The sequence below is a fragment of the Hevea brasiliensis genome, chromosome 9, assembly GCF_030052815.1.
Source record: "Hevea brasiliensis isolate MT/VB/25A 57/8 chromosome 9, ASM3005281v1, whole genome shotgun sequence".
NCBI lineage: Eukaryota > Viridiplantae > Streptophyta > Magnoliopsida > Malpighiales > Euphorbiaceae > Hevea > Hevea brasiliensis.
Genome location: NC_079501.1, coordinates 16,944,585 through 17,066,480, shown reverse-complemented (window position 1 = coordinate 17,066,480; position 121,896 = coordinate 16,944,585). Strand labels below are relative to the sequence as shown.

Genomic DNA, 121,896 nt, shown 5'->3' with positions numbered 1-121,896 from the left:
TATGATTCAAGACAAACTTATCGTTAAATTAAATTATATTAATATATTAAAATTTTAAATAGTTTAAGACAGACTTGCAGTTAAACCCAAAGTTATATGTTTTAGTTTATTTTAAAAAAATTATATTTTAATTTAATTTTACAATAATTTAAGGGAAATTTGCCATTAAATTTAAAATTATATATTTTATTTAATTTTAAAATGGTCTAAGGTAAATTTACTGGTAAATCTAAAATTATATATTTTATTTAATTCTAAGATGATTTAAGGTAAATTTAATTCTAAAATGATTTAAGACAAATTTACTGTTAAACCTAAAACTATATATTTTATTTAATTCTAAAATGATCTAAGGCAAATTTACCGTTAAATCTAAAATTATATATTTTATTTAATCAAAGTCAAATTAGCGTTAAATCTAAATTATATATTTTATTTAATTTTAAAATAATTTAAATTTTATTTAAGAAAAAAAAAAGTTAAAGGGCTACTCCCTTAACCACTCAAAATTTTAGATAAATAAAAAAAAAAATTCATTTTATCAATTTAAAAAAAAAAAAAAAAAAGAACCCCTATCATGAGAAAACACTTACCTTAGTATTATTTTTAATATGGGCAAAAAAAAAAAAAAATTTCAATGACATGCAGTACATTCTCATAGGAAGGTACTAACAAGTAGAATCAACTAACACCCAAAACAAAATCACATAATTATTTAACTACTTAATCATATCTTATCATATATCTTATCTTTTATCCATTGCTTCAATATTATTGGCAATAAACATGACAACCATGAATCAAATCATAACAGTGAATAGAAGCTTTTAACAAATTGGATCCATAAATATTCTCCTAAGAATCGTGGAATTGGTGCCTCTTGCACAAAGTTTTGACACCTTCCTACAAGGGATAAATGTAACATAAGGGAATTAAATCTGTCCATTTTATATTGAACAGAAATAATCTAGACAGATGTGGAATGGGACAACAGTGCTTCCACATATCTAGGCAGAGGACCCAATATTGTATTACATACACAACAATCTCTCTCAAAAGGAACAAATGGGCATCAAACTATATAAATCTAGACCATAATTACCTGGATTCGCGGTATGCAGGGATTCGTGGTGCGAGAACGGGAACGCGACACGTCATTTAGTTATTTTTTGAGTATTTTAATGGTAAACTTAATTAGTTTGCTCTTTCAAAATGTTGTATGTTTAGATAATATTTTAAATTTATTAAGTATAAAATGATAATTTTTTATATTTTTTTATCATTATTAATTTTTTATTTTGTCTAATTTTTATTTAATTTTATTAATTTTGTATTATCTTACACTTTACTTTTTGAATGCTAATTTGCAAATTTTTTTAATTAATGATAATTCTTGTTACCAAAATTTTCTTATAATACTTTTTTAGAACTAAAATTTTAATATTATAAATAGTATAAAAAGAGTCCTACTTACTTTAAAATTAGGCTTGGAATTATTTGTTCAATTAAAATAAAAAGAATTAATTTGAATATTTAGTAAATTTCATAAAAAAATTTAAGTTGTATTTAAAAAAGCATTCAAATTTAAGTGATATTAAAATTTAATATAAATATTATAAAAAATTAAAGATATTTTAATCAATTCATTGATTTATCAATTTATTTATATTTTATATATGTTATTAATAGATTATAGATATAATGATTTATTTACTTTAAAAAAAAATTAATACTTTATTTTTATAATTTTTTTTAAAATAATAATAATAATTTATTATATGAATTTATTAATTATCTCAAAGGTGGGAATCACAATCTAATATGTCAGTTTATTATTTTGACAAAAAATAAATTATAGTGTTTTAATAGGATTCAATAACTGATTAAATATATTTTTTTTTTTTAAACAGATTGCTAGAAGGTTCTAGGCATCTACGTGTTGTTTCCTTATAGCTACGGGTTACACATGTCTCCTATTCATCCTTATCTTTCTTTGCTTTCTATCTCATATCCCCATCTCGTCTAAAGATTGCTAGAGAATCTGAGAAAGTGTGTATCCATCTCTGTCAAAACTAGATTGCTAGAAGCTTCTGCTTTCTTCATTTCAATTATTAGCAATCCAACTTTCAAGTTTCTAATATTTCAAAATTGTTTTTTTGTTGCTTGGTCTATCTAGAAATTTCTTCTGTTCTTCGTGTCCTTTCTCATTTTAAAAGGTAATTTGTTTAGATTGTCACTTTATGATGATTCTGTTGGTTATGAACTTATGATTCTATCTCTGTCATTTCATTGTTAGCTCTCCCATCAATGGCAGAAAGGATTTGGCAGCATAGAAATTGAAACTCACGGCAGAAAACAGAGAAAATCAATCATTTGAAATTTTGAATTGTAATTCTTTAAATTTATTGTCTTTTTTCTTCTTACATCTGTTTTTTCTTCTTTGATTTTTGATTTTATATTCACAATGACAGCGTAATGACAGAGTGTTGACTGAATGGAATGGGTTCGCTGGAATTTGGCATTTAGAACGTCTCCTAGCTTTTTAAGACGCAGTTGTCTCGCCATCTGGGACTTGCGATCCGGAACGCGGAACCTAGAGAATGTGAACGAATCTGGTAACTATGATCCAGACAAAAGTGTGCATTTGAGACAAGTAACAACCCTTTGTCGGTCTACTAAAAAACTATGAATGATGATAATGATAACATTGTAACATTAACACTGTTGGAGCGAATCTAATACCGTTATTTGAACATATATGTATTGCAAGCATTCCCATGAAGACACAACCAGCTCAATTCAATTTAAATCCCATGTAAAGCCGACAAATTAAAGATTGTACTCCAAATTTTAGACCAGCAATCACTAAGAACTCAAAGGTGGACACATATGTCTCTCGAACGAGATATATAACTTGAATGAAACTGCATTTCTAAGGCAACGGCAATGTCCCACAAACATCAAAATACTTTTTTAAATCAATAAAAAAAAAAGTATTACTGAAGGATATCCGACCTTTAATACTGTTCAAAATGGAAACACAGAATCCATAATTACCTATACTATCACAGGAGTCAAGAATAGGAGTTGGGATGAACTACAAACGGGTATTGCCAAAAGAATGAGAATGAACTCGAGATGTCTCCTTGTTACAGACATCTCGTGTTATTGCTGGATGATAAGGAGAGGAAAGTGGTGAGGGAAAAGGAGTTGCATGAAAGTGGTGAGGGAAAAGGAGTTGCATAAATGGCTCTTCAAAAGAACTTGCCGAATGTGGTGCTAGACCAAGGAACAAGGCGTTGTCGGTGATGAGGGAAAAAGCAAAAAAAAATGGTATATGGAGACGAGAATGATTAATTATGGAGTTGAACTTGGATGGGATCGTTGTTATGCAGATAATATTCAAGGTGAGAGTGGCGCTGGGTAAGAAGGACGGGCAGGCAGCAATGAGAGAGAACTATGTCATTTTGGAGACAGTAAGTGATTTGATATTCTTTATTTTTCACTTTTCACCCAATTTTCTACTCCTTTCTTTTGAAGAATGAAAGGGTAGTATTTACAGGACTTCCACCCATAATTTTAATGGCCATAATTCAAGACATAAAATGGAGGGTAGAAATTAATTTAGGATAAATTTTGTTTTTATTTGTTTATACATTTTAAAAAACTTAAATTTAATGATAAAAAATTTAAAAAGATCAATGATCAAAGGTGTAGATTAAATTATGACTCTTTTATTTTATTTCTTTAATCCAAGGATATTAAGAATTATTTCTTACAAATTAAATCAAATTTAAAAATACTAAATTTATCTTCATTTTTACTTTAACAACTTGTAATTCAATAGTAAAAATTTAATCTCTAAAAAAAGAGGGTTAGGATTTAATGATACTAAAATTTATTTTTATTATTTTTAATTTAAAGGTCAAAAATAAAAGAGATAAAAAATTAAAGGCTAAGATTGAATGTACTAAAATTTATTTTTATTTCTTTAACAAACTTCTAATTTAATGGTCTAAAATTAATTCTTCAAAATATTTAATTGTTAGAGTTAATTTGAGACTATTTTATTTTATTATCTTTTGATCCAAGTGGCAAGTGTTAAGAAATTAGCGTTATAAAAAAAGAACTAAAGGTCAAGATTAAAATTTAATTGTACCATGATATATATATATATATATATATATATATATATATATATATATATATATATATATATATATATATATATATATATATATATATATATATATATATAATGATCCAAAATTAAATCCAAAAACACGTAAGGGCTATGATTAAAATGTATAAAAAGTTTTGACTAATTTCAATCAAATGGTTGAAAATAAATCTTAATACAATTGATGATTAAAATTTTTTATTATTATTTTTTAAGAAACTTGTAACACTTCAAAATTTTAAATTTTATTATTTTATGAGTATTATTGATATTTTAATTTTATTTAAATTTTAAGAAATTATTTGAGATTTTTTTCGGATTTTAAAAATCGGGTTCGATTTTCCAAAAATATAAACTTTGATGATTTTTAAAAATTAATTTAAAAACCACGTGGTAAAACTAAAAATATATTTGGAGTCTACGAATTTTTCTGAGTTTTCTGAAATTTTTTCAAAATTTTTGGACCTCATTTTCAATCCCGAGGCAGAGTAAAAATTTAAAATTTTGTATTCCGAATTGAACCGGCCGAATCGAACTGGACCGGATCGGACCGGTCGAATCGGACCGGCTCCCTCTTCTTCTTTTTCTCCCGCGCTCGTCTCCTCCTCCTTCTCTCTTTCTCCCGTTTTCTCTCTCCTCCCGCCCCAGCCCGCCGGCCGCCACCCCAGCTCACCGGCACGCCGCCCCACCCCTTCCCCACGGCCGGCCGCCGCCCCAAACGGCCGGAAAACACGTGCGAACGCCCCTCCCTTGCACGCGCGACCGTTCGTCTTCCCGGCCAAAATCTGGCCGATCCGGCCACCAATCGGACCGGGTCTTGTGTCTAAACTCATCTACTCGTCGAGAGCTTTCCATAGACACCAAGAACACCGAAATCCATCAAGCGGTTTGTCCAATTTTTGTCCGGAAAGTTTTAGCCCATTTTGACTTTCGGGCTAGATTTCTCGCAAACCATGAAGCCCACGAGAAAACCGAGAGTACCAGAGCGCTCCACTCGTCGAGAGCTTCGCGGGGATATAAATTTCAAAATTTTTCGACACCGTTTTTCGATGGGTCCCACGGAACTTCGCAGTGTTTTTCCGAGCATTAAATGAGTTTAGAAAATTCTGAAAAATTTATGTACTAACCCCGTGTTGTGGGCTTCGTGTAGGCTTCCTCAATTCGTGGAAATTCAACAATTGTCCGGGTTTGTGAATTTTCGGCCAGACAGACCCGTTACCTGAAAAGTCTTCGAATTGGACCGAGGTTTTGGCTACCCCCCATTGTCAGATGTCCCGAGCGCGTCCCTGAAGTCAGAATCGGCAAAGGTAAACCCGAACCTTGCTTTTTCGTAATTTTCTAGTGCTTAAATAGGATAAAAAATTCATAAAATATTCGTGGTAGCTCAGAAAATTATGATTCTTTTTGCAATAGCCTAGTAATATTGCTAAGGACCGCGGGGCAAAGTTTTAGAATTTTTAGAGCTTATTTGGGCAGTTTTTGCAAAAATGATCAATTATAAGGACTAAATTGAAATTTTACATATTGTAATGGATGACTGATTTGATGGACCCAGGAGGGGCTGTGTGATGTGATTGAGTTGTGGATATATGAATTGTGAATATAGAAGTGTGTTTTGAGCCCTTTTGCAGGTTGGGTAGGTCCTTGGTATAGGGGAGACTCTGCCGGATTTTCGACACGACTTAGGACGTATTTGGTCTTTTCATGATTTGTATTGAGTCATTTGTATTAAATAATTGTAATGTAATTGTCAGGTGAGCCGGGACAGCCTTTTTCCTTCTCCCAGCCCGCCACAGTGACCGTTGTCAAGTCTGTAAGTAAAATATTAATTTTAATTGCAATTTCGATATTATTATATGTTTAAGCATGCCCATGCATCACTTATATGTATGTATCTATGTAGTTAAACTCTAGGCACGTTTTATGTTGCATTCATAACTGTGAAAGTGCCATGTATGTTGTTGTGGCAATTTGGAGCAGTGTGCGTGCGTTGGCGTGCGTGTGATATGGTGTAGACTATGGATAGGACGGGTAGTCACGGCTTGAGTTCTTCGCTGGGACCCGATCCTTCGGGGGTAGTCACGGCTTGAGTTCTTCGCTGGGACCCCGATTTGGTTTATTAAGCGAAAGTCCGGCTTGAGTTCTTTGCTGGCACCAGGTTGGATTTAAGAGAGCTGCATAGGGGATCAGCTCCCATATATTATGATTGATATTATTGGGTGTGTGAGTGCTCCAAATTTCCTTTTTGCTGTTATGATGTGAATTTATTGCTGATGCTGCATTTTACTCCACAGGGTGCATTAGTTTTAGATAGTTATAGAAATTATGGTTAAAATTGATATTTTACTCTTTGAGTCGAACGCTCACTCCTGTTCAATATTTTTTCAGGTTACAAGAGGATTTTATTGTGGTTAACCTGCTTTTCTCCTTCGCAGGTTGTCTATCAATATTTGTGTAATTTTATTTACTCCTAGAATTTCCGCATGTGCTAGAAATATTTATTTAAATTAGGTCTGTAATGTGAATTCTTATTTTGGACCTGTAAAATTATTATCACATGCATGTTTGATGGACTGGATGAGGGAGCTGAGCTCCCATTTATTTTTATGATGATATGAGTATGTGGAGGGTGAGCTGAGCTCCCCAATTGATTATTATTGTGTTTACAGGTCGGGTGAGTCAATAACTCCCCGTTGAAAGGTCCATTTTATGGCCGGACTCTGTCAAGTTGTTTTTTTGAAATTGAGCCCAAATGGGTCTTAGAGTTGGATTAATGAATAGTTAAACTTACTACGGGCCTCGGGGGCTTTAGGCTGGCCCAGGTCCTAGTGCCGGTCCGGCCCATAGGTTGGGTCGTAACAAATGTGGTATCAGAGCTTAGGCTCCAGATTATTAGGGATTGTTTGTCTAAAGTGTTGGGAAGAGTCTACTAGGAGTCACATGCGGAAAATAGGGTCCACATTCGTCTTGCATTTTCATCTTTGCTTCTAGTTTCTGCTTTATATATTGTGTATAAACATGAGTCTATAGAGCTATGTAATGTGCAGTTTTGAATATTGTGGGCTAATGCTGCTGAATTTCAGGAAAATGCGTAGAAGGTGAGAGCTGCCATCGCACTGTAACCAGATGTGCCTGACGAGGTGTCAGCACAGGATGAGGTGCCTGCCCCGAGGAGGCGGGGTAGGAGGCCTAGAGCTGCTCAAGTAGAAGAGCAGCTGCCAACAGTTTAGGATCAATCTTTCATGGCACAGGGTCCCATGGACCCAATGGCTGCTACTCTAGCTGGGTTGCAGAGAACTATCGACATGATGGCACAATATATGGTCCACCCTCCACAGCAGCAGCAGTCCACCGCACCAAGAGGGGAACCTTACAAACAAATAATCAATTTCAAGAAGTTGGTGCCTGGTACTTATGATGTGTTAGATGATGCATATCGGTTTTTGGATTCCTGTAGACAGGCAGGAACGGAATTGTAATTGACTGATAGAAGACTTATAGAGTGTATGCAGCATGTCATAGGGCCTATGCCTAGACAATGGATGAATGACTACATATTACCTTCGATGGAGGGTTTGTCATGGACTCAGTTTGTGGAACTGTTCATCAATCGGTTTGTGCCAGAAAGCTTCAGGGATCAAAAGCAGTGGGCCTTTGAGGCCTTAAGACAGAATGGCAGGTCTGTAGATGAATATGCTACAAAATTTCTTGAGTTGAGCAGGTATGCCCCTACAGCAGTTGCTACAGAAACTATGAAGGTGAAGAGGTTCCTAAAGGGGCTTGACAGGAGGTATGTAAACCTGGCCATGATGTCTGATCAGTCGTTTGATGTGGTAATTGATCGAGCCAGACAGATAGAGATTAGCTATACTGCGGATGACAGCGGAAGAGCAAAGAAAAACAGAGCAGAGGGTTCTTCAGGTGCTCCCCATATGAGTGCTCCAGATAGTGGTGGCCAGAGTAATTACAGAGGAAGAATTAGGAACAAGAAGAGTGGTTTTAGACACAAACCTCGAGGGTTCAGACCAGGGTACGGATCCAACAGTGGTCACAGTTCAGGGTACAACAGTTCGGGGTCTGGTTCAGGATCCTCTTTGGCACCTTGTGCACAGTGTGGAAGAGGACATTCAGGACCTTGTATGATGGGTTCAGGAGTATGCTTCAGGTGTGGCCAACCAGGTCACTTTGCTAGGGAATGCCCCGTGTTCACAAGAGCCACGATGGGGTCACAGGTTCATTGCAAATGTTCCTCGTCGATTGTATCCGGTGCTTCCAAAGATGGCGCATGGGCCTGGGGCCAACAGGGCCGAGGACAAGGGGGACGTGGATTTGGAGGTAGATCAGGAGAGAGAAGTTAGTATCAGGGTTCTGCCACTCAGGTTAGGGGTCAAGCTCGGGTTTTTGCTTTGACCCACCAGGATGCTCAGGCTTCCAATGCAGTTGTGGCAGGTATTCTACTAGTTTGTTCCTATGAGGCTCGTGTTTTGATAGATCCGTTTGCTACGCACTCATTTGTCTCCCCTGTGTTTGCCATGAGATTGGGTAGAGACCCTATAACTTTAGAATGCCCTTTGTCGGTAGCTACCCCACTTAGTGACAACATAGAAGTAGATATAGTTTTTTCGGGTAGCCCAGTAGTAGTAGACGAAAAGATTCTCCCAGCAGACTTAGTTCCTCTACCAGTAATGGATTTCGATGTAATCTTGGGGATGGATTGGTTGGCAACTCATTATGCCACTTTAGACTGCAGGAACAAAAAGGTGTATTTCCACATACCCGGTATGGAAGAGTTTAGCTTTGATGGTGACAGGAGCGTGGCTCCATATAACTTGGTGTCAGCAATTAGTGCTAGAAAAATGTCGAGGCGTGGATGCCAAGGGTATTTGGCATTGGTGAGAGATACATCTGTAGAAGGTGTCAATATGGAAAATGTTCCTGTTGTCAGAGAATTCATGGATGTCTTCCCTGAAGAGCTTTCGGGGTTGCCACCAGAAAGGGGAATAGAGTTCTGCATTGATGTTGTTCTAGGTACAAACCCCATATCAATGCCACCTTACAGGATGGCCCCAGCAGAATTGAAAGAGTTAAAGGAGCAACTACAGGAGCTGTTGGACAAAGGTTTCATACGTCCGAGCACTTCACCCTGGGGTACTCCTGTTCTATTTGTGAGAAAGAAGGATGGGTCATTGAGGTTGTGCATTGACTATAGACAGCTGAACAAGGTGACTGTGAAGAACAAGTATCCACTTCCTCGGATCGACGATCTGTTTGATCAGCTCTAAGGGGCTAGATTCTTTTCCAAGATAGGCCTGCGATCAGGCTACCATCAGTTGAGAATTAGGAATGAGGACGTGTCCAAAACGGCATTCAGGACAAGATATGGCCATTATGAGTTCTTGGTGATGTCTTTTGGACTCACTAATGCACCAGCAGCCTTCATGGACTTGATGAATCGGGTGTTCAAGCCATTTTTGGACCGTTTTGTCATCGTATTCATAGATGACATTTTGGTATACTCTCGGACCGAGGAAGAACATGTGTGGCACTTGAGAATGGTGTTGTAGACTTTGAGGGAGCACCAGCTATATGCCAAATTTTCAAAATGTGAATTTTGGCTAGAAAGCATCTCATTCTTGGGACACGTGGTTTCTAGGGAAGGTATTCAATTGGATCCCAAGAAAATTGAAGTTGTAACTGATTGGCTTAGGCCTACAACAGTCACTGAGGTGCGAAGTTTTCTGGGCCTAGCTGGCTACTATAGGCATTTTGTGCAAGATTTTTCCAAGATAGCAGCTCCCTTAACTAAGTTAACTCGGAATAATGTTCCATTCATTTGGACAGATGACTGTGAGAAGAGCTTTCAGAAGCTTAAGGAGTGTCTAACCACCGCCCCTGTGTTGACACTACCTATGAGTGGTGAAGGATACACCGTGTACTGTGACGCCTCCAAAGTTGGCCTAGGGTGTGTTTTGATGCAGAATGGAAAAGTAGTGGCTTATGCTTCAAGGCAGCTGAAGAGGCATGAGCAGAACTACCCCACCCATGATTTGGAAATGGCGGCTGTAGTCTTTACACTAAAAATTTGGAGACACTATCTGTATGGTGAAGTGTGCGAGATATACACCGACCACAAGAGTTTGAAGTACATCTTCCAAAAGAGGGATTTAAACTTGAGACAGAGGAGATGGATGGAGCTTCTGAAAGACTATGATTGTACTATCCAGTACCACCCTGGGAAGGCCAATGTAGTAGCAGATGCTTTGAGCAGAAAATCTTCTGGCAGTTTGGCACACATTTCAGCAGAGAAAAGACCGTTGATTCGGGAAGTACATGAGTTAATGGATCAAGGTTTAATCCTAGACCTTTCAGATGAGGGGGTATTGTTGGCTCATTTTTCAGTGAGGCCAGACTTGCGGGACAGAGTTAGAGTTTCTCAGCACAGAGACCAACAATTGATGAAGATCATAGAAAGAGTGCAGCAAGGTGAAGGTGGTGAGTTTGGATTTGCCAATGATGGCGCCCTAGTGCAAGGTTCTAGGATATGTGTGCCCGATGTGGATAATCTCAGAGATGAAATCATGTGAGAGGCACACTATACACTGTACAGTGTCCACCCAGGCTCTAACAAGATGTACCATGATGTGAAGGATAGCTATTGGTGGAATGGCATGAAGAGAGACATAGCAGACTTCCTGTCCAAGTGCTTGACTTGTCAGAAGGTGAAGTTTGAACATCAGAGACCGTCAGGGAAGCTGCAAGAGCTCCCTATCCCAGAATGGAAGTGGGAAATGATTACTATGGATTTTGTGACTAGGTTGCCTTGTACCACGCGAGGATATGATTCGATATGGATAATTGTAGATCGTCTAACCAAATCAGCTCACTTCTTGCCTGTGAAGACTACATATTCTGTGGCACAGTATGCCCGACTCTACATTCGAGAAATAGTCAGATTGCATGGAGTTCCGGCTTCCATAATATCTGACAGAGGGCCCCAGTTCACTTCTCAGTTTTGGAGAAAGTTGTAGGAGGCACTTGGCACACAGTTGAACTTTAGTACGGCTTTCTACCCTCAGACAGATGGACAGTCCGAAAGGACAATCCAAATACTGGAAGACATGCTTCGCATGAGTGTTTTAGATTTTGGAGGTCAATGGGATGATCAGCTAGCTTTGGTGGAGTTTGCCTACAACAACAGTTACCATTCTAGCATAGGGATGGCACCCTATAAGGCATTATATGGAAGAAAGTGTAGGTCTCCTCTGTGTTGGACGGAAATGGGAGAAGCGAAGGTGCATGATGTAGACCTAGTGCAGTACACTTCAGAGGTAGTTCCTTTAATTAGGGAACGACTGAAAACAGCTTTTAGTAGGCAGAAGAGTTATGCAGACCCTAGACGGAGAGATGTAGAGTTTGCAGTAGGTGACTGTGTATTCCTGAAGGTTTCTCCAATGAAAGGAGTCATGAGGTTTGGAAAGAAGGGCAAGTTGGCATCTCAGTATATTGGACCTTCTGAGGTTACTGATAGAGTTGGAGCAGTTGCCTACCGGTTGGAGCTACCACCCAACCTTTCTCACGTTCATCCCGTGTTTCACATCTCCATGCTCAGGAAATACATTCCAAATCCTTCTCATGTACTACAGCCGGATGTAATAGAGCTAAAAGAGAACTTGACATTTTAGGAGCAACCTGTAGCCATAGTGGACTACCAAGTGAGACAGCTAAGATCAAAATAGATCCCTATAGTTAAGGTTTTGTGGAGGAGCCAGTCAGTGGAAGAGTGCACCTGGGAGTCAGAACGGGACATGCGTAGCAAGTACCCTTATCTGTTCAATGTGTAATATTGTACTTTATTCTGCCTTGTGTAAAATTCGAGAACGAATTTTCTGTAAGGGGGGAAGAATGTAACACCCCAAAATTTTAAATTTTATTATTTTATGAGTATTATTGATAATTTAATTTTATTTAAATTTTAAGAAATTATTTGAGATTTTTTTTCGGATTTTAAAAATCGAGTTCGATTTTCCGAAAATATAAACTTTGATGATTTTTAAAAATTAATTTAAAGACCACGTGGCAAAACTAAAAATATATTTGGAGTCTATGAATTTTTCTGAGTTTTCTGAAATTTTTTCAGAATTTTTGGACCTCGTTTTTGGTCCCGAGGCAGAGTAAAAATTCAAAATTTTGTATTTCGAATCGAACCGGCCGAATCGAACTGGACCGGATCGGACTGGTCGAATCGGACCGGCTCCCTCTTCTTCTTCTTTTTCTCCCGCGCCCGTCTCCTCCTCCTTCTCTCTTTCTCCCGTTTTCTCTCTTCTCCCACCCCAGCCAGCCGGCCAGCCACCTCCCCCGCTACCCCAGCTCACCGACGCACCGCCCCACCCCTTCCCCACGGCTGGTCGCCGCCCCAAACGGCCGAAAAACGCGCGCGAACGCCCCTCCCTTGCCCGTGCGACCGTTCGTCTTCCCGGCCAAAATCCGGCCGTTTCGGCCACCAATCGGATTGGGTCTTGTGTCTAAACTCATCTACTCATCGAGAGCTTTCCATTGACACCAAGAACACCGAAATCCATCGAGCGGTTTGTCCAATTTTTGCCCAGAAAGTTTTAGCCCATTTTAACTTTCGGGCTAGATTTCTAGCAAACCGTGAACCCCACGAGAAAACCGAGAGTACCAGAGCGCTCCACTCATCCAGAGCGCTTCGCGGGGATATAAATTTCAAAATTTTCTGACACCGTTTTTCGATGGGTCCCACAGAACTTCGCAGTATTTTTCTGAGCATTAAATGAGCTTAGAAAATTCTGAAAAATTTATGTACTAACCCCCGTGTTGTGGGCTTCGTGTAAGTATCCTCAATTTTCCGAAATTCGACAGTTGTCCGAGTCTGTGAATTTCCGGCCAGACAGACCCGTTACCGGAAAAGTCTCCGAATTGGACCAAGGTTTTGGCTACCCCCCCCCCATTGTCAGACGTCCCGAGTGCGTCCCCGAAGTCGGAATCGGCAAAGGTAAACCCGAACCTTGCTTTTTCGTAATTTTTTAGTGCTTAAATAGGATAAAAAATTCATAAAATATTCGTGGTAGCTCAAAAAATTATGATTCTTTTTGCAATAGCCTAGTAATATTACTAAGGACCGCGGGGCAAAGTTTTAGAATTTTTAGAGCTTATTTGGACAGTTTTTGCAAAAATGATCAATTATAAGGACTAAATTGAAATTTTACATATTGTGATGGATGACTAATTTGATGGGCCCAGGAGGGGCTGTGTGATGTGATTGAGTTGTGGATATATGAATTGTGAATATAGAAGTGTGTTTTGAGCCCTTTTGCAGGTTGAGTAGGTCCTAGGTATAGGGGAGACTCTGCCGGATTTTCGGCACGACTTAGGACGTATTTGGTCTTTTCATGATTTGTATTGAGTCATTTGTATTAAATAAATGTAATGTAATTGTCAGGTGAGCCGGGACAGCCTTCTTCCTCCGCCCAGCCGCCACAGTGACCGTTGTCAAGTCTGTGAGTAAAATATTAATTTTAATTATAATTTCGATATTATTATATGTTTAAGCATGCCCATGCATCACTTATATGTATGTATCTATGTAGTTAAACTCTAGGCACATTTTATGTTGCATTCATAACTATGAAAGTGCCATGTATGTTGTTGTGGTAATTTGGAGCAGTGTGAGTGCGTTGGCGTGCGTGTGATGTGGTGTGGACTATGGATAGGATGGGTAGTCACGGCTTGAGTTCTTCGCTGGGACCCGATCCTTCGGGGGTAGTCACGGCTTGAGTTCTTCGCTGGGACCCCGATTTGGTTTATTAAGCGAAAGTCCGGCTTGAGTTTTTCGCTGGCACCAGGTTGGATTTAAGAGAGTCAGATAGGGATCACTCATATATTATGATTGATATTATTGGATATGTGAGTGCTCCAAATTACCTTTTTGCTGTTATGATGTGAATTTATTGCTGATGCTGCATTTCACTCCACAGGGTGCATTAGTTTTAGATTGTTATAGAAATTATAGTTAAAATTGATATTTTACTCTCTGAGTCGAACGCTCACTCCTATTCAATATATTTTCAGGCTACAGGAGGATTTTATTGTGGTTAACCTGCTTTTCTCCTTCGCAGGTTGTCTATCAATATTTGTGTAGTTTTATTTACTCCTAGAATTTCCGCATGTGCTATAAATATTTATTTAAATTGGGTCTGTAATGTGAATTCTTATTTTGGACCTGTAAAATTATTATCACATGCATGTTTGATAGATTGGGTGAGGGAGCTGAGCTCCCATTTATTTTTATGATGATATGAGTATGTGGAGGGTGAGCTGAGCTCCCCAATTGATTATTATTGTGTTTACAGGTCGGGTGAGTCAATAACTCCCCGTTAAAAGGTCCATTTTATGGCCGAACTCTGTCCAGTTGTTTTCTTGAAATTAGGCCCAAATGAGCCTTAGAATTGGATTAATGAATAGTTAGGCTTACTACGGACCTCGGGGGCTTTAGGCTGGCCCAGGTCCTAGTGCCGGTCCGGCCCATAGGTTGGGTCATGACAAAACTAAAATTAAATTACAAATTATGCTTAAAATAAAAGTAGAATCCAATTAAAAAACAAACTTAAATAAGTTACAGGAAAGTCAAAATATAAAATAAATTTAAAAATTAAATTAAAATTAAAATTAAAGTAACAAAGAATATAATAACTCAATTAATAAAATTAGATTTTTTGTATATATATATATATATTTAATTAATTTAATTATTATTATTATTATTTTTATTTATTATTTTTTAAAAAGTTTTTATAAATTCAGGCAAAATATTATGTCTATATAAAAAAAAAAAATTATTAGCCCAAATAAAATATGATGTCTATAGCTCATATGAAATGGTTGTATTTCTAAAAATGGATTCTATCAAATTGGTATATCACATAAAAGTATAATTTCTGAAATTAAAGAACACTTCTTTAAATTTAATAGTTTATGTAATTTTCTCCTATAAGATTACATATAATTCATTTCCCAACCAAAAATAGCTAAAGGTGTGGTTAATTAGGTGATTAAAGAATTTTGAAAAATGATAGAGTAAATAATTATTTAGGTTAATTGCACACATATTTTATCCAATTAAACCTATCCCACATATTTTTATTAAATTAAACTCTTTATTTTTAAAATTTTCAAACAAATCTTAACTAAATTAAATCGATTAATTTAAATTTGATTATGGTGCATAAATACTTAGGCCAAATAAAAAAATCTAAATTTTTATGTATGTTATCACTTCTAATTAAAATTTTAAATTTATAATTAAAAAATAAAATAATAAATATTGTATTTTTAAAATAAATAATATCTTTTATATTTATATAATTTAAAATTACAATATATTTTTATATTAACATGAAATTGAAGATTATGAATGGCAACGATCTGTTTTCAACTCGAATCCGAGCGGATCAGGTTTTTCATTCAAATTCTAAAGCCCAATTTCCCTCCTTCCCTAGCGCCCACCCCTGGACCCGCCGCGCTCAGCCACCATCTCCAACCCAAAATTCTCAAAATTTCTCCTGTATAACAAGGATCCATTGTCTATTCTTTTCCTCCAACCTCCACGAAACTACCACTTCCATTCCCACCACTAAATCAACCGCCATCACACCCGCAATTCCAACCTATTTCGACCAAAACCATCCACTATCTCTACAAGCCACCGGCAATAGCAACTTCTCCCTGCCCATCTATTGTTTCTTTTGTCTCCTATCACTCTCTCACTTCCTCCCTTTTCTGTGTAATTTTTGTGTTGCCAGCCGCACCCGGTCCGTGCCTTAGTATAGAGTGTCCAAGGCAACACTTCTTTCTTAAACTCATCGGAGCACGTTTCATCCATCCCAACAACTGGTAGGTACTAAAACTATACCTTAGGCCTCCATTTGATTAGCCTTTCCCTTGAGCTTGATCACTTTATTTTTATATTTTAATTACACTGCTTGATTTTGTAGTGGATTTGGGTTGTCCCCCATCCGACGATTTACCTAAATAACAGCCCCGGGGAGCATAATTCATGTAATTTTTGAAATAGCTTTTGTTTAGAACAAGGAATTGAATTACTCACCTATTGCTGTATTAGGAGTTATGAAGTATAAATTTGTGCCTTTAAATTCTAGTTGAGTTATTTAGAACTTTCTTTTTAAAGGTCATTGCAGACAAATATCGTGGATAGTAGTTTTGGGTGTCTTGTTTTGTAATTCAAATGTTTCATCAAATGCCTCAAAAGAATACTGCATTGTTTCTAGAATTCTTCTACAATTTTCACCAAATTAATGGTTTTCTTTTTGTTTTTTTTAAAGCTGATTAAATTTAATCTTTTGATAATATTGATTGATTGTACTGGGGTGGTGGTTCTTATTTTAGGCCTTGTTTGGCATGCGTAATCAAAATTATAATGTAATTAAAGTTGTAAATTACATTGCATATTTTTTATACGAATGTTTGGTTGCACAAAAAAATTTGACATAATGGAATAATAATTAAAAGTTCCTTGATGGGTCTAATTATGATTATTTGTTTAGATTTTTTTTTATTTATTATCAATATTATCACGAACACTACTCGGCTAGCATTGCTACTATCATCATTACTCTCCTCTCTTACCACTATCACCGCCACCGCAATCACCTTCACCGTTCTATTACCATAATTGTTATCACTCTTATTTGATCACCACTATAATCCACTAGTTATTATCATTTATATCACCATTATCATCTAATTATTGTTGTCGCCACCACTATCATTACTTAGCCACCATTGTCACTCGATTAATAATAGTGATGGTGATGGTGGTGGTGGTAGCAAAGTGAGCTAGTGGTGGTGGTGGTGGCGGCTAGGTGGTGGCAGAGGTGATAACAGTGGTCAAGTGATGGAGATAGTGACGATGGTAGTAAGATGGTGGTGGTTGTGGTGGCAGTAGGGGTAGTGGTGGTAATAGCAATGGTGGCCAAATAGTGATGGTGATGAAAAAATTATAAATAAAAACTGAACCGATTAACAATAAAACTGAACAAAAAAAATAAAATTGATTAGTTCAGTCATTTTTTTTTCCTTTGAAATTTAAATAAAATCCTTCTTACTCTTAACTGCCATGTGTGTAGTTAGCCAATGTCACTAAACACATCATTTTGTGCAAATAATTAGAAAAAAAAAGCCCGCCTCATCCATTTGACCAGTGACTTGGTTTTGAGAGCGTTTCTATTTTTCTGGTTTTTGTGGTAACCTAGACCAGCTAATGGCTCAGTTTTTCCGGTTGAACTTGCCAGGACATTCTAGTCCAGGTTTGAAAACATTGGTTAATATATTATCTAAATTTTGTGAATGACCCTCTAGTACTTGGATTTGATTGAAGGTCCTACTCACAAAACCCAACTTTCAAAAGTGATATGTGTTTTTTTTTTTTTCTTTATCTGTGGGTTGAAACAATTTTAGAGTTGCATTTGCATTGTGTAATAGAAAATGGCAACAGAGTCATCAGAGGGAGAAGAAGAAGGGAAGATTACAGGGGGGAATCAGCACTTGATTGTAGATGATGACCTCAGAGAAATGGGCAAAAAAGCTGCTTGGAGTGTCAGCTCTTGCAAACCTGGCAATGGCGTCTGCACTCTCTGTGATGACAATCTTGATTCCTTTTGGCAGTAACTAAACAAACAAATTTGCCATCTCTACTTCTCTCTGATATCTCTCTCTATGACATGGAATCTTTGAATGATTTTTTGGCCCTTTCGTATTTTTCTGTGCATGTGTTAGATCGGATGGTGCACAGCCTCATTTGGTGAACATTCAATTCCAGAAGAAAGTAAAGCTACAAGTACGAATCCAGTTTTCTGATACTTGATGTGGTGCAATTTGAAAAAAGAAATGATATTTGTTTACTTGTTTTTGGAGGCTAGGACTAACTGGAAATTATTTTCTTTCCTTTTGAATGAAGTTGGTTGTGCTTTATGTGGATTTCAAGCTTGACGAGAGCTATACCCCCAGTAAGATCTCTATTCGCACTGGCGATGGATTTCACAACTTGAGGGTATGTCATTAAGTTTTATATCATTAATATGTGTGTCAGTGTGTGTGCGTGTTTGTTTCTCTCTTATTGTATGAAATATCTTTATAAATTCAGTTTGGTTGGTATTGCCCATTCTAAATTGTCTTCAGGAGATCAAGACTGTGGAGCTTGTCAAGCCAACTGGCTGGGTTTATCTATCCTTATCTGGAAATGATCCTAGGTAACAACCACTATGTCCATGTGCTGATTCTCCCTTTCTCTTACCTACTTTGCTAAAATTTTCTTCTTATGCTTCATCTTTTGTTTAAAATTTAACTTGAAGGTGGGTAATAAGTTCCACTTGTTTCCTATATACTCACATCTTATACTAGTCAGTTGTCGAGAGGCTTATATGGTTACTACTTACTAGATCTGATATTTGAACAGTAATTTATGGATGTAAGTTTCTAGTCCAGTTTTGTCTCATCAACTTCCTATTAAGATTTTAATTGCTCTCCTATTCTTACTTTGAAAGGACCTGGGCTACAATCTTTAACATAATGTTTATTTTAGATACAGTAGTAGTCCTTATCCTTAAAAGGCTGAAAGTTTCTTTTCATTTCTCTCTCAACATGGCATCCGTTGCCAGCCCTGTTTATGAACCTTGGCTTGCTTTGAGTCTGAACAAATAGATAAACAGCAGGAAGGTTCAAAATTCCATTTGGTGTAGGAAACTTGTTACTGATCATTGTATATTGCTTTCTGCTATAATAATATAAAGTCTGGTAAAAAAAGAAAAGTTAGCAAAACATGACACTTGAAATGGGCAACTTAAATAATAGTATGCTGGAACTTACGGAACTTTTTTCTTTGCTTTCAACTTTATTGAGATATAGTTTGTAGGAGAATTTATTTCCATGTGATCGAACCACGAAATGATTCATATCTCTGGTTCACTGTATATTAGGGAAATTATTAGCTTATTGAGAATCAAGCTAATGAATCAATTTGTTGATCTTGTCCAACAACATATGATAATGGCCAATTTGATGTCTTAGGTTGGTAACTACCTTTATACAAATTTCTTTGGCAGGGAAACTTTTGTCAATACATTTATGTTACAAATTGCTGTGCTATCGAATCATCTTAACGGAAGGGATACTCATGTTCGGCAGATCAAAGTTTATGGGCCTCGACCGTCAGTCATCTTCTTTTTTGCTTATCATAAACTGGTTAGTAATATTCGTATTAAAGCTTTGTTTTTAAATGCCTCGGTTGCAGGAATCCTATACCCCATCAGCCTTTTCAATTTACTTCAAGGGAGTTCATTACATACTCTTCAGTGAGATGAGAAATGTGATGTAGCAGGAAAACAGAGAAGAGGAACCATGCCTGAAACTGTGTAAAGCATGCAGCTGAAAGTAGCCAAACCATCCAAGAACCATGTGTTCTGGACATCTTTAATCTATTATGTTCGACAATTACCAAAGAAATACAGATTGAGATAATGTCACTAATTTCCTCAAAAACATTATTACTGTTTTGTGATATGAAGTTAAGGAGAGTAAAGCCAGTCTGAAAAGCCATTGTTGACTTGAATCTTTTTACTCAATCTGATTTGTTTCTCTCTCCATGCTAATATGCATGCTTGATGCTAAACTGACAAACAACATTTTATTTTATTTTATTTTATTTTTAGTACATAACATTTTATTTTTATAATCAAATAAACCTAAAATTTTCTTCCTTTTAAATTTGCACAAAACATTTAAGACACCGTTTAATTAAATTTTATTCTTTTGATAGATTTTTCCTTTTACAAGTTATCTGTATTTAGTTAGTAGTAAACAAATGAACCAAAATAATATAATTTTGTGAGCCAATGATATTATTTTAAAAACGGAATTACACCTTTTTTTATTTTTTTTAAGAAAAAAAAATCTTTTTTCTAGCGGGGAAAACAATATGGATCGAAAAGAATATGCGAATATAGGGAATAGCGAAGACGACCAATGGTAACAACTGTAACGGACATAAACGACCAGACGGGTTCTTGAAAGGGGCACATTGTATTCAGCTCCGCCACCGACCTTTTTGCAATGGCGATGCTTTCTATGCCTTTTTCTTCTACACCTGCCCTTAATCTCCGCCGAGTCAACCGGTGAGTCTCTTCAATTTTTCTCTTTCTCCAATCTCCTTCTGATTCTTGGAATTTGATGCTCTTTTTTTGCCTTTTCTGATCGATTTTGGATTTAGGTGGTTGTTTGATTTTGGATTGCTTCATTCTACAAACTTTTATATATCAACAATTTTTAGTTAATGGGTTGTTTTGCAAATCCAATTTGCTAATTTTTGTGGGGATTTAGGCCATACAAATACTCTGGCATGGCATTTGCGAGTGTGAACAAAGAAACTGGGACTGTAGGAGTAAGGGTCACTGAAGGTGAAGGTAGCTTGCCAAAGGTTGTGCTCACTTCTCCTCATGGTAGGTAAGTATATAGTTACAGCTCCAGCCCTTTTACGATATGGCTGTCTTTATGTTATAAAATTTTGCTTCCCTCCCCCCCCTTCCCTTCAAACAGTGAGGCAGAGATATATTTATTTGGAGGTTGCATCACATCTTGGAAAGTTCCCAGCGGGAAGGACCTCCTTTTTGTTAGACCAGATGCTGTATTTAACAAGAAAAAACCAATAAGGTTCTTCAAATTTTAACTTCTTTCTTGTGTTTTGGTTTTTATGGATTCAATTGTCTTCCCAGTTCACGTACTGATTATATCTTTATTGGAATTAGTGGAGGAATTCCACATTGTTTCCCACAGTTTGGACCTGGTAGTATTCAGCAGGTATTCCTTTTTTTCACTGTTCTAATTCTCATTTCCGGCATTCCTTTTTCTTCCTCTTGCCCATTTAATGTGTTTGTCAGTAATTGCAGTAAAGCTAGCAGTGAAATCTTTGCTGCTATTTAGTTCTGCTATTGAGATTTATGGTTTTCTTGGTAGGAGTAAATGATGATCAATGTTCATCCTATTACTCTATAATAGTGAAAGCTTGTGTCTATATCTCTTGTGAGAGCTTTGGCTGGTTTCGTCTGTCTTGATCTTTATTTTCATTTTATCATTTTTTTAATGCTTTGGGTTGCATTTGTACTTAACAGCATGGATTTGCAAGGAATATGGATTGGTCTGTTATTGATTCCGAAAATGTGGAGGGCAATCCTGCTGTCACTCTCATGCTCAAGGACGGTCCTTACAGTCATTCTATGTGGGACTTTGGTTTCCAGGCTTTATACAAGGTAGTCAGTTACTTCTCTTTAGGAAGACACTACTCATCTCGGCTATAAATTGTGATTTTACTGTAGACACAACTGTATATTCTTATCAGGATATGTGGGCTTGTAGTTATTTTAGTGAACTTCTCTTTTTTATTCACTCATTATGCATGAAGTTTATAGTGTTTTTTTTTTTCCCCACTGTTTTCAGGTCATTCTTAATGCAAAAAGCATTTCCACAGAACTGAAGATTACAAATACAGATAGCAAGCCGTTTTCATTTACTGCAGCTCTACATTCATATTTCAGTGTAAATATTATTGTTCCATGCTTAGAAAATTGGTTATTGTGCTGGTCTGACCACATTAAATTTTGATTTCCACACATATCATAAATATATAAATTTTGTTTGGTCAGAAAGACAATTATGGGACTCAAGAATTGTTTTCTTTGAACATTAAAATGGCTTCAGAAATACATAATGCATAATCAAAACTGATTTAAGACGACAACGTGCAGGCTTCTGTGACTGCAGCATCTGTAAAAGGTTTGAAAGGTTGCAAAACACTTAATAAAGATCCAGATCCTAACAATCCGATAGAGGGCAAAGAGGACAGGTCAGCAACATTTTGTAGATAAATCTTACATTGAAAAATGGTACCAAAATTATTTTTGTTTCTCTGTGGAGAAAGGCAAGACAGAAAAAAGAACTGGGATTGCAAATTTTCTTGTGTATGAAAATTGATTTGTTAGTTCTTGGCTGAAAACCCTTTTTTCCAGCATGTTAGTGATTGTCGATGAACTTCGAAATGTTCTTATTCCCTTATCTTTTTTTATTTATTATTTGAGTAAAAATAGATGAAAATTTTCACTCTTAATCTATCATTGAAATGGCTCTGTATCAAAGATCTTCTCTTAGGCTCATAACATTTATCCAGTTTATTGGAAATCCAAAGAAGGAAATAGCAATCCATGTTTGTCAAGGCATGCTCAAGTAGGAAGTAGCATGATTTGATCATATCTCAAAGATATTTCAGCACTTGCTAACTGTTATGCAAATTAATCAGGGATGTGGTCACTTTCCCTGGCTTTGTAGATTGCATTTACCTTGATGCGCCTGATGAGCTGCAACTTGATAATGGCTTGGGTGATGTAATAACCATCAAGAATAAAAAGTGTGTGAGATGGGACCTCATTTAATACTTTATTTTGCTTTCTTCAAGATTTCCCTCAATGTCTGTTGTTCACATTTCTGTCTCTCCGATGGCTTTTATCTATTGCAGTTGGTCAGATACTGTACTGTGGAATCCACATCTACAGATGGAAGCATGTTACAAAGATTTTGTTTGTGTTGAAAATGCCCAGGTATTTTGGATCTCCTCTTTCTTCACAAGTACATTCCCAAGCTTTGTGGAAGCTGAGATTATTTCTTGAGTGCATGTGCCTGAGTTGCTAATGATAGTCCAATCACTGAACTGCTTAGCAAACTAATTCTATTATAATATAAAAAATGGTTTTTGCAAAGTGCTTTCACTTATTGAACAAAAATGTGGTGTGCTAATCAGACAACTTCTTGTTGCAATTCCTAATGCATATAAATGTGTTCTTTGGTGTGTGCGTGTGTGTGTTTTAACAAGATAATCATGTTTTCTATGTGGCCATTACAGATTGGAAATGTCAAGCTAGAACCCAAGCAGTCCTGGACAGCTAAGCAGCATGTTAGCGTTGGTTGAAGGGTAGCTGCTATTTACCTTGTTTATTGAACAAAACCATCCTTTTGATGTTTTTCATTTGATTCCCCTTCCAGTTTTGCAAAAGCTTTCCAGTATTAGCAATAAATCATGATGGCTTAATTTTCTTTGCAATGTCATTTCAATTTTATGTTAATTGAGATGAAAATTCTTTACATTGATTTTGCGGTGAACATAATGTGGTTGCTATTTTTATGCTGCCCCTCACTCTCTTCACCAGTAATCACCACTCGTAAAATTCCTGTCACTGAAAAGGCAGAAACGAGTTCTACCCTGCATGACAATCTCCTTATAATAAATCTGGGAAATGAGTTTCATTACCATGTGGCAGTCCTCATTCTCAGATTCGTAACTATCCAAATTGCTGTTATTCATTTTGTACTGATTGTCTAAATTCAATAACCAGCTTCTCACCATGCTGATTTATGGCAATTTCTTTCTCCTCATCCTTGATATCATGTAATAGATTTCTGTGTTGCAGTTTTATATCCTTCTTGTCTTAGTTGTTCAGCTATGTTGTACCACATGCAATAAATCTCTTTCATTTGAGGATGGGATCCATCCCCAGCCAAAAATCCATGAACAGCCCCATCTAGAATGATTGTGCTGCATCCTGGAATTTTGGATACTCCATATTCTTTCATATGCCTTCTTGCTTCAGCTGCCACATCCCATTCCCTGGCAGCAGCATGAATGTTTGCTAAGTGAATGTGCCGGCCACCATGATCAGGGTCTACTTCAATTAGGAATTTCCCTATCTGTTTACCTAACTCTATATTTCCATGAATGCGACAGGCATTTAGCAGTGCCCCCCATATGACAGCATTTGGTTTTACTGGCATTCGCTCTATCAGATCTTTTGCTTCCTTCAGCAATCCTGCTCGGCCCAATAGATCAACCATGCATCCATAGTGCTCTACTGTTGGGCTCAAGCTATATACTTTCTCCATGCTGTCAAATAGTGATTTTCCTTCGTCAACTAATCCTGCATAACTGCATGCAGTCAAAATTGCAGTAAAAGTTATCAGGTTTGGCTTAATTCCTGCTTTTAGCATTTGCATAAACCAGTATAGGGCTTTTCTTCCATGCCCGTGAATTGCAAAACTATAAATGATTGCAGTCCACACAGAGACACTTTTCTTCCCTATTTTCTTAAACACTTCCGGAGCTTCTTTGATACTACCACACTTTGCATACATGTCTATAAGAACACAGCCTAAAATTGGGTCTACTTGGATTCCATTCTTGTTGATGTATGCATGAATCCATCTCCCTTGATCCAAGGCTCCAAAATTTGCGCATGCTGAAAGTACACTTGCCAGCTCTACTTTGTCAGGTTTGACACCTGCAATCTGCATTTCTTGAAATAGGTGCAGGGCATCTTTGTCAAGTCCTGCCTGGACATAGCCAGAAATCATTATTGTATATGAAATGGCATTTCTTGCTGGCATATCTCTGAAAATTTGATTGGCTATTTCAATGTACCCATGTTTCATATATCCATCAATCATCGAGTTCCAAGAGACAACGTCTGGTTGTGGGATCCGATCAAAGAGGACTTGTGCAGATTTTATGAAACCAGATGTGACATATGCATGAAGAAGGGAATTTGTAGCATAAACGTCTGAACCAAAACCCAATTTTATCATGTGAGCATGAATTTGTTGGGTCTCTTTCAAGGCTGACAGACTGGAACAGGCTTTGAGCAGGAAGGGAAAGGTGTAAGCATTATGCGGAACTGAATCACAGAGCATTTGATGATACAGAATCAATGCTTGCTCTGGTTTAGTGCTGTCGGCGTATCCTCGGATCATCGTGTTCCACATGAAAGTGTTGGGTCTGCAGATTCTGTCAAAAACCTTGTGGGCATAGGGTAAGTTCCCTGAATATTGGGAGCAAGAAAAAGCTAGTAGCTTACTTACTGAGATGGTCTCTAAGATAAGGCCTGTTTTGAACATATAGGCATGGATTTGCTTTAATTCCTCCATACTTGAACATCTTTCAAGCAGAGATTGAGGCTTTGACATACTTGAGTCTAAGGTGAAATGGCATGTTGTAGCAAGCGATGACATTGAGTTGCTAAACTATTTAGAAAGATTTTGTGAATGTTTCCGGTGAAGATTTTTAGGACTGCTGCTACTGCATCTGTGACTTGAAGGATTCTTTTTTTTTTTTTTATGTTTTTATTTTTTTTTATTTTATTTTTTTTAAGAATGATTTTGGATAAGGTTCTTGATATGTCACAGAACCTCCACCACGCAAAGTTTAGATATGATAATTTTTTCTGGTCCCTCATTTTCATTCTCAGTGTCAAGTTATTATTTTCTTGAATAAAATTAAAAATATAGATGATAATGACGTAATGAAAAATAATATTCTGCTGAGGGGGAAATGCTATAATTATTAGTTCATGCATTCAACATTTCTACAATTTTTTTTTTTAAAAAAAAATACTCTATCCATTTGTTTTTATTTATTATTTCTTAAAAGTTATTTTATTTAAAATTATATGTAATTTTGAGAAAATTAAGAGTATTAATTAATTTTTTATAATTTTACTTTATTTGAAGGCATGTAAAACCCATGAGAAAGAGGCCCACCTGCTATATACAAATTATCTTCCAAATTTCTGCTCAAAATAGAAGATCCCTCCCAGAATTAGAAAAATTCTAGCTGCACATGATTGTACAGAGCCCAAGAGGCAACACTCTGAACTTGAAAGTCGTCAAATAAAAATCTAATAATCCCTCATGAAGCTAACGTTGAAACGATACAAACCAAAAGTATGATCACCATCACAGCCCAATACCAATAATTCCAAGCCTTCCTCTTCACCTTTATCTGATTGGCATGGTAAAGACTGCTGGTTCCTCCGCTGATGAAAGTGTCCTGCATTAGCCACATTTTCTTCAATATCATCCATCTTCTCCCTTTGTGTTTCAACAATAACAGCCATATCAAGAAACACCTGGTGCAGCTTCGTCAAGCTTCTCTGTATTTCCATCAGAACCTTATGCATCTCTTTACCCTTCACATCTACTCCTGCTTTCCCTGAAAATATTTTAACTTCCCCACCTCCTCGCTGGGTTCCTCTCCAGTTGCTGTATACTACCGTCTCTTGAGATTACCTTTGTAATCTGATAAAAATCTTCTCTCTCAGGAACTGAAACTTGTTCATCATCTCCCTCAGTTTAACCCTTAAGCCATTGGTGACTGATATCCTTGTCCTATCAACAAGACTACCTTCTTTATACAGTTCTGATATTCTGGGATTGATTTCGTTGGATTGGTCAAGTGATTCCAGCCTTGCTTTGATAATCTTCGCCTTTCTAAGAACTGCAACGCTGTCTGTTTCCATTCTGTCTCTCAGGCCACGGAGAACTTTGGCACTAGATTGGACTTGGACTCTTGATCAAGAGCACGAAGATCAAACAAGAGATTATTTATCTCTTCCATTTCATCCTTGATTGCAGCAACGTCTTGGAAGAACTGAGAGAAGTTTGATTCATCTGCAGGGTTGAGACATCCAGATTCCATGTCAACTTCGAGTTCAAGATCCTTCTGGGATTGCCTTTTCGGTTCCATATAACTTAAGAACGATTTTGTCATTAGCCATTAGGTCATTCATCTTTGCAAGAATTTTGCAAAAACACCAGCAAAACAAATTCAGCAGACATCAAAAACAGAAGAACCCAGAATTGCTCAGACATAAAGTCAGAGAAACAGAGAGCTACATTGCCTTAACGGCAAGACAAGGAGATTTTGGATGGAAGATGGCTTTGTAGAATGAAAAGGAAGTATGCCTCAAAACCGATTCAAAATTCTTGAGATAGTACACAAAGTTCTTGAGTAACACTACACTAAATGGAAAGAATGGACGTCAAATTCTGAAGAAACCATGAGATTCTCTAGTTTCAAAGTTGGGTTTTGAAATTAAAAAAAAAAAGAAAAAAAAAAAAAGAAAACTAACCCATCAATCTTGGCAAGTAAATGGGTGTTGTAAATCGCAAAGAAGCCAAGAAAATTCAGAAAAATACAGAGAAAGCATGGAGAAACTATTACCTCTTGCTCTCTCTTTCTTCTGATGCGTGATTGAAACCAAAGGAGAGAACACTTGAAATTTGGGGTTAAAAGAGGGGATGAATGGAAGAGTGTGGTTCCGTTTTCTTACAACAGAGTTTTTGAAAGCATTTAAAATTCAGTTGCGTAAGAATGATAGCCGCTAAACTATGGAGCTGCTGCAACTCCGCCAAAATAGCTCAATTAACGCATTGCTCAGAAAACGACAACATTTTATACTAGGAGAAATTTTTTTTAACAAAATCTTTAATGATTACTTAGAATTTACATGCAAACTTCACCGTTAAAATATTTAATTATGATAATTTTTTTAGCAAAAACTCATTTTGTAATGTCTATTACTATCATTATATATATATATATATATATATATATATATATATATATATATATATATATATATATATATATATATTCCTTTGTACAATATTTTTTAAATTAATTTTATGTCAATAAAAGGTTAGCATTTATGGTTAAAAAAAGGGTCAGAAATATTAGTTTAGTAAATATTTAAGTCTAATAAATTGCAAAATATATATTTAATATTTTAATTTTATTCAATTAGTTATCAATTTTGTAAATAAAAAATCATAATCAAGTCTATCTATTATGTTAATAAAGTTTTAATATTTATTTTTTCAACCCTAATCAAAATAGGGTTTATACTAATCAATATTAGGCCTAATAAGACCTAAAAAGAGATGCAATTGCTGTCTCCCCTCACATTAGTCTGATTACAGATCAATGTGCTACTTGAAATGAGGAAACTGTGCTCTCAGATACAACAGTTGCAGTGAAAAAAAGATACATTGATCTGTATTTACATTTCGGCTGATGTTGCCAAAATTCCAATGTTAGATGATACAACTTCAACACCTGAATTTGAAAGTGATATTTGACTTGAAGATTGCAGTGATTACAAAATCTCCTGCACAATCGGTTAATCAATTTTAAGAGGAAAGAATCTTGGTATGTTTTATTTATGTGGAAAATTTACACAACTGTATCGAGTTATTAGCATTTCAGTACAGGAAGCTGTACAGATCATTTCACAGCATTTTTATAAAGACATCTTCTATATCCTCAGCCGTATTTTTCCAAGTGGATTGTTATCTCCAGACGCCTCAGCATATGATTAGAGATTGGCTTTCCTTTCTATGCTACTTCTTGTTTTTCGCCTTCTCAGCCTCAAGCCTCCTTAACGTAGTAGAACTGATCTTATCTCCACTAGATTCTTCAGAAACTAGATCTACAACTTCAATCTGCACAAGATCCATACTTCAAGGGTCTAATCTTACAATATTTTAAAGAACCATACAAGTATTTTTACAATTTCACATTAGACATCTTAGTACATGCAAACATGCATGAACTGGAAACTCAAACCTTTAGAAGTGGCAAGCCCTTGTCAGCCCTCTTCTTATTAACAGACAGCCCACCTGGTACTGTCTCCTTGCTGCCTCAAAACCAACAATTGGTCAAAATTCAAAAATAATTCTGCCACATTTTAAAGGTGGAGTATAAAGAATATAACAAGCCCCCTAGAGTAAGTTAAAGTTGCATAGTTAATGTTTACTTTCCTTTATTTTACAGAAACCAAGTTTAATGACCACAAATACCATTACAACAATTGAAATTTTAAGCAACTGGGCAGGCATGATCTATATCAACTCCTAGGCAACACAGAATAGGACCAAATTAATAACTATAATAATTCAATAGTATACAGAATAATATGATGAAGACGATGATTGAGGCCCTGATGAAAACCAAGAAAACATAAGAAACAAATGCAAGAACAACTGACCTCACAACTATAGCCTCCAAGTTTTCATCAACAATTGAAGGTCCATATGGATCAATAATAGGTTCAACTTGCACTACAAGTTCTGGTTTAATAGACTGCACAAAGATTTGAAAGAAAACAGATGATCATTCGCCAATCATAAAATGGGGCAAAAAGGCTTCTTAGAGATGCAAGAATGCCAACTGCCAAATGAATCCACCTTGACCATTACACTGTATGTTAACTTTAGATTCCATGGATGACTGTTCACATCATTTACAATTTTGCTACCTGGTCTAGAGCCAATTCCAGTTTCAATTAAAAAATATAAAACACTGGCATTAGCTGCTCTCCATTATTATATTACAAATCATTTTTTTCACACAATGCAAACCATCATCAGTCTAAAAGATACCAAGACATCAGGAGAAGGATAATGGAAAACGCAAGAATCACAATAGATTAACCTCTCATGCATCCCTTGACACATCACTCGTTACTGTTGTTGGAAATCAACTCTTTGTCTAGTTTATGAAACTAGCCCCTACATTTCATAAAGAAAAAAGAAAAAAGAAAAAAAGAGGCACAAACCAGTTGGGTTTTGAAATTAAAAAAAAAAAGAAAAAAAAAAAAAGAAAACTAACCCATCAATCTTGGCAAGTAAATGGGTGTTGTAAATCGCAAAGAAGCCAAGAAAATTCAGAAAAATACAGAGAAAGCATGGAGAAACTATTACCTCTTGCTCTCTCTTTCTTCTGATGCGTGATTGAAACCAAAGGAGAGAACACTTGAAATTTGGGGTTAAAAGAGGGGATGAATGGAAGAGTGTGGTTCCGTTTTCTTACAACAGAGTTTTTGAAAGCATTTAAAATTCAGTTGCGTAAGAATGATAGCCGCTAAACTATGGAGCTGCTGCAACTCCGCCAAAATAGCTCAATTAACGCATTGCTCAGAAAACGACAACATTTTATACTAGGAGAAATTTTTTTTAACAAAATCTTTAATGATTACTTAGAATTTACATGCAAACTTCACCGTTAAAATATTTAATTATGATAATTTTTTTAGCAAAAACTCATTTTGTAATGTCTATTACTATCATTATATATATATATATATATATATATATATATATATATATATATATATATATATATATATATATATATTCCTTTGTACAATATTTTTTAAATTAATTTTATGTCAATAAAAGGTTAGCATTTATGGTTAAAAAAAGGGTCAGAAATATTAGTTTAGTAAATATTTAAGTCTAATAAATTGCAAAATATATATTTAATATTTTAATTTTATTCAATTAGTTATCAATTTTGTAAATAAAAAATCATAATCAAGTCTATCTATTATGTTAATAAAGTTTTAATATTTATTTTTTCAACCCTAATCAAAATAGGGTTTATACTAATCAATATTAGGCCTAATAAGACCTAAAAAGAGATGCAATTGCTGTCTCCCCTCACATTAGTCTGATTACAGATCAATGTGCTACTTGAAATGAGGAAACTGTGCTCTCAGATACAACAGTTGCAGTGAAAAAAAGATACATTGATCTGTATTTACATTTCGGCTGATGTTGCCAAAATTCCAATGTTAGATGATACAACTTCAACACCTGAATTTGAAAGTGATATTTGACTTGAAGATTGCAGTGATTACAAAATCTCCTGCACAATCGGTTAATCAATTTTAAGAGGAAAGAATCTTGGTATGTTTTATTTATGTGGAAAATTTACACAACTGTATCGAGTTATTAGCATTTCAGTACAGGAAGCTGTACAGATCATTTCACAGCATTTTTATAAAGACATCTTCTATATCCTCAGCCGTATTTTTCCAAGTGGATTGTTATCTCCAGACGCCTCAGCATATGATTAGAGATTGGCTTTCCTTTCTATGCTACTTCTTGTTTTTTCGCCTTCTCAGCCTCAAGCCTCCTTAACGTAGTAGAACTGATCTTATCTCCACTAGATTCTTCAGAAACTAGATCTACAACTTCAATCTGCACAAGATCCATACTTCAAGGGTCTAATCTTACAATATTTTAAAGAACCATACAAGTATTTTTACAATTTCACATTAGACATCTTAGTACATGCAAACATGCATGAACTGGAAACTCAAACCTTTAGAAGTGGCAAGCCCTTGTCAGCCCTCTTCTTATTAACAGACAGCCCACCTGGTACTGTCTCCTTGCTGCCTCAAAACCAACAATTGGTCAAAATTCAAAAATAATTCTGCCACATTTTAAAGGTGGAGTATAAAGAATATAACAAGCCCCCTAGAGTAAGTTAAAGTTGCATAGTTAATGTTTACTTTCCTTTATTTTACAGAAACCAAGTTTAATGACCACAAATACCATTACAACAATTGAAATTTTAAGCAACTGGGCAGGCATGATCTATATCAACTCCTAGGCAACACAGAATAGGACCAAATTAATAACTATAATAATTCAATAGTATACAGAATAATATGATGAAGACGATGATTGAGGCCCTGATGAAAACCAAGAAAACATAAGAAACAAATGCAAGAACAACTGACCTCACAACTATAGCCTCCAAGTTTTCATCAACAATTGAAGGTCCATATGGATCAATAATAGGTTCAACTTGCACTACAAGTTCTGGTTTAATAGACTGCACAAAGATTTGAAAGAAAACAGATGATCATTCGCCAATCATAAAATGGGGCAAAAAGGCTTCTTAGAGATGCAAGAATGCCAACTGCCAAATGAATCCACCTTGACCATTACACTGTATGTTAACTTTAGATTCCATGGATGACTGTTCACATCATTTACAATTTTGCTACCTGGTCTAGAGCCAATTCCAGTTTCAATTAAAAAATATAAAACACTGGCATTAGCTGCTCTCCATTATTATATTACAAATCATTTTTTTCACACAATGCAAACCATCATCAGTCTAAAAGATACCAAGACATCAGGAGAAGGATAATGGAAAACGCAAGAATCACAATAGATTAACCTCTCATGCATCCCTTGACACATCACTCGTTACTGTTGTTGGAAATCAACTCTTTGTCTAGTTTATGAAACTAGCCCCTACATTTCATAAAGAAAAAAGAAAAAAGAAAAAAAGAGGCACAAACCATTCTTTTTTAATTGAAACTTTGAAAATGAAAAACAGAACATTCTTCGTCTTGCTTAATACCTTGATGTAATTTTCAACACTTCGCATCCTTTCCTCAATTGACTGTATCAAGTCAGCAAACTGCAGAAGCAGAAATTTCTAATCACTATAAATCTCTACTGCATGTCAGAGAAGGTACATTCGAATCATAAAAGCATTTGCTTTGCATTGCATATAACAATGAATTCATAGCAGCCACAAGAGTTCAGTACGCATAGCAGTCCCTAAGGGCCAAGAAAAAAACATATTATTTTCATTGTTGGTTAAATAAAATCACAGTGATCATTATAACTTTTCAGATAAATTAATATTAAAACAAGTTAAAATTATTGAATAGTACTGGCTTCTAATCTAAGGGCTGACCGCAAGATAGGTCTCAGTTAATTGGACAAAAAGGATAAGAAAACCACCCTGAAATGAACAGCAATAATATTCTAATGATTATGGATATTTGTTCAAACTGGGGATTTGTAACTCAATACCTGACAAAAAATGGACTGTGAGGTATGTATTCTGATTTGGTCGATTGGCTCTACTATATGAATCTCAGCTACTCGAGAAAATGCAAAACACAAAACAGAAATTTCAAAGATAGAACTCTTAACACATGAGGCTAACAAGTCGAACGCACAGAATAATTGAGAACCGCAATGGCCAAACCACTTGGGACTTCCAAAACAAAAAGAGCTACTCTCGGGTGATGGTATGTGGCCCGCACATGGAGTTCTTGGTTACTTGAAACGTGTAACCTTAAAGAGGAAGGTCATAAAAGCTCACCAACTGAAGTAGCTAAGGCTCACCAACTGAAGTAGCTAAGGAAGCCAAAAAAGAAGAGAGAGAGAGAGAGAGAGAGAGATTTCTAGTAAAAAATCACATGGAAAGAAATTGGAAGATGAACTTCAACTAACCTGCTTGTTAGTTAACATAGGGCCGTCACAAACTCCAATAACAATCCGCTCCCTCGCCAGCTCCGCCGACGCCTACTATTTTACTCATCATCAAAACATTTTTCCCAAATAAAATATATCAATTAACTAAAAAAAATATATATATATATATCTTTTGTAGTGTCATTCTTCAATCGAGCTTGGAACCCTAATGAGAGAGAGCGGGAGGGATACCTTAAGAAAAAGGCGATGGCCGTCGTGCAAACGATCGAAGGTGCCGCCGAGAACCACCGCTCCGTACGTATTTGGCGGTGATATCTTGGAATTAACCATAGAATCGCCTAGTATCGACATTTATTTGGAATTAGAAGCTGTGAATAGTAGCAGAAGCAAGCGGCGAGAGAGAGAGAGAGAGAGAGAGAGAGAGAGAAGCGCGTGTAGATTTAAAGGGGAGAAAAAAAATTATTAAAAGAAATTTCAGGTTATTTTTGTAAAAATTTCAAATACATGGTTTATTGGATTAGCTAACGAACCTGGACATTTTCTGAGGTCACATTTTCCGTCCGGTGGAGGACGCTGAGAGAGAGAGAGAGAGAGAGAGAGAGAGAAAGACAAAAAGGGAAATAACGATTAATGTTAGAGAAATAAAAACTAAATAAATCGTTTGTCATCATTCACCGTTTGTTCAAATTTCAATCGCTATATTTAAACAGAATAGTAATTGCATTTCAGCAATTTTTTGTGCTGACTAATTTTTTGTTATAATTTTTTAAAGATCATTTTAATCTTTATTAAATTAATTTTATAGTGAATCTGTATGAGTTGATTTCACATAAATCTTCTAAATTCTAAATCAATGGAATGATTCTCGATTGAATCATCCATTTTGAGAGTTATATAGATCTTTTTAAATTTTATACAGAATGAAACCAATCGCAGAAATTATCATGTCAAAATTTACTATTAGTTTCTCTTATAAGTGTAGTTTTGTCTAATAAGCCAAACAATAGATTATATGAATAGACTCATAACAAGAGTAATTACAGGAACTAATAATAAGAGAATAAATAAATCGAAATGAACCTGTCAAAATTTCTAAAACCAAAACTAAAAAGCATCAGCTCCTTCAATTTTTCAGTTTGGATCAAATAATGTTCAATCTCTAGTCCTGCAGGCATACTGCCAATCTGGCTAATCATAATCTCAAAATTCTGGCTACAACATTGACATTCATTGTCCAAGCCAGAAAGACTCACCAAATCAACAGTCAAAATGCAGCAGAAAAACTTCCGCTGAAATGCTCACGACACCAAAGCTCTCAAAAACCCATATCAATCCAGAACATTTCACAAAGGTAAAAATTATCATTCGTTGCTCAAAAATTTCCGTCAAATCTAGTTTATTGCAGCAGTGCTAGTATAACAAATGGTAAAAAAAAAACAGAGCTCTATGGGCCTACCCAACTGACTGATCCATCCCTTAAGATTTCCCAAGCAATTGATGTTCAGAACCTTTAGGAAAATAAAATAGACATTGAAGTCCATTACTCTATAGCCACATGATAAAACAGACATCTATGGTATCAGCAATGGATAGAACATGCCCTAGAGGCAATTATGAGGCCGAAATGACGTTTTAATGCAAGATGCATCTAAGATTAATTTGCAGAAGTCATCTGCTTAACTACTGCAAAACACTCTGTCAAGAAATTATGAAGCACTGATAGATATATGTCTGGGAAAGTTCGGTAGTGATCCACATGAGGGGATGACCCAAAATTATAGGATAGTACTTTTCTCCCCATCTTCCTTTGGTCCTCGATCAGTGACTCTACTGATTGATATGGAACAACCTTATCGGCTGTGCTGTATAGGTAAAGCTGAGGACAAGAGGGTTGGTCCTTTGAGAGGTCGGAGACAATCTTCTTCAACTTTCTGCAATAATTAGCAAGACATTAGAACTGCCATGCATTATATATATATATTTACAGTGTTCTCACCAATTGCTAAGGCGAATTAGTTCTCTTATGGAGACCACAAACTTCAAAAATAATATTCAAAGAAGCAAGCCATTAACAGAGTACTTACTGATCCACATCAGGCAACTTCAGCACTACAGAGAATAGCTTCTCCAATACTGATAGAACCATGGCTTCAACTAATGGTGGTTCCTTTTCCTGAATCTCGGACTCACAGTCTTGACTTTCTAATTCACTTATTTCTTTGGCCTCAACCAAAGGCTGTGCTCCAGAGCTGTGTTTCTTCAACAACGCAGCAGAAAATCCAGCAGCCCAGACCTGCCAGCAGGGAGAAAAATCATATGTTATCTCTTTATTGTTTGTGAATTGTGATTAATAGCATAGCAACAATGACATCTAAATATAGTAGTTCAAATGAAATCTCAGCTTAAGGTCAGAACAAATTAGCACAAATGACTTCAAATTTAATGACCATAGAGAATTAAACATATCATGTGAGAAGGCAAAAAAAATCTAAATCTATGCATGCTTATACGTTCCAAATTTACAGTAGAGTTCTTATCAATTATGCATACACTACAAGAAGAGTATCTTAAAAATGACTAGATGTCTGCATAAGGACAACTTCTAGTCACAGGATTCATCAATGTGAATACTCCAAACCATGATTCCATAATTATTAAAAGCCCTACAACAATCATTATTTTCTATGGCAGCTGGGTTTCATTCTGATAAAAAACAGCACTGACCAACTTGAGATTATTTTAACTTTCAAGATCTTACTAATTCTCTTGCTTCCAGCCAAACACTTGCTGCCCTAATCACTTTCAAATCCATTTTTGTTAGATTCATCAGAACTAAGTTTGTTGCTAGAGTTCAAGTTGATTTTCCATTTCAATACAAGAGTAAGATCGATAAATAAATTTACGCGGAGAGAACCCGGCTTTTTAGAATTTGATAAAAGCAAAATAAACTCAAAGCTCAGTGAACAACAAACATGAAGATCCATATATTACCAATCAAAAACTAGATCAGCAAAACATGATCAACTAAGACTCGCATTAAGAGATAGCAAGAATGCGCATAACCTCATAACGTGTAATTAATTTCATCTATATTTTCAATGCATATAAATTATATTCATAAAGTCATCAGAAAATCATAGAATTCAACAAGCCATAACCCAGCAAACCTTAGGATTAAAGGGGTCGCCTCCTCCTGAATCAACAACACATCCTTTGATCTTCTCCTTAAGGTCCTCTCTTCCTTGCAGCATGTCAAGAATGTAACCATACCTGCAAGTAAGAAGAAGGAGAAGGAGGAGGAGTTACCATCTCTCGAATTGCAAGACCAGAAAAAAAAAAATACTGCGCAGTAGAATACCAAAATCAATTAACCTACACAAACCAACCGGTGTTGCTAAAAGTGTGAAAAAACAAACACTGTTCTCTACCATCTTCCTGTCTCTCTGAAACCCACGAAATGAGCTCGTTTACCAAAGCAGCTATCCGCTTCTCAACTCTCTCCCCGAAATCAAACCCAAACAACTCTCCCACTCCAACAACGAATGTAATAGCGTTAATCCCTCTTGAATTGTACCACTCAACGTACTTCTTTAGATGTTTCTGCTTCGCTCCAAGCCAACCCAACAACACCACAGTCACAACTGGGTCTTTGGCACCCAAAGCACCGATGATGCCACTCTCCGGAGCTCGGTGCCAAGCGAAAACACCGTCGTTTGGATGAAATTTGAAACTGAAATTGGAATAATTACTTGGAATCAATGGGTTCAAGAGGTGCGGAGATGAAAGAGAGAGAACGAAACTCCTGGGGTTTGGATTTGGAGTGATGGGTGTACGAGAAAAGGGTGAAAAGGAAGAGTGAATGCGAGAAAGAGGAAGGGAAGCTGTTGAAATGAAGTGGATTGGGCGATGGTGTTGAGGGCTCAACGATCGATAAGGAATGAGAGGGGACTGCAGAAAATTTCTCGGTGTATTGAGGAGCTGGCGATTGAAGATTCTCACCTGAATTTCCATGGCGGATTTTCAATTTTCAAAGGCCCGAGCGGAGAAATCCCACGTTTTTGTTTCGGTTTAAAAAGGGCTTGAAAATTATACTCTCTCTCCGTCACCCTCAACCCACAACCACTGTCCCCGTCATTGCTTCCGGTGGCAGAGATTGTGGTTGGGGGGTGCCACGGGGCCACTTCCCATCTAGACTTCCATCCAATCTAGGCCAACTTACTCATATTTAGGATTTTTTTCCCTTATAGAGAATCTCAAATGTTCTTATCGAGTGTCTTTCAAGTATCTAGCACAATAATTGAGCAGTATCCTCGGCCTTATATGGAAACCTCGGGCATAGGAGAGACGCGCACTACAAGCCCCTCGGCCTTGTAGTGTCTATTAAGCTCCTTCTTCATGGAGACATAGAGCTCCTACCTCTCGAGAGCACGATGCCCGCCGCCTAGTACAATGAGTATGTAGGGAGCTCACTTAGAGTCACGCCCTTGCGCCAGTGACCCTGGGGATGGTGGAGAGCTTGACACCAAACTTAGCAACTAGCTGGGCCCGATCGAGCTCACCAGTGGCCAACTAGTCACACCCCCCCTAAAGAGAATTAGGAACATAGTGACCTCTGGCAGGATAAGACATTTGTATGTCTCAATGGTCACATATTTATAAAAGTGACCGCCAAACTTCTCATTCTCATCAATTGTCCCCTTACACCATCTCATAGGCCTACGACTTGGCTGGGTTTGGCCAATCCCGCCGGGGTAACGGGTTGTCCCCCTTACATTCTCCCCCACTTAAACAATCGATGTCCTCATCGATTTTGCCTCGAACACCTCCTATTGAACAAAGCTCTCCTGAACATCTTGTGCCTTTCCATGTTATTCACCATGTTGAACAAAGCTCTCCCAAACATCTTGTGCCTCTTCAAATCCTTCATAATGTCTGGTTCTCACATATTGATCTCATGATTCCCTTATGTATCTTCATATGAACTTGTGTGTGTCATCATTCACCTTCTTCATATCATCCTCATGTTAGGATTGTGGCATGGTTGCCCTACTCGATCACTGATGGAATGGCTGCCTAGCTTGATTAATAATGACATTACCATTTTCTTCCTTGTGACATTCTCCTTCACTTAGATACTCGATAACCCTGTCGACTACTGCTATTGTTACCATGGCATTACATTCTAGCGAGTTCTCACTTTGATGGATCTGTTCAATTATCTGTGTAACACCCCTATGTTCGGTAGTGCGTTCTACTGTTCCGGTGATCAGTGTTGTCCGGACAGCTAGGATGCCTAGAACTACATTTAAATGTTAGTGAGGAGACATAAAAAAATGAAATACAAGAAAGGAAAATACAAGAAAAATAAAGGAAAAATAATAGCAATGAAATGTAATCAAGTTAAACGAGCCGAAAACCGTAGCGATGGGTGACCACAAGGGGAAATTACGGCGCAGGCAATAGCCGACCCCAGGACTGCAGAAAACCCTCGGAATTTAGTTTCGAGATATAATTAAAGACTTATTGAAGTATAAATATCATTAGAAATATCAAAGAAAAATTAATTAATTAGTACAAAGAAAAACGAGAAATCGAGAAAATGACAAAACTCGGTGTTATCGAAAAATCGGGAATGCAACCCGAATAGGGGCATTGTGGTCATTTGACACCTAGAGTTGGCTTTTGACCTAAATGTCAATGAAAAATAAATGGTATTACATTTAGAAAAATCAAATGAAAAATGAAATTAAAGATAGAATGTAAATTAAGAGAAATTAAGGTTAAAATTGCAATTTTTGAAACCTTAGATTATAATATCATTAATCTAGGTTTAGTGGAGCACTAAGTGAATACATTAATACTTAAGATGAGGGCAGAATCTTCCACTCACTTCATCATCCTCACCAAGCTCTCCCATGGCCTAAAATGGTGTCCCAACTTTCCTCCATAGAAACCACCCATGCAAGCTTGAGATCACCTTCATTTCAAGCTAAATTCTTGAACTTCCTTTATTAATCTTTGCCTACACACCTTGGACAGCAATAAAGGAGCAAGAAAGATAAGTTTTGGTGGAGTTTTGAAGAAGTCCAAAAGAGGTAAGTGGTTATTTCCAATTCTTGTTTCATTAAAAGTGTAACTAAGGTTGTGGGTAGTTGAATTATGGAAGAATTTATGAGGTTTGATGAATTGTTGGTGATGGAGCATTTCGGCAGCCATGGGAACTCAGCATATTTAGTTTGTTTTTACTTGTTAATGGTAGTTTAAGATGTTGATGTAAGCGTTTATGTATATAGAAATGATTTAGACAATGTATATTAAGAGTATGTGTAATGGTGCACTTGGTTTTGGAAGCTTGGAAGTAATTTGAAGGAGATGTGTAATTCGGCAACTTGTAAAGAGTAGTTGAAATGTGTTGTTTCATGGTTTGGTTTATTGAATTATGTTATTTATGGTGGCAGCATGTATATATGTATAATAAATTGAAATTGGATATGTAAATGGGGTATATTCATGTGGTTAAATTATGTAAATGGACTTTGGAAAATTCTGAGTTATAATGTGTATGTTGAGAATAGTTACAAGCTATACAAAATGACCAAAATGTGTTGTTAAGTATGTTAATGGTATGGTACAAACCAGAATTGGCATGAAAAGAGTTAGCTTGGTAAGTATAGAATGTGTAATTAGTAAGTGATGAAGAATGTGTAGTAGGGCAGTATATGTTTTAGCTTAGAACCTTAAGTGTATGACTCCAATTGGTATGAGACCAATTAGAGTTGAAACTAGGCACAAAATGTGCTAACTTTCATGAAGGAAGCTTACCTAAAATCTGTCCACAAAGTGACATAAGAATTGACCAAATCTAGAATAGGTAAGTGCAGGCCAGAATTTTTGACTATATGAATAGTAGTCATTAGGAGGACCATAACTCACTCAAAACAGGTCCAATTGATCTGAAATTTTTACCATGAATAGTTTAGACATAGATATACAATTCTTATGAAGACACCAAAGCCCAGAAATGGCCAGAACCAAGCCAAATAGCTTGCACAAGTTGGGGTACCAAAACTGGCCGAACCAAAAGTGACCTAAAAATGACCTAAGCCTACCATTTTAGTGCATTCGGTCCAGCATTGGTAAATTGACCATATCTTGGTCTACACAACTCAGAATGACTTGAAATTTTGCCTCGCTTGCAATAAGACATAGACCTACAAGTTTGTAGTTTGGACCGAAAACCGAGGAAACTAGGTCATCCGGCTAGGTCAAAATAGTACACCGAACTCTTATAAATTACAACAAAATGCAATACACTTGAAAATAAAATTGGTAACATATACCAACACTAAAGAGCTATAAAATGTGACATATTGATAACATTAGAATTGAATCACTTAGAGTGCATTAAGGGTCAACATTATAAGTTGACTAATGAAATGAGTTGAAGGGAATAGTACCAAGAAATTTTAAATATTGGATTTTATTGTTAGAAACAAATTCATTGAGTACTGAAACACTTTAAATTGTGTGTTTCAGTTGAAAATGATATTGAGAAGCATAAGGAACATTGAGTCAAGGCCAAGAGGCGATCCATCCGAGGTCTGTGCACAATACTTTTTATATTCACTGCTTTTACTAAAAAATTTATTTGGAGAATTGAGTTATGAATAATTTTTTATTGTTTTGAATTGGGAATTTTATTTGGAAATTATTGTGTTGCCTACATTGCAAATGGAAATTTTGAGATAAAATATGATTTGTGGTTTATATAGAATATTTAAATATTGTGATTTGGAATTGTTTTGATTCACACTTGGCATGACAATATTACTATGTTCCTCCTCTATTTATGGGGTGAGTGTGATTATATTCCTCCCTCTTTGATTTACTAGTCTGAGGTGAGTGTGGATGAGTACTCATTATCTAGCTAGCTTCCTCCCTCATTGATTTCAATTAGTGGGGTGAGTGTGCCTTGCCGTGATGTACAACACGGCATGTTCGAAAATGTTTGTGTCATGACCTAAGTTATGTTATTGATTGGCAACACTGTGTTATTCAATTGTTTGATCAAAATTGTGTTATATAAGCTTTGAAAATCGTGACATGAAATTATGAATTATTTGAATTATAAATTGTCAATAAAAGTTTTATATACCGCATTTTAAATTGTTATTGTGCACTACTGAGTAAATTTTACTCAGCGATAGCTTTTTCATTGCTGTCGCAGGTAGACAGACGGACAAAGCAGCAGAGTATGCTGCTTATACCACATTTTGAGATTTCGCCTGGTATATCGAGTATACCATATTATGTAGTTTTTGTTGTAATGTATGTTCACTATATGTATATATTGTTTTTGGTTTTGAGCAGTTGTAAATTAAAATTATACATTAAAATTGTAAACTAAATTTATAAATTATTTTGGCTTGTAAATATTGTGATATATTTCTTTTATCTCAACTTTTGAAAACACTAGAAAATTATTGTAGATTTGAATTGGCAAATGTTGAGAAACTTATTGTGTTGATTGGATATTAGAGTTTGGGGATTGAATAACTTTTTACAGGTTTTTGAAGAACTGTTTTATTCAAAATACAGATGGCACTCTGCCAAAATTTTTACAGAAATTATTAATACTTCAAATGTGTTATTTGGTTTCACTTCAGTTAAAAATTTTTTAATACATGTCAAAAGTGCTTACCACTGTAAAAAGAAGTAAGAAAAGTTTTAAAATCTCTTACAGTGTATTTAATGGGTTATTAGTAGACGAAGTTTGGTAATTTATTAGGTATACTACGGGATCATGTTATGCCTTACAAAGGGGTAGGGTGTGACAATCTGCATACTCCCCCACTTAATTCTTCATATCTCATACTGTGATATTTCCTCCGATGCTTCATTTCTCTGTATTGTGATTAACACGCCTCTGCATTAATATCCTTGGCCTTCGCTAAGTCATTCTTGTGGCTTTGCCTTATGGTCGCGCCATCGTAAGTATCTCACAAAATAATCACAATACAAAACAATAGTGTTATACATGAACTCAAATGCAAGGAAGTATGGTATTCAATTGTGGAGCTATGATATAATATTATGGTTGCCAATAATGAACAACATAGTCATCATGTAAATGAATAGAGAAACTTACACATTACCCATTTTGTGTATCACCATGTTCTCCTCTGGAACTTGCATTATGCTACGGGGACTCATTGCTCAAGTTAGGCTTGCCCTCATTTCTTACTGCACACCCATTATTTGTACACCCATCTCTTGATGCTACCGCCTGTCGACGATAAACAATTCTTGGCTACCAATTGCTTTCACTCGCTTCGTTCTCTTCCTATTTAGTTTTTAATTCATCTTGGGCACCACAAAGTGAGTTTTGCATTCATGTTCTCTTAAGGTCTCCACCTTTTTGCTACTTCTCATCTTCCACTTGGAATGTGGTTGACACCTCGAAGGGATACCATGTTGCTTATGATTGCACTCTCCACCTGCAAAATTTCCACGAGATAGCCTCGAGGGACTTCTCTTATCCCGCATTCTTCTCAATTTTAGTTTCCTCAGTGAAAAACACATATACACGACTGCCACGGTCATAAAGCTCATCTCGTTATCGCAATCTAAATGCTTAGCCATCACAATTGCTTAGATCTCCCACAGATGTCTAGAACTCTATTTGACACCACTATCATCACAATTGTGATCCCAAGATCATTTGTTTGCCCATAACTCAATTTCACTTGACAAGTGCTTCATCATCTCTATGTATTCTCACTTCATAGGTATTCAAGGTGGCCTCCCGCTCTATTGGCACACCCATTTATCATGGAGTCATTACCCTCTCCTCAAAAGATTATGTTTAATGAGGCGTGTAGCCCTCCCACATGTGGTATCACCAATTTTATCACAATGTGGCTCTCATCACCACCATCTTGCATTTTAAGATTGTTTTGGTAAGCTTTTTCTCATGTAAGCTACCACCATCCGCACTTTTGAGTTTTATATGAATATTTGGGCTACCGTTTGCTAATGCAACTTCATCGTGCTTACATGCACAATTGGGCCTCCGCTCTTTCTTGTGCTACCACAAGCCAACTCTTTACATCCAAATTTATATTTGGATTTCTTACCCTTTCTAGGCTTATCGTAAGCCATATCAATTTCTACGCAATATGATTTGGGATCTACCTGTCCCTTTTCCAAATTTATCTCGTAGCTGATTTTACTTCAGCAGCTCTTAGCATCTATCGCCTCGTAATTAAATGGGATTCAATATAATCCATGCATAATTCGAACTTACGCAACGATTGTCTCGTCTCGAGTTGCACTCTAACAACAGTTTCACTTTCTATGTTATCCATAGAATAGCAACATTCTTATTTCAAGGGACTCAATACATTTCTCATCCTTCATTTGAAGGTTATAGTAGCCAACAGCAATGGTTACTCTCCAGGGGAAAAAATAATTGTCTCAATATCGATTAAGGGTATTTCAACCCATCATTTCGAAGGTTCACATAACCATTAAGCTATCTCGAATTTCCCATCTCTTTACCCGCACAAAATACGTTAAGGTATTTTGAAGGCTTTCATAGCCAATAAGTAGCTCCCAATTATTCCGACTATTAACCCAATTAGGGTAAGACACCATCTCAGTGAGACAAGCCATCAGTTCCACAACTCCTAGGGATAACACACCCCATATCTCGAAAGACTTCCACAGTCTATTAAGCAATCCCGAGTATTATATCTCATCACCCGACAAGGGTCATTCACCATCTTAATGGCTTTAGAGCTACCATTTGCCCCATATTTTCTAATGTTTTCTCAATATCGATCGTCTCATTTTTGTTCGACCAAAGTCTCAAATGATGTTACTCACTCAGCAAATATCATTTGCCCATTTCGTGCCAAGTTTTGCCAATGTTCGCATCCTTTGTATCGATAATCCCCAATTGGTGCACTACACTTTTGTAGATCACTTCTTAAGGACTTAACAACATCAAGAATACTCATTTGCCCAACAAATCACTTATACATTGTGCATGCCACAATATGTTTCTAATAAGGACATCATGCCCTTCCCCCATTTCGGGGTTGTATACTCTGCTCACCCTTTCTCAAGGTGAAGGCACGGTTAGCTTTCATCGCTTTTATTTAAGAACCATCGCTTTCCATCTTTTCTCATTATTTTTGTATCTCGTGTGCATCACACAATCGAAGGTTTCTCGAGGAAGGTATGGATTATTATCCATCGCGAGCACTGGCCTTGCTCTGATACCAACTATCACGGGGCCACTTCCTAGCTCAGGCAGTAGCCCTGTGAGGCGCCTAGGCTTCCACCCAATCTAGGCCAGCCTACTCGTATTCAAGGGTCTTTCCCCTTATAAAGGATCTCAAATGTTCTTATTGAGGGTCTTTCAAGTATCTAGCCCAGTAATTGAGCATTGATATTCCTTATAGCATGATGTCGCCCTTCATCGTGTACATCCATAAGCATCGTCCGAAAGCAAGGCAATAAGCATCATTCGACCGTATGGCTGAACCCAAAGCCAATGTATAATATTTGTTCTCCTATACTAAGTAGTATCATTGGCCCTTATACCGAGCAGCATCGTCGGTCTTATATGGAAACCTCGAGCCTAGGAGAGATGCGCACTACAAGCCCCTCGGCCTTGTAATGTCCATGAAGCTCCTTCTTCATGGAGACACCGAGCTCAAATTTTTTTCAAATAAGTACAATAAATTTTTTTATTTTTTATCAATGGGTCTCTCAAATTTTTTTATTGATCTATTATAATTTATATTTTATTATTTAATTCAATTAAAAAGTAATTATTTAATTTTTTTATTGATAATTACTAATGGATGAAAATTAAGTAAAAGCCTATCTAATAAATTTTTATCACACAATTTAAAATTATATAATATTTTTTTTAATCTTTATTTTCTGCTTTAATAATTTTCAACAAATGCAATCTTCTTTTCCTCTATTTTACTTTCCATTTTTTTATTTTATTCTAATTAAAAAATTATATTATTTACATTAATATAAATAGATAAAATTAATAATCTCAAATCTCATATAAATTTGGAATTGACCAACCTAAATATGCATTTAGTTTTATATGATATATTTACTTTATTATTTTACTAAACTATAATTTTTCGTATCTCTTTAATTTTAATGATTATTACCTTTTTAATTTTATGCTATGATGTCATATAATCTAGTTATTTGTTATTTATATTTATTTTTTAGTTTTTCAATTTATGAATTTTATATAAGAATTTGATATAATATTTTGGCGCTAGTAATTTTTATTTTCTAAATAATATAATTTTTATTATGAAGTTATATAAAAATAAAAATAATTATTTTATAATACTTATATTTTTTATAGAGATTTTATTATAATTTTTAAACCAATAAATAATTCTTATAGTTTGATATATTATGTTATTTTTATTATATATTTTATACTTGATTATATATATAGGAAAAATATTTTATTGATATATTATAATTGATCTCAACTCCCTTCCAATTTTCTTTTAAAAAAAATTATATATGTTATAATAATATTTTAAAATGAGGGTATGTAAATAAGTGGGTACATGGCCCCTTCATTTTTTTTAAATAAATATATTATAATTATTGTGCGTTGCAGAAGCGTGTAAATTGTAAAAAAATAAAGTAAATATACAAAACATCAATATTTACATGGTTCACCATCTCAATATAGGGTTACATCTACGGATATGTTATTTTCCACTATCAACATTAATAAATCATCATTATAAACTCAAAGCTATACTACTCATCAACCCAATTACATCAAAGAGAATCAATACTACATCAAACTACTCATAGTAAATATATTAGTTAGTCACTCTCAGTCTCCTCTAGACATAACCCAATATATTTACTATTACAATACTACACCATATAGGGTGCCTTCAACTATATGGGCTAGAGCCCTCTCACCAATGGACAAGAATCATTTCCTCTTGAATTCTATGTCCTTTCTCTAGCTTAGGTTGAATTCTCTCTCTACTGCAATGGGCAAAAATCCCTGATCAATGGGCAGAGCCAAATCCGCAGTAATTGACAAATCTCCTCTCTACAATAGGTGACAGCCTCACTTCATGGGCTAAAAATCATTCTTTTCAATGGGTAAAAGCCAAATAATTTTTTCCATCATTCTCCTATTTATAGTATTAATTCTCTCAATTCTTATCTGATTAGGAGTTTCACTCAATTTAGGAATAACACTAAAATAAAAGTTCTACTTATTATATGAATTATTATTCTATCCTATTGAGGAATATTTCTCCCACTCAAATTAGGAAAAGATCTCTCTCCAAATCCCATTAGAATTTTGAGTCATAATTCTAATAATCTTCAACTTGACTCAAAATCCATCAACAATTGCATACCTCAAATTTTTTGGTATCATCAAATCATCAAATCTCCATACTTGAGGTTGAACCTTCAAATCATCAATTCTTCAATCTTCATATTAGGTGTAACTTGCTTTATTATTCAAAAAATCTTCACGTCATCAACCATCTTGATTTTGCATCAAGAGCTCCACCTAAATTTTATCTCTCTATCATCTTGAACTTACATCATCATTGTTGCATGTGCAACTTTCCACATATTACAATTGCTCCACCTTTAACAAAACTCACAAAGATTATTCCCATGTTCTGATACCAATTTGTTGTGCACCACGGAAGTGTGTAAATTGCAAAAAAATAAAATAAACACACAAAAAATTAATATTTATGTGGTTCACCCTCTCAACATAGGGTTACATCCACGGGTATGCCATCTTACACTATCAACAAATAAATAAATCATCATTACAAGCTTATAGCTATACTATCCATCGACCCAATTACACCCAAGAGAATCAATACTACATCAATTTGCTCATAGTAAATATATTAGTTAGTCCCTCTCAGTCTCCTCTAGATATAACCCAATATATTTACTATTACAATACTACACTACAAAAGGGTGCCTTCAACTATATTGGCAGGAACCCTCTCACTAATGGACAATAATTTCTTCATCTTTAATTTTATGTCCTTTATTCACCTTATGTCGAAGCCTCTCTTTACTGAAATGGGCAAAAGTCCTTCATCAATGGGCAGAGCCAAATCCGCAGCAATTGGCAAAATCTCTCTCTATAATGGGTGACAGCCTCACTCCGTGGGCTGAAAATCATTCTCTTCAATGGGCAAAAATCACTCTCTTCAATGGCAAAAGCCACTATCTTCAATAGACAAAAGTCAAATAACTTTTTCTATCATTCTCCTATTTATAGTATTAATTTCCTCAATCCTTATCTGATTAAGAGTTCCATTCAATTTATGAATAACACTAAAATAAAAATTCTATTTATTATAGGAAATATTTCTCCATCCTATTGAGAAATATTTCTCCCACTTAAATTTAGAAAAGATCTATCTCTAAATCCCATTAGGATTTTGAGTCATAATTCTAATAATTATAACACAATAATAATAATAATAATAAAGTCATAATATTACTATGCTAAAAAACTTTTAAAAGTGAAGAAGATAATAATAATTAAACATTGTAAAGCGTGAATATGCATTTAGAATATTCTAAAAATGAAATATTTATACCTCAATTTATAAGTGATTAATTCATAGTATCTTTTTATAATATATAATAAGTTTTTAATCAATAAAATATATAATTAGTTTAATATTGAAATAATTATATTGCAAGATTTTCTCAATTTAAAGTATGTGTTTAGACAATGGCTCTAGAAGGCCCAGATGTAGAATCAACCTTATTTAAATTTTTTTTTAAATTTACATTAAAAGATACATTCAAGACGAGTAAAATATCTCTCTATCCCTACACTGTATAATATTAGATAAAGTCGCGCAAAATAAATTAAGTGTGGGCGGATTGAGTTAGAATTGGAAATAATGGGTAATCCTATTAAATTTTGGCCTCTCCGCACTTAATTCTGCGTCTGCCTCTGTGAGTCCTCCTTTTCCGCCTCTGTGTTGCGTCTCCTCCATCACCTCTCAACCTCACTCTCAACGCTTCCAGGTTTAGGGGTATATCTGTTGCCCTTAAGAATGGTATAGTACAGGCATTCAGGCAAACAAATTACCAGCTGCGTTTATGGACAAAGCTTTTCTTGTGACGCAAAAGCCTTTTTTTCTGACAGTTTCATTATTGGAAATGGGTGTTAAATTTTTTTAAAAAAAGTGGGTATTAAATTAATATAAATTTTTACCTATTTATTATTCATAGATTTTAAATATATCGAAATTTATTTTTATTATGAAAATTTTTATTTTAAGTATTTTTATTATAAATGTTAAAGTATTTTTAATAAGAAATTACATATTGAAATTATATATCGAGATATGGTAATATTTTATTATTATTATTATTATTATTATTATTATTAAAAAAATCATTTATATATCTTTTAAATTTTGGTTCAATCTCAATTTGACGTTTGCACTTCTAAAACCATCTTTATTGAACTGAATTCAAAAAGTTTTATTTAAATCAACTATAAATCTAAAATTTATTTTACCTAAACTATACAGTTTGATAGGATATAATTTAAAGTATATAATTTAATAACTTTTTTGTAATTTAAATTTAAAATAATTTTATAATTAAAATTTATTTTTTTTTTCACTTTTTAACTTATTTTTAATAATAATATTTAAAATACATTTTTAATAATAAAATTAAAAAAAAAATCATAACTTCAAAAACACCTTCAATTTAAGAGCCACACTAATCCACTGCAGAGGATCGGTTCAAAATAGGTAATGCAAAGGCAGGGGTAATGCGAAAATCACTTTATTTTATTTTGAATTTTATTAATATTTTTAAAATTTAAATTTATTAAAATTTATTATTAATTATTTGAATTTATTTTATATTATTATTTTTTAAAAAATATTTGAATTTGTTTAATTTTTTATATTTTAATTAATAATTTATATAAAAATTTATTTTTTTGTTAATAATTTATATTTTAAAAATATAATAATTTTATAAAATATTTAAATTTTATTTTATTTAAAATAAAAATATAAAATTTATAAATATTATTATAAAAATATATATTTTATATTTAATTAAATATTTATATAAAAGAACGCGTGTTCGACTTGAAACTGTGAACTAATCCAAACTCCACTATCAGTTGGATTGGATACCACAAAATCCAGACCGTTGCCATGTTCAAAATGTTTCCATCCTTGGATCACTTGTATGTTCTTGATCACTCATTGTCTAATCTGGATGGGAGCTGGGTTTAGTTTTGTGGGTTGGTTAGTTTTTTATTTAAATAATAATTATTCATTATTCATCGTGATATCGAACACATAAAATTCCCATCTCAAGTGGATTTCTGGCTTGGAGACAGCCACAACTCTAAGCACAAGCCAACCACTGAAAACCTTCAAGTTTTATATCTAAAGTTGTAACGCTCTTTGCTTTTGCAAGAATTCATATTCTTTTTTTACAGTCTCCAGCTTCAAGGATTAGTTAGGGTTTTGGGGCCGATTCAATGCCTCCTTCATGTGCCTTGTCTCCTTCACTGAGGTCAGAGCTCTTCAATTCCACCTACGTCAGGTTTATTTCACCTTCCAGACTGGCTCAGTACAGTAAGCTTTTTAAGCTTTTTTTGGGTTCTCAGTCAATCTCTCAATTGAATTGATAAGGTTTTACTTATATATTTGTTGCTGTTTTGAAGGAAGCAAATGTGTAATGAACAGGAGAGATTTTGCTTTCAAAGGAATTGTGGCTTCTGGGGTTTCAGTCATGGGTTCTTCTTTGGTCACTGAACCTGTAAAAGGTAAGTTTTTGCCATTTAACTACTCAAGTTTTTATATAAATATATATATAAGTTTTTGCCATTTAACTACTCAAGTTTTTATATATATATATATAATCCTCATCTAATTTGAGACCACATTTATAGTTGATTAGATAGCCTAAGATCTCATTTACCATTGCATTTGTTTTCCTTTGTCATTGTCTCTTATGGTTTTAACTCTCAAGTCTCTGCATATCCCGTGCTTACTTCAGAGCAAGTTGATTGAGTTGGATTTTTATTTCTTTTAGGGCTTGAGAGGTTGCCGTTCAAGCCAGAAGGATACAATTACTGGACCTGGCGGGGTCACAAAATACATTATGTAGTGCAAGGAGAAGGGTTTCCTATTGTTCTCATTCATGGTTTTGGTGCTTCTGCGTTTCATTGGAGGTACTTCGTTTTTCACTCATCTTTGATTTAACAAATGACTGTGCAATCATATCTTGACGCATTGTTCGAGTCATTTTGTGAAGTTTAGGCAATACTGCTATGTCCATATATATATAGTCAAGAGATACTCCCCCCGTTTCTGCATATAAACTTTAAGCATAGTGAATTATATGTGCAATAAAATAATGAATTTCATCATTAAGTGCAAGTAATTGAGATTCAGAACAAAAGGGGGAAAAAAGTAAAAGAAGTCCTATTGTCATGGTTTTTAGTTTGAACAAAGTGATGAGATATTTTTGTTTGTTGGTTATGAAATGTTAATGTTCTCTGTTTTGTCGTAAACTTCGATGAATTTTTCCCTTTTTGCATGTCTACAGATACAACATACCTGAGTTGGCCAAAAGATATAAGGTTTATGCGTTAGACTTGCTAGGTTTTGGATGGAGCGAGAAAGCAATTATTGAGTATGATGCCATGGTATGGAGGGATCAAGTGGTGGATTTCTTGAAGGAAATAGTGAAAGAACCAGCTGTTATTGTGGGAAACAGGTAAATATCTAAGAATAAGCAGTGGTTTTTTTGTTGTTTCTTTTGTTTATTTGTGATAATTCCCTAAATTATGCAGTACTTCTGTTTTAACTTTCAGTCTTTAGGAATCTTTTTTTAACATGCTCATAAAGAGAGGCAATTAAGATACTTGAAATTATTGTGTGTAGTCTGATCTCTCTTTTTGCATTAGTATGAAGAAATTCAAGTGATTTTAAGTTTTCCTCTCTAGAATTCATGTTTTCCTTTTGAGTGCTGATATTATTTGAACGCTATAACAATAACCAAGAAAATTGTTACCATCACACAATTTTCCTCCATCCTCTAATTCACTTTTAAGGCTTTCTGAAATGTTCTTGTGCTCCTTTTACTTTAATAAATTATAAGCATTACAGTCCTTGGCCCATTATTCTTAGAGGTGGCCCATTCAAATCATGCTGTATCTGAATAACATGCTCTTGTGTGCATAGTTATTAAAGGCTCAAGGCGCACTAAGGCGCCAAGGGGTCCTAGAGCCTAGGCACAAGGTGCAAGGCGAAGGCGAAGGCGCACGCCTAAGCTAGATGAGGCGCAAAAAAAAAAAAAAAAAAAAAAAAGAATATGAATATTCCATCAAACTTCAAATAACATATAATTAAAAATAATAATAACAAATAAGCATTCAAGTACTAAATTATTAAAACTTTAATAGTCTTTTAATCTTTCATAACTAAAGTTAAGAAATTATAAAATAACTATATGTTCTTCATCTTTTTCTACACCTTCATCCTCTTAATATTCATCTTCAAAATTAATATTTTCGTCATTTCCCTCACCTTAAAGAACTAAAGGAGTATTAACTTCTTTTTTTTTTTTTGAAAAAGATAATGAGTGTTGGTGTTGAAAATGAAAATATGAGAGGTTTGTTATCCTGAGTATGTTAGTTTGATGAGATTTTGGTGACTAGTTATCACCAACGATACTAATTTTGGACACTTTTAGATCAACAAATTTTGAATTGGGTGGTAGTCCTTTTTGTCAATGGAAGTACTCGCTGAATGTAGAAATAAAAAAAGCATGCCTTTCTAGCCTTGCGCCTAGAACAAGGCGTACGCCTAGGCGCATAAGGCGAGGGCCTGATGAATGTTGCCCGCCTTTCTCCTGTAGAGGCGCTAGGACTGGAGCTTGGTGAGCCTGGAGCCTAAGGCGCGCCTTTAATAACTATGCTTGTGTGTGCATACCATTGCAACATCATTTCATGTAGGGCATTCCATGAGGTTTTTGTCTCATAGTCTGGTAAATGCTATGTTTGAAATGCTCAACATGAGGATCCTAAATATGCACTCTAAGCAAATAAAAGGGATCTTTGTACATTTAGATTTTGCATCATAGGCATTGATTATAAAGTTGATCTTATATGCCATAATTTGCTTTAAACTCTAGAATATGAAAAATGGCATATTAGATTTTGATTGCCTTATGGATGTTCCAGTGGCAAGAAAAGAACCTATTATATATGCATAGACATGAAGCCTTGGATATATTTAGAATGATAAAAGAAAATGTGACGGTTAATATTTTAGTGTTTGCACTATATTAATTCACAGTAATTTTCAGCCTTGGAGGGTTTACAGCTTTGGTTGCAGCAGTGGGGTTGCCTGAACAAGTTGCCGGAGTTGCATTACTAAATTCTGCTGGACAATTTGGAAACCCAAATGCAGAAACCAGCAAGTCTGAAGGATCAATCTTACAGAAATTTGTCCTCAAGCCACTGAAGGAAATTTTCCAGCGTGTAGTTCTTGGATTTTTGTTTTGGCAAGCAAAAAAACCAGCTCGTATTGAATCTGTATTAAAGAGTGTAAGTCATTTGATCCTGAATTTAACTAGGGAGTTTGTTCTACATGCGTGATTGGTGCTCATTCTCTTTGTCATGTGAAAAATGATTTGTGAAATGTGCTTGTGTGATAATGGAGTACTTAAAGATACATCCTTTCTGTAACTGGATTTACATAGAAGTCAATATCCTCAATTTCAAACTAGAGAAATCTATTGTGCTTGATTAAGATTGTTCTTAACCTTAACCTAAAACTAGGATGTTTTTTGTCTTGGAAGCCTAGATTGAGTTTTCTTTTTTTTTTTTTTTCCCCTCATCTTTTGTGTGGTTTGGGATGTCAGCATTAGTGCAACCTGCACAATGGTGGATGCTTCATTACCCTTGTCAATCCAAAAGAATGGCAAAGGCCTGATCTCTTCTCCAAAAATCTTCCAGATTATCATCTTTCATTGTTGAATTCTTGAGGTCATGACAACTGCAATGATCAAGGTCATCTTATGATTTTATACCTAACAACAAATTTATCACTTTGATTTTCAGGTGTATATAAATACGTCCAATGTGGATGACTATCTTGTAGAATCAATAACAAGACCAGCAGCTGACCCCAATGCTGGAGAAGTTTATTACAGGTATATTTGACTACAATCATCTCATTAGAAAAGAGATCTTCTACATTGGCTTCTCCATATATATTTAGAACTTTTCAAGTCTTTATATGTTCCATTTTCTTGTTTAATATGGTTACAGTGATAGTTCCTATAAGGAGAATGCTAAAAATGCAGGTCAAAATCTATAAAATTAGTCATTGACAACACCTTTTTGCACAATCTTTGATACCTTCTTAATCTTTTCTGCAGATTAATGACTCGGTTCATGTTGAATCAGAGCAAATATACTTTAGACAATGCCTTAAGCCAACTGAAATGCCCATTGTTATTGCTTTGGGGTGACTTAGATCCATGGGTGGGTCCTGCCAAGGCTAATCGAATCAAAGAGTTTTATCCAAGGACAACTCTTGTGAACTTACAGGCTGGTCACTGCCCACATGATGAAGTTCCCGAGCTTGTTAATAGAGCTTTAATGGATTGGTTGTCGTCTATGACACCAGAAGCCTCTTTGCAGACAGTGTAGAAGTACTCAAATTTTACAGCATTACTGCCAACATATATCTGCTTTGAGGCATTACTTGTAAATTAATTGTATATTTGTTGATCAAAATTAAACCTTTCATTGCAAGTATAGATAATAAGACATTGGTCATCATGGACCCCTTAAGGCAGAAAGATATGGATTTTGAGAGAGTTGGCCAGTATTTCATGGTCATTGCAGCTACACCTTGTCAATATGATTTATTGCTTGTGTGGGCAACTAATTTAAAGCTATTTTATGAATTCTTTTGTACCATGATACGCTGCCAGCAATTTTTTGAACTGCAGAAGCACATTGCAAAGAGGACTATGAAAATTAGACTTTGAGAAATTACACAAATATCTATTATCTGTCTTTTGTCAATAATGATATGGAATTTTCTTGAAATGCATTTTTATTGTGAATATAGGTCCATACAGGGGAAGCTGTACAGTAAGTCGTCCAACCTAATTGAGTTCCTGAACCATTTTTTCTTTTGTTTCTTATCAAATGAGAAATTGAATTTTTCTAAAGGGAAAACTCATGCAACTCCTGTTTGGCTGTAATATTATAGTTCGACACTAAAGTTGTATTGTACTCTCTCATTGACAAATTGAATGTAGATTTATCATTTATGAGTATATAAAAGTAGTTATGAAGATATGGGTTAGCACAGAGTAATGCATTCAACCATTGCCTAGGGAATTTTCTTTTTTCAACTGTAATTGCACAACCTACAATGCTATTTTTTTTTTTATGAGAATTATGTCAATTTTTTGCTTCTTAATTAAAGAAATAGAACCACCAATGAAAGATGGAGAATCGACCAAAATGAGCACTAAATATTTTTTCAAGAAATCTCCTCTACAAAACAGGTATGACAATAAAAATGCATGTGGCTGTTTAATATACAAGACAGAAGAACTAGATTAGAGGGATTTTTGTTGTGATTTACAGCAGCTAATTGCCAGGAACTTGATTTTCCAAAGTCCCTACTGTCAAGAAGTGGATTATAGAGAGAGGACAAAACAACAAAGCATCCTTGATGATCAGCTTAGAAATTACAGGAAACACAACAGACTTACTTGGACGTTGTAACTTTGGGCTTATAAAAACATCAAACACCAACACCATGCATTGACTTCACCGATGTTCTCACCTCGTAACTATCGTATCCTTAAAATTTAAGTATCTTTCTGCATTTTCTCGAATGCTTCCTTTATCTTCCTTAGATTCTCCAAAAGCTTTTATCTTCTTTCAGTTCCCTTGACTTTCAGAAAAGTCCTGTACAAAGAGTTTTGTTACATACAGAACTCACAATAACTATGGCTTCAATGGATAAAAACTCATTGAGATATGGCAGAGCCTCTCAGCCGTTTTCTGCTGATTCATCGAAGCCAAGGCGAAGCGGGTATGAACCTTCTGATACGGAAACTGATTGGCAAGAAAGTCCTCAATGTGATCAGAATCACAACAGTATGGTTTTTGGTCCTCAGAGTCCAAAGATGGATTTGGATTTGCCAAGAAAAATTAGTCCTATGAGACAAGGCACTAGCAGGAAACTTTCTTCAAAATTTGATAATTATTCTCCTAAAAGGGACTCTATGGCCAGCCCAGTTAGGAGGAGACAGACCAGCAAGTCACCCTACAAGACGCGAACACAAGATGGTAGAGCTATTTCACCAGTATCAGTTCGTAGAAATGTTAGTCCCTTATCAAAATCCGAGCACAGAAGGCAGGTTTCTCCATTTAAGCCTGGAAGAGAGGAGCATGATATGTATAACAATGACGAGAATGTAGGCTCTAGCAGAAGGAAAAATCAAATAACTCCTAACGGAGAGGAAAGGAGTTCCTTCTTACAATTTGGTGAAGTTAGTAGAATGAGCGAGAGATCAGCCCATAGTCGTAGATCGGTAACTGCTCCAAGACAAAGAGCCAAGGAGGATCAAGAAAATGATCATGGTCATAGGAAGCAAAAAGGGGAGAGATCCCCATCACCTTTGCCAAGAAGCATGACTAGAAAACAAAGGGAGAGAGAAGCTTCTGACACAAAAACACCTCCTGTTGGTGAACTAAATGAGATGGTAGCTAATATTAAGATGTCTAGAACTCCCATATTTAACGCTTCAAATTTTGAAAGTACAGAGTCTATTTCTCCTGGTGATATCTTCTTTTCTCGCGAGCAAACAGCCTCGATGATGCAGAAGAATGGCTTACCAAAGAATGGTAATAATGGAGCCAATCTGATCCCGATGCCCACAAGGTTGCCCCAGATGGATTCTGTACTTCAACAGCTAAGCTCAACTAATAGTAGTATTGAACAAAACGCTCCAAGAAATTTGACGAGTTCTGGTTCACGATCCACTATGATTTCCAGCTCTGCTGCAAGTAGGCAGAGTAGTGGCAAGTTTAGCAGTGAAAGCGGTAAGCTGAGTGATACGAGTAGGACAAGTGCAAGCTGGAAAAAGTTCACAGCAAATAGAAAGAAGAGTCAAGCAGATGCTTGTTTTTCTTGTATGAGAAGGGGGACTTGCAGGACCTCAAGATCATCTGAAAAACAACATTTTGATGAAGCTTCATTCATTAAGAAGGCGTTCGTGGTTGAACGTTTGAGAGAGTTTTGGGCTGATAAACATCAACCTTGTTCTCTGAATGGATTTACTTGCCTCAAACAAGAAGCTCAACTTCTTAAGCAACTTGTAAGTTAAATCAGAATTGAAAACTGCTTTGTCCTTTTATCTGATTACTCGAACCTTAATATGTTTTACGTTATTTTCCTTTATTAGCTGTTACAAGAGAGCCTTATTAAAACATATAAATCCTGAATCATGATTTAACTTACTAATGCATGTTGTTTATGTAATTGCAGGTACCTCTTAACAATATTCCCCATATTTTGCTGAAGGGACCATCTGGTGCGGGGAAAAGATCACTAGCAATGGCTCTTCTATGGGAAATATTTGGCGATGCTTGTCGAAATGTATGCTCTTTCCCAACATTTACCAATAACTTTAATAGATCTTTCTCCTTAGAATATTGTTTGTTCGTGATTAAGCTGACAGAATGAAATTTTTGTTCTTGCAGATGTCGCATGATTTAAGATATTTCCAGGTTCAGGTTTGTTTTATTATTTTCCCCTAATCTTTTTTCTTGCAATTTTAATTTTTTTAAGGAGTCAATTCTTTTAAGCTAGTGAGTAGTGACATAAACAATTACCTACAAATTTAAATTACTAGTTATAAAATATCATCCTAGTCGGAAAGTTTGTCTACCATAACCATACCTTGACATAATTACACAACTGCAAAAGTAGAACTGAAATCGGTAAACGCTCAATATCTCATCATCATTTAAATTTGACAATTATGTTGGCGGATCTTAAACACTCAAAAATCAATCAACATTCTTTTTAATAGTAACAATAGCACAACGTTTAACCAACGTTCTTTGTATGCAGGAAAATAAGGCAATGCAGGTAGCTGTTCCAGTAACATCAAGTATTCACCATGTGGAACTCAATGTGAACTCGGAACCAAATGCTAAATATGCACTAATGGGTATAGTGAAGGAAATAAGCAACGCCTATGGTATTGTCCCTGAAGTCAGCAATATTAATTTTAAGCCTGATTATAGAGGTCAATTCTTTTAAACATAACCACATGATTCCCTTCTACATAACAGCTGAACTCATCTGCTTGAATCTAACACATTGCCTGCTTAATTTCAGTACTAGCTCTTTACCAGGTTGACAAAGCGACAGAGAACATTCAGCACTTGATAAAATGGATAATGGACTGTTATACAGATGCATGTAAACTCATATTGTGCTGTGAAGATGATGTAGAGATCCTAGAATCAGTGAAGAACCGCTGCAAAGTTATTAAAGTCGATGCTCCAGTAACTCATGAAGTAAGTGATCCTCTGATTTCAGTATATATGATTCATTACTTGCACAAATATAATAAAATGGATTCAAGATAAACTATAAGCAAGAATGGTTATTTCTATGGCTAATTCCGTTATATAATGGCTGCTTACATACGTGGAGTCTTAACTATTAAGTGAATAAATTTTCCTCAAATTATGTCTCACAGACACCTTTCTTCATTCACAAGTCTTGATTTAATCTCTACTTTCCCAGATCATGGAGGTTCTCATTCAGATAGCCAGGAAAGAGGGCTTTGATCTACCTATGAACTTTGCAGCTAGGATTGCTGCCAAATCAAAGCAGAACCTGAGAAAAGCAATCATGGCTCTTGAAGCATGCAAAGCACACAAGTGAGAATTTGATTAAAGAAATCCTAACTTTTAATATACCTGCACCAAAATTATAATGATGATGATGGCTACAGTTAAAAATTAACTATATTTTTATGAGTTTGCCCCCGCAGCTATCCTTTTGCTGATGATCAGCCAATTCCATTTGGGTGGGAAGAGGTCTTGGTAGAACTTGCAACAGAAATCCTTACTGATCCATCACCTAAGAGGCAAGCTTTCATTGCTTTTGTTCGATTTCTTTTTCTTAAAGGAATAGGGAAGGACTAAGAGGTATGCTTACTCTGGTCTCTGGAACATACTTCATGGAACATGAGTGACACTTGAAGTGTGGACGCAAAATGATAAAACTAAAATATCTGATAGTCTTCCACATCTATGAATTTGACAGACTGTTTTTGGTGCGGGGAAAGCTTCAAAAGCTTCTTGTGGATTTTGTGCACCCCAAACTAATTCTCCTGGTAATGCATTTGGTACCCAAGCTAGAAGTATTTATCTTATCATTTGCCAACAATTACATTTCTGATAGAGTTATGAATCCAACAAGCAGAAACTCGTCGAACAATTCCTTAAGGGAGTGCAGGCCAGTTCAAGAAGGGACCTCTATTATTGGCATGGTTATTATGTAAGTGCTGTTGTTTCAGATTCTTTATTATGTCAAAGATATGAGAGTGACTCAAGGTTACTGTTAACAGGATAAGAGGCTCCCAACAGGATCAAGTGCTTTGCTCAAATTAGAAGGTAAAATGACTCTAAAAGACGACCATTTATAATAATAACTTGCACGTCCATAGAACAAGTCTAAAGAAGAATCCTAAATTAATCTCACCTCTATCTGAACAAAGAATTTGATTCCAAGAACTCATTATTACTGATTGACTCTTCTATCTGCAGAGTTTGTGGCCAAGTTCATGAGCATACACAGAAAGTGTTCTGGCAATCATCAGTATGAATAATTCACATGAAGCTAGTTTTGAGATCCCCCTTTCAACAGGCATATAACGCCATTTTTAGGTAATACTGCTATAGATGCTGCTCAGAAATGTAACTATATCAATTTGTTTTGCTTTCTTAAAAGATGAAGGGAGATAATCAACATACAAAGTGAACTTGTATGTATTGTTGGCTTCAATGGGATAAAGATTCAGCAGACTGCTCTTCCATCACCAAGCATCCAGGTAAGGTGATACAGCAAAGCTTACTGGCAAGTATCCTGATGCTTGTGTTGACGTTCTGTTGATTAGAATTTATGTGATTTCCATTGGTTGACTTATAATTATCACAAGATCTTGGTACTGAACTTTGGAAGTAATCATAACACAAGAGGAGAACGCATATTTGGGATGAGTTTTTGTACCATCACTGTTTTTCTTCTTTTAGACTCTAATCTTGATTCAAACTCATAAACTCCCAACTTTAGAGTCGCCTGTCATGTCCCAGTAAGTCCCAAGCCAAAGCTCATTGATAGTATCAACGTTCACCAATGTTTCCACGAGTGTTTGATACTTTGCTCACTCCAAAAGCTTATGTCCACATGCAATGTTGTCTAATTTTGGTCTTTAGATTCCATTCTCTACTCAACTTCTCACACATTCAGCCATGATTTTGCTAATATCAATGAACCCAAGCAGATACAATATTTGATAAAATTAGATTTCATTTCCTTGCAGATATGGCAACTAGTACATTAACATTGAACTCCCTTCAAAGTAAGGAGTACACAATTTATGCAAGATGCATGTCTAACAGCTGCCGCATTATTCGCTATATAGTTGCGATGACATGTGAAATACAGATTTTTCATCCAACAAGTATGCACAATGAGCATTAAAATCTACCAAAAACTGTGTTTTGTTAGCTATTCAATAAGACGCCCAGGCCAAAATTGACTCGGATGTCCCAAAAGTTCACAAATTCTATAACACTGACAAAGACGTGTCTACTAACATAAGATTTCTTTTAAGTGCAAACTGTTGAAGTTGCAGAAGTTACAGACTCACAGTATTTCATCTGTTTAAAATGTCTCATCCTTAGATCAGACCACCTTCTGCCTTGTTTAGTGGTTCAGCAGCTCTCAGTGACTCAGTCTGTTGCTATGCTGCTAATTGCAGACGATTTCTTACCAGTGTACCTCTGTAAAAATCAAAGGACTGATTACTTCTTGCAATGCTTCCATAATAGATATGTCAATGAAACTGACGGACCAGCAGTATAAGTGATGAAAATAACTACTAACAAATGAACCAAATATTGCAATTCTAATCATACATTTTAACCAACACAACCTGCTTTCCAATATTGAAAGGGACATATTTGTATTTGACCATATGTAGGATTTGCCGTTTCATTGTGAGGACAAATAGAACAATCCAGTAACATAACAATATTGGCCAGAAAACAGGTACATCCAATACAGAGAAGAAGGTCAAAAGAAAAGCCACAACAAAAGCTTTTGTGATGGCATACCTGAAACCAAGATAAAACAATACATTCAGAAACTTCCTACATTTTCAATAGTAATATATACCCAAAAGAACCAAAAAAAAAAAAAACCACAAAATTTATAATGTCTACGTGAGGATTTGGATAAAATGAGATGCACTAATTACGCTGATTGAAAAGCACTGGAAACACTTCACTATTTAGAAGCCAACTAGCATTTTGAAAAAGACCCAAAAGTATGCCATCTATTCATCAGGGAGACCTACAACTATTTCCCAATTTCTGTAACTATAACATGCAATCGTTGGCATATCCATACAAGACCTACGCTGTTGCCAGAACCAACAGCCGCAATACCATTGGGAAGTCCCACAGCCAGTATGAGAAAAGACGTTATGGCTTCATGAATGAAGATAATATACAAACAAAACTAAACGAACATAGAAGCTAAGACAATCAAGAAATCCTTCTGTTCTTGACAGTACCAGCACAAGTAAGTAAAAAAACATGCCATAATGCTCAACATTTCATGAAACTACTAACACGTAAATTGCCAAAATTTTAAAGGCCTTCTTCTTCTCAGCAATTGCACAAACCACAAAAGAAAGCCAATGGTATAAGTTAACAGCACCTGAAATCAAAAAGACCTACTAAATTCTGGCAAGCTGGATCCAAGTTTCCTAAAACACACACTTGCATTGACAAAATGATTTTTTCCCTTCCAACAAAAGCACACATCACATACAAGCCAATGGTATAAACATGCTAGGTTCCAAAACTAAAACCATTTAGAAGCTTAAGAGAAAAAAAATTACCAGAACCTAAACTCAGGCAGTCGGCGAATAAAAGGCCTGAACTCATCAGAACCTTTGGTTGGTAAGGAAGCCCCATCCAACGCTTCAAGCTCAGGATCATCCTTGGGCGACAGAAAACCAATCAAGAGATTCAAAATATAGATCCCCAGACCATAGGAAACAACATAAAACCCTTGAAGATGGTAAACTCGTAAAACATATATCATTGCCACAGCCAAAGTTCCTAGCCACCTCCGCATTGTATGAGGGGTTGATCTATCAAGACAGTACTGAAATGCCCTGGAAAAATCACTCCTCCATTTGGCAATAGGTGCCCCACTGTCATCTCCCACTCCCTCCATTATATGAACCCTAATTCAGTAACACGCAATTATGAAAATTAAATTAGTTAAGATATAACAGATTTGAAGATAACTCAAAAAGAACAATAAACCTAGAAACGTTTTGACTACAGATTCTAGCACTAAAATTTATGCTAAAATTCTCGCTAACCAAACAAAGAGTTGAGCAATATGTATTCCTTTACTGGTGACTCAAGAAGATTGTGTTCGAGTGATAAATGACCAGATATTGTATGAGAGGTCTAGGATTTTGTTGTTCGTTGCGCTAGAATCTTGTGAAAATTTTGCACGGGCAAAGAAATGAAAGAAAGGGACTCGGAAATTTGGACCATAACGTCGTCGTTTTCTTGTGTTATTGGGCAGGACCGAGTTTTGCCATCTCTGTTCCCGCCCCACTAATCCGGGCAGGAACGAGGCTGAGCGAAAATTTAATCGGCGTGGAAAACTGGAAATGGGACGAAATGAGTTGTCCATTTTATTTTTTTTTAATAATTAAATATATTTTTTATATATTATTATAAAATAATATAAATATTTATATTTTCAGATAAAAAATATAAATATTATTTTATTTTAAAAAACACAATTTATTATTTAATTTTATTATTTTATCTTAACTATATCTTAATATTATAATATAAAAATAAATTTTTTATAGGCAAATTAATACAAGTGATAAAGGGCTTTAAATTTCTTAAATATTTCTATATTTTATTATTTTTTAATGAAAATAAGTTAAATTTATTTTGGATATGAGTATAATAATTGTAAACTTATTGTCGATCAAATGGTAATTTGCCATGTAACAAAACGATAAGATGTGCAAGTGGTGTGTCTTATTAATATTAAAAAACAAATATAATAATAAAATATTAACAAACAATTAATTCAATAATTAAAAATATATTACTCATTATTTTTATTATTTTTAATTATAATAATGATAACTTTTTTATTTTTTAAAAATATTTTTATTTTTATAAAAGATTAATATAAATTATGAAAAATAATGAAAATATATTTTATATTTATTAACATTAAAATATTTCTTTGTTAATTAATGTAGTTATATAAATTTTGTATCTACATTTTTCATTTATTAAATTGTTATTATTATCAATAGGATAAGGTAAAATTAATAAATTTAAAAAATGGCCAATTAGAAATCATATAAGTAGATTTTTCATTTTTAAATAATATAAACAAATTTGGACAATTTACTTACATTATGATTAGAGAAATTATACAATATCCCACTATTTCATATCAACATTTAATATAAAATGATAACTCAATAATTAATTATCAAATAAGCAATTATAATACCAATTCATACATACGTGTCAATATTTTTTTACATTGTCATTACTATATAATTATTCTATGATTAGAGCTAACTAAAAAATAATTAATGACATGGCCTTGCCATGCATACAATTGGTTGAAAATTTGTGCGTATAGTAAGCACGTTCGCACTACATATTTCCTACAACCTCTCCTGCAAAGATATTCCTACTTTGGAGAGCAAATCAAGCCGTGACTGATATCCACAACCGTCTGACTCATCTGACTCCATCTAATATCCATCCAACGGTCCGCATTCACAGTAGACCGGCCGTTGAGACATGGCCCAATTAGAAACAATAACGCCTTTGTTTAGCTTCCAACAGTGACAGGCAATGGCTCTCTCTTCTTTTCATAGATATAGATAGATGCTTTAGCATATGGAAGGATTCTGAGCCTTCATTTCACGCCCAGCGATTCTCTGTAAGTTCTTTTTATCTTGTTTCAATGGCTCTGGCTACTTTGCACTGGGGTTCAATTCATTTTTGTCTTTGTTAGCACTTGGTACGGTATTTTTGTTTTGTTATTCTTCTTTTTGCTTGCTTAGAAGAACAAATTTTACTTTTGGGTCCCCATTTTTTTGGATTCCTGCATCTGTTCTAGAACTTTACCCAACAAAAAGGAAAAGAAAACTTGTGGGTATTTGTTAATTTGGCAAATGGTTTTGGTTTAGTTTATGGTTGATTTCATTCTACCTATAAGATTGCTTGCTGGTTTTCTCAAGTAGGCTGGTTTTTGTTCGCTTAATCTATCTGAAGCTCTGTAGTATGTTTTTCTTTTGGCCTCTGATTTAAACTTTACGGACACAGAGTCTTGGTCTTCTTCTTTATTATTATTATTTTTTGCATGATTAATTGATCTTCATTGAATATTCTTCCGGGGACTTTTAGTTTTTTTTTTTTTGGTTGGGGGGGTGGGGGCGCACTTGTATATCCTTGTTAGCTACCTCACTGTTTATTCTGTTTTACTGTGGATGATCTGATTATATTTTTCTGTGTTTAAGTTATAGTGAAAAGTCAACATGGCAGACAATGATGGAGAATCGAGCAGGAAAAACTCTGGGTTTCCTCATGTAGTCCTCAATGAAAGGATTCTTTCTTCAATGTCTCGAAGATCTGTTGCTGCTCATCCCTGGCATGACTTGGAGATTGGTAATAAACTTTCGTCATGCTTCCCGTTGCAGAAATTTGCCACGCTGAAAATTTAAATTCCCTCCTGATTACATTCAAATGTTGCAAACTATGCAGGACCAGGTGCTCCAGCTGTTTTCAACACTGTAAGTTTTGTTTGCGTTAGTATTTTGTAAACTCTTGCTTGGGTTGAATCGTCCATTCTGCCAGTATCGAATGATTCCCTCTTCATCTAGGAGAACTGGTGAGATTTGATGTTCTTGTTTGGATCGTGGTTGTATTTGATGGGGGAGTAAATCCCTGGTTGCATGACATGTCATTTAAAGATTAAAATAAGTTAGAAAAGAAATCCCTTGGGTCGTAACGGTTTCCCCCTCAAACCCCACCATTCCCCCCCCCACCCCCACCCACCCCCCCCCCCCCCCCCCCCCCCCCCCCCCCCCCTCTCCTCCTCCTCCTCCTCCTCCTTAATTCCGTGTGGTGTGCCTTAGGGATAGAGCCTGGTACTGATGCTGCTAGAGATTTGTGACTTTGGCCTGGTTGAGCTTGGAACGTAGGCGTGCCATTGGTAACTATCAGGGCTATCTATAAAAAGGATGTTGAAAATAGGGATATGGTCACTTTTATTATCAGGCTTAATACTGTCGTAAAAAAGATCCTTGATGATCGAGTCCAGAATTATATATTATTGTTACTCCTGGTAGATAGGATGAAGAGGAGCATGCAATTTTTATTTATTTATTTTAAATGTGGGTTTGTAATGGCAGGTGATTGAAATTGGCAAAGGTAGCAAGGTTAAGTACGAGCTTGACAAGATAAGTGGTCTTATAAAAGTACAAATTTATTCTTCCTTTTCCATTATTCCTTCTGTATTTTGCTGTCCTTTCTGATAGGTTGTGTTACTACTCAAATGCATTCTTTTTGATAACAAGTTATACACACACACATGCACACATCTTCTGGTTCATAATAATGAGTAGGATGCATTCGTAAACTGGTAACCTTACTTGTTATGTTGTGCATGGGGTTCTTCTTTTTAAATTTGTATCATTTGATATGCTATGTTAGATAAACAAATTACCTTGACCTCTTGAAGCAGTGTATAAATCCCTGTTATTCATGACGAATTTCATATTCTTGTAATGTACTGCAAAATCATAACTAATATGCAATTGACTCGTGTTCTTAAGTCCCAGATACTTCTGAATAATGATTTCCTTTGTTCTGAATGATCTTTGCTGAGATCACCATGTTGCTGGGGCGTTGACATGCATGTGAATTTGTTGTGTTTTGTTACATGAAGAACAAGACAATGATTATCATTTTCATGTAGGTTGATCGTGTTCTCTACTCGTCTGTTGTTTACCCACACAACTATGGCTTCATCCCTCGAACTATCTGTGAGGACAGTGATCCTATGGATGTCCTGGTACTGATGCAGGTAGATCTTCAGTGGCTTGAAAAGTTGGACTAAAATGAGGACAACTTATCTTTCAATTTCAGCAGTACTATTTCATTTAGTTCTTGGGTTTTTCTCCAAAATAGGAGCCTGTGCTACCTGGTACTTTCCTTCGTTCTCGTGCCATTGGTTTAATGCCCATGATTGACCAGGTAATGAGTTAATTTCCATGCCTAAGTTTGTATTCTTAACGCCCATTTTCTTATTTGATTAGGTAACTAAGCTGATTGTGGAGGCAAGAGAAAACGAAAAAGATGGTTGCCTATTCTGCTTTCTAATGAAGGAAAAATTTTGCATTAGATTATTGCACTTTATTCCTAGATCATTTCAGGGAAATCTTCTGTCCAGATGTGTTGGGTCTGAAAAGATAAATAATAAATTCTATATATAGATGATCCTGACACAATAATATCAGAAATACTTTTAGTAAATTATAGCAGTCAGTCACAAAATAAACCAAGGGAGCATCTGTTATTTTCTCTAGGATATTCTCAATGAGGTCTCAAATCTTCAAAACTATGTCTACATCTATATCTATATAATATAGATATAATAAAGTTGAATTTTTGAAATAGGTTCATGCCTTGCTGCCAATGTGACTTTCTATATTAGCACAACTTGGCATAATAGGAGAGTCACATCAAGGGTTTAACAAATTTTCTCCTTAAGTCACTTAATGGTTATAATATATCATTACTCTAATATAAATTAAAATTAAATAACATATTATATCAAATTAATTAGTTTCAAAACACAAACCCACGACCCACCTTTTCATTGTCTACTTTAATCGTAAAATAATGTAATTAATTCATTATAATAAAAAATCTATGACAATAGTTATAATTTAATTAGTACTAGAAAAATTAAGAATTATAGATTAGTTATATATTAAACTACATAAATCAAAACTAACTTTTCATTTTCCATTATAATTATAAAATCGTGTAATAAAAAAATTTTATGATAATAGTCATAAATTAATAAATATTAAGAAAATTAAGAGTTATAATTATAAAATATATAAACTAATATCACAAATCAATCAAAGTAGCCACCTCCCAATGCAAATGGAAATTCAATATCAATATAAGATTTTTTCTCAAATTTACAAAATGATATTTTAGTAACTAAGGAATTAGAAGATGATGAAAAACAATTTGTACAAATATCGCTAAGGTAATTTTCATCTTGTAAGAATTTATTTATATATATTTTATTAGCATCTATTTTTTATTTTTTAAATTCATTTTCAATTTATATTTATTTTTATTTATTTTCTTTATATTTTCTTGGTTTCTTTTACAAATATTTCTTAAAACATTTCAAATAAATTAAATATATAAAAGAGACACTATATAGTTATATATTTATTTAATTAAATAATATACCAATAATAATTATATCTGCTCAATGCGGGCAAAAACCTAGCTACCACTTATTTTCCCTGCCATTGCCAAATGTTTGCAAGAGGAATCACTGATTGTTGACAAAATATTTCATTGCAGGGTGAAAAGGATGACAAGATTATAGCAGTATGTGCTGATGATCCTGAGTTCCGCCATTACACAGATATCAAGGAGCTTCCTCCTCATCGTCTAGCTGAAATCCGCCGCTTTTTTGAGGACTGTATCCATTCAGATGAACTCTGTTGTTTGGGTTGCTTTTGGTCATTATATTTCTCCTAAATAATTAGCTCCACACATCAAAATAGTTGGCTGTCCCAACTCCCATTAAATTTTCTGAAATTCTATGCTTCTGATTATCTATTTACTATTGCACTATATTATACTGTAATTCCTTTACCATGAAACAGATAAAAAGAACGAGAACAAGAAAGTTGATGTGGAAGACTTCTTGCCAGCTAAGGCTGCCATTGATGCCATCAAGTACTCCATGTGAGTATTTCCAAGTTTTTAGAATAAACTGAGTAATAGATAGTGGCAGATTGATAATCAATTGCTGTTTATCTTACAAAAAAACGTAATATCTTGCAGGGACCTGTATGCATCTTACATTGTTGAAAGCCTGAGGCAGTGACTTTATTTGGAGATGGTGAAATTTTTTATGGCTGTGTATCGTAGTACTAAGGCTTGACTTCTTGCTCCATGCCTATTTGCAGAACTTATAATACTTCACTGTTTAACGAGAGTGTGGTTAACCAATGCTTATGAACAATGTATAATTCCATATGCTTGTTTTAATTTCTTGAAAGAAACTTTCTTCCATATGCTTACAGTCAGATTTTTCCTCAATTCAAACTTTATTATATACTTAGTTTATGAATTTTATAATTTGTTTATTTTTTCCACTCTGATTAATAAGATAAAGAGCAAAGCTAATTCTAGGTTAAAAATAAATTTTCAAACTTGCTAAATTCACACCATAGTTGAAAATTGTGCTCCATTATTTGAATTGGGGATGTAGGGTGGAAAATAGCCCAGCCCAATTCAATATAAGCAGAATCCATGGCTATTGACAAGGAAAGGGTTGGCTTAAGCACTAATTGCAGCATCACCCTTTACCCCGAATCAAGCCTGCTTGCTAGTGATAGATTAAAAAGAAGGGTTATTAATTTATAACCATCATCATTCTCATAATGACCCTTCTCATGCTATAATAACAAAAATGATTAAAGTTAGGAAACTATTCATGACCCCTTATCCTATAAATTCTAATTTAGCCCAAAAAAAAAAATCCTATAAATTATAATAATAATTGGTTTCAATTACCATGTGACATGCATTGCTTATTTTGTTAAGAAAATGTGTTCTAAATTCAAATTTATCTAAATAAAATTTCATTCTTTTTTCAATCTTTTTTTTTAATTAATAGTTTTAGTATAGATTTTTGTAATATTTCTAAAATTCTTAATAAGAAAGTTATCAAAAATTAAAATTTTAACCTTTTATATTATGAAATAAAAGTGATATGTGTATTATAATTTTGTATATAATTTGAATTTATTAAATCAATATGCAATAAAACTCAACTTATGTAAATGAGATTATACAGATATGTGTATTAATTTGGGCTAGTTTTATGCTTACATTTTTTAAAATTTGTGTTATTGGGCTAATAAACCAATTTTAATTAAATACAAAAGAGTATCCTCTGGTGCATGATATTTGCGGATAATATAGTTATAATAGATGAAATACGAAAATGAGTCAATTTAAAACTAAAGCCTTTGAAAAGTACACTAAAGTTAAAGAGCTTTAAGTTAAGTATAACGAAGACAAAATACATGTATTGCAAGTTTCATTGAAGGCCGAACTGGTGTGTTAGTTTGAATGGAGTGGTATTGCTCCGAAATAATCACTTTAAATATCTCGGCTCAATTCTTCAAGTAGATGAGGGATGTGAGGAGGATGTTAGTCATAAGATTAAAGCCGGATGGTTAAAGTGGAGACGTGCTACGAGAGTTTTATGTTATCACAAGATTTCCAATAAGTTAAAAAGAAAATTTTACTGTACAGCCATATTATATGATAGTGAGTAATAGGCAATGAAGGAGCCGTATGTGTCTAAGATGAGAGTTGTTAACATAAGAATGTTAAAGTGGATAAGTGGTCATACTAGACTAGATAAAGTCCATAATGAGAGTATTATAGAAAATATAGGAGTGGTGCCAATTGAGTATAAGTTAAGAGAAGAGACATTGAGATGATTTGATCATATGAAGTGTAGACATACGGAGACTCCAATTATACATGTATATAGTACATTGGATTAGATGATAAAAAGAAAAGAAATGGTAGACTTAAATTGATTTGGAGGAAAATAGTACAATATGAGCTAGGAGCATTACACGTTTCTGATGATTCAACCCAAAATTATTTAGAGTGAAGAAAGAGATACATATAATTGACTCCAATAAATTTTTAAAATAAAAATTTAGTTGAGTTGAATTGAGTTGAGTTTGAAAGGCAAAATACAAACATTAATACATATGTATAATTAAATGAGCTCCAATATCCAACTCTGTGCACCCCACTAAGCATGCCAACTAACCAAAATCAATTTGCTCGTGAACATGCACACTATAATGAGGCAACAACCCTATATTATACAACTCCTCCTCTCTCTCAGTCTCTCTTCCCATAAATCACTTAAAAAAAAAATTGTAACTTAATAATGATATAGCATGCTAATTTAATAACATTAACAGTAAACTACCTACCTTCAAATTACCATAATTTATAAAATAACATTCTTATTTCTGGCTAAAAATGGACATGCTTAAAGGTATGGTTTTTTTATTATTTACCATTTTTAATATACAGATTAAATTTTTAAAATTAAAGGGTATTTTAAAAATAAGATAATTAAATTAAAATATATTTTTATTTTACTTTGAAAAATTTATGAATTTAATCTTACTCTTATGCTCATTAAACAAATAATAAAATTTATCTAAATTTACATTATTCTTCAAAATTAATTATTGATATCTTCCAAATATCTGTGTGCTTTGAATAATTAGTAGAAAAAAGAAATTAAAGTATAAAACAAACATGTTGATCATAAAATATTAATTGCCAGAATGATGATGATTTTTTTCTGAGGTCTGGCAAATGAGGCTGAGACAAAGTGGCCAACACAAGGACCACAAAAAGTAACTGCTCACTGCCTAGGTCTTCTTTAGGTATTGGTAATTGGAGCCATCTCTTGAGCAAAGCCCACCTTAGATTTTAATTTTATTCTTTTTTTTTAATACAAATTTACTAAATTTAGCTAAATAAAATTTTCTAAATTTATAAATTTTAAATTTAAAAAAATTTAAATGTCAAATCTAAATTCTAAAATTTAAACGCAACCTTAGCTTACTACTTAAGGAGTTATTATTTAAGTTTATCATCATTTATTGTTTTATAATTGTAAAAAGATTATATGCTTAGGCAAATTTTCTTGGAATCTTTGAACCACATCAGTTCTTCTCTAACAAATAAAATTCCCTCACAACAAAGAGAAACATCGATACTTTCTCTTTATTATTATTATTTTTTTTTTTGGGTAATTGTGAGCAAGATCGGAGTTATTGCAATATGCCAAAGTAATCGAAAGAAGATACTGTCATTTGGTTAACAAAATTAAATTATGATTCCAAGAAAGTTAATTTTATCCTTTTTATTGTTTTGTCTCAGAGAAGAGCGAGCGAGAGAGAGAGAAGTATCCAAGAACCACAGAAATTGACTTAAGTAAATCTTCCAAACAAGGCAAACATGATTTCTCATTAATGATAGATGTTTTTCCAAGCAAATTTCTAAAATTATTATTTTAAAAGTACCCTTAAATAAAATAAACGGAACCTTATAGTTTTAATCTTGTTGAGTTTTGATCAAGAACGGTAGCTATACACTAGTAGCAAAATTATTAGCAATTATTATGAATTGCTTTATGGCATCTCAAATAATCAATTCCTCGCATTGAATATCAAAATTATTTTTTAATAAAAAAAAAACAGGTGGGTGTGTTGCGAATAATCAAATTATATATAAATCAATCTATTTTGGGGGGTCCAAATAATATTGGTGTTCCATTTGATGCAGGGCCACATGGTATTAATTTTTGGCCTCACGGGCGGCTGTTGTGGCCACCCACGTACCTGATTTACAACCACATGCACTCTGGGGCTTAGAAAGACAGAGAGGGATTTGAAGAATTTTCTTCTTGATGCCATTTATAATCTAGTGTCTCTATCAAAAGAGCTAATTCCTTCCTTGTGCAATTGCATGCATGCTATCCACGTTATAGACCTACCCCATTTATAGTTTTCTCATTTCATTTTTTCGAATTTAATTTCCAACAACTATTGTTTCTTCTCATGCTCTCAACAAACCTTTGATTATCGGATTTGGTATGTGAATAAGGCTCTTCTCCAACTAATTTTTCAAAAAAAAAAAAAAAAAAAACCCATACATTGAAAATGAAGGCTCAATATCAACAATATTATCCATTTATTCATATATAAGGCTGCATTTATTTTATATATGTATGTATATATATATGTATAAAATAGTACATTTTAATTTTTCTCAGCAACTCATGGTGGCCGCTCATAATCGATAATGACCAATGGTGATTGGTGAGTATTTATTTATTATGTGGTTCTGTGTATTTTAGCTTTCTTCCTTTTGAATATTTATCTGTTATGTGGATCAAATTTTAATTGGATAGATTTAAATAATAGATAATTTGATTTGAAATTAGTTTTAGTTTAAAAAATAATATTCGTGACAAATTTATGTCGAATTCAATTTTTGCATATTAGGTTTTCATTACTTAAATATGTTTATATGTTTTATAATAATATTTATATATATTTTAATATTTTATAGAATTATTAAAATTTTAAAATATAAATTATTAATAAAAATAAAATTTATATAAATTATAAATTAAAATATATAAAAATAAATGAATTTAAAATAGCAATAATTAAAATTTAGATAAATTTAAGTAATTGAAATTAAATTTTAATTGAGTTAATTTAAAATAAATTTAAATTTTAAAAATATTAATTAAATTTAAATTTAAATATGATAATTTTTGCGATCGATAATCCCTATTGGCATAGCATTGGTAAGTCAAAAATTATATGAACGTCAATTTCATTTATTGTTTAAGGTTTTCACAATTGGAATTTTCATTATTAATTACAATTATTAATAAGATAAGAAGGAAATATAATGATCAATTGGAAATAAAAAAAAATATTATATGATAATGCAACAACCATTTTTGTTTGCCAATCCACTTGACTTGCTGCTGATTTCATGATTAAGGCCATCCAACTAGAAAATACCATAATCATATAACATTATTATTTGACTTAAACTACAAAAAATCATAATAATAGATCACAAAATTTGGCTCAAACTTTAACGTTGGTCACAACTCACAAGCCAGATTCTTTGCTGGTTTTTGACAAGAGAGGCTAGCTACTATCCAAATTTTATTTGTCTATTTTTTTATTATTTTAGTAACTGTTACTCGTTTTATTATCATTAAATATTAAATATTAATAATTTATATAAAAATAAAAATAATTATTGAATTATTTATTAAGTATAAAAAGTGATATTTTATTTTTTTTTATTATAATTAAAATAATCCATCAAATTTTAAAAGTAATATTTTATGAATTATTTTTTTAATTTTTAAATATTAATATAAATATTATATTATTAAACAGTATTTAATATATATAATATTTTAATTAAAATTAAAATAATAAATATTACCAGAGAGTGTGGGGATATATATAAAATAAATTCAGGGGTAGATAGAAATGCAAGTTGAAAAGAATTCAAATAGCTCAAGAGAATACTATGGATGAAAACTGGAAAAGGGCGAGTGAGATCACATTCTCCTTGTCCTTACTCTCCAAATAGTCTCTGTCACTGCTGTGCCTTGCTCTACGTGGAAATCAAGTTGCAATGTTCTTTTAGGACAGTTTGGTAGCAACCTCTCCCTCTCCCTCTGCCTCCTATTTCAATTCCTAAAATTCCCATAATGCTCCCCCTTTTACCAACTAATGCCCCCTCTTTACCGCCACTTACTTGTATTACCCTTGAGTGAAATAGCCCAACCAAAAAAAAATTTTATTTTAATATAAAATTTTTCTAATTTACACTTATTATAATTTATTAAATCTATTTATTTATTATTAATTTTATATTAATAATAAATAATTTATTATAGGTATAAAATTAATACTAATAAATAAACATATTTAATAAAATTTAACAAATATAAGTTAAAAAAACCAATTAAATTTAAACAAAAATGCTACACAGCTTAAATTGAGCTAGCTCAAAATGGTATATTGGTAATTAAATTAAAATTTATTACTATTTTAATCTTTTAATAAATAAGCTATTTATGGTGACTTCTGAGTCATTTAACTCATTTATAAGCCACTTGACTATAAAATCTCTTCATTTAATATCTACTCACCAAACAATATTTTTCAATGTCAAATTAAGATGATAGCAGCTGTTGAAACTCTAAAAATTAATGCTATAAGAAACATACAAATTTAGAGATATTGTATACTATAAGTTATTACATATAATATATGTCACACCTTAACCCTCCGCAAGACATAACATGATCCCCTAGAATACTTAATGGACTACTGAACTTCATCTACCGATAACTCATTAAGTACCCTACAAGGGATTTTAAAACGATTTTCTTACATTTTAGAAGTGGTGAGCATTTTGGTGAGAATTAAAAACCATTGATTCAAAGCTTAAATACTAGTAAAAATTTTGTCCATTTTAAATTTTGCCACAAATTTTATAAAAATTTTGACAGAGTTCCATTTGAAAACTAGAGAAAACAGTTCTTCAGTTACCTAAAAAAAAACACTTCCAAAAATATTTCACAACTCCCAACCTTCAATAACTCAATCAACTCAGTTCAACACACTTCAAAATAATTTCACAATGCAATTCAAGACTTATCATCTCAAAATATTTAATATCTCAAATCACAAAGCATAAAGTAAGAAATTCACAAGTAAAAATATTAATTTTACAGAAGAAAATCCAAAATAATATTATTACAATTTATTTACAACTGTTCAACTTACATTGATACATACAATATTTTTATATTTACATCAAGATTATCTACAAGGGTATAAAATAATACCCGTACAAAATGGTCAGAGTAGTCCTCGATTTAACAGCAGCTCACTCTGCTGCTTTCTCCTTGCTCTTATCTGCGACAGCAAAATAAGCTATCGCTGAGTATAAAAATACTCAGTGGTGCACAATAAAAATTTAAAATGCAATAAATAAATCATTCATTGCCAAACACTATTTAAATGTTTCTCAATCACATTTCACAAATATTAAAGTTCATAATAACATCATCTTGTCAAATAATTTATTAAACACAATTTAGTCAAACAATTTCATAAACACAGTGTTGCCAAAGTCATACACAACTTAAGCCATGACACAAAATTTCCGATCAATGCCGCGTTGTACACCACGACAAAGCAATCTCAACCCCATTAATCGAAATCAATGAGGGAGGTGGCTAGCTAGCTAATGAGTACTCATCCGATCTACAACCTCAACTGGTAAGCTAGAGAGGGAGGAAAATAAACGATCTCAACCCCATAAATGGAGGAGGAATAATGTGATACTGTCATGCTAAGTGTGAACATAAAATCAATTCAAAACAAGTTATACAAACAATTTATGAGAAATTTGATCAATTTTCAAAGTCACATTTACGATTATAAAATGGCAACACAGTACATAATTAATCAAAGAAGTCAAATTTTTGAGATTAAAATATTTAAACAATTATTATTGTGCACAAACCTGACTTGAGTGGCCTTGAAGCCTTGACTAAGTCTCTCCGAATTTTCAAGTCTTTTCAATTTGAAACACAGTTTATGATGTTTTGATACCATAACTTAGCATAAATCCAAAAATAAATTTAACTTCATTTTTACTAGTTCTATTGCGTTAAATTCGACGTTCTCGAAATTTTTGTGTTTCGGGTTACTATTCACTACACTATTCAAGTCAAATTGTTGACTTTTTAAGGCTTAATAGATATGGGCACTCCAACTTCACCCACATACCACATTTTGATCATTAAATTTGTTGGTTTTGGTCATTTTCTCAAAGTTTAAGTCCTTTTGGCCAAATTGTCAAATTTTCAGTTTTGGTGCTCCAAGTTGCACTGTTCCATTGGTTAATCTACTATAGGAATTTGGCAAATCTTCCTTCATAGAAAATGTTCCTTATTGTCTTAAGTTTATTCTCATTTTTGGATCACCCCAATTGGAGTTTTGTAGCTCAAGTTATGGCCCTTTGAATCAGGGCTGCCAGATGGAAAATAACCCAGATTTTCTGGGCAAAGTTTGGTGCTGGCAGATTTGAGTCACCAACTTGGGGTGGCCAAATGGCTTGGTTGCTGGCAGAATTTGGACTTGTGTTCTTCATGAAAGTTTTAGGTCTATATGTGATCTAACCACTGGTAAAATTTCAAATCAATTTGACTTGCCTAGCTCGAATTATGACCAAATGAACAAATACTGTTCATTTGGTAAGTTTGTACAGTGACAGACTGCTCTTAACCAACTTTGGTCAATTGGTTCACTAGGTTTTGGTTAGTTTTTGGGCATGGTTCCTTAATGAAAATTGTGCCATTTTATGTCTATTTTCATCCCCAATTGGTGCCATATCAATTGGACTTGTAAAATTTCCGTTTTGGTCCTTCAAAGTTGGTTTGGTCATGCTGCATTCAACCTCCGAATTTGGCTTCACTTTAAACAATTCAAACACAACTCCTTTGGTCATTATTGACCATTTTTCAGCTCACAATAGGTCAAAGTCATTATTTATGCATTTCTCCAAATTTTAGTTTACAAACCCTAACATTCAAACCCTAACTCATCCATCTCATGCATTTAATCACAATTAGTGCACTTAATTTTAACCATTTAACTAATCAAAGCTTTTAAACTCATTCTAATGCATCAAACCATACAATTTCATACTCCCCTCAACCAGGCCGAAATTTCAGTTTGGTCCCTCTCCCATGTTTTTATTTCATTTCATTAATTCTAAGCTCATTTCAAGCACTAATTATGCATTTAAATGGAAAAATAAGAAGTTAACATACTAACCTTAACTTAAAGCTTCAAATCTCTAGCTTTAGCCCTTCTTTCTTCTTATACTCTTCTTCCTAAGTTGCAATAATAAGCTCTAGTAGGGTTTTTAGGGGAGTTATGAAGATTGAGTGGAAGAATTAAAGCTTGAGTGCAAGCTTTAATGGAGGATTTTCATGGAGATGAGAGGGAGAAGGTGGGGCGGCAAGATGAGAAGGAAGAAGACAATTCTAATTTTTTTTTTCTTTTTGTTTTCTTTTATCTTTATCCCTTTTAGAAGACCAAAAATCCAATTTAATAAATAATTTAATTAATTTGTTTATGACATTATGCATGAAGTCATGCATGATGTCATCACCTTTTTACTTTTTCATTTTTCTCTCTTTTTTTTTTCTATTAGTTCTTTAATTTAATTCTCGATTCTGAAATTTTCTTTTCCCCGATTTTATTTGACAGTTAGGTCAGGAGTCAGCCCTCGGGGTCAATTGACCAAATTGCCCCTCGCCGGTTCATCCCGATTTGCAAATAATTCAATATTTCTTCCGGCTCCCTGACCTAATTATTTGATTGGCTTAACAGTTCCTTTTCATGATTTTCTCTTTTCCACTGTGTTCATAGTGGTCCTAAGGACCGCAGCGTCACATTTTACGGTTCGAAATTTGAGTTTAAAATGACTTCGCAGTCGTTCCCGAGGAGGTCATCCATCGCTGTGACTCTCGGCTCGTTTAACTTTTTATGTTCTGTTTTTCTTATTTATACTTAACTAATTGGCAATCACTAATTATTTGTGTTTATGGTTTCTCTAGTTGTCTTAAGTATGGTTCTAATCCCCTTAATTGTCCGGATCGACACCGGTCACCGGAACAGTGAAATCTACCAGGCTATGCAAATGGGGGTGTTACAATTCTCCCCCCCTTAATATAAATTTTGTCTCGAAATTTACCTGGTATCAATCTCTGAACAGCTGTGGGTGTTGTCTCCTCATATCCTCCTCTCATTCCCAAGTAGCTTCTTGGCCCGAATGATGGTTCCACAACACTTTTACCAATGGTATCTGCTTGTTCCGTAGCTGCTTCACCTCATAAGTCAGAATCTTTATGGGTTCTTCTTCATATGTGAGGTCTGGATTCACTTCAATTTCTTCTACTGGTAGTACATGAGATGGGTCTGATCGATACCTCCTCAACATCGACACATGGAAGACGTTATGTATCTTCTCTAACTCTGGAGGTAGTGCCAAACGATAAGCCAAAGGACCCACTCTTCTAATACCTCATATGGCCCGATAAAACGAGGACTTAGTTTCCCCTTCCTGCCGAATCTCATAATCCTCTTCCAAGGAGAAACTTTGAGGAAAACTTTCTCACCCACTGCATACTGAATATCCCTTCTTTTCAAATCAATATAGGACTTCTGACGGTCTGATGCAGCTTTAAGTCGATCTCTGACTACCTTGATATTCTCTTCAGTCTGTTGAACTATTTCAAGTCCAATAATTTTTCTTTCACCCACGTCATCCCAACACAACGGGGTTCTACATTTTCTGCCATATAAAGCTTCATATGGAGGCATCCCAATGCTTGACTGGTAGCTGTTGTTGTAGGCAAACTCAATCAAAGGCAAATGTGTATCCCAACTACCCTCAAACTCAATCACACAAGCCCGTAGCATGTCCTCCAAAATCTGAATTACCCTCTCGGGTGGCCATGCATGCGTGGGTGGAATGCGATATTGAAGTTCAATCTAGTTCCTAGGGCTCTCTCAAGACTACCCGGAATCTAGAAGTGAACCTAGGATCTCTGCGTCACGATAGAATCGCACTCCATGCAATCTCACAATCTCATTGATGTACAACCTGGCCAATCTGTCTAGACTGTAGTCCATTCGAACTGGCAGAAAATGAGCAGACTTAGTTAGTCTGTCAACAATGACCCATACTGCATCATGACTCTTCTGTGTCCTCGGAAGTCCCATCACAAAATCCATAATTATTCTTTCCCATTTCCATTTTGGCACTGACAGTGGATGTAATACCCCAGTTGGTACTTGATGCTCTGCCTTTACTTGCTGACAAGTTAGGTATTTGGATACAAACTCTGCCACGTCTCTTTTTAAACCCATCCACCAGTAATGCTCCTTTAGTCCTCTATACATTTTTGTACCACCAGGGTGCATGGTAAAAGGAGACTCGTGTGCTTCCTTCAAAATGATCTGCCTCAAATCAACATCATTAGGAACACATATTCTGCCCTGGTGTAGCAGTAAACCATCATCTCTGATTGAGAACTCTGGTTTCTTGCCCTGTCGAACTTCTTCCAACAGCTTATGATACCTTTCATCATTCTGAGCAGCCATTCTGATCTGATCAATTAACATTGGCTGTACATGCAATGCAACTGCTGTCTGCCCCTCATCATTAATCTCTAAACTGGCATGTAATGATCTCAACTCATGTACCAAAGATAAAGGAGTAACCCGTAGACTTGCCATAGTCTTGCGACTTAGGGCGTCAGCTACAACATTAGCTTTCCCTGGCTGATAGTCTATCAGGCAATCATAGTCTTTTATCAACTCTAACCATCTCCTCTGTCTCAAATTCAACTCTTTCTGGGTGCCCAAATACTTCAAACTCTTATGATCTGTATAGATGTAACATTTCTCCCCATACAAATAGTGCCTCCAGATCTTAAGAGCAAACACAATAGCTGCAAGCTCCAAGTCATGTGTCGAATAATTCCTCTCATGCGGTTTTAGCTGGCGTGATGCATAGGCAATGACATTTCGATCTTGCATCAATACACAGCCTAACCCATTATGAGAAGCATCGCTGTAAACTGTATATTCTTTACCCGGTGTAGGTAAAGTCAGGACTAGAGCCTCAGTCAAACATCTCTTCAATTCGTCAAAACTTTGCTGGCATTTGTCCGTCCACTGAAATTTCACATCCTTTCTAAGTAGCTTGGTCAATGGAGATGCCAACATGGAGAATCCCTTCACAAATCGACGGTAGTATCCAGCTAACCTTAGAAAACTGCGAATCTCTGTGACATTTCTGGGTGGTTTCCAATTAAGGACAACTTCAATCTTGCTAGGATCTACCTTAATACCCTCTGCTGATACTATGTGCCCCAAAAAGGATATCTCCTTCAGCCAAAATTCACATTTCGACAATTTGGCGTATAGCTATTTCTCCCTCAAAGTCTGCAGTACAATCCGCAGATGTCTATCATGCTCTTCTGCATTCCTCGAATAGACCAATATATCATCAATAAATACCACAACAAACTAGTCGAGGTATGGTCTGAAGATAGTGTTCATCAGATCCATAAAAGCAGCTGGAGCATTAGTTAACCCGAATGGCATGACCAATAACTCATAATGGCCATAACGGGTTCTGAAGGCAGTTTTAGGTATACTCTGCTCTTGTACTTTTAGCTGATAATAGCCTGATCTCAGGTCAATTTTGGAGAATACAGCTGCACCTCTCAACTGATCAAATAAGTCATCAATGCGAGGCAATGGGTATCTGTTCTTTATTGTCACCTTATTCAACTGCCGATAGTCAATGCATAACAGGAGAGTGCCATCCTTCTTCTTTACAAACAACACCGGCGCTCCCCAAGGTGACACACTAGGGCGGATGAAGCCCTTGTCAAGCAACTCTTGCAACTGTACTTTCAATTCTTTTAGTTCTGCTGGTGCCATTCTGTATGGTGTTATGGAGATTGGGTCCACACCAGGCATAACATCAATTTCAAACTGCACTTCTCTTTCTGGAGGTAATCTTGGCAATTCATCAGGAAACACATCCGAAAAGTCACATACAGTAGGAATGTCCCTCAGTGCTGGACTCCCCACTTGGGTGTCTATCACATATGCCAAGTACGCCTCACACCCTTTTCTAATCATTTTTCTCGCGGTGCAATCGAAATGATGTTTGAAGGCAATAATCGCCTCCCCATGTATTACTACATCACCATACTGAGGAAGACCAAAAGTGACTGTCTTCAATCTACAGTCAATCATGGCATGATGCCTGGCTAACCAATCCATGCCCAAGATAATGTCATAATCTCTGAAGGGCATTTCAATTAAATCAGACAGAAAAGTGTGTCCTTGGATCACCAAAGGATAATCTCTATATAGCCTATTTACCCTGACCTCCTGGCCTAATGGATTAGTTACTAGCACATCATAGTCCATTGGTACACACTGAATAGCAGTAGAACACATCACACTAGCACTAACATACGAATGTGTGGAGCCAAGATCAAATAATACATGCACATCTTGGTCAAGGATGGAGAAATTACCAGCTACAACGTCTGATGTTTCAGCTTCTTCCCTCTAACGCATGGTATACACTCTGACTGGTGCACCACTGGGTGCTGGCTGGTTAACAGTGCTTTGACTTCCAGGAGTGTTACCAGGACCCCTACCTCTGCCTCTACCTCTAGCAGCTGACTGTGACCCTCTAGGTGTAGAGACTTGGGCTGATCCTTCCGATGTAGCAAAAGATCTAGGCCGGCGCGGACTAGTACAATCTTTAGCTAAATGTCCGCTCCCTCCACAGTTAAAACAAGTACCGGTGGCCTTGAAACAAACCCCGCCATGAGTTTTACAACAAGTTTCACACTGCTGGACTGATAGAGCTCCTCGGGGTGTCTGGTCTGACGACTGCACAGGGTGATCGTTGGCCGTAAAATCGCCGCTGCGGATCTACGTGAGCTGGATCCCCTAAACTATTTACTCTTGCCAGTACCACTTTCAGATGCTTGTCAATTAGTCTTTTCAGCCTTCTCTTTCTCTTGTTTACCCTTCTTCACTGCCCCTTCAGATTCTATTCTTTCCAGTTCCTGTGTGAGATCAATTCAAAGAAAATTCGATGTCGAAAACCCACGACTTGCATTCTCGATTCGGCCTTAACCCGATTCAAACCTCTTACATCCGTCTGCAGGGTGGAGACTAAGCTTCCAAAGATAGTGGCTTAGCCTTGAGAAGTCTCTCTCATACTGCTATGGTTCGGTCCCCTTGTTTCAAACTCGAGAATTCTTGCAATTTCTTATCTACATATGCATCAGAACCCATTTCACTCGAATTCCTCAGAAGTCTATCCATGTCAAGACAAAGCGGCTCAACCAGTCGTGGGGATGGTCTTCCACCATTCATATGCATCCTTGTAACAAGGAAACAGAATACTCGAACTTCATCTCTTCCGCATAATCGCAGCTTTTCAGAACTCGTTCCATTCTTTCCAACCACTGTTCTACCTCCAGTGGATCCACAGTGCCTTTATACTCGGTGGCCCCAAATTTCATCAGTTTTTCATATTGCCGAGCTGAGGGCTGTGGTTGTGCTACAGGTACTGGCATTTGAACTTGGGGTGGCACATTACCCGCCATTTGCTGGAAGAACGCAGCCATCTGCTGTACAAATTGGGCAGGAAACTGCGGTGCTGGAGCAGGAGCTGGAGTGGCTGACCCACTCATGTTCTGGAGTGCTAGGGCTTCCTTTTGAACCTCAGCCTCAACAGATTGTTCTTCAGAATGATCTCCTCCTTCCATTCCATTTTCCCAAAATTTTATACTTCCTGAGACCAAACACAAGGAGGCTGACCTCCGTTAGTGCATATTCATGATGTAAATACATCATATGTATCAATTAAAGACACTTGAGCAGTTGTACTTATCAATAAAATATTCATACACATAGTCAAAATTTATTAAAAAATCATGCTCTGATACCACTAAAACATGTCACACCTTACCCCTCCGTAAGACATAACATGTTCCCGTAGAATACTTAATGGACTACCGAACTTCATCTACCGATAACCCATTAAATACCCTACAAGGGATTTTAAAACGATTTTCTTACATTTTGAAAGTGGTGAGCATTTTAGTGAAAATTAAAAACCATTGATTCAAAGCTTAAATACTAGTAAAAATTTTGTCCATTTTAAATTTTACCGCAAATTTTATAAAAATTTTGACAGAGTTCCGTTTGAAAACTAGAGAAAATAGTTCTTCAATTACCTAAAAAAAATACTTCCAAAAATATTTCACAACTCCCAACCTTCAATAACTCAATCAACTCAGTTCAACACACTTCAAAATAATTTCACAATGCAATTCAAGACTTATCATCTCAAAATATTTAATATCTCCAATCACATAGCATAAAGTAAGAAATTCACAAGTACAAATATTAATTTTACAGAAGAAAATCCAAAATAATATTATTACAATTTATTTACAACTGCTCAACTTACATTGATACATACAACATTTTTATATTTACATCAATATTATCTACAAGGGTATAAAATAATATCCGTACAAAATGGTCAGAGTAGTCCTCGATTTAACAGCAGCTCACTCTGCTGCTTTCTCCTTGCTCTTATCTGTGACAGTAAAATAAGCTATCGCTGAGTATAAAAATACTCAGTAGTGCACAATAAAAATTTAAAATGCAATAAATAAATCATTCATTGCCAAACACTATTTAAATATTTCTCAATCACATTTCACAAATATTAAAATTCATAATAACATCATCTTGTTAAATAATTTATTAAACACAATTTAGTCAAACAATTTCATAAACACAATGTTGCCAAAGTCATACACAACTTAAGCCATGACACAAAATTTCCAATCAATACCGCGTTGTACACCACGACAAAGCAATCTCAACCCCATTAATCGAAATCAATGAGGGAGGTGGCTAGCTAGCTAATGAGTACTCATCCGATCTACAACCTCAACTGGCAAGCCAGAGAGGGAGGAAAATAAACGATCTCAATCCCATAAATGGAGGAAGAATAATGTGATACTGTCATGCTAAGTGTGAACATAAAATCAATTCAAAACAATTTATACAAACAATTTATGAGAAATTTGATCAATTTTCAAAGTCACATTTACGATTATAAAATGGCAACACAGTACATAATTAATCAAAGAAGTCAAATTTTTGAGATTAAAATATTTAAACAATTATTATTGTGCACAAACCTGACTTGAGTCGCCTTGAAGCCTTGACTTAGTCTCTCCAAATTTCCAAGTCTTTTTCAGCTGAAACACACAGTTTCGCAGTGTTTCAATACTATAACTTAGCATAAATCCAAAAATAAATTTAACTTCATTTTTACTAGTTCTATTGCGTTAAATTCGACGTTCTCGAAATTTTTGTGTTTCGGGTTACTATTCATAACACTATTCAAGTCAAATTGTTGACTTTTTAAGGCTTAATAGGTATGGGCATTCCAACTTCACCCACATACCACATTTTGGTCATTAAATTTGTTGGTTTTGATCATTTTCTCAAAGTTTAAGTCCTTTTGGCCAAATTGTCAAATTTTCAGTTTTGGTGCTCCAAGTTGCACTGTTCTATTGGTTAGTCTACTATGGGAATTTGGAAAACCTTCCTTCATAGAAAATGTTCCTTATTGTCTTAAGTTTATTCTCATTTTTGGATCACCCCAATTGGAGTTTTGTAGCTCAAGTTATGGCCCTTTGAATCAGGGCTGCCGGATGGAAAATAACCCAGATTTTCTGGGCAAAGTTTGGTGCTGGCAGATTTGAGTCACCAACTTGGGGTGGTCAAATGGCTTGATTGCTGGCAGAATTTGGACTTGTATTCTTCATGAAAGTTTTAGATCTATATGTGATCTAACCACTGGTAAAATTTCAGGTCAATTTGACCTGCCTAGCTCGAGTTATGTCCAAATGAACAAACGCTGTTCATTTGTTAAGTTTGTACAGTGGCAGACTGCTCTTAACCAACTTTGGTCAATTAGTTCACTAGGTTTTGGTCAGTTTTTGGGCATGGTTCCTTAATGAAAATTGTGCCATTTTATGTCTATTTTCATCCCCAATTGGTGCCATATCAATTGGATTTGTAAAATTTCCGTTTTGGTCCTTCAAAGTTGGTTTGGTCATGCTGCATTCAACCTCCGAATTTGGCTTCACTTTAAATAATTCAAACACAACTCCTTTGGTCATTATTGACCATTTTTCAGCTCACAATAGGTCAAAGTCATCATTTATGCATTTCTCCAAATTTTGGTTCACAAACCCTAACATTCAAACCCTAACTCATCCATCTCATGCATTTAATCACAATTAGTGCACTTAATCTTAACCATTCAACTAATCAAAGCTTTTAAACTCATTCTAATGCATCAAACCATACAATTTCATACTCCCCTCAACCAGGCCGAAATTTCAGTTTGGTCCCTCTTCCATGTTTTTATTTCATTTCATTAATTCTAAGCTCATTTCAAGCACTAATTATGCATTTAAATGGAAAAATAAGAAGTTAACATACTAACCTTAACTTAAAGCTTCAAATCTCTAGCTTTAGCCCTTCTTTCTTCTTATACTCTTCTTTCTAAGTTGCAATAACAAGTTCTAGTAGGGTTTTTAGGGGAGTTATGAAGATTGAGTGGAAGAATTAAAGCTTGAGTGCAGGCTTTAATGGAGGATTTTCGTGGAGATGAGAGGGAGAAGGTGGGGCGGCAAGATGAGAAGGAAGAAGACAATTCTAATTTTTTTTTCTTTTTGTTTTATTTTATCTTTATCCCTTTTAGAAGACCAAAAATCCAATTTAATAAATAATTTAATTAATTTGTTTATGACATCATGCATGAAGTCATACATGATGTCATCACCTTTTTACTTTTTCATTTTCCTCTCTTTTTTTTTATTAGTTCTTTAATTTAATTATCGATTCCGAAATTTTCTTTTCCCCGATTTTATTTGACAGTTAGGTCAGGAGTCAGCCCTCGGGGTCAATTGACCAAATTGCCCCTCGCCGGTTCATCCCGGTTTGCAAATAATCCAATATTTCTTCCGGCTCCCTGACATAATTATTTGACTGGCTTAACAGTTCATTTTCATGATTTTCTCTTTTCCACTGTGTTCATAGTGGTCCTAAGGATCGCAGCGTCACATTTTACAGTTCGAAATTTGAGTTTAAAACGACTTCGCAGTCGTTCCCGAGGAGATCACCCATCGCTGTGACTCTCGGCTCGTTTAACTTTTTATGTTCTGTTTTTCTTATTTATACTTAACTAATTGGCAATCACTAATTATTTGTTTTTATGATTTCTCTAGTTGTCTTAAGTATGGTTCTAATCCCCTTAATTGTCCGGACCGACACCAGTCACCGGAACAATGAAATCTACCAAGCTATGCAAACGGGGGTGTTACAATATATTTGTTATAAGATAAGATATATTGATTTTTAATGATAAGTTATACTATAAGTTATATTTATTTTTTTTAACTTGAAATATGATATAAAATTGATATATATTAATTAAAATGAAGTAAATAGCATTTCAAAAATGAAATTAAATATTATAACAATAAATATTGATATTAAAGTAAGTATCATATTAAAATTGGTTTGAAATTTGATAGTGGTGTTAGAGTGATAATGATAGCAGTGGTTGATTAGTGTAGGTAGGGTGACGGTCAAACTAGTTATATTTATATTTTTTCAGTGTATAAAATATTAAAATATGATATAAATTTTACTATATATATATATATATATATATTAAATCATATATACTCCATAAACACTCAAATCACCACGGTTTACAATCAACACTATTATCGTTATTTAAATCATTTACTTACAAATTATATGGATATAGATAGATATAAATGTAAAAATAAATATTACTTGACACATGATATACACTTTTAACAAATAAAATTTATATTTTTGAAAAAAATATTATGTATATATATACACAAACACACACATTAGAGCTTATATAATATATATATTTCATGCAATAAAATGTTGGATTAGGGCAAGTAGCCTGATTGACATAGAAGTATGCATCTCAGCGTGGTTCAATGTTTGAGCCCTCTCTATGTTAGATATTATTTTTTTCCATTTATAAGCACACCTAATACAATACGTTATTTACATATGTATATATATATTTTCATTGATTTGAAAAGCATATGAGGGCTAATAGTTCGATTGCACATGCTCCCAGACATAAGATAGAGGGTTTAGGGTTCAAATCTTTCATTTGCCCTTTTTTTTATTTATGATTCTTTATAATTCTTTTCATTAAAAAAATATAATATTAAACTATAATAATTGGAAGTATTTTTAAACCCTAATTAACACTTTTCCTTAAAATTATAATATAACAAATGTTTAGATTTAAAATTATAAGGTATATATAAATCATTTACTTATATACATATAGTTTTATAGTATTAACATTACTTCACTACTATTAGAATAATCATCTATACAACGATCAATAGTTAAATCAGCACCACCGCTATAATCACCACGTGTATAATATTACCATAATTATTATCATTAAATCATTGTTTTTAATTTAAATATAGAGGGAGATAGTCAAAGATATTTAGGGAATGATAGAAATAAAATGAATTATAGATAGAGATATTAAGATTATCATATATATATATAAGGATAAATAGAGGGAGAGAGAGATAAAGATGTGGAGAGAGATATATAGAAATGCATAAATCAATATATGTGTTGATTTCAAAATTAATACATATATTGATTTATACATTTCTATATATCATATATATAAAAATAAATAGAGGAAGAGAGAGATAAAGATGTGGAGAGAGATATATAGAAATGCATAAATCAATAGATAAAGATGTGGAGAGAGATATATAGAAATGCATAAATCAATATATGTGTTGATTTCAAAATTAATACATATATTGATTTATACATTTCTATATATCATATATATAAAGATAAATAGAGGAAGAGAGAGATAAAGATGTGGAGAGAGATATATAGAAATGCATAAATTAATATGTGTTGATTTATGCATTTCTATATATCTCGCTCCACATCTTTATCTCTCTCTCCCTCTATTTATTTTTATATATATGATAATCTTAATATATCTATCTATAACTCATTTTATTTTTATCATTCTTTAAATATCTTTGACTATCTCTCTCTATATCTAAATTAAAAGCAATGATTTAATGATGATAATTGTGGTAATATTGTACACATGGTGATTATAGCAGTGGTGCTGATTTAACTATTGATAGTTGTATATGTGACTATTCTAATAGTAGTGAAGTGTTGTTAATACTATGAAATTAGGTGTATATAAGTAAATGATTTATATATATATATATATCTTATAATTTTAAATTTAAATATTTGTTATATTATAATTTAAGGAAAAGTGTTAATTAGGGTTTAAAAATACTTCAAATTATTATAGTTTAATATTATATTTTTTAATGAAAATAATTATAAAGAATCACAAAAGAGAAAAAAAAAAGGGACAAATGGAGGGATCGAATCCTAAACCCTCTACCTTAGGAGCATGTGCCAATCGGACTATTAACTCTCATCCGATAAATTTTTGTATACACACACACAAGAGTTATTTCAAAATCAACACATATTGATTTATACATTTCTATATATATCTCTCCCTCTATTTATCTTTATATATATGATAATCTTAATATTTTTGTCTATAGCTCTTTTTATTTCTATCATTCTCTAAATATCTTTAACTAGCTCCCTCTATATTTAAATTAAAAACAATGATTTAGTGATGATAATAGTACACGTGGTGATTGTAGTAGTGATGTTAATTTAATGATTGGTTGTTGTATAAGTGATTATTCTAATAGTAGTGAAGTGGTATTAATACTGTAAAATTAGACATATATAAATAAATGATTTATATATGGAGGGATCGAACCCTAAAACCTCTATCTTATGCTTGTGAGCATGTGCCAATCGGACTATTAACTCTCATCTACTTTTAAAATCAATGAAAATATATATATATATATATATATATATATATATATATATATATATAAAGAATGTATTGTGTTATGTGCGCTTATAAATGAAAAAAAAAATGACATTTGACATAAGAAGGGCTCGAACCCTGAACCATGCTGGGATACATACTTCTATGTCAGTCGAGCTACTTATCCTTATTTAACATTTTATTACATGAAATATATATATTATACAAGCTCTAATGTGTATATATATTATTTTTTTTAAAAATATAAATATTATTTGTTAAAATTTTATATCATGTCCAGTAATATTTATTTTTATACTTATATTTAATTATTCTCTGTAATCTAATTTATTATGCTACTCATCACTGCTGCATGTAGTAGCTCATATGTGCATGCATTAATGCAATTGATACACTTCTCGAATCATCAATTATTGAATGGTGTGCATGAATGTAAGCAATAATAATTTATTACATGCACATTTTCTTTTAAATGAGCCATTAAATAAGCTAACTCATCAACTCCAAACTTTGTTATTTTTAAACTGTTTTCTCTCTTTTTTTTAAATATATAATAATAAAATTATATACATTAATACCATTTGAACTAGCTCAAATTGAGTTATTTAACATTACTCAAATTTAAATACTTTATTTCAACGAAGTTTTAAACTTTCAAAGATACTAAATGCACTCTTAATTATTTTTATGTACTTTTTTGTCATTCAAGTTTTTGGAAATGAGAAAAAAAAAAAATCCCAACACAATAATTCAAGTCCTTTTTTGTCATTCTCTTTTGTTCTTTTGGCATTAGTCATTGTTTCTCTTCTTTTTCTTCTTTTTCGTTACTCTGTTTTAGACTCTGCAGGGCCTCTGCAGACGAGGAGAAGAGAGAGAGAGAGTGAAAAGCACACAGAACGGAGCAAAGTAACAAAGCAGGTAAAGACGGTTGCTTCACTAGAAAACGCGTAAACCCTAGAGTGCTCTGTCTGTTTCCTTCATTTTCATGGAAAATCTTTCGCATTCTCGACAACAAAACGTGCTCTCCAAAAAGAGCTGCAATGGCAGCAGCACCGCCAAGTCCATTTACGACGACGTGTTCGGCGGGCCTCCCAGGTTCGGAGCCCCGACACTGTCTCCTCGGGTCGAGGACTACCGCGAGATATTCGATGGCTTCCAGGCTTCACGCGCCTCCTCGATTCCCGTGCTGGATCTCCCATTGGTCGATGAGGCGGCTGAAGTTTTCTGCGATGTGCGTAGCTCCGGTTTTGACTACGGTGAGGTTTTTGGAGGATCGAATGCCAATGATTTTGCACTGTATTACGATGAGTTGTTGATGATGGAGCAATCCAACGGTCTTGGTGATGATTCCTCCTCTGACGAGGCTTGGTATGATCATGGTGTTGTGTTAAGCATTTCTTAATGTGGTTTATGCTCTTTTGTTTCTAGTTGTCTTGTTTGTCTTTCAAGTTTGTACTACATTTTAGCTGTTTTTCTTTTTTATTTTTTATTTTTTTAAAAACTTGGGAATATTGTACATGGTAGGATACATGTTGGGACCTTTTTTGGAGGAATGGAGAACGGATGGGTGAGGAAAAGAGAGATTGCAGAAGGGCATTGAGTTTTCAGTGAAAATTTACTTTACCGATCACAAAAAGTAGTTGATCATGTGTGCAAGTGTGGTTTGTGAAGTTCAAGATTGGTTGATCAAATGTTCTGCAGGGAAATTTGTGTCATTCTTGGGAAAATCAAGGGTTTATTGATAGATTATGTTTTTCTTTGAATTGATAAAGGGGTTTTAATTGTATGTAAACATTGCTGTTTGATTCTGTTGTCCCCTTGCACATGTTAAAGGGCTTATCTGTAATTTTGAAAATGGTTTATTTTGCATGGACAATTTTGATACTTCCATCGCTATCTGCTTCTGTAAGCTGGTCTATGGCGAATTGCTGATATTACTAAATCTTTTTTTTCTTTATGGGTTCTATGTCTTTTCCTTTATCATGTAGTAAACATTAAGCATTTTTAATCTGTCCCCATCTAGGAAGTTAATTGATGATAGGATATGGTTTTCTGTTTCCTCACTCATAGGGCTCCAGCAGAAGCTGAAAATCTATCAGATGAGTCGGATCATTCCGCAAAGGAACAATGCATATCGAATGGAGACTCATATGACTCAATTGATGGCGATATGGAGTTCTACATATCTTATAATAAAGTTGGTCCAAGAAGCAATGAAAATTTGTCAAATGGGATTGCGCATATAACTCAGCCGCATTCTGTTTCTGGATGTACTTTTGTGGTTGATAAAACCTCTTCCTTGCCAAAGACAGACTATGAGTACCAACATCTGCAGGCAAGCAATGATGATCATCTCAGTATTGACTATAGTGGGGAAGTGTTTAGGGGAAGGCATCTAAGAAAAGTCATGTCATACCCGGCTAATAGTACTAATAACGATGTGCTCTTTTTTGGAGAAGATGTTAGACGTCACAAGGAATTTGTCAGGAATGGCTCTCTTCCAAATGAGATGTTTGTAACCATTTCTAATGTAAGCCTTAGAACTCAGCCCTCTCATTTGCCACCTCCTACTAGACCACCACCTCCACTAGATGTCTTAAGGGGAGATTCTGGTAAAGCAACACCAACCTGTAAAAGTGTTACCTCTGAAGAGACTGCCGGTGATAGTTCTCCTCCTTACTTTGATGTAGAGGTAGATGCAAGTTCCTCTGCTGCAGCCTCTGCTGCTGCTATTAAAGAAGCAATGGAGAAAGCTCAAGCAAAGCTCAAAAGTGCAAAAGAATCAATGGAGAGGAAGAGGGGGGGTGTTCAAAACCACTTAAAATCCGGTGCAAAGAATGACAGAAAAGACAAGGAAGAAATGTTGACTAAGATTGTTAATGGCTCTGTTAGCAGAAATGATGAGAGAGAGCAGGGAATTAGTCAAATAGAGGAGAATGGAAAAGAGTTTTCTATCTTGGAGGAGAAGAAAAAGGTTAAAAGGACAACCCAGCCAATTTCAGATTCATTAGAAGGGAAGAAACATCTAGATGTGGCCAAAAAGACTGCAGAGGAGAATCATGGAAGGGAATCCTTACCATCTCAAGTTTTTGAGAGAATCGATGGTGCTAGTGAATGGAAAGAAGCTACTCAATTTTTTGAACTGGTAACAAATAAATCTAGAAAGGCCTCTGACCAGGAAAACACTGAAAACGATTTGTTGCATAATTCAAATCTTCATGAGCGTGCAAAGAAGGGAAAAGGGGAGAATGTGGAAGCATTGCAGCAGCTTGAAAGAAATCACAAGAAAGTAAAAGCAGTTAGAGCAGATGATGAACCGGTGGACAGAAGAAGCAGTGGGAGATCAGAAGTGGTAAACAGACAGAAAGGAATTGATAAGAAGTTACAAGTGGCTCGAGAGGCTTCTAGACAGGAAGGGGATGAGAAGAAATTTCTCATGGACTGGAAACCTGTAGAAACTGAGAAGCAGCAGGCTGGAGCTGATGACTTTCAGAAACATGAGAACTATGTAGAGGTTCAACAGAAAGAAAGCAAAATTGCAGCTAGGCAGACTATGAAGCACAGGGAGAAAGGATTACGGCCAAAAGAGGATAGTAGAAGTATGGAGGATGTGAAAAAATTTACTCATGAAAAGGGAGACAGTGAAAGGAGGCAAAGAAAGGTTTTTGAGCTTGAAGAAAATGAGAGAAAGGTTAATGTGCCTCTTCAACAAGCAGAAAATGACAGAAGGCTGAAGAAGGCTGTCCATAAGCAGGAAGAAAATGAGAATATACTCAGAGAAGCTTATGAAAGAGAAGAAAATGAGAGGAGATTAAGGGAGGCGCTTAGGCGGGAAGAAAATGAGAGGAGACTGAAAGAGGCTCTTGAGAAGAAAGAGAATGAGAGGATACTGAAGGAGACTGGTGAGAAGGAAGAGAGACTGAGAAGACAAAGAGAGGCTGTTGAACGGCAAGAGAATGAGAATAGACCAAGAGAGGTTCGTGAAAGAAAAGAAAATGAGAAGAGACAGAGAGAGGCTCTTGAAAGAGAAGAAAATGAGAAGAGACAGAGAGATGCCCGTGAAAGAGAAGAAAATGAAAAGAGAAAGAGAGAGGCTCGTGAAAGAGAAGAAAATGAGAAGAGACAGAGAGAGGCTTGTGAAAGAGAAGAAAATGAGAAGAGAAAGAGAGAGGCTCGTGTAAGAGAAGAAAATGAGAAGAGATTAAAAGAGGCTCTGGAGAAGGAAGAGAATGAAAGGAGGATGAAAGAGATTGTTGAGGTGGAAGAGAGACAGAGAAGGCGAAGAGAGGCCATCGAATGGGAAGAAAATGCAAAGAGAGAAAGAGAAGAAAATGAGAAAAGGCTAAAGGAGGCTGAGAAGGAACAGAATGAGAGGAGACTAAAAGCAGCTGTTGAACATGAAGAGAATGAAAAGAGACAAAGAGAGGTCCATGAAAAAGAAGAAAATGAGAAGAATGAGCCTCGTGAAAAAGAGGGAAGTGAGAAGAGGTGCAAGGAGACTTTTGAAAGAGAAGAAATTGAACTAGAGGCTTTAGAAAGAGAAGTTGGAAAGAGACTAGAAGAGTTATGCGAGCAACAAGATAAATGCATGGCTTCAAGAAGGGCTCAGGAAGCAGAAGTAAGTGAAGTGGCACTAAAAGAGGACCATAAGCCAGAAGAGAATAGGACCTCATCTCAAGACACATGTGAGTGGGAAGAAACAGAGGCAAAACATATAGATGTTGGAGAGAGTGGAAAACAGAAGGCACTAAACAAGATGGGGAAGGATCACAGTGTATTGAATCAGGCATGTGAGTTGGGTAATGATAAGAGCCTTGGAGCAACTCAATTACCTGGCAAAAATGAGGGGAACAGCGAAAAACTAGAATTAACTAAGGAGTTTGCTAATGAAGAAACTAGCAAGATAATGAATGAACTGAGAAATGGTGAAAAGGAAGTAGCATCTGGCTTCGCCCTAGGCAACTTAGAAGATGAAAAGAGCCAATTCCTAATGGAAGATTCAACTGACACTGAACAGAACATTAGGAGTACCTTTCGAGTGGACCTGGGTATTGGAAATCAAGGGAAGAAATTTCCTTATGAAAAGAGTGAGAAAGGAAAGAATATTGAGCAAACCCAAGTTTCCCTAAATCCGGAAATCAGCAATGTCAGTTTCATGTCAGCTAAAACAGTGAAAGAATCAGTTGATAGTGCAAGGAAAATGGGAGGAGCTCAGCCAGCTGTATTCGAAGTGAAAGAAAGCATTCAAAGAACAGCTCAGCGGGTTAATACAACTCAGAGCACTGAAAGAAAAGTGAAGAATTCTCATGAGACTATTTCATCAGAAGACAAAGAAGCAGAAAGAATGAAGAGAGAAAGAGAGCTGGAAATGGAACGCCTTAGAAAGTTGGAAGAAGAGAGGGAGAGGGAAAGGGAAAGAGAGAAGGATAGGATGGCTGTTGATAAAGCAGCACTTGATACTCGTGAAAGGGCATATGCTGAAGCTCGTGAGAGGGCAGAACGGGCTGCTGTGGAAAGAGCAACTGCTGAAGCTCGACAAAGAGCACTAAATGAGGCCCGTGAAAGATTGGAGAAGGCATGTGCAGAGGCTAGGGAAAAGTCCCTAACTGATAAGGCATCTATGGAGGCCAGGCTCAGGGCAGAACGCGCAGCAGTAGAGAAAGCAACTGCAGAAGCATGGGAGCGTGCTTTTGAAAAAGCAATGGCTGAAAGAGCTCCTTTTGAGGCAAGAGAACGAGTAGAAAGATCTGTTTCAGATAAATTCTCTACTTCTTCCAGGAGTAGTGGAATGAAAGAAAGCTCTTCATCCTCTGTGAGTATATTCTTAATTGCTGTTATCATCAAGTGCACAATCTCCAACAGAATTTTAATGAATGTTAAATGTCAGGATCTACAAGATCTGCAATCCCAAGGCTCAGGCTCATTTAGTGGTTCAAGATATCAATATTCCTCCGTTTATGGTGGTGTGTATTTTTTAAGAACCATCTTCATCTTTTTTGGACAATTTTTTTTCTTGATTTTTCTTATACTTTCTACAAATATTAGTTGCTTTTTTTTCCCCATATTGCTGCTAAAACATGTATCCCTAAAAAAGAAGTTTTCTACTAAACAGAAAGATTCGAAGGAGTAGAAGGTGAGTCAGCTCTGAGGTATAAGGCTAGATTAGAGAGACATCAAAGAACAGCTGAACGTGCGGTATGGTTTTTCATGCCTTAACAGAATGACCAACATTGTTTTTAATATCAGGGGAACTAACCCTAACCTTTGGCTTTATTGCAGGCGAAAGCCTTGGCGGAGAAAAACATGCGTGATCTTTTTGCTCAAAGAGAACAAGCAGAGAGAAATGTAATTAATTTGGCAAAGAAATTTCCCAAACTCCTCCATTTTAAATAATATTGTTCACTTAAAGTCTTGAGTTAAATTTTGTTTGTAGAGATTAGCAGAAACTCTGGATGCTGATGTCAAGAGGTGGTCAAGTGGGAAAGAAGGAAATTTGCGAGCATTGCTTTCAACCTTGCAATATGTATGTTTCAGTTTCCTTGCCTATTTTTGGCATGAATATTATTTGTATTTCCAGGTGCAAGTTGCAACTATAAAAATGTAAATGCATGTTAAAAAATATAAAATAAAGCTTATATTGCTATATCCTGCTCTTGGATAAAATTTGAACATGTAATTTGAAAATATCAATTAAAATTGCAAAAATTTGTGGTTATTGTGATGTCAAGGTCTCTGGATCAGGAATGGCTTGTGAAGGTGCAATGATAGCTGTGATAGTTGAATGCATGTCTGTGTGCTAAGTATGTACTGAGGGGTTGTTTGATTCATGATTTAAATTATATAGAACATTGAATTTCCATCTTTTTGGCTGATTTGCCATTTTCTAGGTTACAAAATTTCCATGATCACCTTTTTACTGTTATTTAGGTTCTGCTAGAAATATAAATGTCTAAATATCTGCATCTAGATTTCATTTTTCATAATTGTGAATGCCTTGTTACTCAAACTTATTCTTTTATTGGCAGATACTTGGGCCTGATAGTGGTTGGCAGTCAATTCCACTGACAGAAGTTATAACTGCAGCTGCGGTGAAGAAAGCTTACAGAAAAGCTACTCTTTGTGTTCATCCTGACAAATTACAACAACGTGGTGCAAGTATTCAGCAGAAGTACATCTGTGAGAAGGTCTTTGATCTTCTGAAGGTGTGTTATTGGCATTACCAGTTCCTTTCAACTTGAGTTATGAGTAATTTTCTCTCTAAGACAAAGTGGTCTTGCATGAAAACGGGTGACAAATATCCTTTGGATAGTATGTGCCTTTTGAGAAGCAACATTCATAGCAAGGGAAAAGTCTTCATAGGAAAGTCTCCCATTTGTCCTCACTTTTTCCACCATATGCAACAAAGATTTGGTGCATTTTAGACGATTTTTATTCATAATCCTTTCCATCTCATGCGGCTATAAGGAGTCCTCTGCATGATTCATCCCACCCTTATTTTAGAATTAGAGGCAACAAATTCTTGCCCCGTTTAGGGCAAGATATACTTCTTGCTCGTTCCACTTACTATGATTAAATAGCCATCTGTCATCTCTAGAATTTACACTTTTGAGTTGGACATGAAGTCTACCTTCTAAAGCATAATTTTGTTGTGGCATAAAGCAGGAATGGTTTGATCACTTGGTATATATATGTGTGTGCGCGCACGCATGTAAAATTGTTCTTCTTATTATTTGATTGGTGGTTGATTTGCAGGAAGCTTGGAATAAATTCAACTCAGAGGAGCGGTAGCATATCCGTGCTTATTGATATCTACAGTCAGATCACCATTCTCTAAATCCAAAGTAAATATCATTATATGTATCTAATTCCTCTTTTGTAGTTTCAGAATATAATTTTATGCAAAAAGAAGTAGGAATTAAACGAAGATTATTCAAGGAAAATTACCCAATTTCCATTCCACATATAATTAGTTTGATTAAATTTTTATATCAATTCTAAGAAGATTTAAAAAAAAAAAAAAAGGATTTAACCAGAAAGAAGAGTGATCTGATGTAAATTTTATCTTTATATTCATTGCGTAGTTTGAACTTCGAAGATCATGATTGACAGTAGCAATCTATAATTGAAAATTTGAAATGATGCTTACGACTCACGGAACGCATGAACTTTACTAATGAATGCCATATGTTTGTTTATTTGCTATCCCGTGATTTTTCTTTTTAAGATAAAATTCATTAAAGGCCTTCAAAAGGCAGATTGAAGATAGAAAGCACAATGCGACCGGCAAGAAGCATGGTGCCGTATAACATAGGAGGAGAACTTTCAGTGAGAAACAGCATCGCATCTGACCGGGGAGAGCACCGTCGGTCTCTGCTTGTCTCAACGAACAACAACAGGCAAACTAAAATGAGCAGTAAACATAACCTTCGACTAAGAGCCAAATTTATATACTCGAGGAAGATTTGGAAAAACAAAGGGTTCGATGAACTACTAAGCTGAAGATTGTAGAAGCCATTACGGTCAACGAAGGGAGGATATGAAGGCTCTCTTTGGCGTTCGAATCGTGCCTTTTAAGTCGCCATAGCTATTGGTGTTGACCCCTCGAGAAATCTCCACCGGCCACTGCTCTCTCACACCGTTATCTCATATAGATCCACTGGAGCTCAATTATCTTCCACAAGGAACATGGCTGAAGAAGTGCAAAAGTACAAGACCTAAACCATCTCTGGTGAGAACCGCAACCACGATAGAACCTACAAAAGACATCACACAAACACAAGCAAACAGAGGAAACACTGAGCAGATCATAATCTCACACAAAATAGCCACAAATAGCCCCCCAAAATTAACGCTTGCCTGCCCAAAATTCAACTAAAAATATCTACAACCCTCCACACATTGAGTGAGGAAGCAGACAGCCTCCCCTGTTCATAGAGGCATAGTGAAACTGCTGAGGACGAAGCAGAAAAGGAGTCTGAAACCTTAGAAAGAAAGAGAGAACTCGAAATAGAGAAAAGGGAGACCTCCTCTCTATTAAAAAATTCCCGTGATATTCAACTAGGCACTAGCTAGGTTGAATTATTATCCCAAAAATTACGAGGTATCAGATTTTATCTCTATTTTTTGTTGTGTTATTATTATTGTCATTATTATTATTATTATTATTATTATTATTATTATTATTATTATTATTTGCTTTTTGCAAATTTAATTTGAATTGTTTAATTATAAATTATAATTTATTAAAATAATTGTAAAAAGGGGTGATTATAAGGGCAGGAAAAAGAATGTGTGCGGATTACTTCTGCCATCCAGATGATAATTGCTTTTGGAGTTTAAGTAATAATTTAATTCTTAAATTTTAAATCTATGAGTAAATAAGTTTTTTTTTTCTATTAAATTTTAGTTCTATTTATCGTTAATTATAAGTGAAACAATAATATATATATATATATATATATATATATATATATATATATTGAGGAATATCAACCCTGTGACACGTATACTTGATTTTGTATCATTCTGATCAACATCTAGCATAATTATTGGATTACTTTGTATTTTAATTATAATTATTATATTACTTAATTTTCTATTTTCATTCCTTAATAGAATAGTGATTTTTTTTTAATACAAAAAAAATTATATGTAGTGATGCAAGAAAAACTAGTTTTGGAGCTCTTGGAAGGGGCCGAACGGCAATTTTATTATGGGAATTTCTGGTTACATGGACGGTTGCCCCACGCCCCGGGTTGCTGAGGTGGTAGGGCTCCTAGAGGTTCTTAGGGCTTGGAAACAATAGTTGTAATGCAGTGATTGAAATGGATTCCAAGGAAGTGGTCAATGCTCTTCATTCTGTAGATGAGGATTGCACTGAATTTGATTAAATTGTTAAAGATTGCAGAAGTATGTTGTTGCAAGGGTCAAATTGGACCGTGATTTAGATTCGGCAATAAATTAATTTGGTTGCTCATAGTTTTACTTAGGATGGGTTTATTATACTAATTTCTTTTTGTGATTTGAGTTCCTGAACTCTTTATGTAATGTTTTTATAAATAATCTGTTGATCTGAGTTTAGTTAATTAAATCTTTAATGTTAAATTTTTTTCATAGGTATTTATTAATAAAATAATTAATTTTAAAAAAATTAAAATAATATATACACTTTTCATTATATTAAAAAATAATAATAAAAAGTCTGATACGTAAGTGAATGTTTAGTTAAGGTAGCAATGTAAGAAAGCACATCTTCTAATACAATGTATATTTTTGGTGTACTGATGCTGAGAAGCCAAGATCAAGGATTAGAAACTAGCTATTGAAACTGACGACTGTTCTTCAGTTATTATGTCCTTTGCTAAGTAGTGAATGTGAGGTGCGAATCGCTCAATCGAAAGAGATGACCATTATAGGCTAGTCTCCACCTCCTTATTGTTTGAGTAAATATATATATATATATATATTGTGATGGCTGGAGATGCAGAAGAAGTCAATAGAAACTCCAATGTTTTCAAATAAAACAGGCTCACCAAACCAAATATTAAAACGCATGCAAAAGAATACTATATATATAGATAGCAGCAAGCCAAATATGACTTACAGCTCTCTCTTTCTTTCTTTCATATATGTAAAGTAATTTCCGGCAAAATTTCTCACCATCAAAACCATGTTGAGAGCATTCAGCACAAGGAGAAGCCGTCGCGGCGGCTACGAAAGGTTAGTCGCTGACGAGTCTGCCATTGCTGCTTCCGATGAGCTGGGAACCTTGAAGAGGTCTAAAACCTTGCCTGCATCTCCAGCACTTCGCTCCTCGACAGCCAAATTTTCATCAGAATCTGGCTTTCCAAATGATTCTCAATCTCATCAGCATCCAGTGAAGTCATCAGCAAGAAATAAGGCTAACAAGAGTCATCCACTCCTTAGTCTGTTTGATGCTCGCCGGAAGAGGAAAACTACGGCTAAGCCGGAATTTACAAGGTATTTAGAATATCTTAGGGAGGGAGGCGTCTGGGATGTCAATTCAAATATGCCTGTCATTTATTACAAATGACAGCTCTCTCTCTCTATATGCATGTATTAGGATTTAATTAAGTTTTTTAGCCGAATAATTAGGGTTTATACATACGAATTTCAGCTCAAAAGTTTACAGTCGGAGACTAGATTTCAAAATTGGTCTCAATTTGTGATGAATATATATATATATGTATTCATGATTGCTGGATATATTGAACTTTGAAAACTTCTAATCTTATATTATAAATTTATAATGATCTAGTTGATATAAATAATAGCAGGTAGCTATATTAACATATAAATTTTTTTTTGTTTTTTTGAAAAAAAAAAGCCAAAAGGTTCATTATTTATGTTGTGTTGTATTGTCCTTATAACATATAGATGGTTCAGTAGTTAAATGTGTAGATATAAAATATAGTCAAGATGGGTGGCTTTTGAGAAAAACAATGTGCGTATTATATATCGAGTCAAATCGTGAATTTTAAGGTGATATTTTGCTCAAGCCAACAAGTAATTGGTGCTTGTTCAAACTTCAGGCAATGCTTAATTAATTTTCAAATATGCTCAAATTAATAAATAATTTGGATGGATACAATTTTAGAATTCCAACTCATAAACTCGCTATCCTGAAGGTAACTTAATTAATTATGGCATCACTAACATCTCATTGAGTCATGGGCGCTTCCAGTTGCAGCCTAAGATCAAGTCCTCGCATATTATTCCTCATCTACGTTATTACTATACTGTGGAAGTTCTATAATTGCATGTAGGTTATCAAAGCAATATATATTACAAATTCAAAAGATTTTCAACTCTAATAATAGTAGAAATTGATGTATGTGCACCCCCATCTGATCAAAATTAATTAAAACAATTTAAATAAGATGAAAGTAAAATCAAATGATCAAATTTTAGGTTTTTCTTTTTGTTCAAGAGATTAAATTTCTAGTTTACTTGAACATTTATGTAATAATAGTAGAAATTGATCAAACTAGAAATTCATTATTAGCCAAATTTTTTTATTAAAAAAATAAAATGATTTAAAAAAAAATTTGAGTATTTGAATTTAATTAAAATTAAATCAAAATAAATTGAATCGAAATCATTAGAGGACTTTAAGGGTCCATTTAAGTTCATACCTAAACTGAAAATTGGCCTATGGACAAGCTTAGTTCTAATTTTATGCTAATTCATATATATATATATATATTAACATAGTGATTTTTAACTAAGGAAGTGTTTAGTGCAAGACTAACAAGTGATAATTATTACCCTTGTAGCTTTTGACCTTTTATTAATGTTATTTAGATATTAAAAAAATATATTAACTTTTTATTTTATTAATATTTATATTTTCTTTGAATGTTAAATGTTAACTTTGGAACTTAAGTTAATAATTAACCTTCTTAAAAGTTAATACTTATAATGATAACTTTAATTTTTAAATTTTTAACCTTTTACTAAACACTCTCTAAATTAAAAAGGTAAATTGTTACAATATATAAAAATTAACTCGTAATGTTAGCAATTAAACAAAGGTATTGTCCAAAAAGAGATTTTTTCACAATTTTATCATAAAATTTATTTTTTAATAAAAATATCTTCAACTTTGAATTTTTTACAATCTTTAAAAAAATCTCAAACTTTACATTTTTTATAATTGTTGCTCAAACCTTTTTTTTTTTTTAATAATTATACTTTGAAATTTGAATTTTACTATAATTAACTCTCATTGTACTCTGCGGTTGCCCTATTCGATACTAACAGAAGTGTTAGGTCTACACTTCTAGTCCCTAAATTAATATTAATTAAACTTAATTTACAATAAAAGAAAAAAAATATATTTCTAGTGAAATTGATATCACTTCCACCAACGTCTTACAAAGCCATTCAATATTAATATCCAACACCTACTTACTCTATTATCATCTACCAACATGCTTATCCCTTAGTACTGTATCAAAGCATACAGCCTTAAAACATGATTCGTTAATTCATTAATTATTGAAAATTAAATTTAATTAGTTTTAATTTGAGGAGTTAAAAATAATAAATTGATAATTTTTTTATAATTTAATAAGACAATTAATGATAGGATTTAATTATAATAAATTTTAAAATTCATAATATGTTTGTTAAAAATATAATTTAAGATATAATTCACTGTGGCATAGACGTAAGGATATAATTATAAAAAATTTAAAGCAATTTTCATTAAAAAAATAAGATAAAATTGTAAAAAACCTCAAATTTGAAGAAACAAATAATACATATTAGGCAGAAAATACATGCAAGTAGTAAAATTCTAAATTTAATATAATCCCATCGTCTTATTTAAAATTTTATGATATAAGTTAATGTTCCTAGTAAGTAATTTTTAATTTACATATATTTCTCAAAATATTATAAAAAATTATACAATAAAATACTATTATCTTTTCATAGCTTCTGTTGACTCATCTAATAATATTAATGCAATTTAAAAATTAAAAAAAATTACATAATAAAAATCAATTCTTTTATATAAAATTAGATGAGTAGCATCAAATATAAATTCAAATATTGGTCTTTTTAAATGTATCAATTTTTTTTTTATAGTCATGAATATTTTTATCTCAATTTATATATACCAAGATTAAATTCTTATTTTTATGATTAAAAAAATTAAATTCTTTTTTAAGTAATATTAAGAATATACTTTATTGTTTTAATTTAATAAAAAAAATAAATTTTAATTAATAATAATAATAATAAAAAAATCCTGGATTTCGAAAATGTACTAGTTCTTGATGTTTTAGCGGTGCAGGACAAATGATGGGTTGTTGGCAATTGAAGTCAAACAACATTTCTTCAATCATTACTGTTGCTTAACATAATTCAACGCCGTCTTCTCCCATCATTTCATTTCGTCAATAGGTGTTGGTCAGCAGGAAGAGCCCAGAAGGTACACAAATTATCTTTTTTTTTTTCTTTAAAAAATATATTTGAGACTTAATATATATATATATATATATAATTTTATCGTTATTAAGATGATTTTAATACGAATAAATTAAAATTTATTGATATTTTATTAATTTAATTTAAATTATTCAATAAAAATATTTGTAATTTATTTATTTATTTTTTTCTTTCGGTGGACAAAATCACGATAATGTTAACAGAATACTTAATAAAAAGAGGAAAAGACGTCTTCGGCGCCTTTTTCGTCACATCATACGTAATGGCTTAGCGTTAGCTTTAGACTAACGCTATGCAGATGCTTGTAAATTATTACTAGTCTCTCCTCTTCCTCTATATTTGCTTCTTTTAACTTTTTTCATAAATTAATTAAATAAAATTTATATTTCTAATAAAACACTATGCTGTACCATAAATTCACTCGAAAATTTTTAATAAGTTAGTAAATATTATACATAAATACTTGAATTTTTTTAAAAAAAATTGAGTAGATTATATATTTAAATAGATGTTTAAAACTGGAAACTAATATTAAATTTAGGATTAATTATCCTATTATATATATTTAATTTGATTTTTTTCCATATGATATATATTAATGGAAAAAGGCAGTTTAATTTATAAACCTTCCTATTTTTTGAATTTTGTTTCTTAAAATTAGGAAATTATATAATCTATTGCCATAATAATTAATTAATTAATTAATTAATAAAATAAAAATTATTAATTTAAAATAATAGAAAACTTCCAAGCACTTTGCAGGTGCTTTCGAATTAATGACAAGACGAAAGTGCCCTTAGTTATTTGCTCACGTGACTTGGTCACAATAGCATTTGAAAATTTGAAGATGTGTGCACATGCGTCATACGTGTGCTATAGAAATTTTAGTTTTAAATTTTTTATTAAACGGTGAGGGATATTTCCAATAATAGTGAGAAAAGAGGACGATTCAAATATTTGCGGAGAGGAGAGGCGAATGGGGTGACCACTGGGCAGCAAGAAGCGGTCGTTGCGATAAAGGCTTGGTTGTCTCTCTCTCACTGTAAATAAAACTTTTTGTTTTTCTTTTTATCTTTGCCTTGTTCTTCAAGGTGAGGTCAGGGGAAGGCAGAGTATTCAACTCCAATCCAAAATTAAAATCAACTATCACATGTCATGATTTTCTTCAGCTTCTCATCAACTCTTCTCTGATTCTCTCTCTCAATTAGGGTTTCTCTCCTCCATCATCTGCTTTCAGGTAGCTATACCTGTGCCTATACCTATATCTCACCTTATTATTCATTTCTTCCTTCTTTTTTTAAAAAAAGTTTTTTTTTTTATTTTCAAAAAGAATTATTATTGATGTTATTTTGATCTTCTGCTTGGTTGCTGATAAAAAAAATGTTAATAGCGGCTAAATGGCTGCGAGTAATTAGGATTTTTAGGATTATAGTTTGTTGTGGAGGATTGTATGTTTTCTAATCTTTTCATCAGCTATCTTACGAATATAGTTTCATTCAATTAGGTAATTTACGGTTTCTTTGCTTTGCTATGTATATCTTAGTTTTTTTTTTTCTTTATTTCTTTCGAGTTAGAATTTGTGTAGAATATAATTTTTTTTTTAATTTTTTTTGTAAAATTTATTTCTGCTAGGAACGGAACATTAGCTCCCTTCAGAAAACAAATTTGTCCAATTTTTCATCAATTAATGGAATTTGTGTCTCTGTTCTGGTTCTACATTATGGATTCAAGGCGGTCTTCATTATTATTATGGAGTACTAGAGATCACTAAATTTTCAATCTGAGCAAAATTTTATTGGCTTTTATAAATAGGGGAAGGTGCGACTAGAGAAATTATTCATTGCTGTGCTTGAATCCTCTCTCCTTATTTTAAGGTATAATTGAAATATTGTGAGTATTAGGTGCACTTTTTGTTATTGTACCTAGTATTCTGTAAATTTCAGGAGCGGGTGTATTGTGCAGTGGTAGCTTTGTTTTTCTTTTCTTATAACTTGTTTTAGTTTTTATTGCTTAAGTTTTTTATTTTATATTCGCTATCTTGCAGCTTTATTAAGGTGGTTTAATCTGGCATGTTTTGATTTATATGGTTGCATTTGCATATGCTTTGTTACGGCTCTTTTGAATTTCCTCCCTTTCTCATGCTGATCAGTTGTTTTGGTTAATTTGATTATGATGGTTGATAATGCAGAGCCATGCCTACGTTTACTGCAATAGCTCTGGATAGGTTGTTAGAACCTGGAGCTTCTAAATCTGTTGACAAGTCTGTTCCTAGTTCAAACCCTGTTCCAAAACCAAATTTTCCCCCAAAAACAAGACCTGTGCCTAATTCAAAACTGGAGAGAAGAAATAATACATCAGCCACAGAGAGGAAAGTTAGTTGCCCTCAGATATCTCCAGCGCTCTATGCAACTCCTGAAGTAACCCCACTCCCTGATTCACCATCTTCATTCACTCCTTCACCATATATCATTAACCACAAGCGGCGTGGGCCACGCCTTTTGAAGAGCTTTTCTGAGGATGACGTAGCTTCTCGCAGGAAAACTTTGGATGAGATGAATGGGAGTGCAAAGGGTTCAGAAAATAATGTTGTGGATTCAGCTAGAGATCGTACTGTTACTTTTGCCATTTCTGATTTTGAAGGGAGGCATGTAAATGGTGTCCAGGATAGTCCACCGATTACAGGAGAGATTGTAAACGGTGCCCATGAGGCCTCTAGTGAAGGGGAGCATATGAACGGTGTCCATGATGGTGAAATAGGAGGCAGTAATGGGGAATTTAAAAGTAGAAATGCTATGAATGGCTTGGCCATGGAAATGGATGTGCTGAAGGATGTTGCATTGAATTCAGAAAGGGATGTTGATACTGAGGATTTCTTTGATCCTCGGGAATCAATTAGTTACTCTAGTAACACTGATAATGAGGGAAATTCTGTGGTGGAAAGTTCTGTGAAACTCGCTGCAACTACACCAGTGGGAGAATTCTATGATGCTTGGGAAGGTACTTTAGTTTTATTGCTACAAGTTCTTGTGTGTTTATTTTTGTGTATATTGTCCATTTGTTGTTGGACAATTTAGCATAGGATGCCTATTTTTTCTTTAGCTTTTCCATATTCTGTATTGCTATCTTGCTTTTAACTTTGCATATTTGCGAGAAGTATCTCATTTTTATAAGAGAAAGCACGTAAACTCTCAGAAGCATATATATTGATTCTGCATGTGCGTGTAACTTATTTTGAAATATAGGTGTCGGATTTGTCATTTCCATAGCCATTTAGTATTTTTAAGCATTGTTAGCTGTGTAACTACTTTATTATTGATTTCATAGCATAATTAGCAAGCTTACTTGAGTTGTTTTCTGTCTATAGAGCTTTCCTCTGAGAGTGGGCATCAGACTTCCCTCCGTGACATTGAAGCTGAATTGCGTGAAATGAGACTAAATTTATTGATGGAGTTAGAGAAGCGAAAGCAAGCAGAAGAAACTCTATACAATGTGCAAATTCAATGGCAGAGGATCAGGCAACAATTAGCCCTCGTAGGATTGACTCTCCCGGCATTTCCCATTACTGTTGAGGATGAGCTGTCTCCGGGTATTGATCCGGCAGAAGAGCTGTGCCAGCAGGTATGTGTTGCTCGGTTTGTGTCAGATTCCATTGGGAGGGGCATTGCAAAAGCTGAGGTGGAGATGGAGAAAGAAGCTCAGATTGACGCAAAGAACTTTGAGATTGCTCGATTGTGGGATCGGCTTCATTATTATGAGGCTGTGAATCAAGAAATGTCTCAGAGGAACCAAGAAGCTGTAGGTCAGATTTCTGTACCATGAATAGCCCATTATTTGGTTAATTGCTTATACATCTTGACCCGTGGGTTTGGAAAAATCATTATCCCTTCTTTTTTTTTTTTTAATTTTTTATTGAATGCATCAACTTTGGATAGAAGTGAGATGAGTAACTAGTAGTAACTATTAATTGGATAATATAAAAGTATAGCTATTACTGGATAATAATCTAAAATTTGTTTTCTTGTTAAATTGTTTGTGATGTAGTGTTCTTTTACATCATTGTGATAATAGTTAGGAAATCAAAACGCAATTGTTGTGCAACTACTGTAATTACCTTAAATTTTAACTTGGTGGATTTCTTACTGGTGTAATTGGTATGGGTTTATAGCTGTGTTTAAAAACTGATTTTGCAACTGTTAGTTAAGGAGACGGTCAAATGTTAAAAGAGGTCAATTGAAAGATTGGACTATGGGTAGAGTGGTGATGCGAACATGGGATAATGACTCTGCTGTATTTGCCTTATTATCTGGCAGACAATAAAAATTTATGAAGATAAATATGTATTACTGCTGGCATTTTGCTTTTTTAATCTTTTGCTGACTGTTTTTGCAGAGATGGCTCGGCGTAATAGGCAGGTTGGGAAAAGAAGGCAGCGATGGGTTTGGGGATCAATTGCTACAGTAATTACCCTTGGCACTGCAGCTTTAGCATGGTCTTACTTTCCATCAGCAAAAGGATCATCTTCCAATGATGATTCTATGGTTCCTGAACATGATGATGCAGCTAAGTGAAGTATTCAGTCAGTCAAAAGAATATGATGTTGTAGAACAAAAGAGAATAAAAGGTTGTTTATGCCAACATGTTAATAGCAAGTTGCATTTTCCCTGTCTGAAAGAGCATGGTATCATGAAAATCATTATGGTACATCATATCCGTTGCTAGTAATGCGGGAGGCAGCAAATTTTGATTTTGATCAATCATTACTTGAAATTATTTTCCAACTTTTTTGGCGGGTTTGAAGGCTATAGATGTGCATTTGCATATATGAAAGAGTTTGTTAGGTTCTGTTGAAGAACCTTTTTTATTCAAGCCATTGTTCTTGTTCTTTGACCCTGAAAATCTTATCAGGAACTAGATCGAGGATAATGCAATTGATACCTTGAAACATGTTCATGCCCTTGCTAAGAATGATGCCAAGTAATGCTTTTGAGTACTATTTTGTAGAATACTGTTGGCATCTTGTAATTCAATTTGATTGCAATCAGCATCCACGATCTTCTTGTAACATGTTTGGGATTGCTTGAGGAAATTTCAATGTTATGTTGTATTTGGTTGTGCGTATTACGTATGTTGCGGGCTTGTTTGTTAAAGGCACGTCTGCCAAATGCCTGTAAAGGTGAGAGCAGAGAAGTGGATGTCTTTTGGAAAGTGCGCGTCTTCTTAGCTCCTTCTAGGCGCAGGGCCTTAGGTATAAGTTTCTAATTTCCACCTCTGGCAGGCACTTGCATCAGGCATCGATCATCAGCGAAAGGACACTATCACTAGACTTGGAGAATTTTTTATCTACTGACGGTTGAAAGCTCGTCATAATTGCTGTTGCCAGTTTTGGAAAATCGTCTGAATCTCTTTACCACTACACTTGTAAATTGTAATTACTGTGTGCCTATACTTCTATTTTTAACATCCGATTGCAAAGGGACACTATCAACGTACTTCTGCATTTTCATTGCATACCTAGCCACTAGCTTTTGCTCATTCTATCTGATTTAGATTTTGAAAATGACAACATTTTTTTCGTGAAAATATTTTTTATTAGTTTGTTACAATATTAAATTAACAATATGTATTAATTTTATATATATAATTATATTCACATTTTAATAAGGTTATTAGAGTTCAGAAAACGAAAAATAACTTCCTTTTATGAAAAATGAAAGTTATTTTTCTTATAAATAACTTAGTTTTTTTTTATTAGAAAAATATTTTTCATTTATCAATTTTCTTGAATGTCTCAAATGTCAGAAAATGTAAAAAATATTTGTTATGAAAATATTTTTTTATAAAACAAACAGAGCCTTAAGCTATTCTGTTGTTCACGCTCATGAATTTGCTTAAAGTGATTCATTAGGTTTTCATTGTTGTAGAACTTTTAACTCGACATAGATAAGGTTCAACTGGTTTAATCACATCTGTCTTCTAACTGATTCAACAGGTTTCTTTCTTTTCTCTGCTCTCTTACAATTTGTGGTACTTAACTAAAAGCGTGCCGATTGACATAGGCCACCAGGTATCTAATCCCAAATGAAGATGCTGCTATTTCGAGCTAAAAAGCAGCCTCAGATGGAGGTCATGAATTTGGCGGCTTGTTATCTAATCCCAGAAAATTGCAACATTGTTTTGGGGTTTATAGGTGATAGGGTAAATGTCTGGCTTAAAGAATTCAAACCTAGTTTTGAATCAAAATGACAGTTTCTGAACGATCTGAGATATGGGTTTAGGGGCGTTTACCCGAATGGATTGTATTGAGTGAAAAATGAGCAGAAATTTGAGAAACATAGGTATAGGCGTATAGCCACGGGCGTTATATATGTTGAGATTGTAAGAGAGTATGAATCAAACGAACACATGGGTAGAGAAACAGGCGAGTTGAATTAGAGAAGCACAGTGAGACAGAACCCAAAATGTTGTATATGTGTTCAAAGGCACGGAAAGTCTATGGACTGGACGAAAGGGAAATAGCAGCTCCAGAAGAAAGTGCAGGTTAATTTGGCTGCCTAAACATTTGATTCTGTCATTGTACATAAGTTAAAAAAATCAGTAGAAAAAAGAAAAAAAAAACTTCTGATTAAATGAAAACAACACAGACCAAAATATACAAATACACAATGTGTGAGCATATATATACATAAGAAAATACAGAAGAAGTACCAAAAAGATTAAAAAAGAGCAATAAAAAGAATATATAGAGAGAGGAATAATTAAAATAACAAGGTGATGGTATAACTTAGAAGAAAAATTACTTGATTTTGGAGATGCATGGGAGCTAAGCGAAGGTTGAAATCATTTTCCCAGTTTTCTTTGCTTTTGTGCATGTCAGATCATAAGAGGTGGAGGATGAGTGGTTATAGTAGGAGATGGTGCACGATAAAAGATTAGGGTTTGACGCTTTATATGTATGCTAGCAAAAAATCCTAAGCATTGCTTCGGAGTACATAAAAAATAACTAAAATGGAAAATTTTATTTTTTATTAACCTTGTAAATATATTATATATATGCAACATTATTTTTCAAATATGAATACTATGAAACAAAGCATAAAAAACTAATAAATAAACACATAACATAATTTTAAATTTTATAGATATTTATTTTTTGTCGATTATATATAATAAAAAATAAAAAAAAACATAATAAATCAGTGTTATTAAACCCAGCTCATAGGTTGACCTGGCAAAAAAATCGAGTGAATGGGTCAGTAATTCAATCAAAGGGTCAATGGTTCAACTAGTAAGTCATTAAAATTTAATTAAATATAATTTATTGATAAATATAATTAATTAAATTTTAATTATTTAAAATAAAACTTTAGTATTTATTAAGTAATATTTAATAAATTTTAATAGTATTTTTAAATTTTATATAAAAATATTTAAGTAATATAATATATAAAATTTTTTATAAATGTATAATTCTCTTTTCAATTATTATAAAATATTAAGTATTTATTAAAAAATATTACTTAATTATTATAAAATATTTATTAAAAAATATTAAAAAGTATTTATTAAATATTTATAACTGGTTCATTGGTACAATTACCGGGTCACCTTTTTATATGATTCAATTACAAATTCAAATTAATTTGGGAGTCAATTTCACCAGTTCACTGGTTCAACCAACTGATTGGATCCGTATTTAATAACTATGTAATAAACATAGATGAATATTAATAAATAAACATCTCACAATGTAGAAGTATTTAAATTTAGTGAGAATTATTTAAAAAATTTACTAATAATATTAATGATTGTATTGCTCAATAAAGATAAATAAAGTTTTTTTTTCTTCGATACAGAGTTAAAGTATATCACTAATCTTACTAAGAAATTATAATAAAATTTATAAATTATTTATTAAGAAGGACGATTGATAAGACTCAAACTATTAAACTAATGAAATGCTAATTGAATCTCTTACTAAGTATTTTTTACTCATTATTTTTCTTCACTTTCTCTAGAGTTTGATTAAAAAAAAAATTATAAGATTACAAACTATGTTCATGCTCATCTTGACAATAAATTATAAATCTCTTAATTATTTCATGAATTATTAATTTATCATTAAAGAGAGTTGAACGTGCATTCAAAGCAGTTTTAAATTTTTAAATATTTTGATGCTATTTATTAATTAAAAATAGCGTTTGGTGTGGTGGCTTCATCATGTACATTTGTTTCTCTTGGTAGGTTGATATTTATTTTTCCTGATTCATTAATGTTTTGATTATCTATATATATATGTGACATTTGTTTTTCTGGTAATCTCATCGCCATTTTTTTTTTTTTTTGCTATTTATTTTTTTGATTCATCTCTACTTTGACTGAAACTACAGGGGACTTACATGAAATTTTTCTATTAAAGATTGAAAAATTTTCTTTTACCTTTGAATGTTTAACTATACAAACTACACTTAAAAAAAGAAAATCCATATATATTTACAAAAAAATGCATTATATTAAATAAATAAGTGAATATTAAATACAATATATAAAGTATATATTAATTATTATTTTTTAAATATAAATGAATATCTACCAATTATATAGGATTATTATTTTACAATATTTCAGAAAAGAAAGTCTTGATTATAAATTACTAATGCATCAATATAAAATGTAAATGGCACAATTTTCTATTAAATAACTCATCAGTGTTTTTTAAAAGGGATAATTCTTAGAATATACTTTGTAACTTTGGATAGTTATATTCAATTGATTTTTTTTTATCATTAAATTAGTATTTTGAAATTTATTTTACTAATTAGTCACATAAATTGTCATTAATTATTTTAAAAATCAACTTATGATTTTAAGTTTTTGATATTTAAGGACAATAAAAATATTTTATAATATTAACCGAAAGGAAAAAAAATGGTTTTTAACTTTATGTTTTATTTTTAAGTAAATTTATAATTTTAAAAAATTAAAGTTAATATTTTTTTAATATATATAATTTTATTAAATAAAATTCAATTGAATTCAACTTTTATTGTTTTTACGAAACACACTCAATTCTCTTTCTCAATATATTAAAATATAAAAAATTTTTGATTTTATTTATCGATTTTAATTTTTGATTTGATTATTTTAGTAAAAATCTAATGAAAATTGATCCACGGATTAATGGCCTGTCGCCTTTTTTTCTTTTTTTTTTTTTATTTATATATCCTTTCACTAATTATCTAATTTGCTATTTTTTCTTGAGCACAATAAGTCTTATGTCATTCTTCGTCTCCGGGCCATGACAATTAAAGTCCAGGGACTTTTTTTTTTTTTTTTTTCTTCCCTGTTCCCTAATTCAAAATGACACTTCCAGTCTTCGGCCACCATCTCTTCTTTTTCTTCTTCTTCTTCTTCTTCTTCTTCTTCTGTTTCTTCTTCTTTTCTGGCCCTCCCATTGTCGTCCTCGTCCCCTCAGTTTTGTTTTTCTCTCTGAACCCTCCTTGGCTATGGCATGTCATTCTGTTCCTCCAGACCCTTTGGTGGGCATGTCATTTTGCGTCTCCAAATCTTCTATTATTCTCAATTTAATTTCTGCTCGGCGCATCCTAGAGTGTGAGTGTGACTCTAGCCGCGTCTTCTTATTACTGCGCTGATTCAAAATACATCATCTCTCAAGAATATCAACTTAAGATCGACTGATTCAAGTTCAAGGGAAGATTTCCGGTTGAGTTTGGACGATGAGTTTTGATATATATATATATATATATATATATATATATATATATATATATATATTTCTTTTTCAAAAGGAGTTTTGGGGTTAGGGAGCAGAAAAAGGCAGAAATTTGATAATTCTGCGGCACTTGTATGATGTACTATAAAATAATATTTTAATTTTCAATAAATAAATTTGGTCAAATATATCTAACTAAAATAATGTTTCTATTCATATACTTAATTGTAAAAAAAAAAAAAATGAAATACTAAATAATCAAATTTATAAAAATTTAAACACCGTTATATTTACTCGAAAATATTTCTGGTTTTTGTTAATTGTTCCTTTGCAGAAAAGGTTTGGTCTTTCACTAAAAAAATTTTTTTAATCAAAATATAAAAAAATATGCATATCAAAAATAAAATTTTCAAGGAAGTATTAAGATTTTAATATATAAAAATTTAGTAAGAAATAATTAAATTAATATAATTAATATTTCATGCGAAAAGAATAGCTACTAAGTAAGTCATATAAATGAATAACCTTTTTGAATGTTTATGAAAAAGTAGGTTTAATAATTAAATTTATAAATGGTCAATGTATACTATCATCTTCTCTGGTTGGGTATTTGCAAATATCAATCATATTATAATATATTCCTAATATACTAAAAAGTAATATAACTTATATTTATAAAAAAAATTATTTAAATATAAAAATAAATTTTATATTTTTATTATAAATAATATACATATATACTCCATGATATGTTTACTTTCCTTTTATATTTATCTTAAATTATAAGTTACTTTTTTCTTAAATAGTTATTTATTTATTAACTTACTAATATGTCAAATAAAATCTATTACTTTGAATAATAATTTAATAATATGAGTCATTTAAATTTTAATGAAACAATATGGGTAAAGAATATATTAGTAAAAAATTAAATAAAATTTATTACTTTAACTATATTTTTTTAATCTAAGTGAAAATAGAAATAACTCCATTTTTATAGGACAAAGGGAGTAATATCATTGCCTTAAATAATACTGTTCTCTTTATTCCACAAATATAAGTTTACTTCACTTTATTTATTCCAAATTATATGCTACTTTTTTTAAAATAGTAATTTATTTATTAATTTTCTAACATATCTCTATTTAATATATATATTTAAAAATAAAATTTATTAATTTAAAAATTATTTAGCAATATAAATTATTTAATTTTTAAAAGTAATATGAGTAAATCGTATATAAAAAAAAATAAAATTAATTATTTTAATAATATTAATTATAATTTTTAAACTATGTAAAAATAAAAGTAAGACTATCTTTACCCGTATACCCACTATATTTTCTGCTTTGGCTTGTGGGAAAGACGTAATGGGTCCGAAATGATCACTAAACTTTAAGTTCGTGGAGCATATGCTTTTATCACAAATTTGCCTTTTCTCTGTGATTACGTTTGATAAAATATAATGTAATGTAATTAATTATGTAATATAATTTTTATTACATTTTTATATTTAGTTATAAAATAAAAATAAAAATAATGAAATGAAATGATATTTTGATTTTAATATTCATTTAGTTTATATAGTGTTAATAATAAATGATAATAATTATAGTAATTGATAGTCGAGTGGTAGTTGTAGTGGTAAAAGTAGTAATTAAATAATAGTGGTGGTAAGAAGGTGAGACAGTGGTGATGATAGTGATCAAGTGGTAACAAATGTGACAAGAACTAAGTGGTGATAACGGTGATTAAGTGTTGATGATAACAATAGTGGTAACATGATAGTGGTGGTGATTGTGGTGGTAGTAATGATAGAATAAAGGTAATAATGGTAGTAGCAGTAGTGGCGAATTAGTGACGGTGGTAGTTGTATTGATAATAAATAAATAAATAAAATAAAATAAGTATTTAAGATTATATTATTTTTATATGTAATAATAATTACGTTATTTTAAATATAATTAATTACGTTATATAATTATCATTTTATTATATTAATATTTTTTATTATTAAATAACGTAATTAAATATATAAATTGTATTACAACTTTAATTACACTCTATGAAACAAAACCTACGTTCACTTATTTTATTGTATGGAATAGATCACATTTAATTAAGTACAGAACCCAGCACAATTAGACTTTTTTCATTAGCCTTGAAAATATATGTTTTAATTTATTATTATTCAGTTGATTGGAATTTGACTAAGTTTAGATTTTATAAGTCTCTAATCCTGGCATTCAATATAGAGTTAAAATTCATCCATAAAAAAAATTATAATAATATATAATTTTTTTGATAAATAATGTATAAAAATTAGAAATTAGGTCAGTTGTGATAAGACATTATGAATAGAAATTATTCTTAAAAGTCCTAAAGTTAACAGCTTTTATAACCACGGGATTCAAAGAAAAACAACTAAAACTGCCTGCCATATATATATATATATCTTTCTTGAGACGGTGCTATGTGTTATGTAAATGTTAAACACACTGATTAAAATTGACGAGGAGAAGGCACAAAAAAAAAAAAAAAAAAAGAAAAAAATGCTATCTGACTTTATTTATGGAGTCAGCAAATCAAATTTTCCACAAAAGAAGGTGGAAAATAGAGCTCTTACTATGGACGAAAGAAACTTTATGTCAAGGCTAACAGGTAATGCCTAGTGCCAATATCATAACCCTGAGAAGATCTGCGCTGGAAAAAGAGCAATTAGTCTAAGTTTTCAACTCAATATTGGGACCCATTGCCCCTCTCCCAGTATCCTTAACGTAAACTTGCCATGAGCCAAAGTAGTAAATGCACTGACTATTGGCTACTGGGGAGTGAATACCAAGGGCAGGGTGACATGGGTGGTGACGACATGGTTCCAGCCGTGTGATACTATAAAAGGGAGACCAAATCTTCTGTGTTTTGCACCTCAACCAAAAACCAAACCAACGCAATGTCTTCTCCTAAATGCTTGTTAGTGTTGTTCCTGCTCGCAGTAGCAGTGATTCTCTCCGCAACCCCCTCATCACTCGCTGATGATCGTCATGAACCTCCTAAAGGTAAAGGCAAGAAACCACCTCCAAAACATAAGCCACCACATGGTCACTTTTTGAGTGAAAATGTAGAGGACTTTCATGGACCTCCAAAAGGCAAGGGAGAGAAACCACCACCTGAATACAGACCTCCACCTCATCACAAACCACCACATAAGCCTCCACCAGGACATAGAAGCCTTTTGGAAGTTGAGGATGTCGTGGAGGAAGACCATAAGGGTAAGGGATATAAACCACCACCAAAACATAAGCCACATCATGGACATCATGGACATCTTCTAACTGAGGAAGAAGTAACTGAGGATTTGCACAAGGGAAAAGAAAAGGGAGAGAAGCCACCACCAAAACACAAGCCACCACACGGAGAGAAATTTCCGCCAAAACACAAGCCACCCCACAAGCGTCCACCAGCCAACTAAGTATCTAGCTAGCAAGCTCTAGCTAGATTTATATTTTAAATAAATGGTTATAAATAAGCAACAGAAGTTTAATCTTCTGTGTTCTGTTCGTTGTTTGTGCTGTTGATCTTAGTGTTTGTGCTTCCGCTTGTGCCAGTATATGAACACTGACATCTATAGTTGGTTGTTCTGTTATGTAAATTCTGTTGCATATATTTCCATATTCAGTGTTATCTTCGTACCTGGGTTTTCTTAATTTGATTTATCTTTATAAGATAGAAATACCTAGCTCTTTCGCTGCATACAAATAACCATAGTGAATGAAAATTACATTTTAATCTAATGATCTACGCACCAAAACTATTCTTAAGTCTATATATATATATTTCTTTCACAACATATAATAAATATTTATATTTTACTTTTAATGATGACAATCATCACCACTAACCAAAAAACATAATATTTTATAATATATATATAGAGAGAAAGAGTTTAATTAAAAAAAAAAATCGTTGTTGCAATAACAAAAATCATTAAAAAATTTATTTTAAAAAGCACTTTATTGCTTATAGTTTCAAAATTTGTAAATTAAATTATATTATTTTTTGACTAATTTTATTTTAGTTAAGAGTTTAAATTAATTGTTTTATAAGTGACATTAATAATATCATTAAACCACAACTTTTTTAGATTTTATATATATATATATATATATATATATATATATAGAATAGTTAGATTTGCTCCAATAAGAGCCAGTACTATAATTGAATTAAATTAATTATACCAAGAATGTATTATCCTTCTATTTAAAGAATGAATCACCCAGACACATCTTTTCATTTTTTACTTTTTGTTGAAATTCGAACTCTATATCTCCCTCATTATTTAATTAGTTTATCTCAACGCTAAGATTATGATTATTTAGGCTACTCTTGGTTACTAAATTAAACCTCATTGATATTTAATAAATCATATTATTTATTAATGATTATTCTATACTAACCACTTAAATCTTGACCTTTTTCATTTCTGCACACAGAATTTTCTGTTCATGAGATGAAATACTAGTTAATAAAAGTTGAAGAGAGTACACGTTGAGTAATAAGAACGATATTGGTAGTAGTTACACCTAAACTTGGAAAAAATTTCAATTAATTAACGATAATGGCCTTATTATTATGCCCATGTCGGTGCTATGAGTCAAAATTGGTGTCTATATTTTCTTTTCCATTTGGTATACGTACTACTGTGGATCTACGTTTGTAACACTCATAATTTTTAAATTAATTATTTTATGGGTAGATATTAATATTTTATTTTATTTAAATTTTAGAGAATTATTTAAAATTTTTCAAATTTTTGAAAGTCGAATTTTTGAAAATATAGAACTTTGATGATTTTTAAAAATTTATTTAAAGACCACATGGTAAAACTAAAAATATATTTAGACTCTAAGAATTTTTCTGAATTTTATGAAATTTTTTCAAAAATTTTGGGCCTCGTTTTTTTATCCCAAGGTAAAGTAAAAAATTTAATTTCAGGTATTTTGAATCGAACCAGTCAAATTAAACCAGACCGAATTGGACCGGTCGAATCAGACTAGCCCATTTTCTTTTTCTTTCTTCTTTTTCGTGCGCCCCCGCCCCCCCTGACACTCTCCCTCTCTCTCACGTTTTCTCTCTTCTCCCTCTGCCCCTTGCCGACCAGCCACCGCCACAGCCTCCCCAGTTTGCTGACGCACCTCCAGCGTCCTTCCCCCTCGCCGACCGCCACCTGAAGCGTCGAAAAAATGCACCCAAAGACGCTTACATGCGCAGCATGCCGTTTCATCTTCCCGGGTCGATTCCGGCTGATCCGGCCACCAATCGGATCAGGTCTTGTCCCAAAACACTTCTACACCTCGAGAGCTTTCTATAAATACCAAGAACACTAAAATTTATTGAGCGGTTTACCCAATTTTTGTTCGAAAAGTTTTAGCCCATTTTGACTTTCGAGCTAGAATTTTCGAAAGTCGTAAACCCCACTAAAAATCTGAAGGTACCGGAGTGCTCCATTCGTTGAGAGTTTCGCGGCAATGCCCATTTCAAATTTTTTTGACACCGTTTTTCGGTGGGTTCCGCGAGATTTCACAGTGTTTTTTCGAGCATTAAATGAGCTTAGAAAATTTCGTAAAAATTATATACTAACCCCCGTGTTGTGGGCTTTGTGTTAGTACCTTCAATTCGTATAAATTCAATAGTTACTTAGGTTTACAATTTCGGGCCTGACAGACAGGATACCGAAAAAGTTTTCTAATTGGGTCGAGGTTATAGGCTACCCCACCATTTTCAGATGTCCCGGAAGCGTCTCCAGGGTCGGAATTGGCATAGGTAAATCCAAACCCTCATTTTTCTTAATTTACTAGTGCCTGATTTATATTAAAAATCTATAAAATATTCGTGGTAGGTTAGAAAAATATAATTTCTTTTGCGTTAGCTCTATAATATTGCTAAGGACCGCGAGGCAAAGTTTTAGAATTTTTAGAGTTCATTTGGGTAGTTTTGTAAAAGGGGTAATTGTAGGGATTAAATTATACTTTTTCAAATTATGGTTGTTGACTGTTTGGATGGGCCCAGGATGGGCCATGTGATGTGATTGAGTTGTGGATGTGTGACTTGTGGATATAGAAGTGTATTTTGAATCGTTTTTTAGGCTGGGTAAGTCCTAGATATAGGAGAGACTCTGCTGGATTTTTGGTACGACCTAGGGTGTCTTTGGTCTTTTTCAAGCTTGTATCAAGTCAAATATATTAAATAATTACAATGAAATTTGTCAGGTGAGTCGGGACAGCCTTCCTCCTCCGCCCAATCGCCGCAGTGACCGCGATTAAGTCTGTGAGTAAAATATTAATTTTAATTATAATTTCGATATTATTATATGTTCAAGCATGTCCATGTATCACTTATAAATATATATCTATGTAGTTAAATACTAAGCACATTTTATATTGCATTCATAATTGATGAAGTGCCATGGATATTGTTTGTGGTAATTTAGAGCAATGTGCGTGCGTTGTCGTGCGTGTAGTATGGTATTGGTTATGGACAGGATGGGTATACACTGCTTGAGAGACACACGTTGGGACCCGGTCCTTTATGGATAAGTCGGGGTAGACACGGCTTGAGAGACACTCGCTGGGACCCGGTCCTTTATGGATAAGTCGGGGTAGACACGGCTTGAGAGACACTCGCTGGGACCCCGGATTTGGTTTATTAAGCGAAAGTCCGGCTTGAGAGACACTCGCTAGCAGAGATGGGTTTAAGATAGCTGTATAGGGGATCAGCTCTCATATATGTACTATTTGAATAGCGTTGGATGTGTGAGTGCTCCAAATTGCTTTTTTACTGTTATGATGTGGTTTGTATGAAATTTATGATGATGTTGTATTTCATTCCTTATGATGCATTAGCTTTAGATAACTATAGCAATTGTGGTTAAAATTAGTATTTTACTCTCTGAGTTGAACATTCACTCCTGTTCATCTATGTTTTCAGGCTACAGGAGGATTACTTATTGTGACTAACCTGTTCTTCTTCTTCACATGTTAATTAGTAGTATTTGATGTATTTTAAATTAATTTGGGTCTGTAATATAATATGGTGTTAAATTTATAAGATTATTAATTGCATGCATAACTGGATTGGATGAGGGAGCTGAGCTCCCATTGAATTTTTGATATTATGAGCATGTGGAGAGTGAGTTAAACTCCCCAATTTATTTTATATTGTGTTTACAGGTCGGGCGAGTCAAAAACTTTCCGTTGAAAGGTCCATTTTATGGTCAGACTCTGTCCGGTTAAATTCTTGAAATTGGGCCCAAATGGGCCTTATGATTGGGTTTGTAAATAGTTAGGCTTACTACGGGCCTCGGGGGCTTTAGGCTGGCCCAGGTCTTAATGCCGATCCGGCCCAAAAGTTGAGTCGTGACAACGTTAAAAAAATAATAATTCATATATTCATGATAAATGAAGTTTAAGTAAATATTTTATAATCTTTATCAGTTTACATCAATATTATGTAAAAAAAAAATGAATTATATATTAATTTTTTTAACAGGTGTAAATATACACCATTAAGATTATTTAATGCACTCATTTATATGAAAAATTATAATTATTTTTTTATGATAAACCTAATATGAAAGAACATATATTAAGTAATTACATTTACATTAATCATTGACGATGAGGCTATCATTTTTTTTTTTTTTTGCGCTATTGAGTTGTACCCACAAGATATATGGAGCTTATTTTTTTTTTCTTTTTTTTTTATGGGAGGGAATGGGGGAGCTGCATTTATTTGCAGGAATTGTTCTAACAAATGACATTATTAAAAAATATTTTTCTAATTTTTGTTTGTATGAGAAATTTACCTTCTCATAAAAGTTAATTAAACATTTATTCACATTTTAGATTCTGTTTGGTTCAATGAATATTTTTATTTAGTATATTTTATATTAAATATAAAATTCAATTCAAATAAAATGAATTTTGTGTTTAAGATAAATAAAATAAAATAATAAATAATAAGAGAATAATTTTATCACTTAAAATATATATGATTTTAAATTTATAATTCATTTATAAATTCTATCCATTTTGATGGAATTTGATTTAATTATAATAAATTTCATAGAATTGATTATTAGGAATTTCAAATGAATTTTTATTTAAACAAAACACTAAAATTTTAAATTTACAAATTAATTTTACAAAATTTTATGGAATTCGTTTATACAAAACACTACCTTAGTCTCATCATCCATTGTAAATTCTTTCAGAAATCTCACATTAAAAATACACATAATAAAGGCATCATATAAATGATTGAATTATAACATTAAATTGGTTAATATTTTGATATATAAAACAATTGAATTACTTGTATAATTTGTAATAAAATGAATTAAAAGTATAATTTATTTATTCAACACTTTTTCTGAAATTTAATTTCGCTGACCATAATTCTCCATTTTTAGAGACAGTAAAATTTATTTTTTTTTTTTAAGAAAAGAAATTTGAAGTAAAAAGATCATGCAGTTATTTTTTAATTTTCTAAAGCAAAAATATCCGTATATAGTTAGTTATACAATAATTTTAGTAGTAATATGAACCTTTATAATTTCATCTTAAAAGTCAACTTGTAAGAGAAATAATTGTAAATCCATATATATAATACTCATGTACTCCTTTAAGTTGTATTATTCGTATAAAGAACTGAAATCATGATTGACTAACTAAATAAGATGAATCATTACTGACTAACTAAATAAGATGAGGTTATACCAAATAATATGATTTGCCTATATCTACACCAATTTGTAAGGAAAATATTATAAACACACACACATATATATATATATATATATATATAACACCATGACCTTCCTTAACTAATATTAATATGTGTAACACATCAAATAGGGTATTGTACTATACCAATTGCATCATAAACAATGTAAATCATCTGTTACTTCTGTACTGCGAATTAATTTATTCAAAAATTTTATGCATTTCTTTCATGATGGGGTTGATAATTAAGTAAAGGATTTTAATATATTTATATACTTTTAAAATAATTCTTTTAGTCAGTGAATTAAAATTTTACAAAAAAAAATGTTCTAAAAAATTTTGGCAATAATAATTTATCGTAATAAAGCGAATTGTTTCAAATAAGTAATAAAGTCAAACTTAAGTGTTTTAATTTACTAGTAGAAAATTATATTTAATAATAAAATGATAAAATTGGACAGTTTTATTACCCTAAACCGCGCGTTGTTCCTGAGTTCCAAGGAGCTTGCACAGGCAAACATGAGTAATTTTTCCCAGGCTCGTAGGATAGTTAAGATCATATACAATTTTTTTTTTTTTTTTATTTTAAAACAACATACACAAACTTAAGAACTCTAAAAATTATAACTTTTAAAAATTGATTTCAATGTAATATTTTGATTTTAAAAAAAATAATATCCACTTTTATTTTAATCGATTGACCATGCTATGATTCTGTTGAATGAAAAAGTAAATCCCACATCAGTGATTAATAAATAATAAAAATAAAGTAAATGAGAGTTTAGTTAAAATGATATAGACTCTACATTTTAACAGAAATTTAAAAAAAAAAAGTCTATTTTTTTTTCAATTGTGTTGCATGGTCCATTGGGCAAGTCTAAATACAGAGCAACATTTACAAGAATGTTCAAGACCTGATAAATCAAGATTGCTCCTCTACCCAAATACACAAGCCCAAAACCAAACAAGCCCAGTCCCTACACAATGAGCCTTAACTAAAGCAAAACCAAGGAAAAATCTGGCTGCTATCTCCTTCAAGCGCCCGACGACAGGAACCATGCAAAGAGATTACCAAGTAGATTTTTTCCTTTCTCCAGAGATAAGCCGAACAAACCAAACTAAACTAGAGCAATGCAAACACCTCAGTGACTACTCATATTGGCAACTC

The 121,896-nt window shown here is 33.7% G+C and overlaps 11 protein-coding genes, 1 long non-coding RNA gene and 2 pseudogenes across 33 annotated transcripts; 10 read left to right on the top strand and 4 right to left on the bottom strand.

Moving 5' to 3' along the window:
* The first annotated feature begins 1,997 nt into the window (after window positions 1-1,997).
* LOC110658232 (uncharacterized) lies at window positions 1,998-2,757 on the top strand. The gene is made up of 2 exons (XR_002495537.2): window positions 1,998-2,388; window positions 2,472-2,757. It is a non-coding gene; the product is annotated as an uncharacterized LOC110658232 (long non-coding RNA).
* Window positions 2,758-15,638: 12,881 nt separating this feature from the next.
* On the top strand, window positions 15,639-20,291 carry LOC110658234 (anaphase-promoting complex subunit 10). Of its 9 annotated transcripts, none has more exons than XM_021815753.2 (8): window positions 15,639-15,905; window positions 16,000-16,094; window positions 17,699-17,880; window positions 17,993-18,053; window positions 18,174-18,266; window positions 18,395-18,465; window positions 19,318-19,456; window positions 20,177-20,291. In XM_021815753.2, exons 3-8 carry the CDS (start codon window positions 17,702-17,704, stop codon window positions 20,222-20,224), a joined length of 591 nt encoding a protein of 196 aa, XP_021671445.2. In that variant the 5' UTR covers window positions 15,639-15,905; window positions 16,000-16,094; window positions 17,699-17,701; the 3' UTR covers window positions 20,225-20,291. The 9 variants fall into 9 exon arrangements, with proteins under 9 accessions (XP_021671445.2, XP_058009176.1, XP_058009177.1 ...); XM_058153193.1 differs by adding an exon at window positions 16,192-16,255 and having other exon boundaries at window positions 15,639-16,090; XM_058153194.1 differs by adding an exon at window positions 16,192-16,255 and having other exon boundaries at window positions 15,639-16,094.
* LOC110658236 (putative glucose-6-phosphate 1-epimerase) lies at window positions 20,248-25,362 on the top strand. Of its 2 annotated transcripts, XM_058153191.1 has the most exons (11): window positions 20,248-20,385; window positions 20,591-20,713; window positions 20,807-20,920; window positions 21,016-21,067; window positions 21,379-21,516; window positions 21,704-21,802; window positions 22,012-22,109; window positions 22,560-22,667; window positions 22,776-22,857; window positions 23,160-23,228; window positions 24,039-25,362. In XM_058153191.1, exons 1-10 carry the CDS (start codon window positions 20,324-20,326, stop codon window positions 23,223-23,225), a joined length of 942 nt encoding a protein of 313 aa, XP_058009174.1. In that variant the 5' UTR covers window positions 20,248-20,323; the 3' UTR covers window positions 23,226-23,228; window positions 24,039-25,362. The 2 variants fall into 2 exon arrangements, with proteins under 2 accessions (XP_058009174.1, XP_058009173.1); XM_058153190.1 differs by lacking the exon at window positions 24,039-25,362 and having other exon boundaries at window positions 23,160-23,398.
* LOC110658233 (pentatricopeptide repeat-containing protein At5g66520-like) lies at window positions 23,457-25,315 on the bottom strand (annotated as a pseudogene).
* A 522-nt stretch (window positions 25,363-25,884) lies between the features above and the next one.
* On the bottom strand, window positions 25,885-33,696 carry LOC110658242 (syntaxin-112-like; annotated as a pseudogene).
* An 817-nt stretch (window positions 33,697-34,513) lies between these two features.
* On the bottom strand, window positions 34,514-37,393 carry LOC110658241 (uncharacterized). Its single transcript, XM_021815771.2, has 4 exons — window positions 36,549-37,393; window positions 36,340-36,442; window positions 35,257-35,465; window positions 34,514-35,103 (listed from the first exon to the last, which is right to left on the bottom strand). Exons 1-4 carry the CDS (start codon window positions 37,181-37,183, stop codon window positions 34,827-34,829), a joined length of 1,224 nt encoding a protein of 407 aa, XP_021671463.2. The 5' UTR covers window positions 37,184-37,393; the 3' UTR covers window positions 34,514-34,826.
* Window positions 37,394-49,387: 11,994 nt separating this feature from the next.
* On the top strand, window positions 49,388-54,214 carry LOC110663570 (pheophytinase, chloroplastic). 2 transcript variants are annotated; one of them, XM_021822929.2, is made up of 7 exons: window positions 49,388-49,831; window positions 49,953-50,054; window positions 50,324-50,462; window positions 50,840-51,010; window positions 52,604-52,844; window positions 53,361-53,452; window positions 53,681-54,214. In XM_021822929.2, the coding sequence occupies exons 2-7, from the start codon at window positions 49,967-49,969 to the stop codon at window positions 53,952-53,954; spliced, it is 1,005 nt and encodes a 334-aa protein (XP_021678621.1). In that variant the 5' UTR covers window positions 49,388-49,831; window positions 49,953-49,966; the 3' UTR covers window positions 53,955-54,214. The 2 variants fall into 2 exon arrangements, with proteins under 2 accessions (XP_021678621.1, XP_021678620.1); XM_021822928.2 differs by having other exon boundaries at window positions 49,388-49,863.
* A 463-nt stretch (window positions 54,215-54,677) lies between these two features.
* Window positions 54,678-59,570, top strand: LOC110663568 (uncharacterized). The gene is made up of 11 exons (XM_021822922.2): window positions 54,678-56,650; window positions 56,821-56,931; window positions 57,036-57,068; window positions 57,409-57,586; window positions 57,679-57,860; window positions 58,093-58,229; window positions 58,343-58,438; window positions 58,618-58,687; window positions 58,777-58,851; window positions 58,922-58,967; window positions 59,121-59,570. The coding sequence occupies exons 1-11, from the start codon at window positions 55,277-55,279 to the stop codon at window positions 59,180-59,182; spliced, it is 2,364 nt and encodes a 787-aa protein (XP_021678614.2). The 5' UTR covers window positions 54,678-55,276; the 3' UTR covers window positions 59,183-59,570.
* A 491-nt stretch (window positions 59,571-60,061) lies between these two features.
* On the bottom strand, window positions 60,062-62,285 carry LOC110663569 (protein RER1B). 4 transcript variants are annotated; one of them, XM_021822924.2, is made up of 4 exons: window positions 61,976-62,285; window positions 61,484-61,834; window positions 60,495-60,692; window positions 60,062-60,359 (listed from the first exon to the last, which is right to left on the bottom strand). In XM_021822924.2, the coding sequence occupies exons 2-4, from the start codon at window positions 61,822-61,824 to the stop codon at window positions 60,320-60,322; spliced, it is 579 nt and encodes a 192-aa protein (XP_021678616.2). In that variant the 5' UTR covers window positions 61,825-61,834; window positions 61,976-62,285; the 3' UTR covers window positions 60,062-60,319. The 4 variants fall into 4 exon arrangements, with proteins under 4 accessions (XP_021678616.2, XP_021678617.2, XP_021678618.2 ...); XM_021822925.2 differs by having other exon boundaries at window positions 62,010-62,285; XM_021822926.2 differs by having other exon boundaries at window positions 62,048-62,285.
* Window positions 62,286-63,434: 1,149 nt separating this feature from the next.
* On the top strand, window positions 63,435-67,985 carry LOC110663566 (soluble inorganic pyrophosphatase PPA1). 7 transcript variants are annotated; one of them, XM_058153189.1, is made up of 9 exons: window positions 63,435-63,591; window positions 64,172-64,319; window positions 64,416-64,444; window positions 65,066-65,092; window positions 65,632-65,739; window positions 65,844-65,909; window positions 67,266-67,386; window positions 67,574-67,655; window positions 67,755-67,985. In XM_058153189.1, the coding sequence occupies exons 2-9, from the start codon at window positions 64,190-64,192 to the stop codon at window positions 67,795-67,797; spliced, it is 606 nt and encodes a 201-aa protein (XP_058009172.1). In that variant the 5' UTR covers window positions 63,435-63,591; window positions 64,172-64,189; the 3' UTR covers window positions 67,798-67,985. The 7 variants fall into 7 exon arrangements, with proteins under 7 accessions (XP_058009172.1, XP_021678610.1, XP_021678613.1 ...); XM_021822918.2 differs by having other exon boundaries at window positions 63,436-63,591; window positions 65,066-65,131; XM_021822921.2 differs by having other exon boundaries at window positions 63,460-63,591; window positions 64,178-64,319; window positions 65,066-65,131.
* Window positions 67,986-89,043: 21,058 nt separating this feature from the next.
* LOC110663565 (uncharacterized) lies at window positions 89,044-96,178 on the top strand. Of its 2 annotated transcripts, XM_021822917.2 has the most exons (8): window positions 89,047-89,606; window positions 90,309-94,050; window positions 94,126-94,201; window positions 94,351-94,433; window positions 94,518-94,583; window positions 94,672-94,761; window positions 95,264-95,440; window positions 95,991-96,178. In XM_021822917.2, exons 1-8 carry the CDS (start codon window positions 89,224-89,226, stop codon window positions 96,024-96,026), a joined length of 4,653 nt encoding a protein of 1,550 aa, XP_021678609.2. In that variant the 5' UTR covers window positions 89,047-89,223; the 3' UTR covers window positions 96,027-96,178. The 2 variants fall into 2 exon arrangements, with proteins under 2 accessions (XP_058009169.1, XP_021678609.2); XM_058153186.1 differs by lacking the exons at window positions 94,518-94,583; window positions 94,672-94,761; window positions 95,264-95,440; window positions 95,991-96,178 and having other exon boundaries at window positions 89,044-89,606; window positions 94,333-94,389.
* Window positions 96,179-98,784: 2,606 nt separating this feature from the next.
* Window positions 98,785-99,492, top strand: LOC110663542 (uncharacterized). Its single transcript, XM_021822889.2, has one exon. The coding sequence runs from the start codon at window positions 98,908-98,910 to the stop codon at window positions 99,289-99,291; it is 384 nt and encodes a 127-aa protein (XP_021678581.2). The 5' UTR covers window positions 98,785-98,907; the 3' UTR covers window positions 99,292-99,492.
* Window positions 99,493-103,133: 3,641 nt separating this feature from the next.
* LOC110663564 (uncharacterized) lies at window positions 103,134-107,333 on the top strand. 2 transcript variants are annotated; one of them, XM_021822915.2, is made up of 4 exons: window positions 103,134-103,452; window positions 104,404-105,212; window positions 105,580-106,014; window positions 106,605-107,333. In XM_021822915.2, exons 2-4 carry the CDS (start codon window positions 104,408-104,410, stop codon window positions 106,781-106,783), a joined length of 1,419 nt encoding a protein of 472 aa, XP_021678607.2. In that variant the 5' UTR covers window positions 103,134-103,452; window positions 104,404-104,407; the 3' UTR covers window positions 106,784-107,333. The 2 variants fall into 2 exon arrangements, with proteins under 2 accessions (XP_021678607.2, XP_021678608.2); XM_021822916.2 differs by having other exon boundaries at window positions 103,156-103,240.
* A 7,562-nt stretch (window positions 107,334-114,895) lies between these two features.
* LOC110663547 (early nodulin-75) lies at window positions 114,896-115,414 on the top strand. Its single transcript, XM_021822893.1, has one exon. It carries the CDS (start codon window positions 114,896-114,898, stop codon window positions 115,412-115,414), a length of 519 nt encoding a protein of 172 aa, XP_021678585.1.
* The last annotated feature ends 6,482 nt before the right edge of the window (window positions 115,415-121,896 follow it).

Bases quoted from the DNA above. Each gene is read 5' to 3' on its own strand.
- LOC110658234 (XM_058153192.1), top strand. From the start codon at position 17,702: ATGGCAACAGAGTCATCAGAGGGAGAAGAAGAAGGGAAGATTACAGGG. The intron at 17,881-17,992 runs GTAACTAAACAA...TGCATGTGTTAG, and splicing joins AATCTTGATTCCTTTTGGCA to ATCGGATGGTGCACAGCCTC. The intron at 18,267-18,394 runs GTATGTCATTAA...AATTGTCTTCAG, and splicing joins ATGGATTTCACAACTTGAGG to GAGATCAAGACTGTGGAGCT.
- LOC110658236 (XM_058153191.1), top strand. From the start codon at position 20,324: ATGGCGATGCTTTCTATGCCTTTTTCTTCTACACCTGCCCTTAATCTC. The intron at 21,068-21,378 runs GTATTCCTTTTT...TGTACTTAACAG, and splicing joins GACCTGGTAGTATTCAGCAG to CATGGATTTGCAAGGAATAT. The intron at 22,110-22,559 runs GTCAGCAACATT...CAAATTAATCAG, and splicing joins ATAGAGGGCAAAGAGGACAG to GGATGTGGTCACTTTCCCTG.
- LOC110658241 (XM_021815771.2), bottom strand. From the start codon at position 37,183: ATGGAAATTCAGGTGAGAATCTTCAATCGCCAGCTCCTCAATACACCG. The intron at 35,466-36,339 runs GTTTGCTGGGTT...CCCTGCTGGCAG, and splicing joins GCGACCCCTTTAATCCTAAG to GTCTGGGCTGCTGGATTTTC. The intron at 35,104-35,256 runs GTAAGTACTCTG...TAATTATTGCAG, and splicing joins AAGTTGCCTGATGTGGATCA to AAAGTTGAAGAAGATTGTCT.
- LOC110663570 (XM_021822928.2), top strand. From the start codon at position 49,767: ATGCCTCCTTCATGTGCCTTGTCTCCTTCACTGAGGTCAGAGCTCTTC. The intron at 50,055-50,323 runs GTAAGTTTTTGC...TATTTCTTTTAG, and splicing joins GGTCACTGAACCTGTAAAAG to GGCTTGAGAGGTTGCCGTTC. The intron at 52,845-53,360 runs GTAAGTCATTTG...TTTGATTTTCAG, and splicing joins TTGAATCTGTATTAAAGAGT to GTGTATATAAATACGTCCAA.
- LOC110663568 (XM_021822922.2), top strand. From the start codon at position 55,277: ATGGCTTCAATGGATAAAAACTCATTGAGATATGGCAGAGCCTCTCAG. The intron at 57,861-58,092 runs GTAAGTGATCCT...CTACTTTCCCAG, and splicing joins ATGCTCCAGTAACTCATGAA to ATCATGGAGGTTCTCATTCA. The intron at 58,852-58,921 runs GTAAGTGCTGTT...TACTGTTAACAG, and splicing joins ATTATTGGCATGGTTATTAT to GATAAGAGGCTCCCAACAGG.
- LOC110663569 (XM_021822924.2), bottom strand. From the start codon at position 61,824: ATGGAGGGAGTGGGAGATGACAGTGGGGCACCTATTGCCAAATGGAGG. The intron at 60,693-61,483 runs GTAATTTTTTTT...TCTTGGTTTCAG, and splicing joins CTGCCTGAGTTTAGGTTCTG to GTATGCCATCACAAAAGCTT. The intron at 60,360-60,494 runs GTATGATTAGAA...TGATTTTTACAG, and splicing joins CAGGTTGTGTTGGTTAAAAT to AGGTACACTGGTAAGAAATC.
- LOC110663566 (XM_021822918.2), top strand. From the start codon at position 64,190: ATGGCAGACAATGATGGAGAATCGAGCAGGAAAAACTCTGGGTTTCCT. The intron at 65,740-65,843 runs GTAGATCTTCAG...TCTCCAAAATAG, and splicing joins ATGTCCTGGTACTGATGCAG to GAGCCTGTGCTACCTGGTAC. The intron at 65,910-67,265 runs GTAATGAGTTAA...ATTTCATTGCAG, and splicing joins TAATGCCCATGATTGACCAG to GGTGAAAAGGATGACAAGAT.
- LOC110663565 (XM_021822917.2), top strand. From the start codon at position 89,224: ATGGAAAATCTTTCGCATTCTCGACAACAAAACGTGCTCTCCAAAAAG. The intron at 94,202-94,350 runs GTGTGTATTTTT...TCTACTAAACAG, and splicing joins ATATTCCTCCGTTTATGGTG to AAAGATTCGAAGGAGTAGAA. The intron at 94,584-94,671 runs GTAATTAATTTG...TTTTGTTTGTAG, and splicing joins GAGAACAAGCAGAGAGAAAT to AGATTAGCAGAAACTCTGGA.
- LOC110663542 (XM_021822889.2), top strand. From the start codon at position 98,908: ATGTTGAGAGCATTCAGCACAAGGAGAAGCCGTCGCGGCGGCTACGAA.
- LOC110663564 (XM_021822915.2), top strand. From the start codon at position 104,408: ATGCCTACGTTTACTGCAATAGCTCTGGATAGGTTGTTAGAACCTGGA. The intron at 105,213-105,579 runs GTACTTTAGTTT...TTCTGTCTATAG, and splicing joins ATTCTATGATGCTTGGGAAG to AGCTTTCCTCTGAGAGTGGG. The intron at 106,015-106,604 runs GTCAGATTTCTG...CTGTTTTTGCAG, and splicing joins GAGGAACCAAGAAGCTGTAG to AGATGGCTCGGCGTAATAGG.
- LOC110663547 (XM_021822893.1), top strand. From the start codon at position 114,896: ATGTCTTCTCCTAAATGCTTGTTAGTGTTGTTCCTGCTCGCAGTAGCA.